This window comes from Diuraphis noxia, unplaced genomic scaffold (genome assembly GCF_037042655.1).
Source record: "Diuraphis noxia isolate RWA-SAM2 unplaced genomic scaffold, SU_Dnox_SAM2 contig0003, whole genome shotgun sequence".
In the NCBI taxonomy this organism is placed as follows: Eukaryota; Metazoa; Arthropoda; class Insecta; order Hemiptera; family Aphididae; genus Diuraphis; species Diuraphis noxia.
This window is the reverse complement of record NW_028301713.1, coordinates 83,031,204-83,175,382: the sequence shown is the minus strand read 5'-3', so window position 1 is coordinate 83,175,382 and position 144,179 is coordinate 83,031,204. Positions and strand designations below refer to the sequence as shown.

The following is a 144,179-nucleotide window of genomic DNA, read 5'->3' as shown; positions in this document are numbered from 1 at the left end:
ATTTTTTGTATTCACCCAAATGTATTGTAAATACGTGTTTTAGATGTAAAATAATGTGAGCTTAACGATAAAAATATAAAAAGTATGATTAGTTTAATAGAAATGACTTAAGACGATATTTAGCGGATTCATCACCTGTATTTCAAAATTCTTTTACGACCTTTTATATTCACCCAAATGTATTGTAAAGACTTTTTTTAGATGTAAAATTATGTGAACTTAACGATAATAATATAAAAAGTATGATTAGTTCAATACAAATGACTTTAAACGATATTTAGCGGAATTATCACCATTTTTTACCAAATTTTTTCCCAAATTTTTTTTCTATTTTTTGTATTCACCCAAATGTATTGTAAATACGTGTTTTAGATGTAAAATAATGTGAACTTAACGTTAAAAATATAAAAAGTATGATTAGTTTAATAGAAATGACTTAAGACGATATTTAGCGGATTCATCACCTGTATTTCAAAATTCTTTTACGACCTTTTATATTCACCCAAATGTATTGTAAAGACGTGTTTTAGATGTAAAATTATGTGAACTTAACGATAAAAATATAAAAAGTATGATTAGTTCAATACAAATGACTTTAAACGATATTTAGCGGAATTATCACCATTTTTTACCCAATTTTTTCCCAAATTTTTTTTCTATTTTTTGTATTCACCCAAATGTATTGTAAAGACGTGTTTTAGATGTAAAATAATGTGAGCTTAACGATAAAAATATAAAAAGTATGATTAGTTTAATAGAAATGACTTAAGACGATATTTAGCGGATTCATCACCTGTATTTCAAAATTCTTTTACGACCTTTTATATTCACCCAAATGTATTGTAAAGACTTTTTTTAGATGTAAAATTATGTGAACTTAACGATAAAAATATAAAAAGTATGATTAGTTCAATACAAATGACTTTAAACGATATTTAGCGGAATTATCACCATTTTTTACCAAATTTTTTCCCAAATTTTTTTTCTATTTTTTGTATTCACCCAAATGTATTGTAAATACGTGTTTTAGATGTAAAATAATGTGAACTTAACGTTAAAAATATAAAAAGTATGATTAGTTTAATAGAAATGACTTAAGACGATATTTAGCGGATTCATCACCTGTATTTCAAAATTCTTTTACGACCTTTTTTATTCACCCAAATGTATTGTAAATACGTGTTTTAGATGTAAAATAATGTGAGCTTAACGATAAAAATATAAAAAGTATGATTAGTTCAATACAAATGACTTTAAACGATATTTAGCGGAATTATCACCATTTTTTACCCAAATTTTTCCCAAATTTTTTTTCTATTTTTTGTATTCACCCAAATGTATTGTAAATACGTGTTTTAGATGTAAAATAATGTGAAATTTACGTTAAAAATATAAAAAGTATGATTAGATTAATAGAAATGACTTTAATCGATATTTAGCGAAATTATCACCATTTTTTACCAAATTTTTTCCCAAATTTTTTTTCTATTTTTTGTATTCACCCAAATGTATTGTAAATACGTGTTTTGGATGTAAAATAATGTGAACTTAACGTTAAAAATATAAAAAGTATGATTAGTTTAATAGAAATGACTTAAGACGATATTTAGCGGATTCATCACCTGTATTTCAAAATTCTTTTACGACCTTTTATATTCACCCAAATGTATTGTAAAGACGTGTTTTAGATGTAAAATAATGTGAGCTTAACGATAAAAATATAAAAAGTATGATTAGTTCAATACAAATGACTTTAAACGATATTTAGCGGAATTATCACCATTTTTTATCCAATTTTTTCCCAAATTTTTTTTCTATTTTTTGTATTCACCCAAATGTATTGTAAATACGTGTTTTAGATGTAAAATAATGTGAACTTAACGTTAAAAATATAAAAAGTATGATTAGTTTAATAGAAATGACTTAAGACGATATTTAGCGGATTCATCACCTGTATTTCAAAATTCTTTTACGACCTTTTATATTCACCCAAATGTATTGTAAAGACGTGTTTTAGATGTAAAATAATGTGAGCTTAACGATAAAAATATAAAAAGTATGATTAGTTCAATACAAATGACTTTAAACGATATTTAGCGGAATTATCACCATTTTTTACCCAATTTTTTCCCAAATTTTTTTTCTATTTTTTGTATTCACCCAAATGTATTGTAAATACGTGTTTTAGATGTAAAATAATGTGAACTTAACGTTAAAAATATAAAAAGTATGATTAGTTTAATAGAAATGACTTAAGACGATATTTAGCGGATTCATCACCTGTATTTCAAAATTCTTTTACGACCTTTTATATTCACCCAAATGTATTGTAAAGACGTGTTTTAGATGTAAAATTATGTGAACTTAACGATAAAAATATAAAAATTATGATTAGTTCAATACAAATGACTTTAAACGATATTTAGCGGAATTATCACCATTTTTTACCCAATTTTTTCCCAAATTTTTTTTCTATTTTTTGTATTCACCCAAATGTATTGTAAATACGTGTTTTAGATGTAAAATAATGTGAACTTAACGATAAAAATATAAAAAGTATGATTAGTTCAATACAAATGACTTTAATCGATATTTAGCGAAATTATCACCATTTTTTACCAAATTTTTTCCCAAATTTTTTTTCTATTTTTTGTATTCACCCAAATGTATTGTAAATACGTGTTTTAGATGTAAAATAATGTGAACTTAACGTTAAAAATATAAAAAGTATGATTAGTTTAATAGAAATGACTTAAGACGATATTTAGCGGATTCATCACCTGTATTTCAAAAGTTTTTTACGACCTTTTATATTCACCCAAATGTATTGTAAATACGTGTTTTAGATGTAAAATAATGTGAACTTAACGTTAAAAATATAAAAAGTATGATTAGTTTAATAGAAATGACTTTAATTGATATTTAGCGAAATTATCACCATTTTTTACCAAATTTTTTCCCAAATTTTTTTTCTATTTTTTCTATTCACCCAAATGTATTGTAAATACGTGTTTTAGATGTAAAATAATGTGAACTTAACGTTAAAAATATAAAAAGTATGATTAGTTTAATAGAAATGACTTAAGACGATATTTAGCGGATTCATCACCTGTATTTCAAAATTCTTTTACGACCTTTTATATTCACCCAAATGTATTGTAAAGACGTGTTTTAGATGTAAAATTATGTGAACTTAACGATAAAAATATAAAAAGTATGATTAGTTCAATACAAAAGACTTTAATCGATATTTAGCGGAATTATCACCATTTTTTACCCAATTTTTTCCCAAATTTTTTTTCTATTTTTTGTATTCACCCAAATGTATTGTAAATACGTGTTTTAGATGTAAAATAATGTGAACTTAACGTTAAAAATATAAAAAGTATGATTAGTTTAATAGAAATGACTTAAGACGATATTTAGCGGATTCATCACCTGTATTTCAAAATTCTTTTACGACCTTTTATATTCACCCAAATGTATTGTAAAGACGTGTTTTAGATGTAAAATTATGTGAACTTAACGATAAAAATATAAAAATTATGATTAGTTCAATACAAATGACTTTAAACGATATTTAGCGGAATTATCACCATTTTTTACCCAATTTTTTCCCAAATTTTTTTTCTATTTTTTGTATTCACCCAAATGTATTGTAAATACGTGTTTTAGATGTAAAATAATGTGAACTTAACGATAAAAATATAAAAAGTATGATTAGTTCAATACAAATGACTTTAATCGATATTTAGCGAAATTATCACCATTTTTTACCAAATTTTTTCCCAAATTTTTTTTCTATTTTTTGTATTCACCCAAATGTATTGTAAATACGTGTTTTAGATGTAAAATAATGTGAACTTAACGTTAAAAATATAAAAAGTATGATTAGTTTAATAGAAATGACTTAAGACGATATTTAGCGGATTCATCACCTGTATTTCAAAAGTTTTTTACGACCTTTTATATTCACCCAAATGTATTGTAAATACGTGTTTTAGATGTAAAATAATGTGAACTTAACGTTAAAAATATAAAAAGTATGATTAGTTTAATAGAAATGACTTTAATTGATATTTAGCGAAATTATCACCATTTTTTACCAAATTTTTTCCCAAATTTTTTTTCTATTTTTTCTATTCACCCAAATGTATTGTAAATACGTGTTTTAGATGTAAAATAATGTGAACTTAACGTTAAAAATATAAAAAGTATGATTAGTTTAATAGAAATGACTTAAGACGATATTTAGCGGATTCATCACCTGTATTTCAAAATTCTTTTACGACCTTTTATATTCACCCAAATGTATTGTAAAGACGTGTTTTAGATGTAAAATTATGTGAACTTAACGATAAAAATATAAAAAGTATGATTAGTTCAATACAAAAGACTTTAATCGATATTTAGCGGAATTATCACCATTTTTTACCCAATTTTTTCCCAAATTTTTTTTCTATTTTTTGTATTCACCCAAATGTATTGTAAATACGTGTTTTAGATGTAAAATTATGTGAACTTGACGATAAAAATATAAAAAGTATGATTAGTTCAATACAAATGACTTTAAACAATATTTAGCGGAATTATCACCATTTTTTACCAAATTTTTTCCCAAATTTTTTTTCTATTTTTTGTATTCACCCAAATGTATTGTAAATACGTGTTTTAGATGTAAAATAATGTGAACTTAACGTTAAAAATATAAAAAGTATGATTAGTTTAATAGAAATGACTTAAGACGATATTTAGCGGATTCATCACCTGTATTTCAAAATTCTTTTACGACCTTTTATATTCACCCAAATGTATTGTAAAGACCTGTTTTAGATGTAAAATTATGTGAACTTAACGATAAAAATATAAAAAGTATGATTAGTTCAATACAAATGACTTTAAACGATATTTAGCGGAATTATCACCATTTTTTACCCAATTTTTTCCCAAATTTTTTTTCTATTTTTTGTATTCACCCAAATGTATTGTAAAGACGTGTTTTAGATGTAAAATAATGTGAGCTTAACGATAAAAATATAAAAAGTATGATTAGTTTAATAGAAATGACTTAAGACGATATTTAGCGGATTCATCACCTGTATTTCAAAATTCTTTTACGACCTTTTATATTCACCCAAATGTATTGTAAAGACTTTTTTTAGATGTAAAATTATGTGAACTTAACGATAAAAATATAAAAAGTATGATTAGTTCAATACAAATGACTTTAAACGATATTTAGCGGAATTATCACCATTTTTTACCAAATTTTTTCCCAAATTTTTTTTCTATTTTTTGTATTCACCCAAATGTATTGTAAATACGTGTTTTAGATGTAAAATAATGTGAACTTAACGTTAAAAATATAAAAAGTATGATTAGTTTAATAGAAATGACTTAAGACGATATTTAGCGGATTCATCACCTGTATTTCAAAATTCTTTTACGACCTTTTATATTCACCCAAATGTATTGTAAAGACGTGTTTTAGATGTAAAATTATGTGAACTTAACGATAAAAATATAAAAAGTATGATTAGTTCAATACAAATGACTTTAAACGATATTTAGCGGAATTATCACCATTTTTTACCCAATTTTTTCCCAAATTTTTTTTCTATTTTTTGTATTCACCCAAATGTATTGTAAAGACGTGTTTTAGATGTAAAATAATGTGAGCTTAACGATAAAAATATAAAAAGTATGATTAGTTTAATAGAAATGACTTAAGACGATATTTAGCGGATTCATCACCTGTATTTCAAAATTCTTTTACGACCTTTTATAATCACCCAAATGTATTGTAAAGACTTTTTTTAGATGTAAAATTATGTGAACTTAACGATAAAAATATAAAAAGTATGATTAGTTCAATACAAATGACTTTAAACGATATTTAGCGGAATTATCACCATTTTTTACCAAATTTTTTCCCAAATTTTTTTTCTATTTTTTGTATTCACCCAAATGTATTGTAAATACGTGTTTTAGATGTAAAATAATGTGAACTTAACGTTAAAAATATAAAAAGTATGATTAGTTTAATAGAAATGACTTAAGACGATATTTAGCGGATTCATCACCTGTATTTCAAAATTCTTTTACGACCTTTTATATTCACCCAAATGTATTGTAAAGACGTGTTTTAGATGTAAAATTATGTGAACTTAACGATAAAAATATAAAAATTATGATTAGTTCAATACAAATGACTTTAAACGATATTTAGCGGAATTATCACCATTTTTTACCCAATTTTTTCCCAAATTTTTTTTCTATTATTTGTATTCACCCAAATGTATTGTAAATACGTGTTTTAGATGTAAAATAATGTGAACTTAACGATAAAAATATAAAAAGTATGATTAGTTCAATACAAATGACTTTAATCGATATTTAGCGAAATTATCACCATTTTTTACCAAATTTTTTCCCAAATTTTTTTTCTATTTTTTGTATTCACCCAAATGTATTGTAAATACGTGTTTTAGATGTAAAATAATGTGAACTTAACGTTAAAAATATAAAAAGTATGATTAGTTTAATAGAAATGACTTAAGACGGTATTTAGCGGATTCATCACCTGTATTTCAAAATTCTTTTACGACCTTTTGTATTCACCCAAATGTATTGTAAAGACGTGTTTTAGATGTAAAATAATGTGAGCTTAACGATAAAAATATAAAAAGTATGATTAGTTCAATACAAATGACTTTAAACGATATTTAGCGGAATTATCACCATTTTTTACCAAATTTTTTTTCTATTTTTTGTATTCACCCAAATGTATTGTAAATACGTGTTTTAGATGTAAAATAATGTGAAATTTACGTTAAAAATATAAAAAGTATGATTAGATTAATAGAAATGACTTTAATCGATATTTAGCGAAATTATCACCATTTTTTACCAAATTTTTTCCCAAATTTTTTTTCTATTTTTTGTATTCACCCAAATGTATTGTAAATACGTGTTTTAGATGTAAAATAATGTGAACTTAACGTTAAAAATATAAAAAGTATGATTAGTTTAATAGAAATGACTTAAGACGATATTTAGCGGATTCATCACCTGTATTTCAAAATTCTTTTACGACCTTTTATATTCACCCAAATGTATTGTAAAGACGTGTTTTAGATGTAAAATAATGTGAGCTTAACGATAAAAATATAAAAAGTATGATTAGTTCAATACAAATGACTTTAAACGATATTTAGCGGAATTATCACCATTTTTTACCCAATTTTTTCCCAAATTTTTTTTCTATTTTTTGTATTCACCCAAATGTATTGTAAATACGTGTTTTAGATGTAAAATAATGTGAAATTTACGTTAAAAATATAAAAAGTATGATTAGATTAATAGAAATGACTTTAATCGATATTTAGCGAAATTATCACCATTTTTTACCAAATTTTTTCCCAAATTTTTTTTCTATTTTTTGTATTCACCCAAATGTATTGTAAATACGTGTTTTGGATGTAAAATAATGTGAACTTAACGTTAAAAATATAAAAAGTATGATTAGTTTAATAGAAATGACTTAAGACGATATTTAGCGGATTCATCACCTGTATTTCAAAATTCTTTTACGACCTTTTATATTCACCCAAATGTATTGTAAAGACGTGTTTTAGATGTAAAATAATGTGAGCTTAACGATAAAAATATAAAAAGTATGATTAGTTCAATACAAATGACTTTAAACGATATTTAGCGGAATTATCACCATTTTTTATCCAATTTTTTCCCAAATTTTTTTTCTATTTTTTGTATTCACCCAAATGTATTGTAAATACGTGTTTTAGATGTAAAATAATGTGAACTTAACGTTAAAAATATAAAAAGTATGATTAGTTTAATAGAAATGACTTAAGACGATATTTAGCGGATTCATCACCTGTATTTCAAAATTCTTTTACGACCTTTTATATTCACCCAAATGTATTGTAAAGACGTGTTTTAGATGTAAAATAATGTGAGCTTAACGATAAAAATATAAAAAGTATGATTAGTTCAATACAAATGACTTTAAACGATATTTAGCGGAATTATCACCATTTTTTACCCAATTTTTTCCCAAATTTTTTTTCTATTTTTTGTATTCACCCAAATGTATTGTAAATACGTGTTTTAGATGTAAAATAATGTGAACTTAACGTTAAAAATATAAAAAGTATGATTAGTTTAATAGAAATGACTTAAGACGATATTTAGCGGATTCATCACCTGTATTTCAAAATTCTTTTACGACCTTTTATATTCACCCAAATGTATTGTAAAGACGTGTTTTAGATGTAAAATTATGTGAACTTAACGATAAAAATATAAAAATTATGATTAGTTCAATACAAATGACTTTAAACGATATTTAGCGGAATTATCACCATTTTTTACCCAATTTTTTCCCAAATTTTTTTTCTATTTTTTGTATTCACCCAAATGTATTGTAAATACGTGTTTTAGATGTAAAATAATGTGAACTTAACGATAAAAATATAAAAAGTATGATTAGTTCAATACAAATGACTTTAATCGATATTTAGCGAAATTATCACCATTTTTTACCAAATTTTTTCCCAAATTTTTTTTCTATTTTTTGTATTCACCCAAATGTATTGTAAATACGTGTTTTAGATGTAAAATAATGTGAACTTAACGTTAAAAATATAAAAAGTATGATTAGTTTAATAGAAATGACTTAAGACGATATTTAGCGGATTCATCACCTGTATTTCAAAAGTTTTTTACGACCTTTTATATTCACCCAAATGTATTGTAAATACGTGTTTTAGATGTAAAATAATGTGAACTTAACGTTAAAAATATAAAAAGTATGATTAGTTTAATAGAAATGACTTTAATTGATATTTAGCGAAATTATCACCATTTTTTACCAAATTTTTTCCCAAATTTTTTTTCTATTTTTTCTATTCACCCAAATGTATTGTAAATACGTGTTTTAGATGTAAAATAATGTGAACTTAACGTTAAAAATATAAAAAGTATGATTAGTTTAATAGAAATGACTTAAGACGATATTTAGCGGATTCATCACCTGTATTTCAAAATTCTTTTACGACCTTTTATATTCACCCAAATGTATTGTAAAGACGTGTTTTAGATGTAAAATTATGTGAACTTAACGATAAAAATATAAAAAGTATGATTAGTTCAATACAAAAGACTTTAATCGATATTTAGCGGAATTATCACCATTTTTTACCCAATTTTTTCCCAAATTTTTTTTCTATTTTTTGTATTCACCCAAATGTATTGTAAATACGTGTTTTAGATGTAAAATAATGTGAACTTAACGTTAAAAATATAAAAAGTATGATTAGTTTAATAGAAATGACTTAAGACGATATTTAGCGGATTCATCACCTGTATTTCAAAATTCTTTTACGACCTTTTATATTCACCCAAATGTATTGTAAAGACGTGTTTTAGATGTAAAATTATGTGAACTTAACGATAAAAATATAAAAATTATGATTAGTTCAATACAAATGACTTTAAACGATATTTAGCGGAATTATCACCATTTTTTACCCAATTTTTTCCCAAATTTTTTTTCTATTTTTTGTATTCACCCAAATGTATTGTAAATACGTGTTTTAGATGTAAAATAATGTGAACTTAACGATAAAAATATAAAAAGTATGATTAGTTCAATACAAATGACTTTAATCGATATTTAGCGAAATTATCACCATTTTTTACCAAATTTTTTCCCAAATTTTTTTTCTATTTTTTGTATTCACCCAAATGTATTGTAAATACGTGTTTTAGATGTAAAATAATGTGAACTTAACGTTAAAAATATAAAAAGTATGATTAGTTTAATAGAAATGACTTAAGACGATATTTAGCGGATTCATCACCTGTATTTCAAAAGTTTTTTACGACCTTTTATATTCACCCAAATGTATTGTAAATACGTGTTTTAGATGTAAAATAATGTGAACTTAACGTTAAAAATATAAAAAGTATGATTAGTTTAATAGAAATGACTTTAATTGATATTTAGCGAAATTATCACCATTTTTTACCAAATTTTTTCCCAAATTTTTTTTCTATTTTTTCTATTCACCCAAATGTATTGTAAATACGTGTTTTAGATGTAAAATAATGTGAACTTAACGTTAAAAATATAAAAAGTATGATTAGTTTAATAGAAATGACTTAAGACGATATTTAGCGGATTCATCACCTGTATTTCAAAATTCTTTTACGACCTTTTATATTCACCCAAATGTATTGTAAAGACGTGTTTTAGATGTAAAATTATGTGAACTTAACGATAAAAATATAAAAAGTATGATTAGTTCAATACAAAAGACTTTAATCGATATTTAGCGGAATTATCACCATTTTTTACCCAATTTTTTCCCAAATTTTTTTTCTATTTTTTGTATTCACCCAAATGTATTGTAAATACGTGTTTTAGATGTAAAATTATGTGAACTTAACGATAAAAATATAAAAAGTATGATTAGTTCAATACAAATGACTTTAAACAATATTTAGCGGAATTATCACCATTTTTTACCAAATTTTTTCCCAAATTTTTTTTCTATTTTTTGTATTCACCCAAATGTATTGTAAATACGTGTTTTAGATGTAAAATAATGTGAACTTAACGTTAAAAATATAAAAAGTATGATTAGTTTAATAGAAATGACTTAAGACGATATTTAGCGGATTCATCACCTGTATTTCAAAATTCTTTTACGACCTTTTATATTCACCCAAATGTATTGTAAAGACCTGTTTTAGATGTAAAATTATGTGAACTTAACGATAAAAATATAAAAAGTATGATTAGTTCAATACAAATGACTTTAAACGATATTTAGCGGAATTATCACCATTTTTTACCCAATTTTTTCCCAAATTTTTTTTCTATTTTTTGTATTCACCCAAATGTATTGTAAAGACGTGTTTTAGATGTAAAATAATGTGAGCTTAACGATAAAAATATAAAAAGTATGATTAGTTTAATAGAAATGACTTAAGACGATATTTAGCGGATTCATCACCTGTATTTCAAAATTCTTTTACGACCTTTTATATTCACCCAAATGTATTGTAAAGACTTTTTTTAGATGTAAAATTATGTGAACTTAACGATAAAAATATAAAAAGTATGATTAGTTCAATACAAATGACTTTAAACGATATTTAGCGGAATTATCACCATTTTTTACCAAATTTTTTCCCAAATTTTTTTTCTATTTTTTGTATTCACCCAAATGTATTGTAAATACGTGTTTTAGATGTAAAATAATGTGAACTTAACGTTAAAAATATAAAAAGTATGATTAGTTTAATAGAAATGACTTAAGACGATATTTAGCGGATTCATCACCTGTATTTCAAAATTCTTTTACGACCTTTTATATTCACCCAAATGTATTGTAAAGACGTGTTTTAGATGTAAAATTATGTGAACTTAACGATAAAAATATAAAAAGTATGATTAGTTCAATACAAATGACTTTAAACGATATTTAGCGGAATTATCACCATTTTTTACCCAATTTTTTCCCAAATTTTTTTTCTATTTTTTGTATTCACCCAAATGTATTGTAAAGACGTGTTTTAGATGTAAAATAATGTGAGCTTAACGATAAAAATATAAAAAGTATGATTAGTTTAATAGAAATGACTTAAGACGATATTTAGCGGATTCATCACCTGTATTTCAAAATTCTTTTACGACCTTTTATAATCACCCAAATGTATTGTAAAGACTTTTTTTAGATGTAAAATTATGTGAACTTAACGATAAAAATATAAAAAGTATGATTAGTTCAATACAAATGACTTTAAACGATATTTAGCGGAATTATCACCATTTTTTACCAAATTTTTTCCCAAATTTTTTTTCTATTTTTTGTATTCACCCAAATGTATTGTAAATACGTGTTTTAGATGTAAAATAATGTGAACTTAACGTTAAAAATATAAAAAGTATGATTAGTTTAATAGAAATGACTTAAGACGATATTTAGCGGATTCATCACCTGTATTTCAAAATTCTTTTACGACCTTTTATATTCACCCAAATGTATTGTAAAGACGTGTTTTAGATGTAAAATTATGTGAACTTAACGATAAAAATATAAAAATTATGATTAGTTCAATACAAATGACTTTAAACGATATTTAGCGGAATTATCACCATTTTTTACCCAATTTTTTCCCAAATTTTTTTTCTATTATTTGTATTCACCCAAATGTATTGTAAATACGTGTTTTAGATGTAAAATAATGTGAACTTAACGATAAAAATATAAAAAGTATGATTAGTTCAATACAAATGACTTTAATCGATATTTAGCGAAATTATCACCATTTTTTACCAAATTTTTTCCCAAATTTTTTTTCTATTTTTTGTATTCACCCAAATGTATTGTAAATACGTGTTTTAGATGTAAAATAATGTGAACTTAACGTTAAAAATATAAAAAGTATGATTAGTTTAATAGAAATGACTTAAGACGGTATTTAGCGGATTCATCACCTGTATTTCAAAATTCTTTTACGACCTTTTGTATTCACCCAAATGTATTGTAAAGACGTGTTTTAGATGTAAAATAATGTGAGCTTAACGATAAAAATATAAAAAGTATGATTAGTTCAATACAAATGACTTTAAACGATATTTAGCGGAATTATCACCATTTTTTACCAAATTTTTTTTCTATTTTTTGTATTCACCCAAATGTATTGTAAATACGTGTTTTAGATGTAAAATAATGTGAAATTTACGTTAAAAATATAAAAAGTATGATTAGATTAATAGAAATGACTTTAATCGATATTTAGCGAAATTATCACCATTTTTTACCAAATTTTTTCCCAAATTTTTTTTCTATTTTTTGTATTCACCCAAATGTATTGTAAATACGTGTTTTAGATGTAAAATAATGTGAACTTAACGTTAAAAATATAAAAAGTATGATTAGTTTAATAGAAATGACTTAAGACGATATTTAGCGGATTCATCACCTGTATTTCAAAATTCTTTTACGACCTTTTATATTCACCCAAATGTATTGTAAAGACGTGTTTTAGATGTAAAATAATGTGAGCTTAACGATAAAAATATAAAAAGTATGATTAGTTCAATACAAATGACTTTAAACGATATTTAGCGGAATTATCACCATTTTTTATCCAATTTTTTCCCAAATTTTTTTTCTATTTTTTGTATTCACCCAAATGTATTTTAAATACGTGTTTTAGATGTAAAATAATGTGAACTTAACGTTAAAAATATAAAAAGTATGATTAGTTTAATAGAAATGACTTAAGACGATATTTAGCGGATTCATCACCTGTATTTCAAAATTCTTTTACGACCTTTTATATTCACCCAAATGTATTGTAAAGACGTGTTTTAGATGTAAAATTATGTGAACTTAACGATAAAAATATAAAAATTATGATTAGTTCAATACAAATGACTTTAAACGATATTTAGCGGAATTATCACCATTTTTTACCCAATTTTTTCCCAAATTTTTTTTCTATTATTTGTATTCACCCAAATGTATTGTAAATACGTGTTTTAGATGTAAAATAATGTGAACTTAACGATAAAAATATAAAAAGTATGATTAGTTCAATACAAATGACTTTAATCGATATTTAGCGAAATTATCACCATTTTTTACCAAATTTTTTCCCAAATTTTTTTTCTATTTTTTGTATTCACCCAAATGTATTGTAAATACGTGTTTTAGATGTAAAATAATGTGAACTTAACGTTAAAAATATAAAAAGTATGATTAGTTTAATAGAAATGACTTAAGACGATATTTAGCGGATTCATCACCTGTATTTCAAAATTCTTTTACGACCTTTTATATTCACCCAAATGTATTGTAAAGACGTGTTTTAGATGTAAAATTATGTGAACTTAACGATAAAAATATAAAAATTATGATTAGTTCAATACAAATGACTTTAAACGATATTTAGCGGAATTATCACCATTTTTTACCCAATTTTTTCCCAAATTTTTTTTCTATTATTTGTATTCACCCAAATGTATTGTAAATACGTGTTTTAGATGTAAAATAATGTGAACTTAACGATAAAAATATAAAAAGTATGATTAGTTCAATACAAATGACTTTAATCGATATTTAGCGAAATTATCACCATTTTTTACCAAATTTTTTCCCAAATTTTTTTTCTATTTTTTGTATTCACCCAAATGTATTGTAAATACGTGTTTTAGATGTAAAATAATGTGAACTTAACGTTAAAAATATAAAAAGTATGATTAGTTTAATAGAAATGACTTAAGACGATATTTAGCGGATTCATCACCTGTATTTCAAAATTCTTTTACGACCTTTTATATTCACCCAAATGTATTGTAAAGACGTGTTTTAGATGTAAAATTATGTGAACTTAACGATAAAAATATAAAAAGTATGATTAGTTCAATACAAATGACTTTAAACGATATTTAGCGGAATTATCACCATTTTTTACCCAATTTTTTCCCAAATTTTTTTTCTATTTTTTGTATTCACCCAAATGTATTGTAAAGACGTGTTTTAGATGTAAAATAACGTGAGCTTAACGATAAAAATATAAAAAGTATGATTAGTTTAATAGAAATGACTTAAGACGATATTTAGCGGATTCATCACCTGTATTTCAAAATTCTTTTACGACCTTTTATAATCACCCAAATGTATTGTAAAGACTTTTTTTAGATGTAAAATTATGTGAACTTAACGATAAAAATATAAAAAGTATGATTAGTTCAATACAAATGACTTTAAACGATATTTAGCGGAATTATCACCATTTTTTACCAAATTTTTTCCCAAATTTTTTTTCTATTTTTTGTATTCACCCAAATGTATTGTAAATACGTGTTTTAGATGTAAAATAATGTGAACTTAACGTTAAAAATATAAAAAGTATGATTAGTTTAATAGAAATGACTTAAGACGATATTTAGCGGATTCATCACCTGTATTTCAAAATTCTTTTACGACCTTTTGTATTCACCCAAATGTATTGTAAAGACGTGTTTTAGATGTAAAATAATGTGAGCTTAACGATAAAAATATAAAAAGTATGATTAGTTCAATACAAATGACTTTAAACGATATTTAGCGGAATTATCACCATTTTTTACCAAATTTTTTTTCTATTTTTTGTATTCACCCAAATGTATTGTAAAGACGTGTTTTAGATGTAAAATTATGTGAACTTAACGATAAAAATATAAAAAGTATGATTAGTTCAATACAAAAGACTTTAATCGATATTTAGCGGAATTATCACCATTTTTTACCCAATTTTTTCCCAAATTTTTTTTCTATTTTTTGTATTCACCCAAATGTATTGTAAATACGTGTTTTAGATGTAAAATTATGTGAACTTAACGATAAAAATATAAAAAGTATGATTAGTTTAATAGAAATGACTTAAGACGATATTTAGCGGATTCATCACCTGTATTTCAAAATTCTTTTACGACCTTTTATATTCACCCAAATGTATTGTAAAGACGTGTTTTAGATGTAAAATAATGTGAGCTTAACGATAAAAATATAAAAAGTATGATTAGTTCAATACAAATGACTTTAAACGATATTTAGCGGAATTATCACCATTTTTTATCCAATTTTTTCCCAAATTTTTTTTCTATTTTTTGTATTCACCCAAATGTATTTTAAATACGTGTTTTAGATGTAAAATAATGTGAACTTAACGTTAAAAATATAAAAAGTATGATTAGTTTAATAGAAATGACTTAAGACGATATTTAGCGGATTCATCACCTGTATTTCAAAATTCTTTTACGACCTTTTATATTCACCCAAATGTATTGTAAAGACGTGTTTTAGATGTAAAATTATGTGAACTTAACGATAAAAATATAAAAATTATGATTAGTTCAATACAAATGACTTTAAACGATATTTAGCGGAATTATCACCATTTTTTACCCAATTTTTTCCCAAATTTTTTTTCTATTATTTGTATTCACCCAAATGTATTGTAAATACGTGTTTTAGATGTAAAATAATGTGAACTTAACGATAAAAATATAAAAAGTATGATTAGTTCAATACAAATGACTTTAATCGATATTTAGCGAAATTATCACCATTTTTTACCAAATTTTTTCCCAAATTTTTTTTCTATTTTTTGTATTCACCCAAATGTATTGTAAATACGTGTTTTAGATGTAAAATAATGTGAACTTAACGTTAAAAATATAAAAAGTATGATTAGTTTAATAGAAATGACTTAAGACGATATTTAGCGGATTCATCACCTGTATTTCAAAATTCTTTTACGACCTTTTATATTCACCCAAATGTATTGTAAAGACGTGTTTTAGATGTAAAATAATGTGAGCTTAACGATAAAAATATAAAAAGTATGATTAGTTCAATACAAATGACTTTAAACGATATTTAGCGGAATTATCACCATTTTTTACCCAATTTTTTCCCAAATTTTTTTTCTATTTTTTGTATTCACCCAAATGTATTGTAAATACGTGTTTTAGATGTAAAATAATGTGAACTTAACGTTAAAAATATAAAAAGTATGATTAGTTTAACAGAAATGACTTAAGACGATATTTAGCGGATTCATCACCTGTATTTCAAAATTCTTTTACGACCTTTTATATTCACCCAAATGTATTGTAAAGACGTGTTTTAGATGTAAAATTATGTGAACTTAACGATAAAAATATAAAAAGTATGATTAGTTCAATACAAAAGACTTTAATCGATATTTAGCGGAATTATCACCATTTTTTACCCAATTTTTTCCCAAATTTTTTTTCTATTTTTTGTATTCACCCAAATGTATTGTAAATACGTGTTTTAGATGTAAAATTATGTGAACTTAACGATAAAAATATAAAAAGTATGATTAGTTCAATACAAATGACTTTAAACGATATTTAGCGGAATTATCACCATTTTTTACCAAATTTTTTCCCAAATTTTTTTTCTATTTTTTGTATTCACCCAAATGTATTGTAAATACGTGTTTTAGATGTAAAATAATGTGAACTTAACGTTAAAAATATAAAAAGTATGATTAGTTTAATAGAAATGACTTAAGACGATATTTAGCGGATTCATCACCTGTATTTCAAAAGTTTTTTACGACCTTTTATATTCACCCAAATGTATTGTAAATACGTGTTTTAGATGTAAAATAATGTGAACTTAACGTTAAAAATATAAAAAGTATGATTAGTTTAATAGAAATGACTTTAATTGATATTTAGCGAAATTATCACCATTTTTTACCAAATTTTTTCCCAAATTTTTTTTCTATTTTTTCTATTCACCCAAATGTATTGTAAATACGTGTTTTAGATGTAAAATAATGTGAACTTAACGTTAAAAATATAAAAAGTATGATTAGTTTAATAGAAATGACTTAAGACGATATTTAGCGGATTCATCACCTGTATTTCAAAATTCTTTTACGACCTTTTATATTCACCCAAATGTATTGTAAAGACGTGTTTTAGATGTAAAATTATGTGAACTTAACGATAAAAATATAAAAAGTATGATTAGTTCAATACAAAAGACTTTAATCGATATTTAGCGGAATTATCACCATTTTTTACCCAATTTTTTCCCAAATTTTTTTTCTATTTTTTGTATTCACCCAAATGTATTGTAAATACGTGTTTTAGATGTAAAATTATGTGAACTTAACGATAAAAATATAAAAAGTATGATTAGTTCAATACAAAAGACTTTAATCGATATTTAGCGGAATTATCACCATTTTTTACCCAATTTTTTCCCAAATTTTTTTTCTATTTTTTGTATTCACCCAAATGTATTGTAAATACGTGTTTTAGATGTAAAATTATGTGAACTTAACGATAAAAATATAAAAAGTATGATTAGTTCAATACAAATGACTTTAAACGATATTTAGCGGAATTATCACCATTTTTTACCAAATTTTTTTTCTATTTTTTGTATTCACCCAAATGTATTGTAAAGACGTGTTTTAGATGTAAAATTATGTGAACTTAACGATAAAAATATAAAAAGTATGATTAGTTCAATACAAAAGACTTTAATCGATATTTAGCGGAATTATCACCATTTTTTACCCAATTTTTTCCCAAATTTTTTTTCTATTTTTTGTATTCACCCAAATGTATTGTAAATACGTGTTTTAGATGTAAAATTATGTGAACTTAACGATAAAAATATAAAAAGTATGATTAGTTTAATAGAAATGACTTAAGACGATATTTAGCGGATTCATCACCTGTATTTCAAAATTCTTTTACGACCTTTTATATTCACCCAAATGTATTGTAAAGACGTGTTTTAGATGTAAAATAATGTGAGCTTAACGATAAAAATATAAAAAGTATGATTAGTTCAATACAAATGACTTTAAACGATATTTAGCGGAATTATCACCATTTTTTATCCAATTTTTTCCCAAATTTTTTTTCTATTTTTTGTATTCACCCAAATGTATTTTAAATACGTGTTTTAGATGTAAAATAATGTGAACTTAACGTTAAAAATATAAAAAGTATGATTAGTTTAATAGAAATGACTTAAGACGATATTTAGCGGATTCATCACCTGTATTTCAAAATTCTTTTACGACCTTTTATATTCACCCAAATGTATTGTAAAGACGTGTTTTAGATGTAAAATTATGTGAACTTAACGATAAAAATATAAAAATTATGATTAGTTCAATACAAATGACTTTAAACGATATTTAGCGGAATTATCACCATTTTTTACCCAATTTTTTCCCAAATTTTTTTTCTATTATTTGTATTCACCCAAATGTATTGTAAATACGTGTTTTAGATGTAAAATAATGTGAACTTAACGATAAAAATATAAAAAGTATGATTAGTTCAATACAAATGACTTTAATCGATATTTAGCGAAATTATCACCATTTTTTACCAAATTTTTTCCCAAATTTTTTTTCTATTTTTTGTATTCACCCAAATGTATTGTAAATACGTGTTTTAGATGTAAAATAATGTGAACTTAACGTTAAAAATATAAAAAGTATGATTAGTTTAATAGAAATGACTTAAGACGATATTTAGCGGATTCATCACCTGTATTTCAAAATTCTTTTACGACCTTTTATATTCACCCAAATGTATTGTAAAGACGTGTTTTAGATGTAAAATAATGTGAGCTTAACGATAAAAATATAAAAAGTATGATTAGTTCAATACAAATGACTTTAAACGATATTTAGCGGAATTATCACCATTTTTTACCCAATTTTTTCCCAAATTTTTTTTCTATTTTTTGTATTCACCCAAATGTATTGTAAATACGTGTTTTAGATGTAAAATAATGTGAACTTAACGTTAAAAATATAAAAAGTATGATTAGTTTAACAGAAATGACTTAAGACGATATTTAGCGGATTCATCACCTGTATTTCAAAATTCTTTTACGACCTTTTATATTCACCCAAATGTATTGTAAAGACGTGTTTTAGATGTAAAATTATGTGAACTTAACGATAAAAATATAAAAAGTATGATTAGTTCAATACAAATGACTTTAAACGATATTTAGCGGAATTATCACCATTTTTTACCAAATTTTTTCCCAAATTTTTTTTCTATTTTTTGTATTCACCCAAATGTATTGTAAATACGTGTTTTAGATGTAAAATAATGTGAACTTAACGTTAAAAATATAAAAAGTATGATTAGTTTAATAGAAATGACTTAAGACGATATTTAGCGGATTCATCACCTGTATTTCAAAAGTTTTTTACGACCTTTTATATTCACCCAAATGTATTGTAAATACGTGTTTTAGATGTAAAATAATGTGAACTTAACGTTAAAAATATAAAAAGTATGATTAGTTTAATAGAAATGACTTTAATTGATATTTAGCGAAATTATCACCATTTTTTACCAAATTTTTTCCCAAATTTTTTTTCTATTTTTTCTATTCACCCAAATGTATTGTAAATACGTGTTTTAGATGTAAAATAATGTGAACTTAACGTTAAAAATATAAAAAGTATGATTAGTTTAATAGAAATGACTTAAGACGATATTTAGCGGATTCATCACCTGTATTTCAAAATTCTTTTACGACCTTTTATATTCACCCAAATGTATTGTAAAGACGTGTTTTAGATGTAAAATTATGTGAACTTAACGATAAAAATATAAAAAGTATGATTAGTTCAATACAAAAGACTTTAATCGATATTTAGCGGAATTATCACCATTTTTTACCCAATTTTTTCCCAAATTTTTTTTCTATTTTTTGTATTCACCCAAATGTATTGTAAATACGTGTTTTAGATGTAAAATTATGTGAACTTAACGATAAAAATATAAAAAGTATGATTAGTTTAATAGAAATGACTTAAGACGATATTTAGCGGATTCATCACCTGTATTTCAAAATTCTTTTACGACCTTTTATATTCACCCAAATGTATTGTAAAGACGTGTTTTAGATGTAAAATTATGTGAACTTAACGATAAAAATATAAAAATTATGATTAGTTCAATACAAATGACTTTAAACGATATTTAGCGGAATTATCACCATTTTTTACCCAATTTTTTCCCAAATTTTTTTTCTATTATTTGTATTCACCCAAATGTATTGTAAATACGTGTTTTAGATGTAAAATAATGTGAACTTAACGATAAAAATATAAAAAGTATGATTAGTTCAATACAAATGACTTTAATCGATATTTAGCGAAATTATCACCATTTTTTACCAAATTTTTTCCCAAATTTTTTTTCTATTTTTTGTATTCACCCAAATGTATTGTAAATACGTGTTTTAGATGTAAAATAATGTGAACTTAACGTTAAAAATATAAAAAGTATGATTAGTTTAATAGAAATGACTTAAGACGATATTTAGCGGATTCATCACCTGTATTTCAAAATTCTTTTACGACCTTTTATATTCACCCAAATGTATTGTAAAGACGTGTTTTAGATGTAAAATTATGTGAACTTAACGATAAAAATATAAAAAGTATGATTAGTTCAATACAAATGACTTTAAACGATATTTAGCGGAATTATCACCATTTTTTACCCAATTTTTTCCCAAATTTTTTTTCTATTTTTTGTATTCACCCAAATGTATTGTAAAGACGTGTTTTAGATGTAAAATAATGTGAGCTTAACGATAAAAATATAAAAAGTATGATTAGTTTAATAGAAATGACTTAAGACGATATTTAGCGGATTCATCACCTGTATTTCAAAATTCTTTTACGACCTTTTATAATCACCCAAATGTATTGTAAAGACTTTTTTTAGATGTAAAATTATGTGAACTTAACGATAAAAATATAAAAAGTATGATTAGTTCAATACAAATGACTTTAAACGATATTTAGCGGAATTATCACCATTTTTTACCAAATTTTTTCCCAAATTTTTTTTCTATTTTTTGTATTCACCCAAATGTATTGTAAATACGTGTTTTAGATGTAAAATAATGTGAACTTAACGTTAAAAATATAAAAAGTATGATTAGTTTAATAGAAATGACTTAAGACGATATTTAGCGGATTCATCACCTGTATTTCAAAATTCTTTTACGACCTTTTGTATTCACCCAAATGTATTGTAAAGACGTGTTTTAGATGTAAAATAATGTGAGCTTAACGATAAAAATATAAAAAGTATGATTAGTTCAATACAAATGACTTTAAACGATATTTAGCGGAATTATCACCATTTTTTACCCAATTTTTTCCCAAATTTTTTTTCTATTTTTTGTATTCACCCAAATGTATTGTAAATACGTGTATTAGATGTAAAATAATGTGAAATTTACGTTAAAAATATAAAAAGTATGATTAGATTAATAGAAATGACTTTAATCGATATTTAGCGAAATTATCACCATTTTTTACCAAATTTTTTCCCAAATTTTTTTTCTATTTTTTGTATTCACCCAAATGTATTGTAAATACGTGTTTTAGATGTAAAATAATGTGAACTTAACGTTAAAAATATAAAAAGTATGATTAGTTTAATAGAAATGACTTAAGACGATATTTAGCGGATTCATCACCTGTATTTCAAAATTCTTTTACGACCTTTTATATTCACCCAAATGTATTGTAAAGACGTGTTTTAGATGTAAAATAATGTGAGCTTAACGATAAAAATATAAAAAGTATGATTAGTTCAATACAAATGACTTTAAACGATATTTAGCGGAATTATCACCATTTTTTATCCAATTTTTTCCCAAATTTTTTTTCTATTTTTTGTATTCACCCAAATGTATTTTAAATACGTGTTTTAGATGTAAAATAATGTGAACTTAACGTTAAAAATATAAAAAGTATGATTAGTTCAATACAAATGACTTTAAACGATATTTAGCGGAATTATCACCATTTTTTACCCAATTTTTTCCCAAATTTTTTTTCTATTATTTGTATTCACCCAAATGTATTGTAAATACGTGTTTTAGATGTAAAATAATGTGAACTTAACGTTAAAAATATAAAAAGTATGATTAGTTTAATAGAAATGACTTAAGACGATATTTAGCGGATTCATCACCTGTATTTCAAAATTCTTTTACGACCTTTTATATTCACCCAAATGTATTGTAAAGACGTGTTTTAGATGTAAAATTATGTGAACTTAACGATAAAAATATAAAAAGTATGATTAGTTCAATACAAAAGACTTTAATCGATATTTAGCGGAATTATCACCATTTTTTACCCAATTTTTTCCCAAATTTTTTTTCTATTTTTTGTATTCACCCAAATGTATTGTAAATACGTGTTTTAGATGTAAAATTATGTGAACTTAACGATAAAAATATAAAAAGTATGATTAGTTTAATAGAAATGACTTAAGACGATATTTAGCGGATTCATCACCTGTATTTCAAAATTCTTTTACGACCTTTTATATTCACCCAAATGTATTGTAAAGACGTGTTTTAGATGTAAAATTATGTGAACTTAACGATAAAAATATAAAAATTATGATTAGTTCAATACAAATGACTTTAAACGATATTTAGCGGAATTATCACCATTTTTTACCCAATTTTTTCCCAAATTTTTTTTCTATTATTTGTATTCACCCAAATGTATTGTAAATACGTGTTTTAGATGTAAAATAATGTGAACTTAACGATAAAAATATAAAAAGTATGATTAGTTCAATACAAATGACTTTAATCGATATTTAGCGAAATTATCACCATTTTTTACCAAATTTTTTCCCAAATTTTTTTTCTATTTTTTGTATTCACCCAAATGTATTGTAAATACGTGTTTTAGATGTAAAATAATGTGAACTTAACGTTAAAAATATAAAAAGTATGATTAGTTTAATAGAAATGACTTAAGACGATATTTAGCGGATTCATCACCTGTATTTCAAAATTCTTTTACGACCTTTTATATTCACCCAAATGTATTGTAAAGACGTGTTTTAGATGTAAAATAATGTGAGCTTAACGATAAAAATATAAAAAGTATGATTAGTTCAATACAAATGACTTTAAACGATATTTAGCGGAATTATCACCATTTTTTACCCAATTTTTTCCCAAATTTTTTTTCTATTTTTTGTATTCACCCAAATGTATTGTAAATACGTGTTTTAGATGTAAAATAATGTGAACTTAACGTTAAAAATATAAAAAGTATGATTAGTTTAATAGAAATGACTTAAGACGATATTTAGCGGATTCATCACCTGTATTTCAAAATTCTTTTACGACCTTTTATATTCACCCAAATGTATTGTAAAGACGTGTTTTAGATGTAAAATTATGTGAACTTAACGATAAAAATATAAAAATTATGATTAGTTCAATACAAATGACTTTAAACGATATTTAGCGGAATTATCACCATTTTTTACCCAATTTTTTCCCAAATTTTTTTTCTATTTTTTGTATTCACCCAAATGTATTGTAAATACGTGTTTTAGATGTAAAATAATGTGAACTTAACGATAAAAATATAAAAAGTATGATTAGTTCAATACAAATGACTTTAATCGATATTTAGCGAAATTATCACCATTTTTTACCAAATTTTTTCCCAAATTTTTTTTCTATTTTTTGTATTCACCCAAATGTATTGTAAATACGTGTTTTAGATGTAAAATAATGTGAACTTAACGTTAAAAATATAAAAAGTATGATTAGTTTAATAGAAATGACTTAAGACGATATTTAGCGGATTCATCACCTGTATTTCAAAAGTTTTTTACGACCTTTTATATTCACCCAAATGTATTGTAAATACGTGTTTTAGATGTAAAATAATGTGAACTTAACGTTAAAAATATAAAAAGTATGATTAGTTTAATAGAAATGACTTTAATTGATATTTAGCGAAATTATCACCATTTTTTACCAAATTTTTTCCCAAATTTTTTTTCTATTTTTTCTATTCACCCAAATGTATTGTAAATACGTGTTTTAGATGTAAAATAATGTGAACTTAACGTTAAAAATATAAAAAGTATGATTAGTTTAACAGAAATGACTTAAGACGATATTTAGCGGATTCATCACCTGTATTTCAAAATTCTTTTACGACCTTTTATATTCACCCAAATGTATTGTAAAGACGTGTTTTAGATGTAAAATTATGTGAACTTAACGATAAAAATATAAAAAGTATGATTAGTTCAATACAAAAGACTTTAATCGATATTTAGCGGAATTATCACCATTTTTTACCCAATTTTTTCCCAAATTTTTTTTCTATTTTTTGTATTCACCCAAATGTAATGTAAATACGTGTTTTAGATGTAAAATTATGTGAACTTAACGATAAAAATATAAAAAGTATGATTAGTTCAATACAAATGACTTTAAACGATATTTAGCGGAATTATCACCATTTTTTACCAAATTTTTTCCCAAATTTTTTTTCTATTTTTTGTATTCACCCAAATGTATTGTAAATACGTGTTTTAGATGTAAAATAATGTGAACTTAACGTTAAAAATATAAAAAGTATGATTAGTTTAATAGAAATGACTTAAGACGATATTTAGCGGATTCATCACCTGTATTTCAAAATTCTTTTACGACCTTTTATATTCACCCAAATGTATTGTAAAGACGTGTTTTAGATGTAAAAATATGTGAACTTAACGATAAAAATATAAAAAGTATGATTAGTTCAATACAAATGACTTTAATCGATATTTAGCGAAATTATCACCATTTTTTACCAAATATTTTCCCAAATTTTTTTTCTATTTTTTGTATTCACCCAAATGTATTGTAAATACGTGTTTTAGATGTAAAATAATGTGAACTTAACGTTAAAAATATAAAAAGTATGATTAGTTTAATAGAAATGACTTAAGACGATATTTAGCGGATTCATCACCTGTATTTCAAAATTCTTTTACGACCTTTTATATTCACCCAAATGTATTGTAAAGACGTGTTTTAGATGTAAAATAATGTGAGCTTAACGATAAAAATATAAAAAGTATGATTAGTTCAATACAAATGACTTTAAACGATATTTAGCGGAATTATCACCATTTTTTACCCAATTTTTTCCCAAATTTTTTTTCTATTTTTTGTATTCACCCAAATGTATTGTAAATACGTGTTTTAGATGTAAAATAATGTGAACTTAACGTTAAAAATATAAAAAGTATGATTAGTTTAATAGAAATGACTTAAGACGATATTTAGCGGATTCATCACCTGTATTTCAAAATTCTTTTACGACCTTTTATATTCACCCAAATGTATTGTAAAGACGTGTTTTAGATGTAAAATTATGTGAACTTAACGATAAAAATATAAAAATTATGATTAGTTCAATACAAATGACTTTAAACGATATTTAGCGGAATTATCACCATTTTTTACCCAATTTTTTCCCAAATTTTTTTTCTATTTTTTGTATTCACCCAAATGTATTGTAAATACGTGTTTTAGATGTAAAATAATGTGAACTTAACGATAAAAATATAAAAAGTATGATTAGTTCAATACAAATGACTTTAATCGATATTTAGCGAAATTATCACCATTTTTTACCAAATTTTTTCCCAACTTTTTTTTCTATTTTTTGTATTCACCCAAATGTATTGTAAATACGTGTTTTAGATGTAAAATAATGTGAACTTAACGTTAAAAATATAAAAAGTATGATTAGTTTAATAGAAATGACTTAAGACGATATTTAGCGGATTCATCACCTGTATTTCAAAAGTTTTTTACGACCTTTTATATTCACCCAAATGTATTGTAAATACGTGTTTTAGATGTAAAATAATGTGAACTTAACGTTAAAAATATAAAAAGTATGATTAGTTTAATAGAAATGACTTTAATTGATATTTAGCGAAATTATCACCATTTTTTACCAAATTTTTTCCCAAATTTTTTTTCTATTTTTTCTATTCACCCAAATGTATTGTAAATACGTGTTTTAGATGTAAAATAATGTGAACTTAACGTTAAAAATATAAAAAGTATGATTAGTTTAACAGAAATGACTTAAGACGATATTTAGCGGATTCATCACCTGTATTTCAAAATTCTTTTACGACCTTTTATATTCACCCAAATGTATTGTAAAGACGTGTTTTAGATGTAAAATTATGTGAACTTAACGATAAAAATATAAAAAGTATGATTAGTTCAATACAAAAGACTTTAATCGATATTTAGCGGAATTATCACCATTTTTTACCCAATTTTTTCCCAAATTTTTTTTCTATTTTTTGTATTCACCCAAATGTATTGTAAATACGTGTTTTAGATGTAAAATAATGTGAACTTAACGTTAAAAATATAAAAAGTATGATTAGTTTAATAGAAATGACTTAAGACGATATTTAGCGGATTCATCACCTGTATTTCAAAATTCTTTTACGACCTTTTGTATTCACCCAAATGTATTGTAAAGACGTGTTTTAGATGTAAAATAATGTGAGCTTAACGATAAAAATATAAAAAGTATGATTAGTTCAATACAAATGACTTTAAACGATATTTAGCGGAATTATCACCATTTTTTACCCAATTTTTTCCCAAATTTTTTTTCTATTTTTTGTATTCACCCAAATGTATTGTAAATACGTGTATTAGATGTAAAATAATGTGAAATTTACGTTAAAAATATAAAAAGTATGATTAGATTAATAGAAATGACTTTAATCGATATTTAGCGAAATTATCACCATTTTTTACCAAATTTTTTCCCAAATTTTTTTTCTATTTTTTGTATTCACCCAAATGTATTGTAAATACGTGTTTTAGATGTAAAATAATGTGAACTTAACGTTAAAAATATAAAAAGTATGATTAGTTTAATAGAAATGACTTAAGACGATATTTAGCGGATTCATCACCTGTATTTCAAAATTCTTTTACGACCTTTTATATTCACCCAAATGTATTGTAAAGACGTGTTTTAGATGTAAAATAATGTGAGCTTAACGATAAAAATATAAAAAGTATGATTAGTTCAATACAAATGACTTTAAACGATATTTAGCGGAATTATCACCATTTTTTATCCAATTTTTTCCCAAATTTTTTTTCTATTTTTTGTATTCACCCAAATGTATTTTAAATACGTGTTTTAGATGTAAAATAATGTGAACTTAACGTTAAAAATATAAAAAGTATGATTAGTTCAATACAAATGACTTTAAACGATATTTAGCGGAATTATCACCATTTTTTACCCAATTTTTTCCCAAATTTTTTTTCTATTATTTGTATTCACCCAAATGTATTGTAAATACGTGTTTTAGATGTAAAATAATGTGAACTTAACGTTAAAAATATAAAAAGTATGATTAGTTTAATAGAAATGACTTAAGACGATATTTAGCGGATTCATCACCTGTATTTCAAAATTCTTTTACGACCTTTTATATTCACCCAAATGTATTGTAAAGACGTGTTTTAGATGTAAAATTATGTGAACTTAACGATAAAAATATAAAAAGTATGATTAGTTCAATACAAAAGACTTTAATCGATATTTAGCGGAATTATCACCATTTTTTACCCAATTTTTTCCCAAATTTTTTTTCTATTTTTTGTATTCACCCAAATGTATTGTAAATACGTGTTTTAGATGTAAAATTATGTGAACTTAACGATAAAAATATAAAAAGTATGATTAGTTTAATAGAAATGACTTAAGACGATATTTAGCGGATTCATCACCTGTATTTCAAAATTCTTTTACGACCTTTTATATTCACCCAAATGTATTGTAAAGACGTGTTTTAGATGTAAAATTATGTGAACTTAACGATAAAAATATAAAAATTATGATTAGTTCAATACAAATGACTTTAAACGATATTTAGCGGAATTATCACCATTTTTTACCCAATTTTTTCCCAAATTTTTTTTCTATTATTTGTATTCACCCAAATGTATTGTAAATACGTGTTTTAGATGTAAAATAATGTGAACTTAACGATAAAAATATAAAAAGTATGATTAGTTCAATACAAATGACTTTAATCGATATTTAGCGAAATTATCACCATTTTTTACCAAATTTTTTCCCAAATTTTTTTTCTATTTTTTGTATTCACCCAAATGTATTGTAAATACGTGTTTTAGATGTAAAATAATGTGAACTTAACGTTAAAAATATAAAAAGTATGATTAGTTTAATAGAAATGACTTAAGACGATATTTAGCGGATTCATCACCTGTATTTCAAAATTCTTTTACGACCTTTTATATTCACCCAAATGTATTGTAAAGACGTGTTTTAGATGTAAAATAATGTGAGCTTAACGATAAAAATATAAAAAGTATGATTAGTTCAATACAAATGACTTTAAACGATATTTAGCGGAATTATCACCATTTTTTACCCAATTTTTTCCCAAATTTTTTTTCTATTTTTTGTATTCACCCAAATGTATTGTAAATACGTGTTTTAGATGTAAAATAATGTGAACTTAACGTTAAAAATATAAAAAGTATGATTAGTTTAATAGAAATGACTTAAGACGATATTTAGCGGATTCATCACCTGTATTTCAAAATTCTTTTACGACCTTTTATATTCACCCAAATGTATTGTAAAGACGTGTTTTAGATGTAAAATTATGTGAACTTAACGATAAAAATATAAAAATTATGATTAGTTCAATACAAATGACTTTAAACGATATTTAGCGGAATTATCACCATTTTTTACCCAATTTTTTCCCAAATTTTTTTTCTATTTTTTGTATTCACCCAAATGTATTGTAAATACGTGTTTTAGATGTAAAATAATGTGAACTTAACGATAAAAATATAAAAAGTATGATTAGTTCAATACAAATGACTTTAATCGATATTTAGCGAAATTATCACCATTTTTTACCAAATTTTTTCCCAAATTTTTTTTCTATTTTTTGTATTCACCCAAATGTATTGTAAATACGTGTTTTAGATGTAAAATAATGTGAACTTAACGTTAAAAATATAAAAAGTATGATTAGTTTAATAGAAATGACTTAAGACGATATTTAGCGGATTCATCACCTGTATTTCAAAAGTTTTTTACGACCTTTTATATTCACCCAAATGTATTGTAAATACGTGTTTTAGATGTAAAATAATGTGAACTTAACGTTAAAAATATAAAAAGTATGATTAGTTTAATAGAAATGACTTTAATTGATATTTAGCGAAATTATCACCATTTTTTACCAAATTTTTTCCCAAATTTTTTTTCTATTTTTTCTATTCACCCAAATGTATTGTAAATACGTGTTTTAGATGTAAAATAATGTGAACTTAACGTTAAAAATATAAAAAGTATGATTAGTTTAACAGAAATGACTTAAGACGATATTTAGCGGATTCATCACCTGTATTTCAAAATTCTTTTACGACCTTTTATATTCACCCAAATGTATTGTAAAGACGTGTTTTAGATGTAAAATTATGTGAACTTAACGATAAAAATATAAAAAGTATGATTAGTTCAATACAAAAGACTTTAATCGATATTTAGCGGAATTATCACCATTTTTTACCCAATTTTTTCCCAAATTTTTTTTCTATTTTTTGTATTCACCCAAATGTAATGTAAATACGTGTTTTAGATGTAAAATTATGTGAACTTAACGATAAAAATATAAAAAGTATGATTAGTTCAATACAAATGACTTTAAACGATATTTAGCGGAATTATCACCATTTTTTACCAAATTTTTTCCCAAATTTTTTTTCTATTTTTTGTATTCACCCAAATGTATTGTAAATACGTGTTTTAGATGTAAAATAATGTGAACTTAACGTTAAAAATATAAAAAGTATGATTAGTTTAATAGAAATGACTTAAGACGATATTTAGCGGATTCATCACCTGTATTTCAAAATTCTTTTACGACCTTTTATATTCACCCAAATGTATTGTAAAGACGTGTTTTAGATGTAAAAATATGTGAACTTAACGATAAAAATATAAAAAGTATGATTAGTTCAATACAAATGACTTTAATCGATATTTAGCGAAATTATCACCATTTTTTACCAAATTTTTTCCCAAATTTTTTTTCTATTTTTTGTATTCACCCAAATGTATTGTAAATACGTGTTTTAGATGTAAAATAATGTGAACTTAACGTTAAAAATATAAAAAGTATGATTAGTTTAATAGAAATGACTTAAGACGATATTTAGCGGATTCATCACCTGTATTTCAAAATTCTTTTACGACCTTTTATATTCACCCAAATGTATTGTAAAGACGTGTTTTAGATGTAAAATAATGTGAGCTTAACGATAAAAATATAAAAAGTATGATTAGTTCAATACAAATGACTTTAAACGATATTTAGCGGAATTATCACCATTTTTTACCCAATTTTTTCCCAAATTTTTTTTCTATTTTTTGTATTCACCCAAATGTATTGTAAATACGTGTTTTAGATGTAAAATAATGTGAACTTAACGTTAAAAATATAAAAAGTATGATTAGTTTAATAGAAATGACTTAAGACGATATTTAGCGGATTCATCACCTGTATTTCAAAATTCTTTTACGACCTTTTATATTCACCCAAATGTATTGTAAAGACGTGTTTTAGATGTAAAATTATGTGAACTTAACGATAAAAATATAAAAATTATGATTAGTTCAATACAAATGACTTTAAACGATATTTAGCGGAATTATCACCATTTTTTACCCAATTTTTTCCCAAATTTTTTTTCTATTTTTTGTATTCACCCAAATGTATTGTAAATACGTGTTTTAGATGTAAAATAATGTGAACTTAACGATAAAAATATAAAAAGTATGATTAGTTCAATACAAATGACTTTAATCGATATTTAGCGAAATTATCACCATTTTTTACCAAATTTTTTCCCAACTTTTTTTTCTATTTTTTGTATTCACCCAAATGTATTGTAAATACGTGTTTTAGATGTAAAATAATGTGAACTTAACGTTAAAAATATAAAAAGTATGATTAGTTTAATAGAAATGACTTAAGACGATATTTAGCGGATTCATCACCTGTATTTCAAAAGTTTTTTACGACCTTTTATATTCACCCAAATGTATTGTAAATACGTGTTTTAGATGTAAAATAATGTGAACTTAACGTTAAAAATATAAAAAGTATGATTAGTTTAATAGAAATGACTTTAATTGATATTTAGCGAAATTATCACCATTTTTTACCAAATTTTTTCCCAAATTTTTTTTCTATTTTTTCTATTCACCCAAATGTATTGTAAATACGTGTTTTAGATGTAAAATAATGTGAACTTAACGTTAAAAATATAAAAAGTATGATTAGTTTAACAGAAATGACTTAAGACGATATTTAGCGGATTCATCACCTGTATTTCAAAATTCTTTTACGACCTTTTATATTCACCCAAATGTATTGTAAAGACGTGTTTTAGATGTAAAATTATGTGAACTTAACGATAAAAATATAAAAAGTATGATTAGTTCAATACAAAAGACTTTAATCGATATTTAGCGGAATTATCACCATTTTTTACCCAATTTTTTCCCAAATTTTTTTTCTATTTTTTGTATTCACCCAAATGTATTGTAAATACGTGTTTTAGATGTAAAATTATGTGAACTTAACGATAAAAATATAAAAAGTATGATTAGTTCAATACAAATGACTTTAAACGATATTTAGCGGAATTATCACCATTTTTTACCAAATTTTTTCCCAAATTTTTTTTCTATTTTTTGTATTCACCCAAATGTATTGTAAATACGTGTTTTAGATGTAAAATAATGTGAACTTAACGTTAAAAATATAAAAAGTATGATTAGTTTAATAGAAATGACTTAAGACGATATTTAGCGGATTCATCACCTGTATTTCAAAATTCTTTTACGACCTTTTATATTCACCCAAATGTATTGTAAAGACGTGTTTTAGATGTAAAAATATGTGAACTTAACGATAAAAATATAAAAAGTATGATTAGTTCAATACAAATGACTTTAAACGATATTTAGCGGAATTATCACCATTTTTTACCCAATTTTTTCCCAAATTTTTTTTCTATTTTTTGTATTCACCCAAATGTATTGTAAAGACGTGTTTTAGATGTAAAATAATGTGAGCTTTACGATAAAAATATAAAAAGTATGATTAGTTTAATAGAAATGACTTAAGACGATATTTAGCGGATTCATCACCTGTATTTCAAAATTCTTTTACGACCTTTTATATTCACCCAAATGTATTGTAAAGACTTTTTTTAGATGTAAAATTATGTGAACTTAACGATAAAAATATAAAAATTATGATTAGTTCAATACAAATGACTTTAAACGATATTTAGCGGAATTATCACCATTTTTTACCCAATTTTTTCCCAAATTTTTTTTCTATTTTTTGTATTCACCCAAATGTATTGTAAATACGTGTTTTAGATGTAAAATAATGTGAACTTAACGATAAAAATATAAAAAGTATGATTAGTTCAATACAAATGACTTTAATCGATATTTAGCGAAATTATCACCATTTTTTACCAAATTTTTTCCCAAATTTTTTTTCTATTTTTTGTATTCACCCAAATGTATTGTAAATACGTGTTTTAGATGTAAAATAATGTGAACTTAACGATAAAAATATAAAAAGTATGATTAGTTTAATAGAAATGACTTAAGACGATATTTAGCGGATTCATCACCTGTATTTCAAAATTCTTTTACGACCTTTTATATTCACCCAAATGTATTGTAAAGACCTGTTTTAGATGTAAAATTATGTGAACTTAACGATAAAAATATAAAAAGTATGATTAGTTCAATACAAAAGACTTTAATCGATATTTAGCGGAATTATCACCATTTTTTACCCAATTTTTTCCCAAATTTTTTTTCTATTTTTTGTATTCACCCAAATGTATTGTAAATACGTGTTTTAGATGTAAAATTATGTGAACTTAACGATAAAAATATAAAAAGTATGATTAGTTCAATACAAATGACTTTAAACGATATTTAGCGGAATTATCACCATTTTTTACCAAATTTTTTCCCAAATTTTTTTTCTATTTTTTGTATTCACCCAAATGTATTGTAAATACGTGTTTTAGATGTAAAATAATGTGAACTTAACGTTAAAAATATAAAAAGTATGATTAGTTTAATAGAAATGACTTAAGACGATATTTAGCGGATTCATCACCTGTATTTCAAAATTCTTTTACGACCTTTTATATTCACCCAAATGTATTGTAAAGACGTGTTTTAGATGTAAAATTATGTGAACTTAACGATAAAAATATAAAAAGTATGATTAGTTCAATACAAATGACTTTAAACGATATTTAGTGGAATTATCACCATTTTTTACCCAATTTTTTCCCAAATTTTTTTTCTATTTTTTGTATTCACCCAAATGTATTGTAAAGACGTGTTTTAGATGTAAAATAATGTGAGCTTAACGATAAAAATATAAAAAGTATGATTAGTTTAATAGAAATGACTTAAGACGATATTTAGCGGATTCATCACCTGTATTTCAAAATTCTTTTACGACCTTTTATATTCACCCAAATGTATTGTAAAGACTTTTTTTAGATGTAAAATTATGTGAACTTAACGATAAAAATATAAAAAGTATGATTAGTTCAATACAAATGACTTTAAACGATATTTAGCGGAATTATCACCATTTTTTACCAAATTTTTTCCCAAATTTTTTTTCTATTTTTTGTATTCACCCAAATGTATTGTAAATACGTGTTTTAGATGTAAAATAATGTGAACTTAACGATAAAAATATAAAAAGTATGATTAGTTCAATACAAATGACTTTAATCGATATTTAGCGAAATTATCACCATTTTTTACCAAATTTTTTCCCAAATTTTTTTTCTATTTTTTGTATTCACCCAAATGTATTGTAAATACGTGTTTTAGATGTAAAATAATGTGAACTTAACGTTAAAAATATAAAAAGTATGATTAGTTTAATAGAAATGACTTAAGACGATATTTAGCGGATTCATCACCTGTATTTCAAAAGTTTTTTACGACCTTTTATATTCACCCAAATGTATTGTAAATACGTGTTTTAGATGTAAAATAATGTGAACTTAACGTTAAAAATATAAAAAGTATGATTAGTTTAATAGAAATGACTTTAATTGATATTTAGCGAAATTATCACCATTTTTTACCAAATTTTTTCCCAAATTTTTTTTCTATTTTTTCTATTCACCCAAATGTATTGTAAATACGTGTTTTAGATGTAAAATAATGTGAACTTAACGTTAAAAATATAAAAAGTATGATTAGTTTAATAGAAATGACTTAAGACGATATTTAGCGGATTCATCACCTGTATTTCAAAATTCTTTTACGACCTTTTATATTCACCCAAATGTATTGTAAAGACGTGTTTTAGATGTAAAATTATGTGAACTTAACGATAAAAATATAAAAAGTATGATTAGTTCAATACAAAAGACTTTAATCGATATTTAGCGGAATTATCACCATTTTTTACCCAATTTTTTCCCAAATTTTTTTTCTATTTTTTGTATTCACCCAAATGTATTGTAAATACGTGTTTTAGATGTAAAATTATGTGAACTTAACGATAAAAATATAAAAAGTATGATTAGTTCAATACAAATGACTTTAAACGATATTTAGCGGAATTATCACCATTTTTTACCAAATTTTTTCCCAAATTTTTTTTCTATTTTTTGTATTCACCCAAATGTATTGTAAATACGTGTTTTAGATATAAAATAATGTGAACTTAACGTTAAAAATATAAAAAGTATGATTAGTTTAATAGAAATGACTTAAGACGATATTTAGCGGATTCATCACCTGTATTTCAAAATTCTTTTACGACCTTTTATATTCACCCAAATGTATTGTAAAGACGTGTTTTAGATGTAAAATTATGTGAACTTAACGATAAAAATATAAAAAGTATGATTAGTTCAATACAAATGACTTTAAACGATATTTAGCGGAATTATCACCATTTTTTACCCAATTTTTTCCCAAATTTTTTTTCTATTTTTTGTATTCACCCAAATGTATTGTAAAGACGTGTTTTAGATGTAAAATAATGTGAGCTTAACGATAAAAATATAAAAAGTATGATTAGTTTAATAGAAATGACTTAAGACGATATTTAGCGGATTCATCACCTGTATTTCAAAATTCTTTTACGACCTATTATATTCACCCAAATGTATTGTAAAGACTTTTTTTAGATGTAAAATTATGTGAACTTAACGATAAAAATATAAAAAGTATGATTAGTTCAATACAAATGACTTTAAACGATATTTAGCGGAATTATCACCATTTTTTACCAAATTTTTTCCCAAATTTTTTTTCTATTTTTTGTATTCACCCAAATGTATTGTAAATACGTGTTTTAGATGTAAAATAATGTGAACTTAACGTTAAAAATATAAAAAGTATGATTAGTTTAATAGAAATGACTTAAGACGATATTTAGCGGATTCATCACCTGTATTTCAAAATTCTTTTACGACCTTTTATATTCACCCAAATGTATTGTAAAGACTTTTTTTAGATGTAAAATTATGTGAACTTAACGATAAAAGTATAAAAAGTATGATTAGTTCAATACAAATGACTTTAATCGATATTTAGCGAAATTATCACCATTTTTTACCAAATTTTTTCCCAAATTTTTTTTCTATTTTTTGTATTCACCCAAATGTATTGTAAAGACGTGTTTTAGATGTAAATTAATGTGAGCTTAACGATAAAAATATAAAAAGTATGATTAGTTCAATACAAATGACTTTAAACGATATTTAGCGGAATTATCACCATTTTTTACCCAATTTTTTCCCAAATTTTTTTCTATTTTTTGTATTCACCCAAATGTATTGTAAATACGTGTTTTAGATGTAAAATAATGTGAAATTTACGTTAAAAATATAAAAAGTATGATTAGATTAATAGAAATGACTTTAATCGATATTTAGCGAAATTATCACCATTTTTTACCAAATTTTTTCCCAAATTTTTTTTCTATTTTTTGTATTCACCCAAATGTATTGTAAATACGTGTTTTAGATGTAAAATAATGTGAACTTAACGTTAAAAATATAAAAAGTATGATTAGTTTAATAGAAATGACTTAAGACGATATTTAGCGGATTCATCACCTGTATTTCAAAATTCTTTTACGACCTTTTATATTCACCCAAATGTATTGTAAAGACGTGTTTTAGATGTAAAATAATGTGAGCTTAACGATAAAAATATAAAAAGTATGATTAGTTCAATACAAATGACTTCAAACGATATTTAGCGGAATTATCACCATTTTTTACCCAATTTTTTCCCAAATTTTTTTTCTATTTTTTGTATTCATCCAAATGTATTGTAAATACGTGTTTTAGATGTAAAATAATGTGAACTTAACGATAAAAATATAAAAAGTATGATTAGTTCAATACAAATGACTTTAATCGATATTTAGCGAAATTATCACCATTTTTTACCAAATTTTTTCCCAAATTTTTTTTCTATTTTTTCTATTCACCCAAATGTATTGTAAATACGTGTTTTAGATGTAAAATAATGTGAACTTAACGTTAAAAATATAAAAAGTATGATTAGTTTAATAGAAATGACTTAAGACGATATTTAGCGGATTCATCACCTGTATTTCAAAATTCTTTTACGACCTTTTATATTCACCCAAATGTATTGTAAAGACGTGTTTTAGATGTAAAATAATGTGAACTTAACGTTAAAAATATAAAAAGTATGATTAGTTTAATAGAAATGACTTAAGACGATATTTAGCGGATTCATCACCTGTATTTCAAAATTCTTTTACGACCTTTTATATTCACCCAAATGTATTGTAAAGACGTGTTTTAGATGTAAAATTATGTGAACTTAACGATAAAAATATAAAAAGTATGATTAGTTCAATACAAAAGACTTTAATCGATATTTAGCGGAATTATCACCATTTTTTACCCAATTTTTTCCCAAATTTTTTTTCTATTTTTTGTATTCACCCAAATGTATTGTAAATACGTGTTTTAGATGTAAAATTATGTGAACTTAACGATAAAAATATAAAAAGTATGATTAGTTCAATACAAATGACTTTAAACGATATTTAGCGGAATTATCACCATTTTTTACCAAATTTTTTCCCAAATTTTTTTTCTATTTTTTGTATTCACCCAAATGTATTGTAAATACGTGTTTTAGATGTAAAATAATGTGAACTTAACGTTAAAAATATAAAAAGTATGATTAGTTTAATAGAAATGACTTAAGACGATATTTAGCGGATTCATCACCTGTATTTCAAAAGTTTTTTACGACCTTTTATATTCACCCAAATGTATTGTAAATACGTGTTTTAGATGTAAAATAATGTGAACTTAACGTTAAAAATATAAAAAGTATGATTAGTTTAATAGAAATGACTTTAATTGATATTTAGCGGAATTATCACCATTTTTTACCCAATTTTTTCCCAAATTTTTTTTCTATTTTTTGTATTCACCCAAATGTATTGTAAATACGTGTTTTAGATGTAAAATTATGTGAACTTAACGATAAAAATATAAAAAGTATGATTAGTTCAATACAAATGACTTTAAACGATATTTAGCGAAATTATCACCATTTTTTACCAAATTTTTTCCCAAATTTTTTTTCTATTTTTTGTATTCACCCAAATGTATTGTAAATACGTGTTTTAGATGTAAAATAATGTGAACTTAACGTTAAAAATATAAAAAGTATGATTAGTTTAATAGAAATGACTTAAGACGATATTTAGCGGATTCATCACCTGTATTTCAAAATTCTTTTACGACCTTTTATATTCACCCAAATGTATTGTAAAGACGTGTTTTAGATGTAAAATAATGTGAGCTTAACGATAAAAATATAAAAAGTATGATTAGTTCAATACAAATGACTTTAAACGATATTTAGCGGAATTATCACCATTTTTTACCCAATTTTTTCCCAAATTTTTTTTCTATTTTTTGTATTCACCCAAATGTATTGTAAATACGTGTTTTAGATGTAAAATAATGTTAACTTAACGATAAAAATATAAAAAGTATGATTAGTTCAATACAAATGACTTTAATCGATATTTAGCGAAATTATCACCATTTTTTACCAAATTTTTTCCCAAATTTTTTTTCTATTTTTTGTATTCACCCAAATGTATTGTAAATACGTGTATTAGATGTAAAATAATGTGAACTTAACGTTAAAAATATAAAAAGTATGATTAGTTTAATAGAAATGACTTAAGACGATATTTAGCGGATTCATCACCTGTATTTCAAAAGTTTTTTACGACCTTTTATATTCACCCAAATGTATTGTAAATACGTGTTTTAGATGTAAAATAATGTGAACTTAACGTTAAAAATATAAAAAGTATGATTAGTTTAATAGAAATGACTTTAATTGATATTTAGCGAAATTATCACCATTTTTTACCAAATTTTTTCCCAAATTTTTTTTCTATTTTTTCTATTCACCCAAATGTATTGTAAATACGTGTTTTAGATGTAAAATAATGTGAACTTAACGTTAAAAATATAAAAAGTATGATTAGTTTAATAGAAATGACTTAAGACGATATTTAGCGGATTCATCACCTGTATTTCAAAATTCTTTTACGACCTTTTATATTCACCCAAATGTATTGTAAAGACGTGTTTTAGATGTAAAATTATGTGAACTTAACGATAAAAATATAAAAAGTATGATTAGTCCAATACAAAAGACTTTAATCGATATTTAGCGGAATTATCACCATTTTTTACCCAATTTTTTCCCAAATTTTTTTTCTATTTTTTGTATTCACCCAAATGTATTGTAAATACGTGTTTTAGATGTAAAATTATGTGAACTTAACGATAAAAATATAAAAAGTATGATTAGTTCAATACAAATGACTTTAAACGATATTTAGCGGAATTATCACCATTTTTTACCAAATTTTTTCCCAAATTTTTTTTCTATTTTTTGTATTCACCCAAATGTATTGTAAATACGTGTTTTAGATGTAAAATAATGTGAACTTAACGTTAAAAATATAAAAAGTATGATTAGTTTAATAGAAATGACTTAAGACGATATTTAGCGGATTCATCACCTGTATTTCAAAATTCTTTTACGACCTTTTATATTCACCCAAATGTATTGTAAATACGTGTTTTAGATGTAAAATAATGTGAACTTAACGATAAAAATATTAAAAGTATGATTAGTTCAATACAAATGACTTTAATCGATATTTAGCGAAATTATCACCATTTTTTACCAAAATTTTTCCCAAATTTTTTTTCTATTTTTTCTATTCACCCAAATGTATTGTAAATACGTGTTTTAGATGTAAAATAATGTGAACTTAACGTTAAAAATATAAAAAGTATGATTAGTTTAATAGAAATGACCTAAGACGATATTTAGCGGATTCATCACCTGTATTTCAAAATTCTTTTACGACCTTTTATATTCACCCAAATGTATTGTAAAGACTTTTTTTAGATGTAAAATTATGTGAACTTAACGATAAAAGTATAAAAAGTATGATTAGTTCAATACAAATGACTTTAATCGATATTTAGCGAAATTATCACCATTTTTTACCAAATTTTTTCCCAAATTTTTTTTCTATTTTTTGTATTCACCCAAATGTATTGTAAAGACGTGTTTTAGATGTAAATTAATGTGAGCTTAACGATAAAAATATAAAAAGTATGATTAGTTCAATACAAATGACTTTAAACGATATTTAGCGGAATTATCACCATTTTTTACCAAATTTTTTCCCAAATTTTTTTTCTATTTTTTGTATTCACCCAAATGTATTGTAAATACGTGTTTTAGATGTAAAATAATGTGAACTTAACGTTAAAAATATAAAAAGTATGATTAGTTTAATAGAAATGACTTAAGACGATATTTAGCGGATTCATCACCTGTATTTCAAAATTCTTTTACGACCTTTTATATTCACCCAAATGTATTGTAAATACGTGTTTTAGATGTAAAATAATGTGAACTTAACGATAAAAATATTAAAAGTATGATTAGTTCAATACAAATGACTTTAATCGATATTTAGCGAAATTATCACCATTTTTTACCAAAATTTTTCCCAAATTTTTTTTCTATTTTTTCTATTCACCCAAATGTATTTTAAATACGTGTTTTAGATGTAAAATAATGTGAACTTAACGTTAAAAATATAAAAAGTATGATTAGTTTAATAGAAATGACCTAAGACGATATTTAGCGGATTCATCACCTGTATTTCAAAATTCTTTTACGACCTTTTATATTCACCCAAATGTATTGTAAAGACTTTTTTTAGATGTAAAATTATGTGAACTTAACGATAAAAGTATAAAAAGTATGATTAGTTCAATACAAATGACTTTAATCGATATTTAGCGAAATTATCACCATTTTTTACCAAATTTTTTCCCAAATTTTTTTTCTATTTTTTGTATTCACCCAAATGTATTGTAAAGACGTGTTTTAGATGTAAATTAATGTGAGCTTAACGATAAAAATATAAAAAGTATGATTAGTTCAATACAAATGACTTTAAACGATATTTAGCGGAATTATCACCATTTTTTACCCAATTTTTTCCCAAATTTTTTTTCTATTTTTTGTATTCACCCAAATGTATTGTAAATACGTGTTTTAGATGTAAAATAATGTGAAATTTACGTTAAAAATATAAAAAGTATGATTAGATTAATAGAAATGACTTTAATCGATATTTAGCGAAATTATCACCATTTTTTACCAAATTTTTTCCCAAATTTTTTTTCTATTTTTTGTATTCACCCAAATGTATTGTAAATACGTGTTTTAGATGTAAAATAATGTGAACTTAACGTTAAAAATATAAAAAGTATGATTAGTTTAATAGAAATGACTTAAGACGATATTTAGCGGATTCATCACCTGTATTTCAAAATTCTTTTACGACCTTTTATATTCACCCAAATGTATTGTAAAGACGTGTTTTAGATGTAAAATAATGTGAGCTTAACGATAAAAATATAAAAAGTATGATTAGTTCAATACAAATGACTTTAAACGATATTTAGCGGAATTATCACCATTTTTTACCCAATTTTTTCCCAAATTTTTTTTCTATTTTTTGTATTCACCCAAATGTATTGTAAATACGTGTTTTAGATGTAAAATAATGTGAACTTAACGATAAAAATATAAAAAGTATGATTAGTTCAATACAAATGACTTTAATCGATATTTAGCGAAATTATCACCATTTTTTACCAAATTTTTTCCCAAATTTTTTTTCTATTTTTTGTATTCACCCAAATGTATTGTAAATACGTGTATTAGATGTAAAATAATGTGAACTTAACGTTAAAAATATAAAAAGTATGATTAGTTTAATAGAAATGACTTAAGACGATATTTAGCGGATTCATCACCTGTATTTCAAAAGTTTTTTACGACCTTTTATATTCACCCAAATGTATTGTAAATACGTGTTTTAGATGTAAAATAATGTGAACTTAACGTTAAAAATATAAAAAGTATGATTAGTTTAATAGAAATGACTTTAATTGATATTTAGCGAAATTATCACCATTTTTTACCAAATTTTTTCCCAAATTTTTTTTCTATTTTTTCTATTCACCCAAATGTATTGTAAATACGTGTTTTAGATGTAAAATAATGTGAACTTAACGTTAAAAATATAAAAAGTATGATTAGTTTAATAGAAATGACTTAAGACGATATTTAGCGGATTCATCACCTGTATTTCAAAATTCTTTTACGACCTTTTATATTCACCCAAATGTATTGTAAAGACGTGTTTTAGATGTAAAATTATGTGAACTTAACGATAAAAATATAAAAAGTATGATTAGTTCAATACAAAAGACTTTAATCGATATTTAGCGGAATTATCACCATTTTTTACCCAATTTTTTCCCAAATTTTTTTTCTATTTTTTGTATTCACCCAAATGTATTGTAAATACGTGTTTTAGATGTAAAATTATGTGAACTTAACGATAAAAATATAAAAAGTATGATTAGTTCAATACAAATGACTTTAAACGATATTTAGCGGAATTATCACCATTTTTTACCAAATTTTTTCCCAAATTTTTTTTCTATTTTTTGTATTCACCAAAATGTATTGTAAATACGTGTTTTAGATGTAAAATAATGTGAACTTAACGTTAAAAATATAAAAAGTATGATTAGTTTAATAGAAATGACTTAAGACGATATTTAGCGGATTCATCACCTGTATTTCAAAATTCTTTTACGACCTTTTATATTCACCCAAATGTATTGTAAAGACGTGTTTTAGATGTAAAATTATGTGAACTTAACGATAAAAATATAAAAAGTATGATTAGTTCAATACAAATGACTTTAAACGATATTTAGCGGAATTATCACCATTTTTTACCCAATTTTTTCCCAAATTTTTTTTCTATTTTTTGTATTCACCCAAATGTATTGTAAAGACGTGTTTTAGATGTAAAATAATGTGAGCTTAACGATAAAAATATAAAAAGTATGATTAGTTTAATAGAAATGACTTAAGACGATATTTAGCGGATTCATCACCTGTATTTCAAAATTCTTTTACGACCTTTTATATTCACCCAAATGTATTGTAAAGACTTTTTTTAGATGTAAAATTATGTGAACTTAACGATAAAAATATAAAAAGTATGATTAGTTCAATACAAATGACTTTAAACGATATTTAGCGGAATTATCACCATTTTTTACCCAATTTTTTCCCAAATTTTTTTTCTATTTTTTGTATTCACCCAAATGTATTGTAAAGACGTGTTTTAGATGTAAAATAATGTGAGCTTAACGATAAAAATATAAAAAGTATGATTAGTTTAATAGAAATGACTTAAGACGATATTTAGCGGATTCATCACCTGTATTTCAAAATTCTTTTACGACCTTTTATATTCACCCAAATGTATTGTAAAGACTTTTTTTAGATGTAAAATTATGTGAACTTAACGATAAAAATATAAAAAGTATGATTAGTTCAATACAAATGACTTTAAACGATATTTAGCGGAATTATCACCATTTTTTACCAAATTTTTTCCCAAATTTTTTTTCTATTTTTTGTATTCACCCAAATGTATTGTAAATACGTGTTTTAGATGTAAAATAATGTGAACTTAACGTTAAAAATATAAAAAGTATGATTAGTTTAATAGAAATGACTTAAGACGATATTTAGCGGATTCATCACCTGTATTTCAAAATTCTTTTACGACCTTTTATATTCACCCAAATGTATTGTAAAGACTTTTTTTAGATGTAAAATTATGTGAACTTAACGATAAAAGTATAAAAAGTATGATTAGTTCAATACAAATGACTTTAATCGATATTTAGCGAAATTATCACCATTTTTTACCAAATTTTTTCCCAAATTTTTTTTCTATTTTTTGTATTCACCCAAATGTATTGTAAAGACGTGTTTTAGATGTAAATTAATGTGAGCTTAACGATAAAAATATAAAAAGTATGATTAGTTCAATACAAATGACTTTAAACGATATTTAGCGGAATTATCACCATTTTTTACCCAATTTTTTCCCAAATTTTTTTTATATTTTTTCTATTCACCCAAATGTATTGTAAATACGTGTTTTAGATGTAAAATAATGTGAACTTAACGTTAAAAATATAAAAAGTATGATTAGTTTAATAGAAATGACTTAAGACGATATTTAGCGGATTCATCACCTGTATTTCAAAATTCTTTTACGACCTTTTATATTCACCCAAATGTATTGTAAAGACGTGTTTTAGATGTAAAATTATGTGAACTTAACGATAAAAATATAAAAAGTATGATTAGTTCAATACAAAAGACTTTAATCGATAATTAGCGGAATTATCACCATTTTTTACCCAATTTTTTCCCAAATTTTTTTTCTATTTTTTGTATTCACCCAAATGTATTGTAAATACGTGTTTTAGATGTAAAATTATGTGAACTTAACGATAAAAATATAAAAAGTATGATTAGTTCAATACAAATGACTTTAAACGATATTTAGCGGAATTATCACCATTTTTTACCAAATTTTTTCCCAAATTTTTTTTCTATTTTTTGTATTCACCCAAATGTATTGTAAATACGTGTTTTAGATGTAAAATAATGTGAACTTAACGTTAAAAATATAAAAAGTATGATTAGTTTAATAGAAATGACTTAAGACGATATTTAGCGGATTCATCACCTGTATTTCAAAATTCTTTTACGACCTTTTATATTCACCCAAATGTATTGTAAAGACGTGTTTTAGATGTAAAATTATGTGAACTTAACGATAAAAATATAAAAAGTATGATTAGTTCAATACAAATGACTTTAAACGATATTTAGCGGAATTATCACCATTTTTTACCCAATTTTTTCCCAAATTTTTTTTCTATTTTTTGTATTCACCCAAATGTATTGTAAAGACGTGTTTTAGATGTAAAATAATGTGAGCTTAACGATAAAAATATAAAAAGTATGATTAGTTTAATAGAAATGACTTAAGACGATATTTAGCGGATTCATCACCTGTATTTCAAAATTCTTTTACGACCTTTTATATTCACCCAAATGTATTGTAAAGACTTTTTTTAGATGTAAAATTATGTGAACTTAACGATAAAAATATAAAAAGTATGATTAGTTCAATACAAATGACTTTAAACGATATTTAGCGGAATTATCACCATTTTTTACCAAATTTTTTCCCAAATTTTTTTTCTATTTTTTTGTATTCACCCAAATGTATTGTAAAGACGTGTTTTAGATGTAAAATAATGTGAGCTTAACGATAAAAATATAAAAAGTATGATTAGTTCAATACAAATGACTTTAAACGATATTTAGCGGAATTATCACCATTTTTTACCCAATTTTTTCCCAAATTTTTTTTCTATTTTTTGTATTCACCCAAATGTATTGTAAATACGTGTTTTAGATGTAAAATAATGTGAAATTTACGTTAAAAATATAAAAAGTATGATTAGATTAATAGAAATGACTTTAATCGATATTTAGCGAAATTATCACCATTTTTTACCAAATTTTTTCCCAAATTTTTTTTCTATTTTTTGTATTCACCCAAATGTATTGTAAATACGTGTTTTAGATGTAAAATAATGTGAACTTAACGTTAAAAATATAAAAAGTATGATTAGTTTAATAGAAATGACTTAAGACGATATTTAGCGGATTCATCACCTGTATTTCAAAATTCTTTTACGACCTTTTATATTCACCCAAATGTATTGTAAAGACGTGTTTTAGATGTTAAATTATGTGAACTTAACGATAAAAATATAAAAAGTATGATTAGTTCAATACAAATGACTTTAATCGATATTTAGCGAAATTATCACCATTTTATACCAATTTTTTTTTCTATTTTTTGTATTCACCCAAATGTATTGTAAAGACGTGTTTTAGATGTAAAATAATGTGACCTTAACGATAAAAATATAAAAAGTATGATTAGTTCAATACAAATGACTTTAAACGATATTTAGCGGAATTATCACCATTATTTACCAAATTTTTTCCCAAATTTTTTTTCTGTTTTTTGTATTCACCGAAATGTATTGTAAATACGTGTTTTAGATGTAAAATAATGTGAACTTAACGATAAAAATATAAAAAGTATTATTAGTTCAATACAAAAGACTTTAATCGATATTTAGCGGAATTATCACCATTTTTTACCCAATTTTTTCCCAAATTTTTTTTCTATTTTTTGTATTCACCCAAATGTATTGTAAATACGTGTTTTAGATGTAAAATAATGTGAAATTTACGTTAAAAATATAAAAAGTATGATTAGATTAATAGAAATGACTTTAATCGATATTTAGCGAAATTATCACCATTTTTTACCAAATTTTTTCCCAAATTTTTTTTCTATTTTTTGTATTCACCCAAATGTATTGTAAATACGTGTTTTAGATGTAAAATAATGTGAACTTAACGTTAAAAATATAAAAAGTATGATTAGTTTAATAGAAATGACTTAAGACGATATTTAGCGGATTCATCACCTGTATTTCAAAATTCTTTTACGACCTTTTATATTCACCCAAATGTATTGTAAAGACGTGTTTTAGATGTAAAATTATGTGAACTTAACGATAAAAATATAAAAAGTATGATTAGTTCAATACAAAAGACTTTAATCGATATTTAGCGAAATTATCACCATTTTTTACCAAAATTTTTCCCAAATTTTTTTTCTATTTTTTCTATTCACCCAAATGTATTGTAAATACGTGTTTTAGATGTAAAATAATGTGAACTTAACGTTAAAAATATAAAAAGTATGATTAGTTTAATAGAAATGACCTAAGACGATATTTAGCGGATTCATCACCTGTATTTCAAAATTCTTTTACGACCTTTTATATTCACCCAAATGTATTGTAAAGACGTGTTTTAGATGTAAAATTATGTGAACTTAACGATAAAAATATAAAAAGCATGATTAGTTCAATACAAAAGACTTTAATCGATATTTAGCGGAATTATCACCATTTTTTACCCAATTTTTTCCCAAATTTTTTTTCTATTTTTTGTATTCACCCAAATGTATTGTAAATACGTGTTTTAGATGTAAAATAATGTGAACTTAACGATAAAAATATAAAAAGTATGATTAGTTCAATACAAATGACTTTAATTGATATTTAGCGAAATTATCACCATTTTTTACCAAATTTTTTTTCTGTTTTTTGTATTCACCGAAATGTATTGTAAAGACGTGCTTTAGATGTAAAATAATGTGAACTTAACGATAAAAATATAAAAAGTATGATTAGTTCAATACAAATGACTTTAAACGATATTTAGCGGAATTATCACCATTGTTTACCAAATTTTTTCCCAAATTTTTTTTCTATTTTTTGTATTCACCCAAATGTATTGTAAATACGTGTTTTAGATGTAAAATAATGTGAACTTAACGTTAAAAATATAAAAAGTATGATTAGTTTAATAGAAATGACTTAAGACGATATTTAGCGGATTCATCACCTGTATTTCAAAAGTTTTTTACGACCTTTTATATTCACCCAAATGTATTGTAAATACCTGTTTTAGATGTAAAATAATGTGAACTTAACGTTAAAAATATAAAAAGTATGATTAGTTTAATAGAAATGACTTTAATCGATATTTAGCGAAATTATCACCATTTTTTACCAAATTTTTTCCCAAATTTTTTTTCTATTTTTTCTATTCACCCAAATGTATTGTAAATACGTGTTTTAGATGTAAAATAATGTGAACTTAACGTTAAAAATATAAAAAGTATGATTAGTTTAATAGAAATGACTTAAGACGATATTTAGCGGATTCATCACCTGTATTTCAAAATTCTTTTACGACCTTTTATATTCACCCAAATGTATTGTAAAGACGTGTTTTAGATGTAAAATTATGTGAACTTAACGATAAAAATATAAAAAGTATGATTAGTTCAATACAAATGACTTTAAACGATATTTAGCGGAATTATCACCATTTTTTACCAAATTTTTTCCCAAATTTTTTTTCTATTTTTTCTATTCACCCAAATGTATTGTAAATACGTGTTTTAGATGTAAAATAATGTGAACTTAACGTTAAAAATATAAAAAGTATGATTAGTTTAATAGAAATGACTTAAGACGATATTTAGCGGATTCATCACCTGTATTTCAAAAGTTTTTTACGACCTTTTATATTCACCCAAATGTATTGTAAATACGTGTTTTAGATGTAAAATAATGTGAACTTAACGTTAAAAATATAAAAAGTATGATTAGTTTAATAGAAATGACTTTAATCGATATTTAGCGAAATTATCACCATTTTTTACCAAATTTTTTCCCAAATTTTTTTTCTATTTTTTCTATTCACCCAAATGTATTGTAAATACGTGTTTTAGATGTAAAATAATGTGAACTTAACGTTAAAAATATAAAAAGTATGATTAGTTTAATAGAAATGACTTAAGACGATATTTAGCGGATTCATCACCTGTATTTCAAAAGTTTTTTACGACCTTTTATATTCACCCAAATGTATTGTAAATACGTGTTTTAGATGTAAAATAATGTGAACTTAACGTTAAAAATATAAAAAGTATGATTAGTTTAATACAAATGACTTTAAACGATATTTAGCGGAATTATCACCATTTTTTTCCCAATTTTTTTTCTATTTTTTGTATTCACCCAAATGCATTGTAAAGACGTGATTTAGATGTAAAATAATGTGAACTTAACGATAAAAATATAAAAAGTATGATTAGTTTAATAGAAATGACTTAAGACGATAATTAGCGGATTCATCACCTGTTTTTCAAAATATTTTTACGACCTTTTATATTCAACCAAATGTATTGTAAATACGTGTTTTAGATGTAAAATAATGTGAACTTAACGATAAAAATATAAAAATTAATATTAGTTCAATACAAATGACTTTAAATGATATTTAGCGGATTTATTACCATTTTTTACCAAATTTTTTTCTATATTTTGTATTCACCTAAATGTATTGTAAACACGTGTTTTAGATGTCAAATTATGTGAACTTAACGTTAAAAATATAAAAAGTATGATTAGTTTAATAGAAATGGCTTAAGACGATATTTAGCGGATTCATCAACTGTTTTTCAAAAATTTTTTACGACCTTTTATATTCACCCAAATGCACTGTAAAGACGTGTTTTAGATGTCAAATTATGTGAACTTAACGTTAAAAATATAAAAAGTATGATTAGTTCAATTCAAATGACTTTAAACTATATTTAGCGGATTTATTACCATTTTTTACAAAATTTTTTCCCAAATTTTTTTCTATTTTTTGTATTCACCTAAATGTATTGTAAACACGTGTTTTAGATGTAAAATAATGTGAACTTAACGTTAAAAATATAAAAAGTATGATTAGTTTAATAGAAATGACTTAAGACGATATTTAGCGGATTCATCACCTGTTTTTCAAAATTTTTTTACGACCTTTTATATTCACCCAAATGCACTGTAAAGACGTGTTTTAGATGTCAAATTATGTGAACTTAACGTTAAAAATATAAAAAGTATGATTAGTTTAATAGAAATGGCTTAAGACGATATTTAGCGGATTCATCACCTGTTTTTCAAAATTTTTTACGACCATTTATATTCACCCAAATGCACTGTAAAGACGTGTTTTAGATGTAAAATAATGTGAACTTAACGATAAAAATATGAAAATTAATATTAGTTCAATACAAATGACTTTAAATGATAATTAGCGGATTTATTACCATTTTTTACCAAATTTTTTCCCAAATTTTTTTCTATTTTTTGTATTCACCTAAATGTATTGTAAACACGTGTTTTAGATGTAAAATAATGTGAACTTAACGTTAAAAATATAAAAAGTATGATTAGTTTAATAGAAATGACTTAAGACGATATTTAGCGGATTCATCACCTGTTTTTCAAAATTTTTTTACGACCTTTTATATTCACCCAAATGCACTGTAAAGACGTGTTTTAGATGTCAAATTATGTGAACTTAACGTTAAAAATATAAAAAGTATGATTAGTTTAATAGAAATGGCTTAAGACGATATTTAGCGAATTCATCACCTGTTTTTCAAAATTTTTTTACGACCTTTTATATTCAACCAAATGTATTGTAAATACGTGTTTTAGATGTAAAATAATGTGAACTTAACGATAAAAATATAAAAAGTATGATTAGTTCAATACAAATGACTTTAAACGATATTTAGCGGAATTATTACCATTTTTTTCAAAATTTTTTCCCAAATTTTTTTCTATTTTTTGTATTCGCCTAAATGTATTGTAAACACGTGTTTTAGATGTAAAATAATGTGAACTTAACGTTAAAAATATAAAAAGTATGATTAGTTTAATAGAAATGACTTAAGACGATATTTAGCGGATTCATCACCTGTTTTTCAAAATTTTTTACGACCTTTTATATTCAACCAAATGTATTGTAAAGACGTGTTTTAGATGTAAAATAATGTGAACTTAACGTTAAAAATATAAAAAGTATCATTAGTTTTATAGAAATGACTTAAGACGATATTTAGTGGATTCATCACCTGTTTTTCAAAATATTTTTACGACCTTTTATATTCACCCAAATGTATTGTAAATACGTGTTTTAGATGTAAAATAATGTGAACTTAACGTTAAAAATATAAAAAGTATGATTAGTTTAATAGAAATGACTTAAGACGATATTTAGCGGATTCATCACCTGTATTTCAAAAGTTTTTTACGACCTTTTATATTCACCCAAATGTATTGTAAATACGTGTTTTAGATGTAAAATAATGTGAACTTAACGTTAAAAATATAAAAAGTATGATTAGTTTATTAGAAATGACTTTAATTGATATTTAGCGAAATTATCACCATTTTTTACCAAATTTTTTCCCAAATTTTTTTTCTATTTTTTCTATTCACCCAAATGTATTGTAAATACGTGTTTTAGATGTAAAATAATGTGAACTTAACGTTAAAAATATAAAAAGTATGATTAGTTTAATAGAAATGACTTAAGACGATATTTAGCGGATTCATCACCTGTATTTCAAAATTCTTTTACGACCTTTTATATTCACCCAAATGTATTGTAAAGACGTGTTTTAGATGTAAAATAATGTGAACTTAACGTTAAAAATATAAAAAGTATGATTAGTTCAATACAAATGACTTTAAACGATATTTAGCGGAATTATCACCATTATTTACCAAATTTTTTCCTAAATTTTTTTTCTATTTTTTCTATTCACTCAAATGTATTGTAAATACGTGTTTTAGATGTAAAATAATGTGAACTTAACGTTAAAAATATAAAAAGTATGATTAGTTTAATAGAAATGACTTAAGACGATATTTAGCGGATTCATCACCTGTATTTCAAAATTCTTTTACGACCTTTTATATTCACCCAAATGTATTGTAAAGACGTGTTTTAGATGTAAAATTATGTGAACTTAACGATAAAAATATAAAAAGCATGATTAGTTCAATACAAAAGACTTTAATCGATATTTAGCGGAATTATCACCATTTTTTACCCAATTTTTTCCCAAATTTTTTTTCTATTTTTTGTATTCACCCAAATGTATTGTAAATACGTGTTTTAGATGTAAAATAATGTGAACTTAACGATAAAAATATAAAAAGTATGATTAGTTCAATACAAATGACTTTAATTGATATTTAGCGAAATTATCACCATTTTTTACCAAATTTTTTTTCTGTTTTTTGTATTCACCGAAATGTATTGTAAAGACGTGCTTTAGATGTAAAATAATGTGAACTTAACGATAAAAATATAAAAAGTATGATTAGTTCAATACAAATGACTTTAAACGATATTTAGCGGAATTATCACCATTGTTTACCAAATTTTTTCCCAAATTTTTTTTCTATTTTTTGTATTCACCCAAATGTATTGTAAATACGTGTTTTAGATGTAAAATAATGTGAACTTAACGTTAAAAATATAAAAAGTATGATTAGTTTAATAGAAATGACTTAAGACGATATTTAGCGGATTCATCACCTGTATTTCAAAAGTTTTTTACGACCTTTTATATTCACCCAAATGTATTGTAAATACCTGTTTTAGATGTAAAATAATGTGAACTTAACGTTAAAAATATAAAAAGTATGATTAGTTTAATAGAAATGACTTTAATCGATATTTAGCGAAATTATCACCATTTTTTACCAAATTTTTTCCCAAATTTTTTTTCTATTTTTTCTATTCACCCAAATGTATTGTAAATACGTGTTTTAGATGTAAAATAATGTGAACTTAACGTTAAAAATATAAAAAGTATGATTAGTTTAATAGAAATGACTTAAGACGATATTTAGCGGATTCATCACCTGTATTTCAAAATTCTTTTACGACCTTTTATATTCACCCAAATGTATTGTAAAGACGTGTTTTAGATGTAAAATTATGTGAACTTAACGATAAAAATATAAAAAGTATGATTAGTTCAATACAAATGACTTTAAACGATATTTAGCGGAATTATCACCATTTTTTACCAAATTTTTTCCCAAATTTTTTTTCTATTTTTTCTATTCACCCAAATGTATTGTAAATACGTGTTTTAGATGTAAAATAATGTGAACTTAACGTTAAAAATATAAAAAGTATGATTAGTTTAATAGAAATGACTTAAGACGATATTTAGCGGATTCATCACCTGTATTTCAAAAGTTTTTTACGACCTTTTATATTCACCCAAATGTATTGTAAATACGTGTTTTAGATGTAAAATAATGTGAACTTAACGTTAAAAATATAAAAAGTATGATTAGTTTAATAGAAATGACTTTAATCGATATTTAGCGAAATTATCACCATTTTTTACCAAATTTTTTCCCAAATTTTTTTTCTATTTTTTCTATTCACCCAAATGTATTGTAAATACGTGTTTTAGATGTAAAATAATGTGAACTTAACGTTAAAAATATAAAAAGTATGATTAGTTTAATAGAAATGACTTAAGACGATATTTAGCGGATTCATCACCTGTATTTCAAAAGTTTTTTACGACCTTTTATATTCACCCAAATGTATTGTAAATACGTGTTTTAGATGTAAAATAATGTGAACTTAACGTTAAAAATATAAAAAGTATGATTAGTTTAATACAAATGACTTTAAACGATATTTAGCGGAATTATCACCATTTTTTTCCCAATTTTTTTTCTATTTTTTGTATTCACCCAAATGCATTGTAAAGACGTGATTTAGATGTAAAATAATGTGAACTTAACGATAAAAATATAAAAAGTATGATTAGTTTAATAGAAATGACTTAAGACGATAATTAGCGGATTCATCACCTGTTTTTCAAAATATTTTTACGACCTTTTATATTCAACCAAATGTATTGTAAATACGTGTTTTAGATGTAAAATAATGTGAACTTAACGATAAAAATATAAAAATTAATATTAGTTCAATACAAATGACTTTAAATGATATTTAGCGGATTTATTACCATTTTTTACCAAATTTTTTTCTATTTTTTGTATTCACCTAAATGTATTGTAAACACGTGTTTTAGATGTCAAATTATGTGAACTTAACGTTAAAAATATAAAAAGTATGATTAGTTTAATAGAAATGGCTTAAGACGATATTTAGCGGATTCATCAACTGTTTTTCAAAAATTTTTTACGACCTTTTATATTCACCCAAATGCACTGTAAAGACGTGTTTTAGATGTCAAATTATGTGAACTTAACGTTAAAAATATAAAAAGTATGATTAGTTCAATTCAAATGACTTTAAACTATATTTAGCGGATTTATTACCATTTTTTACAAAATTTTTTCCCAAATTTTTTTCTATTTTTTGTATTCACCTAAATGTATTGTAAACACGTGTTTTAGATGTAAAATAATGTGAACTTAACGTTAAAAATATAAAAAGTATGATTAGTTTAATAGAAATGACTTAAGACGATATTTAGCGGATTCATCACCTGTTTTTCAAAATTTTTTTACGACCTTTTATATTCACCCAAATGCACTGTAAAGACGTGTTTTAGATGTCAAATTATGTGAACTTAACGTTAAAAATATAAAAAGTATGATTAGTTTAATAGAAATGGCTTAAGACGATATTTAGCGGATTCATCACCTGTTTTTCAAAATTTTTTACGACCATTTATATTCACCCAAATGCACTGTAAAGACGTGTTTTAGATGTAAAATAATGTGAACTTAACGATAAAAATATGAAAATTAATATTAGTTCAATACAAATGACTTTAAATGATATTTAGCGGATTTATTACCATTTTTTACCAAATTTTTTCCCAAATTTTTTTCTATTTTTTGTATTCACCTAAATGTATTGTAAACACGTGTTTTAGATGTAAAATAATGTGAACTTAACGTTAAAAATATAAAAAGTATGATTAGTTTAATAGAAATGACTTAAGACGATATTTAGCGGATTCATCACCTGTTTTTCAAAATTTTTTTACGACCTTTTATATTCACCCAAATGCACTGTAAAGACGTGTTTTAGATGTCAAATTATGTGAACTTAACGTTAAAAATATAAAAAGTATGATTAGTTTAATAGAAATGGCTTAAGACGATATTTAGCGAATTCATCACCTGTTTTTCAAAATTTTTTTACGACCTTTTATATTCAACCAAATGTATTGTAAATACGTGTTTTAGATGTAAAATAATGTGAACTTAACGATAAAAATATAAAAAGTATGATTAGTTCAATACAAATGACTTTAAACGATATTTAGCGGAATTATTACCATTTTTTTCAAAATTTTTTCCCAAATTTTTTTCTATTTTTTGTATTCGCCTAAATGTATTGTAAACACGTGTTTTAGATGTAAAATAATGTGAACTTAACGTTAAAAATATAAAAAGTATGATTAGTTTAATAGAAATGACTTAAGACGATATTTAGCGGATTCATCACCTGTTTTTCAAAATTTTTTACGACCTTTTATATTCAACCAAATGTATTGTAAAGACGTGTTTTAGATGTAAAATAATGTGAACTTAACGTTAAAAATATAAAAAGTATCATTAGTTTTATAGAAATGACTTAAGACGATATTTAGTGGATTCATCACCTGTTTTTCAAAATATTTTTACGACCTTTTATATTCACCCAAATGTATTGTAAATACGTGTTTTAGATGTAAAATAATGTGAACTTAACGTTAAAAATATAAAAAGTATGATTAGTTTAATAGAAATGACTTAAGACGATATTTAGCGGATTCATCACCTGTATTTCAAAAGTTTTTTACGACCTTTTATATTCACCCAAATGTATTGTAAATACGTGTTTTAGATGTAAAATAATGTGAACTTAACGTTAAAAATATAAAAAGTATGATTAGTTTATTAGAAATGACTTTAATTGATATTTAGCGAAATTATCACCATTTTTTACCAAATTTTTTCCCAAATTTTTTTTCTATTTTTTCTATTCACCCAAATGTATTGTAAATACGTGTTTTAGATGTAAAATAATGTGAACTTAACGTTAAAAATATAAAAAGTATGATTAGTTTAATAGAAATGACTTAAGACGATATTTAGCGGATTCATCACCTGTATTTCAAAATTCTTTTACGACCTTTTATATTCACCCAAATGTATTGTAAAGACGTGTTTTAGATGTAAAATAATGTGAACTTAACGTTAAAAATATAAAAAGTATGATTAGTTCAATACAAATGACTTTAAACGATATTTAGCGGAATTATCACCATTATTTACCAAATTTTTTCCTAAATTTTTTTTCTATTTTTTCTATTCACTCAAATGTATTGTAAATACGTGTTTTAGATGTAAAATAATGTGAACTTAACGTTAAAAATATAAAAAGTATGATTAGTTTAATAGAAATGACTTAAGACGATATTTAGCGGATTCATCACCTGTATTTCAAAATTCTTTTACGACCTTTTATATTCACCCAAATGTATTGTAAAGACGTGTTTTAGATGTAAAATTTTGTGAACTTAACGATAAAAATATAAAAAGTATGATTAGTTCAATACAAATGACTTTAATCGATATTTAGCGAAATTATCACCATTTTTTACAAAAATTTTTCCCAAATTTTTTTCTATTTTTTGTATTCACCCAATTGTATTGTAAATACGTGTTTTAGATATAAAATAATGTGAACTTAACGTTAAAAATATAAAAAGTATGATTAGTTTAATACAAATGACTTTAAACGATATTTAGCGGAATTATCACCATTTTTTACCAAATTTTTTTCTATTTTTTGTATTCACCCAAATGCATTGTAAAGACGTGATTTAGATGTAAAATAATGTGAACTTAACGATAAAAATATAAAAAGTATGATTAGTTTAATAGAAATGACTTAAGACGATAATTAGCGGATTCATCACCTGTTTTTCAAAATATTTTTACGACCTTTTATATTCAACCAAATGTATTGTAAATACGTGTTTTAGATGTAAAATAATGTGAACTTAACGATAAAAATATAAAAATTAATATTAGTTCAATACAAATGACTTTAAATGATATTTAGCGGATTTATTACCATTTTTTACCAAATTTTTTTCTATTTTTTGTATTCACCTAAATGTATTGTAAACACGTGTTTTAGATGTCAAATTATGTGAACTTAACGTTAAAAATATAAAAAGTATGATTAGTTTAATAGAAATGGCTTAAGACGATATTTAGCGGATTCATCAACTGTTTTTCAAAAATTTTTTACGACCTTTTATATTCACCCAAATGCACTGTAAAGACGTGTTTTAGATGTCAAATTATGTGAACTTAACGTTAAAAATATAAAAAGTATGATTAGTTCAATTCAAATGACTTTAAACTATATTTAGCGGATTTATTACCATTTTTTACAAAATTTTTTCCCAAATTTTTTTCTATTTTTTGTATTCACCTAAATGTATTGTAAACACGTGTTTTAGATGTAAAATAATGTGAACTTAACGTTAAAAATATAAAAAGTATGATTAGTTTAATAGAAATGACTTAAGACGATATTTAGCGGATTCATCACCTGTTTTTCAAAATTTTTTTACGACCTTTTATATTCACCCAAATGCACTGTAAAGACGTGTTTTAGATGTCAAATTATGTGAACTTAACGTTAAAAATATAAAAAGTATGATTAGTTTAATAGAAATGGCTTAAGACGATATTTAGCGGATTCATCACCTGTTTTTCAAAATTTTTTACGACCATTTATATTCACCCAAATGCACTGTAAAGACGTGTTTTAGATGTAAAATAATGTGAACTTAACGATAAAAATATGAAAATTAATATTAGTTCAATACAAATGACTTTAAATGATATTTAGCGGATTTATTACCATTTTTTACCAAATTTTTTCCCAAATTTTTTTCTATTTTTTGTATTCACCTAAATGTATTGTAAACACGTGTTTTAGATGTAAAATAATGTGAGCTTAACGTTAAAAATATAAAAAGTATGATTAGTTTAATAGAAATGACTTAAGACGATATTTAGCGGATTCATCACCTGTTTTTCAAAATTTTTTTACGACCTTTTATATTCACCCAAATGCACTGTAAAGACGTGTTTTAGATGTCAAATTATGTGAACTTAACGTTAAAAATATAAAAAGTATGATTAGTTTAATAGAAATGGCTTAAGACGATATTTAGCGAATTCATCACCTGTTTTTCAAAATTTTTTTACGACCTTTTATATTCAACCAAATGTATTGTAAATACGTGTTTTAGATGTAAAATAATGTGAACTTAACGATAAAAATATAAAAAGTATGATTAGTTCAATACAAATGACTTTAAACGATATTTAGCGGAATTATTACCATTTTTTTCAAAATTTTTTCCCAAATTTTTTTCTATTTTTTGTATTCGCCTAAATGTATTGTAAACACGTGTTTTAGATGTAAAATAATGTGAACTTAACGTTAAAAATATAAAAAGTATGATTAGTTTAATAGAAATGACTTAAGACGATATTTAGCGGATTCATCACCTGTTTTTCAAAATTTTTTACGACCTTTTATATTCAACCAAATGTATTGTAAAGACGTGTTTTAGATGTAAAATAATGTGAACTTAACGTTAAAAATATAAAAAGTATCATTAGTTTTATAGAAATGACTTAAGACGATATTTAGTGGATTCATCACCTGTTTTTCAAAATATTTTTACGACCTTTTATATTCACCCAAATGTATTGTAAATACGTGTTTTAGATGTAAAATAATGTGAACTTAACGTTAAAAATATTAAAAGTATGATTAGTTCAATACAAATGACTTTAAACGATATTTAGCTGATTTATTACCATTTTTTTCAAAATTTTTTCCCAAATTTTTTTTCTATTTTTTGTATTCACCCAAATGTATCAGATTAAAGAAAAACAACACTGTTAAATTTCGATTTAAAAAAAAGAAACAGTCCAGCTGTCGCTCGCAATGTCTGGTGTTGAAAAGTTTTTAGGTGCTCCTGCACTCTTGAAGTTGGTTTAGTTTTGGGTGGTGCTCATGCACTGTAGAGTGGTACTCATGCACTGATGGAAGGAGACGACGTGGTCCAGCCAGCCAGGGTTGTAGGTGGCTCCACCAAAGGCCTCTGCGTTTCCAAAGACTTAGCATTGTCTTTGGCAACAGAGATCCTCATTGGACCATCCCCTGCTCTGGTGGCACACGAAATAGCTCACACGTGTTGTGCCAGATAGTCACAACTACGTATAAGTTCCCATGTGATTAAATAATACAAATCGTTCCTTTCATCAGTGGACTATGGAGTTTTTTTTTGTTGGATGTTAACTGTTATCTGCGTGCGACAACTTGACTGTTATTTATTTTATTGAATATTTAAACAACATACAATCATGATGTGTGAGCATATCATTACAGCAGTAACATCATCATTGTTGGTTGTGTCCATCGTTGTTTTTTATTTTTTAGGATGGCTTGGCCCCCACTGATGAGTGATGACACCAGCCTAGTGGCATTTGTCCTGCTTCCAGTCGTTTATCCTGATCTTCGGACCACCGGAGGTCGATCACATCTCCAGTGTGGTTTGCTGTTTTCCTTCAGGGTCCGTTTGCTGGTGTTAGCAGGTGGTTACCATACCTGCCACCCCCAACCAGTTAAGGTCAGAGGCGGCTTTGGAGGCTCCGGCCCCAACTAGTTAAAGCTAGAGCCGGGGAGTTGGGTACCTCTTAGCACCGGCCGAAGTCGGTGAGCCCCCCCACCACGTCAAGGTGGGTCCCGTCGAGGGGGCGCATAACCTAACCTAACCTAACCTTTTTTTTTTTTTTTTTTTTTGCAATCGCAGCTGGGGGAGGAACTGGGTATAACATTACCTCTCCCCCAATCGCATCGTTTATTCATAACAACAGTTTACAACAAATGATATGCAATTACTAATCAATCAACTTATTAGTTATTATAGTCATGTAAAATAATATTCTCCAAATGCAAATGCCTTATTAATTTAATATACATATATTTTGTTTTGTAAATAATTATTAAATAATAATTTTAAAAAAAAAAAAAACTATATACGTAATCTGAAATATTATTTATAGTTTATAATTATGTTATATTGGGATGATTGTAATTACTTTTAGAAATGTATTATAAATATAACATAAATGTAATATAAATATATTTTACATAAGTTAACTTTTAAATTTGTATTGAATCATTATACGATGTATATAATCAGTTATTTAGAGGATGACAGCGTACATATTATTGAACATTAAAAATTAGTATCAAAGAATCACAATGAAATAAACTCACATCTAATGAGTACAATACAGTACAAATTTACTTTATTTTAAGACAAGAACCTAATGTAAAGCTTAACATATTGATGCTTACACATAACAGAAAGATTTAAATGACACTTAGCATCAAAGATAATTACTTAGAGAAAAAAGTATTTTTCCAAAGAGTCTGCGAGCATAATAAACCTTTGTTTAACAATTCAAATTGTATATGTCCTTTAAAAAAATAATCGTACTTAAAAATGAATCTATCAAATCCTAGATAATATTAAAAGCAGCGTTTCTCAACCTTTTTACAATGGCAACCCATAAATTTAATCTTTATTAGATACGCAAACCCCCGCTATATATACAGGGTGATTCTTTTATCAAACAACACTCATTATTTGAAAAAGTATTGACTTTTTTCAAATTTTTTTTTTCAAAATTGTAGATTTACGCTGTTCTAGAATTGTATATCTTTTTTATATTTTTCACCCTTATATTTATTAGGTAAACCACTGTCAACTTTTGATTTTCAAATGGTAACCTATACTTAAAATTTAATAATTGAATAAAACTATTTTTTTCATTAATTAATACGTTCTAATTTTCATTTTTCGTTAATCCGTTAATGAGATATTGCTCCTCAAAGTTAGGTGGTTTTGGGAGATAGTTATAGTGTGTAAATGTGTTATACCTCGTCAGCAGATACCGCAGCTATCAGGATTTTTATGTCCCAGGGCAAAAGATATCACACTTTTCAAATCAGTTCATAAAGTACTTAGAGCCCCTAAATGTATTTTATTATGCCCATTTTGCAGGGAGACACGAAGTTCAGCCCACGAAGGTGATTACGGCAATGGTCAGTGGTCGTAATAATTATTATCAATTATAAAGACCAGAAGTTATAAGTAATAAATTCGATATCGTTCGACCCAAGATATAGCGGCGATAATCTTTGTACCTGATAGCCGATAATACCTACATACAATAACACACGATCATAATATTATTATTATTATTGGTCTGCTTCTGTTTGTAGCTTCGATCACGATTTTACCTCTATTCTATGCTCCAACGCACCAGTGGCGGCGCCAGGGGGGCCTGGGCGGGCCATGGCCCCCTCTAAATTTGTCTTGGCCACCCCTTGGCCCCCCTAACCACAAGAGAAAAAAAATTATTTAAAATAACAGATTATAAATCGAAATATAGAATAATTGTGGTTATAAATTATTATTATTATAAGACCGTATGATGCCGGTCTGCACGGCTATATAATATTATATCCGCGAGCCGTGCCTATCTGTGACATAATGTCATTTGTCAACGATTTAGTATTTTATTGACAATGAGTATTATTATTTTTGTCTACGTTTTACGTTTACATTTTACAATTTTACAGTGCATACCTAATACAGTTTAATCGGTTTAATGTTATCTATACCATGTCGAATATGAAAAACGGGAAACCCCCAATAATAATACGATTTAAAAGACGTGTAGTTAAACAACAAAGATTATCATTATACTTACGTACTCGTAAAGGATATCATCTTAACTTAATAATGTCCAAACGAAAAATAAATGACTTTTTTGCATCAGTAATAAATAAAAAACAAACTAATGATTCTGATTCAATTTTGTCACAAAAAAGCAAGTAAGAGATTTTAATTTCAATTATTATTTTAGAATAATAAATTAGAGTATATAATTTATTTATTTTATATTATTTTTTTTAATTTAGTGACTTTGGTGAACTCATTAGTGAAGATAGTGAAGAAGAAAATGTTGGTAGTTTAAACAGGTACCAATATAATTAAATTTAATATCTATTTAAAAAAAATATGTGTATATTTTTCATTCACCAACCTAATCATAAATATTCCTATATTTAATAGTACCTACTCATTATTTATGTAAGTTTGTTGAAAATGTTATCTAATGTTTAAGTGTGATATTTATTATCAATTAAAATGAAAACCAATAATTATATGAAAACTTAGTATATGCAACACAGTCTTTACAATAGATAGTGTGTAAGCCCCCTACCCTATACTGAGCCTATGAATGGGAAAAAGACCACGAATTGGGACTTTTTTGGCCCTACCAAATTTTCAAAGGCCACCAATGGCCCAATGGCCCCCCCAAGATAAAATTCCTGGCGCCGCCACTGCAACGCACCATAGAATAACATACGGAAATACAGAATTATTTTAGTGTTTAGTCCATAAAAGTTACTGTTGTTCATGGTTTATCTTTACAACTAATACAACTGTCAATCATAAAGAAAATACAGTGTTACCAATATGTGTATTTACAAAATAAATAGTAACTTAGGTACTGTTTATTCATGTCACAAATAAAATCCCGTTTTTGTTACTCTAGTAGACAGCCTGTACTACAGTTGCAACAACTGTTAACTGTTTTAAATCACTGCTGTAGTGTACAGTAATTTATTTTCCGTTGTCTGTTACTCGTTACTGACTATTATAATTTATAGCATGTTGCCATGGCGTCAACGACAACGACCGATACTACTAAGTACTAATTACTAGTGTACTACAGTCTACAGTAATAAACTTAATAAATTTCACATTTTCACAATAATATTATTATAATAAATAATATTCTGTGCCTTTATAGTTTTAACGAACTAGCTGATCTAGTTAACTGGAGCTCTAGTTAAATATTTCAATATTATGTTTAATTTACCAACTTACTTATTTATGTAAATAATTCCAAGACCAATTTATTAACTTGATGTACATGTGCCTACCAGAAATTCATTCGTTCATAAGTATAAGAATTCATATTAAATATAAATTTTAACAAACTTTGGTTAAGAATGGAAAAAATGTAACATACATACATAAATAATACATAAATATACATGTATGTATTTGTATACAATTTGAATAAAAAATACATGTTATTTATATTTTAGCTTATGTTCAAATTGCTTGCCATCTTCAGTTAAACAAAAATGTAGACGTTTTAATACTTCAGAGGAAGTAGATTTTTTCAATATTGAGTTTTCAATTTTGTTGCAACAAACTCTTATTCTTTATTTAAGTTCCTCCACACTATTGCATTTTTCTTTATACACTTCATTTTTTAGATGGTCCCAAAAAAGAAGTCAAGAACACTCAAATCGGGGGAACGACGTGGCCATTGAATAATGGGGCTGTGAGTTTCAAACCAGTTATTGTCTCCATACATCTTATTGAGGTATGCACGTACAGCCAAGGTATTATGTGCTGGTGCACCATCTTGCTGCCAAATCAAATTCAAGCGCTGTTGAAGTGAAATATTTTCCAATAGTATGGGTATATCATCTTTCAAAAAACCAAGATACTTATTGCCATTAAGATTTTCCTCAAAAAAATATGGACCAATTAAATACTCATCAATAATCCCACACCAAACATTCACACCCCAACGAACTTGCTTAGTTCGTTAATTCTAAGATTTTTAAATTAATAAGAAAAACAAAAAACTAAACAGTAAGCACTGAATACAACTTCAAACTTATTAATCCTACCATCCTATACACACTATTGGAAAAATTAATTTTAGTTATTTAGGTATTCTATGGTATTATCAAAAGTAATAACCTTTATTCTTTGGTCATTGGTAATAACCAATGGTATTTTCAATGATAAATGAGTGCAATAACAATTAATAATAAATGTACAATATATGATATAATAACCTTATCTAATAATGGCATAATATTAACAATAAATTAACTTAATAGGTAACTTAATTTTTTTTTTTATACATATAATATACATATAACTGTGTATAGCTTTGGTAGATTTAACTAATACAAAATAATGTGTTAATTATTATTATAGATTTAATATATCTATTTAATGCTGTTTACCATATGGATACTTTGAACATGTAAATGCCTATTAGGATTTAAGTTTTTTAATGATAATTTTGTTTTTTAACAAATCAAATATTGTACATCTTCTCATATAAAATATCATTTGAGCACATGCACATTGAATAAAGAAGTTAGACAAGTACATAACACTATGGTACATATGTTTATTACAAATCTGGAAATACAATACTCTGAACTAATTTAATATTAAGTATAAACAACATTTTTTTTTATGTTTACAATTTCAATTTAATACATTTACAATTTCAATTCAAATATTAGTATAATATAAATAATTCACCATACATTGCTTCAATAGTTGTAATATACTTTGTAGGACTAGGTCTTTTTGACCAATCACATGAATTTAATCAATATGTAGGTATTTAAATAACAATGACATACGTCCAAATATACATATAAGGCACTGATCAACTTATATAATTATATTTGATGTAAAAAAAATCATATTTTCAATGTCGCGAACAGGGTTTGAGACCATTGACGCAACTAGAGTGTGCAAAAGGGTCTTTAGTACCTCTTGTTTTTTTAGATTTAACTATCATTATTATAGTGAAATACCCTCAATTTATTGTTTTTAAAATATAAAATATTATAGCACCCCACGTTTTAAATTTTTTAATGTATATTTTCTACTTTAATATGATGCAAGTGATAACCACTAACAAAAACTAGGGAGAGAATAACCATTTTTTAGATTGCTTAATTTTGATTATTTAAATGTTTTTTTAAGCGTTTGATTTGATGATTTAAGGTTCTGTTTAGCCCTGAACCCTGTTCACGACAAAATTCCTCACATATTATACTGATATTATTATGAACCGTTAAACAATTTTACTTTAATAAGCCTAGGACTATGAAAAATCTATTTCAAAATGATGATACAGTTTAATCTAAATGTTTGTTTTGCAGTTAATATGCAAAATATGAGTAAAGATAAAACATGTATTCAAAAAATTAAAACAAACTTTTCAATCACCCCAGACTTGCAAAATTTAAAAATGGTATTAATAATATTCTAACTTGAATTTAGTACTAATTATTATTTGGTGACAACACCAATCATTGACAGAAATAATTTAGTATTTATCATTTATGACATTATACAATGTAGCACAGTAGACTAATGTTTTTGGATGTTTTGATTATTATATATTTTTTGTTAAAGGGCTTGTCTGTAAAAAATAAAAATAAAATAATTATTAACCACATAGCCACTTAAAAATTCTTAATTTGATTTAGGACATAATCTACATATTAAACACAAAATAAATATCTATATTTATGTATATTATCTTTTAAGTTGTAATGATTGATGTTGTCGCCTAATTTAAATTATTTATAAACTTATAAACTAGCATACAAATTATAAAGCTTTAACATTAGCACAATTTTTAGTTTTCAATGCATTTTTTTTTTTTACATTCCGAAAATCGGTTAAATGATTTTTTATGTCCCTCTCCACTTACATTCCTCTTCAACTTTCAGTATGTTCCAATTCTAGTACCTTCAATCACTTGCTTCAGATATGGAGTTCTAGCCCTTCCTTTTCCAGGTTTCCTCCTTATTACGTATCCGATCCATGCTTTTCTTCTCAAGCTTAGCGTACTCCGTATTGATTTTTGATTCTCCTTGAATGCCTCAAATTTTTTTTACCTTTTCTGTCTATTGAATTTTCAGCGTTTTCCAACAATAATACTTTAAAAGCTTTTATTTTGGCTTTCTCAGTCTTCAGTAGTGTCCCAATATCTGCTCCATATAGATATCTACATTCCACACAAAGCCTTTTATAAGTGATTTCTGTTGTCCAAACTTATTCTATTTGAGGTAAAAAGATTTATTTTTTTATAGTAGGCCTGTTTGGCATGCGCTATTCTACATACTGTATCTGTACAACTTTTCTCATCGCTTGTGATTGAACAGGTATGTGAAGTTTAAGTGTTCTTTAAGCTAACGAGATATATTGTTTTATTAATTTTAATTTTTGCAACTACCAACTAGTAAAACTTACCAATAGGTACATTGTACAAATACACTTGCAAAGTATCCAATTCACGTGTGATTAACCAATTTAGGTACTTAAATGTTTGATTAAATTAACAAATAAAATACTTTATTAGTTATTACTTATTACCGACTCACGATTCAAATATTGTTGTTATGACTTATCTTATAAAATTTTAACGTTTAAACTAAATTATAACCATTGTTGGTATGTGATTTACGTTAACCAGGTATAAGGTTTACTTCCATATCATGTAACCATGGAACCAGACTAATCGTCCACAGCGTACAAAACAAATAACAGCTGATCAAAATTAGTTTTACCCACGATTTTACCAATTTTACCTAATCGCAAATCAGCCTAATAAACCATAATATCGTAGTACCCGTATTGTTCAGTGTTCTGTCTTCTTATCCGTAGTCCATCACGGCCATAGACCATAGGCGTGCGCAGGGGGTATGCAGCTGCATACCCTGAAGTTCTGTGAGAGGTGAACATCGACTCTGGAAGATTGAAACATCCAGTTATCAGTTATCAACTACCAAGTATTTGCGAAATACATACTTCTTGTATTATGTAATGGTATTCATTACAATATTTTTTTAATTAAACAGTAGGTTTTTTCAATATTTGTGAATTGTGTATACATATTATCAGAATTTTACGAGCTTAAAATAACTTTCAGGGCGTGTTCCAAAACTGTCCTTAATCTTCTTGGTCTAAACCACGGACTATGATTATTATATTATTATATTATAATATTAATCATAGTCCGTGGTCTAAACGCAGCTATTGTCAGCCTTCTGCATATCCTGAAAAAGAGGCCTGCGCACGCCTATGCCATAGACATAATGTTATGTCTGTGGTTACGGCGTACTCCATAGGTATGGAGGGGTGGTCGACGGGGGTATACGACGTGAGTAGGTATGCCATCACGGCACCACGAGTGACACTAATGGACAATGGTCCGATTACTTGAAATATGACATCATGACAAGTTAATGTAGCGAGTTAGTAGGTACAATTAATATCATTTATCACTATTAGGTATATCTTGGGTTCGAATGATATCGAATTTATTACTTTTAACTTCTGGTCTTTATATTAGATAAGTATTATCATGAGAGATCACATTCAGTGGGGCGAACTACATGATACCCAGTCAAATGGGTATTATAAAATACATTTAGGGGCACAACTTAAGCTTACTGTACCTACTACTTGAATTGATTTGAAAAGTGTGATATCTTTTGCCCTGGGACATAAAAATCCTGATAGCTGCGGTATCTACTGACGAGGTATAACACATTTACACACTATAACTATCTCCCAAAACCACCTAACTTTGAGGAGCAATATCTCATTAACGGATTAACGAAAAATGGAAATTAGAACGTATTAATTAATGAAAAAAATAGTTTTATTCAATTATTAAATTTTAAGTATAGGTTACCATTTGAAAATCAAAAGTTGACAGTGGTTTACCTAATAAATAAAAGGATGAAAAATATAAAAAAGATAAACAATTCTAGAACAGTGTAAATCTACAATTTTGAAAAAAAAAAATTTGAAAAAAGTGAATACTTTTTCAAATAATGAGTGTTGTTTGATAAAAGAATCACTCTGTATATAAAAAATGTATGCCGTAAATAAATATGATTTTTATTATAATCCATTTTATCATTGAGTTTTATATAAAATACAATACAAGTTCAATATACTGAATAATAATAACTTAATAAATAGAAAAAATAAATAATAAAAAAATACAAAAAATTAGTACAATAGAAAATTGCTGAATTTATTGCTGAATTTCGTGTGAATTTTGATTCTGGATGCTGTTGCATAAAATTTCCCACTGGGGTACAATTTCAGATAAACTGATGTCTGATGCGCATGGCATGTGTGACATCTAATCTGTTTCTTTGTTTTGTTTTAATATTGGCCATGGCAGAAAATCCATTTTCGCACAAATAAGTTCTAGGAAAAAGTAATAGCTTTTTTATTGCATTAATTGAAAGTTCTGGATATTCATTATATACTGCACACTAAAAATCTACAAGAGTTTCATTTTTTAATTTATTTTCATAAGTTTTATCACAAGATAGATTGATAATCTGAGTTTCAAGAAGCGTCTTGAAGTTCAAATCTTCAATAGAAATAGTAAAAAGATTTTCAATCCATTGAAAATCGCCACGAATATCTTTTGGGAAATAACTATTTAATGCAATTTATTGATATTTGATTTAAATGCAATGAAATAATTGTTTTGATATAATTGATATTCGCTGAGTCGCCTTCTTCTAGAAACTCACCAAGTACAAAAAACATAATATCAATATTTCCTATTTCTACTTTTTTTTTGTAAATAACTCTTACCGCTCGTTGCTCAACTGCATATTATGGATTATGAACAAACGACCGAGGCTGATCGCATCGGCCATCGACTAGTGAGTAGTGACTAGTCTTAGCACATTTACCGATAAGATAAGAAATATTCCATAATCCTAATAACTTTACGTCATTTATTCTACAATACTAGTTAGACTTCACATTATTATTATAATTATTGTAGAATTAAATAGTAAGAAATAAAATATATAATAAGCATTTATCAATGTACGGCTAAAATAACTGTAATCGTAACCGCGAGTAGAGATAACTAAAGATAACTTTTCCACGGTCATAGAATTGTTGAGGTTTAAATCTCCAAAATAGCTCTGTCGCCAATTTGTGTTTTTCTGATCTGCTTGGCTTAAAATGTTATTTAGAGTGTTAAATTCGGAGATTAACTTATCCAATTGGGGACTAAATTCTCTTAGCGTTTTTCCACCCGAAAAAGTGCCATTTACGCCTAAAATATAACAATATCATTACAAATATTTACAATTTTCTTCAGAAAAGGGGGTCTCAGAGTTAGCGTAGGTTCTCTTCCTAGAACCCTCCTTCGACCCAGGAAGGTTAGAGGGGGGAGCTAGCTTGAAGAAAGGACCTTGCTTATGGATTATTTCAAATTGACGGGTTTTCGCGCGGTTGGGACCAAAAGGGACTTTTTGTCTGTTCACAGTGATTCTGATGGTATAATACGTGGGATTATCGGTTAAGTTACCTTCTAGCTTGGACGAACTAAAGTTACGTAATTACGGCGACAGCCAACGCCCGCCGTATATCTATTGAACGGCCTCCCGAATACGCCGGTCTTCACACCCGCTGGAGTCACGACTTAGGTTGTGTTCTCTACGGATTCGTGTTGTCCGTGCGAAGACGTAGGTATCGGTCATATTTCGCGAACTAGAAAAATCTAACCTAACCTAACCTTCGATACAGATCGCCCCAGCTGACCATAGCTCAAACCTGAAAATAACACCGTTGGATAGATCTTTTCGAGAGGAATCAGACGATACCTCGTTTGCCTTTTTGGGTTCAACAAAGGTGAGTAACTAAATATTTAAATGATACATAATAAACGCGACTCCCGGCGGCGGCGCTGCCACGCACAGACCGGTTCACGGCACGGCGCGTTACGCAGTGACCTAATTTCCGCGCTTTCCGAGTTCCAATCTCGGACGCGTCCCACAACAGTCACCGACAAACACAGTGCCCCCGCACACCGGGCGCCCGGGTCCGCACGGCTCACCGATACCGGCGACTTCAGTCAGCCATGGATCGGAAGGATAGGTTATCTGCTCCCCCGGCGACTTACGTCAGATCACTGATCGACGGTAAGGCCTATGAACTAGGTCAGACCTACAAAGCTCCGGACGGATCGCACTTCATGATAGATAGGAAAGGTCCTTTCTTCAAGCTAGCTCCCCCCTCTGACCTTCCGGGGTCGAAGGAGGGTTCTAGGAAGAGAACCTACGCTAACTCTGAGACCCCCTTTTCTGAAGAATAGGCGGTTGCGCCAGAAACGATAGAATTCTCCAAGGACTTGTATTTGGCGGAAACCCACAGGCTTGGGGAGATAGCTAAAGCGCTGACAGGCAATCCACAGGGAGTGGAGGTAAATTAGCTGTACGACATCTTGGTGGCACTCAACCACCGCAAGTTTGCGCAGTGCAGCCTCTGTTGGTACAGGACACGAGGGTACAAACCTATGCTAACACAACAGGGACTCAAACAAGTAGACCGAACAGCTCGACCGCGGCTACTACCTCCACAGCGGAAGTGAGGATCGGCCAATCGTGAACTTTTCCGGAATCCTAGTGGGCCAATTCGTGCGCCGCTGTATACAAGTTATTATAAAGTATTAATAGAACTATAGTAGTAAGTTATTAACGACATTAACTATATTAAAATTAGAATATAAAGTATACTCTAGAAATTTCAAATATCCACGAATAATATTTTTTAATTATAACAATAAAACTAAAATTATTATTCTTGAACTTAAAATAACTATAAAAAACTGTGTTTGTAAAGTTTTTACTGGAACCATGTTTAAAATTGTCAATATTTCCTGTGCCAATCCTTAGCTATTAACGTTAAACAATTTATACATTTTTCAATTAAATAATTTGTAAATTTTCAATTAAATACATTTTTTCAACATTTGAATCTTAAACGCTTATATAAAAAAAGTGCCTATGTATCTTTAATATTTTCCAACTGCTATTATCTCAAATTACGAGGAGCCTTTTATTATATATACCATAGTTAACCATTTCGAACTGAAATTACTTCTCTATTCCACTATGACGTTATTATATTTAATAATTCTACATAGGATATCTATACAGGGTGATTTTTTTATTGTGAACCAGTTAATATCTAGGGAAGTATAAGGAATTTTAAAATAATTTTTTAATACTTTTCTGTACATTTTGATATCATAATATCATTATTTTTCCCGGTATTTTCATAAGATAATACCACGATTTAATATATAATGTATATAGATATTATCTTAAATTGTGGATAATAGTATAATACACAATAACAAAAAGTCGTAAGTTTTAAGCTTATAAATCTTTTTCTTTTACGTTCCTCATAATTTTTGTAAAAGTTACAAAGGTCTGTGTACCTACTGTGAATTCGACGATTTAATTAAATAGTAATTAATAATTATGAAGCGTCAAAATACGTTATTATCTTTTTTCACAAAAAAAGTAAAGATATTTGTAGTGAAAACCAATCAACCAATCAACAAAAAAATGAAACTGAAATTAAGGTAAGAGATAATTAACTATTAAGTATTGACTATTGTGTATAGCATATTATAATATTAACTATTATTTATTGATAGCAAAAAGTACAATTACCACCAGAGAAAGGAATAGGCAGAACTTTCCAAGAAAAGTGGAAAAAATTGTACCCTTGGATTGTATATGATAATGATAAAGTGTTTTGTTCTCAATGCACAACTGGGGGCCTAGTATTGAGATGTGTTAATATAACACAGGGTTATTATCACAGTGTAATACTGCTAAATAACACGATATTGTTAATTTTGAAGTACTGACCCGTGTTACTGAATTATAGCACCAAATGAATGTGATATGTTAATCATAATTTTACCACATATAAAATCTACGTGGTATCAATAATTATGAGTGTGTTATGATTTTATGAGAGTGTGATTAATAATAATTAATTTAAGACGCATCCGTCGCATTCATTGTTCTATCGTTTATAACATGACAAATTAAATTAACATAATATATTATATTAATATTATTTTATTTTATTACAATGGATGTAATCCTACTTGGTATCCATATTCAACAAATAAATCGGAGACCTAGGTATAGTTATGTTTTTTAGATACCTAATTATTATTTATTAACTATTACAATTGAATATAGTAATAATTTATAATAAATATATTATATATAATAAGTAGGTACTTAACCATAATTATTTTTCCAATTAGGTAATATAAAATCTCTTATATTTTCATATTTGTTTCAGTCTTGTAAAAAATACTTTTGAAATTGTAGGTATTTAAATACAGATACCTATAACTACATCTATTAAAAAACCGTAGGTATTTAAGAAATATACTTACTTAGCATTAATTTAAATAGTAAATGAAAAAAGTCTTTACATACATGCCAAGTATTTATATTTGTTCTTAAATAAATGTATCATAAATATTTTCTGAATGGATGTCTTTGTATCTGTATTTAAATACAATTTAAAAAGTATTGTTTACAAGACTGTCAAATAGATACTTAATTTAAAAAGTTTTCTAAATAAGTACTATAAAAGTATTTATATACATTTACTCAACAACTTTATAAGACAGATTTGTTTATAAATCATATTAATCTATAAACTTAATTATTTACCTAAGTACCTACTACAATACTACATATTTGATATTACTATTAAACTATGTAATTTGGTAGTATATTGGTTAATATAGTTAATGTACAACTGGTTAAAAAAAACTAGAATATCTCCTGTCAGAATTGTTTTTCATTGTATACAATTCTATTGATTAGTTCTATCCAATGATACCTATCTAAATTAGATATTATTAATAAGATAATCTAATAAGTAATAAATAGCAAACTAACTATGGCTCTAAGCATAGGCACAATTGGTGGAGGGGGAAGAGAGTTGATGGTCTTAGCCCTCGAAAAATATGTATTTTACTGAAGTCTTAAGCTCTTTTTATTAGGTAGTTATCATAATCTACATAATTCAGTACCTAATCGTTCTTAGTTTTTTGAAGAAATTATTTTATATACTTTAAAGAATGATTTATTATTGGTGTGTTTTCATATAGTAGATATCAGATTCACCCATAGAGCATAATATAGGTTTAATAAAAGTATTACAAATTTTTAATTAATCTAAGGTATGTATACATTTTTAGAATATAAAAACCAATAAAACAAAGGATTGATCCATTTGATCTTCCAGAAAATCAATTTGTGATATTATTCAGATTAAATAAAACATTGGTAAGAAATTTAGTAAATTATTTAATGCCTTTTTTACCAATAAAAAATAGAAAGTCAGCATTGAGTCCTGAAGTTAGAGTTCTTGTAGCTTTGAGATTTTATGCGCAAGGTAGCTATCAGATGTCAGTAGGACAAGATTTAACATTAGCAGTATGCCAAAAAAGTGTTAGTAACTGTGTACACATAGTTACTGAAGCAATTGTTACAAATCTGGCACACCAATGGATTCAGTTTCCATCTGATGATGAAATTCCTTTAATAAGAGCTCAATTTTATGAAAAATATCATATACACGGTGTTGTAGGGTGCATTGATTGCACCCACATTTATATTGCATCAGTACCTGATGATCCTATTCATAGAGAGTATATGTATGTCAACCGGAAAAATGAACATTCTATTAATGTTCAATTGATTTGTGATGCCTCATGTCGAATAATAAATGTAAATTCTAAATTCCCAGGATCGACACATGATTCATTTATTTGGAAAAATAGTGAAATAAGGAATTATTTAAAAGACAAATATGAGGAAGGAACTTTTAAGTCTTGGCTGTTGGGAGATAAAGGTTATCCATTAGAGCCATTTCTTATGGTACCTTTCCAAGAAAATGAAATTCAACCATATTCCAAAGAAGAAAATTATAATAGAATCCATAAAAAGACTAGGGTAATTATAGAAAGAGTTAATGAGCAGCTGAAGGGACGTTTCCGTTGTTTAATTAAGCATCGCATGTTACATTATCGTCCACAATTTGTCTCATTAATAATAATCGCATGTTGTGTTCTTCATAACATGTGTAAACAAGCAAATTTGGATGATTTAGAAGAAGAACCTGAAGAACCTGATGTTGAATATGAAAGACCAATTTCAATGAATGTAAATGAGGAAATCGGTAGAGCGCGTAATTCTTTTCATAGGCTAGGACAGCAAATTAGAAATCAAATTGTAAATCAATTGCGTTAAATTTGTAAACCTTATACGTCAGTATAAGGTATATGGTTAAATTGTGTTATTTTTTTTATAACAAATCACTTTGATTATATTTTAACTGAAAAATACTTTATAATAATTTTAATAAAATACAAAATGTTATAACTATAACAACAAAATAAAAAATGTAATACTTTCAACAGTTTTAAAAACTTAAATTAATATTAATAAGTCTTCATTTAATAAACTATAAACTATGTGAACAAAAAAACAAAATTAACTATATAAAACTATTTATCTTTTCTAAGGGATTCCAGTATACTTGATGCTGTTATAACTAATGTTTCAAGTGCAATTGCTTTTCTCGTTTCAATTTTTATCATTTGTTCCATGTACATGGGATAATCAATTTCAGTTTGCTCTGAAAAACATTAATTTACAAACAAATTTACATTTAATAATCAACACTCAAATACTATCTGAAAATTAAAAAAAAAAAACATCATTAGTAAATGTTATTAAGTATATTATATTATTTAAATTGATAATTTATATTTATATTTGGGGACTGTCGTCTGAATTATACTCACTTTTACCTTTTTTAGAATTTGTTTTCAACATGTTTTCTTGTTGGTTTATCTATAAAGATTATAATAATATAATAATTGATTATAATTTGATTAACAAATTAAAATATTTGTATACCTCTGGGAAATCAAAAACTACAACATTCTCTGGTACTGGTTCATTATTAATCAAAGCTTCACCAATATCTTCTATAGTTGGGCTACTTATATCCTATAAATCATGACAATTATTTAAAAAAAATAAACAATTAAGTTATTATTGTATAATTACTGTTTGTTGATATAGAGAATTATTCCCAAATCCATCTTCATGATTTACAATAAAAACCTAGGTATAATAAACGTTTTTGGTAATAATATATTTTAATAAAAAAATATTGAAAATAATAATGACATTACTTCTGATACTTCACTATCTATCTGAATTATTGGATCCATTTCTCCGGTTGGTTGGCTGCATATGTTTATTACCTAAACATTAAATTTTATTCAATTGAGAATACTTAAATATATATATATATATATATATATTTATAGGCATATGCCAATAATATATCATTAGTTACTTTTTTTTTAACACAAGGTGAACCAAATTCATGTACTCTTTTGTGTCCTTCAATAATTATTTCTCGGATAATACCTACTATTCTTTCCTCCAATTTGGATAATTTTTCATTTGACGCTTCTCCTCCCCCGGTTGCTCTATAAGAAGATCTTATTTTTGCAGCCTTTTCTTTAACATTTCTCTTCAAGTCTGACCATGTCTTAACAAAATTAAATTCATATAACAATTAAATAAAAACAATATAAAATAAAATAAAATACAAATAATATTAGGTACTAACTCGTTTCCAGTCATCAACACTTTTCCCTTTTGGGCCAGTTGAACATGACTCAAGTTCAGAAATGATACTTTTCCATTTTTTAATAGAATCATCAAAACTAAAATCAGCACTAAATTTGCCTGAAACTAATCGTGGATTGTTTTCTAATAGTGAGACTAGTAACACTTTCTGTTCGTCGGTAACTTTCTTCTGTCTCCTTTAATCCTACAATATAGTAGGTATGAAAAGTTAGTTTGAAATAAGTTAATAGTATAGTTAAGTCAATATTAAGAACATTATAGGCTATAAAATAAATGTTTTTTGAACCAATGTATTTAACTCTAATAGTTAATGGTGAAAAGCATATTAACTCAGTTAAAAATAAGTTAGACTTAGTGCACCCATTTGGTCTCTTTTTTAGCTACTATAGTCACTTTTTTGAAAATAAATATAAATAATATAATGTTTGAGATGGAAATTAAATAATTATTTTAATAATAATTATATAGGTAGGTACTTCTGTTACATTGTAAATTGTAATAAACATTTTTGATACTTTTATGTACTTCTTTGTTGGTGGACATAGAACAGGTAAAAATAGTAATAATGTGGTAGTACCTACATTGATTTTATAAATTTTCATTTACAATTGGACTCTAATTGGTTACTATTTTATAAAAAAAGTTTCTAGAGTACTTAATTTTAACTTATAATTATACTAAGAGCACTGAACTAGGTAATTAATTTTTAATATAACTATTAAACAATAACTAAATATTTTGTCAACAATTTATCTTAATCCCTCTTATAACACAGTACCTGTAGTAATTTAATTAATTATTTAAAATTTCAGTTATAGATACCAAATAATACTTACATAGAAAGTAGAAACAGGATTTTCAGTTTACGTATCATTTTTTCAAATTAAATGGAAATAGTTAAGCCCTAAGTTGTTAGTTGTTACTTTTAATTATTTATGTTATTAATATAATTTGACAATTAATTAAAAATAGGTAAGTTGAAATGTTTTTAAGAAGTTAATGTCCACCTTAGGTAGTATATGAGTTTCAAAGATAAACATTATTATCATACTATTCATACTTATATGGATTATAGTATTATACTAAGTAGGTATAACCAGGGCCGGATTTAGGGGGGGGCCCACGGGGCCCAGGCCCCGGGGCCCCCACAAGATTCTATTAATAAGAGGCCCCCACAAAATGATTACCTTTTTTTTTTTCTAGTAATTTGCAAAACAATATACTATTTTTTTTTAAGTTTGAAAATTGGTGCTATTAGTGTGTGATAAAACGAATCACTAGATTGTGAGGTAATTTTTTCCATTTCTACTTAATTATAAATAGTAAATTATATTATAACTACGCAACTATACTCTGTCCAGAGAGATTGACGGTCGAGCGAGCGCCGAGCTCCTATTTCCCTCTCTTTTGGCATCGTCGTCGGACACGTGCAGCCGGTTTTGTATTTGTATATTATAAAATAACGTTGTACCTTGAACTAATGTACTAAATATTATTTAATGTATCAAATTTTTTATTGAAAATAATTTGAAGGATTTATTTTAGTTTACATTAGCATCAAATATATTTTAATAACAACTTATTTAATGGTTTTGATGTACTAATTTAAAAAAATAAAAAGAGATGACTTTAAAGGTTACTTGTACTTACTTATTAATTGTATTAACATTATATAAATCTGTATTAATTATGTTCAATAAGCAAAATTGACGTGATAAGAAATTAATAGCATGATGAGAGAATAACTCATCGGTAATATAATTTTAAAGTTTTAAAGCATGTAGATCAACTAAAAAATCTTATATTTCAATCTTGTATGGGCCCTGGGGCCCCCACAACATTAAATCCGGCCCTGGGTATAACATTCCTATTGTATACTCTATAAGTACATTTTATAATATATATAATAGAATAAAAATGTGTTTAAAATGTATTGATTATATTATTACAAACAGTTCATATTTTTATTAGTTTTTCAAGTCCCTTATATATGTATTTTATGTGAGAGCCCCTAAAAGAATGCTCTAGGCGGATACTGGGTATGCTCATACCTAGTTTTATATTATGCTAATATAATATGTAAGATTTAAAAGCTGTGCAAAATAATATTGTTTTACCGCAAACTACAGTTGTAGATAAAAACACAAAAAATGCATTTGTTGTCAATGGATATAACAGCTGGAGCAAAGCATTAGAAAGATTTAAAGTACATGAAGGTAAAATATTTAAAGTAGTAATTAATTTTTAATGTACTTGAAATATAGTTTGTTTATTTTAAACAGCCTTTGTTATGTTATAGGTATAAGGTTACATAGTTTATGTAGCTGTTTTTACTTTTAAAATGTATTTAAATTAAATATGCAGTCATTGTTATCTATATGAGCTCGTGTTGTGTTGTGTTGTTTTGTGTGGATATTATTAATTTTATTTGAACTTATTAAAGAATACCTAGTCAGTTTGTAAAAATAGTGTTTAAATTAATCTATGTGAATGAAACAAATTGTTTAATCTTAATCATTCACTATGTGTTTATGTCCTACCTACATGTTATGTTTCATATAGGTATCTACAGCAGTTAAGGCTTCAGCTCAAGTATTCAATAGTCAATACATCTTATGTTACTTATTCATCATTCAAATATTTAAGTATAACCAAAAATACATTTTTATTATTAACTCATTTAAATAATAAATAAATAAATCTATGTTGCATGTTTATGTGTTGTAGTTATCAATTTATACGTTTTGATAAAATATTTTATTATATTAATTTTATAAATTATAATGTGTGTGTGTATAATCATAGGTAGCCCATTTCATATAGCAGCAGTATATTATGCCAATGTAGCTCAAAAACGATCAGAAAATATTTATAATACTTTGAATACTGCAAACTCTAAACAAATGAAATAATCTAGGGCAGCTCTATTAAAAATAATAAGTTCAATATTGTATCTTACTAAGCAAGGGCTTGCCATTCGAGGTCATACAGATAATAACTCAAACATTAATCAATTATTAAAATTAAGATCAAGTGATTCATTGGAGTTGGATTCGTGACTTTCACGCACAGCATATAAATGGACATCACATGAAGTACAAAATGAAATAGTAGGTTTCAAAGTATTTTTCAATCATTATGGATGAAACAATGGACAATACTTGTCAAGAGCAAGTATCAGTGTGTTTTCGTATAGTAGATAACAATTTAAACATATCCGAACTGTTTTTAGGTTTTTTTAAAACTGAATCAACCGATTCCCTAACTTTATTCACCTTAGTATCTAATATTATAACAAATTTCAATCTAACATTATCAGACTGTCGTGGTCAGTGTTATGATGGTGCGGTAAATGTAAGCGGCCATATCAGTGGTCTCCAAAAAAGAATTTTAGATGTTGAAAAGCGTGCTGTATTTGTTCACTGTGTAGCACATACTTTAAACTTTGTAGTCCAAGATGGTATGAGTGTAGATAGATCTCGAGATTTTTTTAGCAATGATAAGATCTATTATAGTGTTTGTACGCTGTTATCCCAAAAGACAAGCAATTTTCAATGCTCTACAAAGTGAACAAGAATTAAATTCTCAGTCACTTCGTCCATTCTGTCCAACCAGATGGTGTATGCGAGTAAAGTCTTTAAAAACATTATACTACAATTATGCCGTTTTAATAAAGTTTTTAGATAATATATCAAAAGAGAGGTCTGAAAAAGGTGCCAAAGCAAGTGGTTTTCCCAAACAATTGCTCAAATATGAATTTTTATTTAATACTAAAGTAATGATTAATATTTTTGAGAGGGTTGAACTTCTCAATGTAGAACTCCAAAAGATATCATTAAATTTCCATGAAGTAAAAATTAAAATTAAACACATAATTTCATCAATTGAACAACAAAGAGAAAGTGGTTTTGATGACTTATGGCTGGAAATTTCAACCAAGGCAAGGGAACTGAATATTCAGGAGCCGAGTGATCAAAGACCTAACAAAAAACCAAAAAGGTTTAGTGAACAAGATTCGTCTCCGCCGGCCCTATCAGTTAATGACAAATTAAATTATTAATTTATATTCCCTTTTTTTAATTTTATATAAACATTCACCCTATGTGGATTACATAAGCAATACAAAAAAACAAGCAACATAATAATAATATTATTATACAAACTTAAATAATCCAAACGACCAAACTTAATAGAACATAATACTTAACATATTATTCAAAATAACCCATAAGGTATAAACAACACAATATAATTATAAAATATAATACATTAAGCCCAAAACTTCATAAAACAAAAACTTAACATATTATTTGAAATAAGCAATAAAAAAAAACAATAGGTAGGTACCTATAATATAATATTATTCAAAATAACTCATTAGGTATAAACAACTATAATATTATATTATCATATTAATCACAAAACATTAAAAACTTAAATAAATCAAACTTAATTTGAGAAAATAACTAGGTAGTTACATAATAATAATTTCTTACTGACCTTTGAAGTGAATTGTTTTAGTTAGATGAGATCGAATTCTTTCAGCAGGTTGACTAAGAGTTTTATTGTGATGATGCAAGCGCAATGTGAAATATGTTTTAAAAATTAAAGCAACTATTTGTAAAAGATGATTGTCTAAGGGTGACTGATCAAGTATATGAACAGAAAGACTAGAAAATAAGGTAGATATTTGAATTTTAGATGAAGCTTTTACTGTTAAATAAGAAATGATATCTTTCTTACATTTAATTTCATTTTCATGGCATTTAAAAATAGTTTCAGATAGTCTACATAGTTTTACAACATCTGTTGAAGGTTTAACTAGGCCGCCTTGGTTTTTTATATTCAACAAAAAACTTTTTGAAGAATCACCCAAAAGTGCTTTTATACATTCTTTACAAGTTATTTTATTTTTTAGTTTTTTCACTACAAAGCCGGCTATATATTCCACTATATCCTTGACACACATATCAATTTTGTCAACATCAAAATTATTTAAGACATTTTTAAGACTGTTTTGTATGTCAGTAAAATTATCATATACATCACTTTCACCATCTTCATAACAAAGTATGTCAATAAATGAATTAGGTTTTTGTGCTTTCTTGGATGAACCAATTGACAGAATTGGTGTTAGATCTATATTCATACAATTAGCACCTTCAGAGCAAGTCATGATTTCTGTATGTATTAACAATCGTTTGTAAGCGGCTTCGAATTGAGCAGCAGTGGGATTGTTAGAAAATCCGCCTCTAGACCTCACTGCTGAGAAAAATATTTCCAAGTGGTCTTGTGAGAGTTTATAAGTAAGCAAGTATTCTAAGAGACCATCTTCAAACATATCTGCCTGATTTAAGATGTTTGATATACTTTTTAAATAAACTATTAGTCCAACAAACCCTGTCTTACGTGAAGACTTAACCAAAGGAATTAATTTATTTTGTTTAACAGGATTACACTTCAGATTTTTTAAGTAAGATATTGATGATTGTATAAAGTGTTGAATATTAATGTTATTGGAAATCTTTAATGGTTTTTTATGTTCTGCCTTACTTAAGTGATTTCGAGTATTTAAAAAATAAAAAATGTTGTTGATATTGGTGCAGAAAGTAATAGTTGAATCACAGTTGTTAAAATCTGTAAGTTTTAGATTGTTTTTACAATATATCATTGCATCAGCAACACTCTGGCTGAATGTCTGTGCAGTTAACCTCACCTTCATCTTTTCTTTAAAATAATTTATGTGTCTTTTCCTAATTTTTGTAGCAAAATGGAGCCCAATACCATCTTGTATTGCTACAAGTTTTTCAAAGTATTGCCATTTTATTGGGTTTCCATTTTCATCATATAACTGTTTCCAGTCTCCAAGAGTATTCCTACAAAGCTTCAGCATATGCGCTGCATCTAAGAATATATGTACATTCTCATTGGTGACTGGATGTTTGAAGAATGTGGAATCAGAATCAGCTGAAAGATTTGCACCTAAACATCGGGCCATTGAAAAGTTTGCAGCAGTTCCATCAAACGTTAATGTTCTAGTAGAAGCACCAGTATCATTAATTTTGGTCAAACACATATTAACTAAATTTGCCTTTTCTTGGGCAGACATTCCATTGGTGAGGAAATAGGCAACAGGAACTTTCCAACGTGAGTTTATAGCTACTACCATAAATACTAGGGCTTCTTTCGCCTTTGGTAAGCCGTCAAAGTCTTCTGTGCCTAAACCTAAATTAACATACCCTTGAATTCTATTATTATTAAAATGTACATCTTCTTTAATAAACATCTCATCCATTAATAAGGCACATATTAATTTTTTCCCTTTGGTTTTTTCTAATTGGTCGACCTTAATTTTTATAGCATTTAAAGACTCAGCAGTGAAACCAGGTGTTCCATCAACTGAAGAATACCAACCTCTTAATGTACTTGGATGAGGAAGATTTTAAATGTTTTACGTACATACTCGTAGGCTGCAGGAGAAAAAAAATTTAATGTCAAAGCAAATGAACGAATTTCTGGAGGAATAGTTCTTGAAGTTTTCATTTTCAAATGTCTCATTAAAATTTGAAACTCTACATTAGGAACTGTTTCCTAAAAATAAATAAACAAAACCAGACTCAAGTAGAATATTGTATTTATATTTAATGTAAAATAATGTAGTATAATAATATAATAGATTTTTATTTTTATATTATTATTGTTTTCTTCGTTTGATAATTTGAGCGATGAGTATTCTTAAAATATAACATTAAACAATAGTAAAAAAAATTCAAAAATTATATGTTGAAGTATTAATACTTTTCGAGATAATTAGTTTACCCACTTAAATGAATCACTCTGTATTATTAAAGAAGAAAAGGGGGTGAGCATGCTAAGTGAATCACTCTATAAAGTGTGTTTACGGAAACAGGGAATACTATCACTCATTACCCTGTAAATATTTTTTAATTCTGTTTATGGGACATTGCAAGTACTAGCTCGAACATCCAATGATTAGTTTAATTACAAATGATCAATGATATAGGTTTTTTCTAAAAGTTCATGTTACCTAGTACATAATTTGTATCATGGTTGTCAAAAGGAATGTCCAATAAACAAAATTGAAAAATATTTACAAGGTAATGAGTGATAAAGTGTTCCTGGTTTCCGTGAACACACTGTATAAACAATCTTAAGAACTCACTTTAAGCATTGTAAAGCAATTATCTGATATTTTATTTTTATCTTTCAAATGCTCAATTAACTCCTGTAGATTTTTGATTTTATTCTTTAAGTATAAGTTGATATTCCTCAATTTTTTCTTTTTCTTTTTTAGTATTCTAACTTTATTTTCGCTAGAAATCCAATATTTTCTTCGGCTATTTGGAGTTGTTATTTCAGATTCTGATTTGAAATCCCCGAAAAAACATTTTCTTTTACTAAAACAAAATTGAAAGTAAACTATTTATTTGATCTTATGGAATACTACATTTCAGACTATTATAATATTAACTACCATGATCTTTTAACAGGTGTCAATGGTAAGTCTTGACTAACTACATCATCTAAATTTGAATCAATAACTTTGATATCGTCCATAGAAGTCATGAAAGAAGTACCAGCTAAAAATAAAAAGCAAAATAAGTTTTTTAATTACTATAGGTATATTATTTATAATAACTATATAAAATAAAAAAAACAATATAGAATTAATGAACTTACATTCATTTTCAGAAATTGGACAGCTTACACTTTTTTCAACTGTACTATCTACATTTGAATGTATGACATCAATATCATTCATAGCAGCCATCAAAGCAGTACCAGCTACAAAAATATATGCAAAATTATTTTTAAAATATCAATTAGTTTTAATAATTTTATTAAATTATCAAAATTACATGAATTGTCAGAAATGGCAGAAATCACCAATTGTGGTTCAGAATGTTCAGATACATCATCTGCATTCAAATCAATGCCAAGAGTAACACAGGCTGGAAAAATACTAGGTACTGATGTTTGTTTTAAAGTTTGCTTAGTGCCAGCAATGTTTAAAGTATAATCTGTTTGTACAAAATGATTACTACATATAACACTGCTTGCAGATTTATACTTAAACTCAGGATCAAAGTTTTGTATAGTGTTAATCCACTTATTAAGATTAACAGCATCCTTGGGAAATCTATGATATTAAGTTAATACATTTTAAAATACCTAAATAAAATTATTTTTCTAATTTTTGTCTCTTATAATGATATTTGTAGCAGTGCCGTTACTAGATACTAAAGACCATGAAGCATGAAGCAAACAATTATTTGGGGAGACCTTACACAAAATCCATTATAAACAGAAATTGTTTAAAATTATAGACCTCAATGATTCAATAATCTTATTTTTTAATGCGACTACAAATATCTTGGATACCTGTGAAATCTTGGACCTCCTTTTAAAGCTCGGCTTTTACATCCATACACACAACAAGTATTAACCATTGTTGTAATTTTGTTTTTTAGTTTTTTTTTATAAATTGCAGAAAACTAGAATTAGTAGAATCTCAAGTCCTCCAGATGACAAGATGTCTAGTTAGTCTAATATTATCACAGATATCTGTGGATATTATTTTCAATTTTGGTATGTTGATAAGATTATGAGAATAAAATTCTGTTATCATTATTTTGTTCATGGCGTAAAAATGTTTTTACCAATTTCTCCAAGAATGCCCACAAATGTATGGTTTTCTCTTTTGCACAATGTTGGCTTAAGTTATCTCTCTCTAAACGCAGTCCATTCTATTATGTCTATGGGTATCCCCCTTGGTATATTATGCTTTATTACATTTCTTATCACACTCCGGGAGAACAGTTACTAGGTACCCGCCAAAATGTTCAACGCTTGTTATTATTTATTATTGACTACAATAAAGTATTGTATTATTTGTATTTGGTTTAAGCCTTTAAGTTTAAGGTTATAAACAATATAAACTAAAACTATCCCCTATGGCCATGGTCATTGGTCACTATTTACTTTTAAGAATTTTACTGTTCTGCAATACAAGGTAGATGGATACTTTTATTTTGTAGTTTGTGACTGTGTGACACATTTAACATATCATAGCAGCTGATGAACGGAAGTCGTGAGATGAGTTTTAGGTTTTCGTCCAAGTTAATCGCAGTTTGACACTTGCGTAATCGTAATTAAATGTGTTGTGTATACTTTTTTCACTCCAGTTTTCCATAAATTGCATTAGGTATATGGTACATCACACGTCTTACTCACCAAAAGTGAATTGCTTCGCATCATTGTATATTTCATATTAATGAATTTGGTGAGACGTCAATATGTCCAAAAACACGTTGTTTAATTACTTTACCAGATCACCCAGAACTGGGTCTCCTAAAACGAATGGATCGCCCAAGCCCGATGGAGTGGTGGCATCGAAGACTCTGTCAAAACGCCAGTTTTCCAATACTAATAAGGGTAACTCAATCACTCCTAAAAGGACACCAAAGTCTGGTGTGAATGGAAGTTCAGGAAAAAAAAACGTCAGCAATAGTTCAAAGAAAATTACTGAGAAAAGAAAACCGAAACCACTGGGTAATAACTAATAATATATGTTTTGATATAAGTATTAAGTAGGTTCCTACTTACCTATTGTTGATTGATTTTGAAAATTTGGTCACTATTACTATTAAATTATTTGATAAGAAAGTGTAAATAGTAGGTACAACATTTTTCAATTTTTAAGAACTTGTTTTTAAACCCCATTTTTTTATTGTTATGACAAATATAGGTATCTACTCTAATATGATATGCTATGAACTTTTTGACTACTCTTGTATAAAATATATATAATTAAATATAACTGAGAATAGAACTTAATTTATGTTGAGGAATAATTAAGGATAATTATTTCTATTTATACTGATAAGACTTAATAATTGTACAACTTGTCTCATTCACCATAGGACTAATTATCCATATTATTCGTTAAATAAACTGTATCTAACTAATCAAAATAACTCTTTTCTCTAGTATTTACAAGGTTTTTTATATTATAAAAATGTAATTATAGAATATTTACTTATCAAATATCCTACAATTTTACAATAACAATTTCATGTTTATTTATTTATTTAATGTTTTTAGAAGAATCTATAGAAGACAATGAAGAAAATGAAGAGTTGCCTATGAAGAAACGCCGCAGACTTGCATTAGAAGATTTAAGTGATGATGAAAAAGATTTGGGTGGTGATGAAGAAGATTCAGGCGATGAATATGTACCAGGTAATCGTTGTAAATTAATAATTTATAATTGATCCTAGTTCTTATATTTAATTTAAGTTCTGTATCAATAATTAATATTTATTGTGTTTTTAGATAAGAAAGCTTTAAATGATTCTGAATCTGAAGAAAGTCCTGATCCATCTGACAATGATTCATTTATTGATGATGAATCTGATGAAGAAATATCTCCTGTTAAAGTATATTATAAAATTGTTGAATTATAAACACCATTTAACGCTTACACATTCTCAACTATATAGGTAAAAAGTGGAAAAAATTCAAAATCTGTTGGAAAATCAAAACATTCTAAATTTAATAAATCATATACTCCTGCTGTAGATAAATCTACCAAAGAAGTAAAACTATTATTTTTATAATTTATTTTTAAATTAAATAATAAAATTCCTAATTAATATTATAATTAATTAAAATATTTAAATTGTTAGTCGTCAGCTATAAGTAATGGAGTTGATCAAGACAATTGGCCTCATTTAAAACTTGAATTTTTGAAACCAGAAAAAATTAAAGATGCTAATAAGAGATCACCATCTGATCCTAACTATAATCCTCGATCATTATATGTGCCAGAAGATTTTAAACTTACATTAACTCCAGTAAATATATTTTTTGAAGTTTATTATCAAATAAGTACTACATAACTAAGCACTTATTTACTGCATTTACTATATTTTATTTATATTAGGGACTTCGTCAGTGGTGGGAGTTAAAAGCACAACACTTTGACTGTATATTATTTTTTAAAGTTGGAAAATTTTATGAGATGTACCATATGGACGCTGTTACAACTGCTAAAGAACTTAATCTTTTATACATGAAGGTATTTATATAAAAAATACTGTAAATCTATATACTCTATTTCAAATAAGTCAGCTGAACCTGCGCACCCTCAGAATGTTAAGATAGCTGTGAGTGGCTGCAATAATTGGTGAGATAACTCCGACAAGCAAATGAGACTGCACATGAACAAACCGCAATACATTTCTGTAGTGATTTCTTACCAGACTTATTTGGATTAGAGTATAGTATTCAGTAGCTTATTTAAGATTTATCATAATTCATAGTTTACATAAATAAACAATAAATTAAATATTAATACTAAATACATATTTCTAAGATTCATTGTTTAAGAGTATATCACCTTTCCAAATCTTGTCTCGGCCCATTAAATATATCAAATCATTGTTCATCAGAACCAATTTGTGTAACTAATTTTAATATAAGACTGAATCGACTTCTAAAATTAAAAGATTAGAATATTATATTATTATTTTTATCTGTGTATTATATAATATTTTAATTTTTAAGTAAATATGTACATTTTAAATTGCAATATTTTTCACACTTTTAACTTCTCAACAATACATATATTTTTTTAACCAGGCGTACAAACACAAATCTTAAGTTACCTAAATCTTATAATAAGTTAATTCACTCTTTTATTAAAGCTGACTACTCAAAATTGATTCTACTGAAGTACTGAATCCAAATTTAGTATGTTGAATGTTTGTAAATTGGAGATAACTCGAGCAAGTAAGGTGAATGCAGTGAATGTATGATGTACTGTGGTATCTTAAGAAATTGTTACATAAATATTTACTGTTTACAACGTAATGACGTGTAATTTTGTGATTTAGTAAAAAAGTTTTTCAATACTACCCTTGCTCTGGATATTAAACCCAGAAGAAGATCTAAGATTATTTTAGTGCTGTGTGCTAGTTTGCAAATAAAGGTCCTTAGGTATTTATTAGTTATTATGAAAAAAAATTATTAATTTGAAACTTGGCTAAGAAAATCAGTCTTGCTATGTGCATTTGTTTTGGATGTAATTACATTAACAATTCGACATATAATATTGTATCATAAGATTGTTGTTTTAATTAGTGGATACATAATACAATACATTTATAACTTAAATTGACCAGTCCTCTAAATGTATCTCCTTATTTTTTTTAGTAAATTCATATATAACTAATTCAATATCTATATTATATTTGTTGTCTTTGTGAACATTTAATAGAGCTAAGCCGTAGGTGCATGTAATTTTTTAATCTCCTTTAGTTTGAAAATGACCTTTCAATAGTTGCTGTAGATTGTGGGAGTGTAACCAATAATTGTAATATAGTTTTGATGTTTGGAAAAAATAATTAATAATAAACAGAATGGTGGATGCTTAAGTACCCTTCCCTCCTCTAAATCCACTCCTATTTATACTTAAATCAGAATTAATCACATAATCTCAAATAAAAATATAAAATCTTTTCACAGTTAATTTTGAATATTAATGCATTTAGGGAGACTTTGCTCATGTGGGATTTCCAGAAACCTCTTACGGTCGTTTCTCGGCAATTTTAATAGAAAAAGGTTATACTGTTGCTCGTATAGAACAAACCGAAACACCAGATATGATGACGGAAAGATGTAAAAGTTGTAAGTTATTAAATTTTACTATGCACTAATTTTTAATATTTAATATTAAACAATATTATTTTTAGTAAAAAAAACCACTAAATTTGATAAAGTAGTGCGGCGTGAAATATGTCGTATTACAACCAAAGGCACTAGAACTTTTGGTATTATTGATGGTGAAACAAATGATGCTGAAAATTCATTTTTAATAGCTATATCTGAAAAAGTATTTATTTATATTCAAACTTATTGTGATTTTTATACTCTATATGATGCATTATTTATTTAATTTTTAATAAGGAAATTAGTAATTCAACTTCTTTATATGGAGTTTGCTTCATTGATACGTCTATTGGTCTCTTCCATCTGGGACAATTTGAAGATGACTGTCATTGCTCACGTTTAAGAACCTTGTGTGCTCATTACCCACCAGTACAAGTAAATTGCTTATTGAATAATAATATACACTATATTTATTATTATTTAATATTTATGTTCATAAAATAATTGTACTTCAAATTATTCATTAAAGAGGACAAAACATCCATATGTGAAATACACATGTTTATTTTCTCCGTCTTACAAGTGCGTAACAAAGCAAATGTACGCTTAGCATATCATGTTAAACTCTGTTAGTTTAAAAATTAAAGTAAATGTATCTATTATGAAACTTGATGGTAAGAACATTATTTAGGTTTTATGTGATAATTTAGTTTTTAAGTGAGTTATGTGCTTTTTAATTTATGCTTCTTTATATACGCATAACTTGCTACAAAATTTAACTATCATACAAAAAACCTCAAGCAAACAGATCATTTTCTTAACATCAATTTTCATAATAGGTCAATGCACTCTCTGTAACGAAGCCAAATGTGATTTGCTGAGCATAAATTTGCAATGTTACGCACTTGTAAGAAAGAGACCATGAATGTATATTGTACACTCTACAAAATTTTACTTTCACAATAATTCATTTTACTCTATATTTTAGATTCTGAACAAAGTGAAGAATGTATTGATTTTACAATGATGTGTGTTTTTTTTTTTTTTGTGTCTGTGTACAGCATAACTAGTCGAAATAATGCTTCGATTTCAAACTTTGGGGGTGGTTTCCGATGTAAAAGTGAAGATCCTTGGTGCATTATAGAGGTTAAAAGTAAACATTTTTCAAAAAAACGAGAAAAACAAAAAAAAAAATGACAAAAACCGGGAATTTTTACGCAAAATCAGTTTTTGACCAAATCGATTTTTTTATATGGTTGTAATTCAAAAACTAATCACTGTAAATACTTGAAATTTTCACCAAATGTTTATGGTAGTGCTATCTATATACAGTTTAATTTTCAAAAATGTTTGACTTTTTTGAGTTATTTATAGACCACTGAAATTTGAGAATTTTTAAGTGTCGATAAAAACTTTTTGGCCCTATCAAAATACTTGAACATTTAATACAAAGTTCCTCATAGGTTATTCTTATAGTGATTAAAAAATTATAAGAATACATAGGCACAATTTTTTTTTATAAGCGTTTATAGTTCAAATTTAACGAAATCTGTCGAAAATGCGAAAATTTGCAAGTAATTTTGAAGCTGAAAAATCATAAAAATTTTTTTGTTTATAACTAAGGGTTAAAAATACAACACTAAGTTTTCCTTTAAAGTAGTTATAGAGACAACTCTAAGCATCATTATAGGACAAATTTTAAGTTCGTTTAAATTTTAAATTTTTACGAAATAGTGTAACAATAACGATTTATCCTGAAACAATTTTAAATATTTGTTATTATTAAAAAAGTATAAGTCCTAGATACTTGAAAATTTTACCAGTTATTAGGATTGGCATTTTCTTTACATGATTTAATTTTCAAGATATTTTGACTTTTTTTGAGATATTTATAGACAACTGAAATTTTCAATTTGTCTGAAAATTTTTTTTTTAAGTGTTGATAAAATTTTTTTGGCCCTATCAAAATACTTGAAAATTGAATAAAAAGTTCCTCATAAGTTATTATTATAGTGATTAAAAAATTATAAGAATACATAGGCACAATTTTTTTTTATTAGTATTTGAAGTTCAAATATTGACTTAATACGTAAAAATTACGGCAATTTTCAAATTATCTTAGATCGAAATTCATAAAAGTTTCTCTTTTTAATTCTAAGATTTGAGAATTTAATACAAGGCTCATAATATATTTTTGCAATAGCAGTTGAAAAATAAAAGAAATATATAGCTACATTTTTTTTTTATATACATTTTCAAATTTTAATTTTGACAACATACGTAAAAATCACAAAAATTCGTAAATTATTTTATCCTAGAAATTCATAAAAAATTTTCCTTTTATACCTAAGATTTGAAAATTTAATACAAGGCTCCTTACAAATTTGTCAATCTTTTTATCACAAAATAAATGTCCACCGGAAATTCAAATTAAATTTTTATTAGCATTTGAATTTCAAATATTGACAAAAATTCGTCAAAACCATGAATATTTGCAAATTATTTTGTAGTTCAAAATTCATAATATTGTTTGTATTTATATCTAAGGTTATAAAATTTAACACCAAGTTTTCCATAAGTTTTGCTTCAAATAGCTATAGAGAAAATTTGAAGCGTCATTATAGGAAAAATGTTTTGAGCGTTTGAGTTTTAAATTTTTATGAAATCGCGTAATGATAACGATTTATCCTCAAACCAGGTATATGTATATCTATGATAATATAAGGTATTATGAATTATGATAACTACATGCAATGTTTTTGGAAAAATTGATTAACCATGCCTTATACAAAATGCGTCCTAATTGAAAAATAAAATATTTGTTTCTAAATAGAATGTAGGTATGACAATATTTAAATATAATATATTATCCTAGACGGATAAATCATCTCCGTTCAGAATCGTTTTTCGTATACAATGATACCTATTAAAATTTAAACCCATCCATTACAGTAACCTACTGTACAGCAGAGCGACATCCACGACTTACCCGCTTTTTTAAAATTTAATCTAGCCTTAAAAATTACAGAATAAAACAAATCATAAACATATTATTTACCGTGTTTACGTTTGCAAGACAGAAAACTAATGCCCATGTGGCATCCTATTGACATAAAGACACTTCTTATTTCAAAGTAATATTGCTTTTGTAAATATATTTTTGCATGATTTCAAGTTGTTATTTTTCATACAAAAATATATTTTTTATTTTTTTTTTGAATGGCAACTTACAGTTTAAATTTCATCTTCAAAAGTTATTTTGCAATATTCATATGTTAACAATATCCATGAACACATATGCTTGTATTTACTTTAAAAAGTAAGACCCCTTAATTAATATATTTTATTTTAGGTTTTATTTGAACGTAATAAATTGACAGTGCGTACTAAAAAAGTCATTGATACTATGCTCTCTAACGCTGTTAAAGATGCACTTATCCCTGATGTAGAATTTTGGCCATCATCAAAAACCTTGATTACTTTAGCAGAAGGAGACTACTTTAAACACGACAATAATGTAGTATATCCAGACAAATTAAAAACATTTTTGGGCAGTGGTAAATATTATTATTTTAAATTTTAAATGCATATTATTTTTTCATCATTAATTTTAATAATAAATGGCATCTAATTTTATTCAGAATTCACCACACTTGCATGTGTTGGAAACATACAATATTGCAAATTTGTGTTCCGAAGTTCCGATTTTGTTATAGAGCTAATTGAATTATTAAATAATTTAAATGTAAAAATATCTATTAGATCTCTACAATATTTAAATTTTTAAGCAAGATATAAGTATGTAAATTTTAATTTAATAATAATGTAATTTTAAAATTCTCATAACTCATTTAAAAGTTTAAACAAGATCCAGGATAAATCACAGATCATTTTTAGCTTTAAGATTGATATTATATCAATTCACTTATATACTAAAGCTTACTATACAAAATTATAACTGCTGAATACAAATCTGTTATGTTGTATGTTTGTAATACGTAGATTAAACATGCGAGTATAACATACTCATAATAGACATAATGATATATATAAATATATATTAATTACAATATAGAACCTATTGTGATAAATTATAACCAGGGCTCAGGACTTATAGCACTTATAATCATTAAAATAAGCGCTTAAAACAGCTCTAAGAAAACATTATTATAAGCACTCAAATAAGCATTTAAAAACTTAAATTTAAGTAAAAATATTTATCAACAAACTAAAAAATCAAACAAAATAAAAATAAATTGTAATCTTTATATTTTTAAAATAAATTAAACTTCACTTTTGAGACTTAAAGAATTTTATTGATTTTCTAAAAAATGTAACGTAAACAATATTTATAATAGTTAAAAACGTAGAAATACTGGCCAATAAACAAAAATAATAAGAAAATACTGGAAATAAGCATTTTTTTTTTGAAAAATTGCTGAAGCAAGCTAAAAAAAAAGCTTCAAATTTCATAATTAAACATGTTATAACATGACATACACTTCCATAGCACTATGCTACATTTTAAGTCAATCCATAAAAATAAGCAAATGCTTTAAGTCCCGAGCCCTGATTATAACAATTTAATAATTTTTTTAATTTATTTCAGACTCTGATTTACAATTGAACACTAATGACGATTGTGATCTTGGTATTCGATGTTTGGGTGCTGTTATATGGTATTTACAACGATGTAAAATGGACTTTCAACTTTTGTCTAGAGGAAGATTTGATATTTATAAACCAATTGATGTTGAATCTGTTCAATTATCCAATCAAGATAATATAAACAGCAAACATATGGTAATTTAATTAATTAACACATTTTATGTATGTCTAGATTAATAGTAGTCTTAACATTTCATGTTCTTTGTTAAACAATTAAAATTAAATAATTTATTCCCAATTAAATTTTAGATTTTTCTAGTGTGAATAATTAGATTTTAGATTCTGAGCAGAGCAAGGATAATGTATTGATTTTACCATGATGCGTGCTTTTTTATTTTGTGTGTGTATGTGTCATCACGTTTTGAGTAGTAAAAATGCTTCGATTTTTGACTTCAGCACCTTGTTAGATCAGAAAGTAAATCTACTTGTTACTTTGGTGGGGGGGGGGTCAAAAGTAAAAAATTCTCAATATTTTTTTAAATAATCGAGAAAAACAAACTAAAAATTAAGGGAAAACGGGAAATTTTACGCACACTCAGTTTTTGACAAAATCGATTTTGGGTTTGATGTAACTTAAAAACAAATGACCATAGATACATTCTGTTTACTGACATTTTAATTTTTCAACTTTTTTTTTTTCTTTAAATATCAATAAACATTTATTTGTTGGGTAGAAAAGCTTGAAAATTTAATTCAAGACACCCAACATATTGTTACAATAGCAGTTGAAAAATATTAAAAATACATTGAAACATTGTTTTTTTTTTTATAAGCATTTAAAGTTTTCTCTAGCTAACAAACTTACAATATACAAATCAATAATTAGTCCGGCTTGGCTCCAACTATGGGGGCCAGCTAAACCTTTAACATTAAAACCTTGCAAGCATTCCAATCCATATGTCTACGCCTAATAACCGCTTCCTTTTGATACGTTACCAATAAAAACCTCCACAAAGACCAGAACATACCAATTCTCAACAACTTCTACTATTTAAAATTTCACAAAGCTCGATCCAAATCCCATAGTTAAAAGTATATCCTCTACCTCAATTATTCCTAGAAGGCTAAAAAGGCAATGGCCTAGAGATCTGCTCAATGCCTAATGAAAAAAAACCTAACCCAATTTTAACCTTTTATACAGCAGTGCGATATCCACTTGCCCGCTTTTTTTAATTTTGAATTACAACAAAGTAATAACTGTTATTTATTTATGAATTTAATCGTTTTGTTTTGTTTTGTTTTTAGATACTTGATGCTATAACAATTAAAAACCTGCATATATTAGAAAACTCTTCTGGTTCAAATGTAGGAACATTGTTTAACAAGTTAAATCATTGCTCTACACCATTTGGCAAACGGTATATTATGTGTAATTATTTGCATAAAAATATCAAATTTTATTCTGCACTAGAATTATAAATAACACCATACAATATTGTTTAGATTACTACACCAGTGGTTGTGTAATCCATTGACAACAATATCCAGTATTAAAGCTAGACAAAATGCAATTTCTTCTTTAATTGTTATTCCTGATTTAATGCATGAAATACGATCAGAACTGGCCAATTTACCTGATTTAGAACGTCTGTTTTCCAGGTAAATTAAAACATAATTATAAACACATTTTTTATTGGATACTTATTTATTATTTTTTCAGGATTTACTCTCAAAGTAGTAATGGAGTTGAATTGGACCATGCAGAAACTAGAGCAATATACTTTGAAGAGAAGACTTATTCAAAAAGGAAAATAATTGATTTCATTTCAATATTGAAAGGTTTCAGAACAAGTGTTAATATAATGGAAAAAATTCAAAGTAATTTTAATAGTTTAAATTTAATTTAAATGACTAAATTTATAATTTAATATTTATTTTTGTAGAAGCTGATATCAAAAAAGAGAATTCAGAATCTAATTTATTGGCTACTATTTGTAATTATCCTGATAGTTCTATCCCTGGAGTATTTCCTCATTTGACTGAACTTCTTGATAATTTTGAGGTAAGTATAGTAGGGCCATTGTAAGAACGCTATTGAGTGACAGCCAAAATTCGTCTGATGTTGCACATTCCCACCACTAAACCTTCCCGAACGCTGGCCGCCACTGCCACTACCGCCGGCGGCTACTAGATAGTAGATTGGGAGAAATTTGGGTACGAAACTGCGGAGCTTGGTTAGGTAGCGCTCTTAGAGTGGCACTACTATAGCAGAATTTCATATTGTAATTATTAGTTAATAACTAGGTACTTTATTTTTAAAAGATAAAAGAGTTCATATTGTTGTTTATGTTTATTGTGTGTAAAATCATAATAGTTCTACTTTCCATAGAATTCTTTTGATCATGATGAAGCTATGAAACATGGTCGTATTTTTCCTGAACCTGGCATGGACAATCAGTATGACAGTGTTTTGGAAAAAATAAAAGAAGTTGATGTCGAGCTAAAATCTTATTTAAAAGAACAATGTAAACACTTTGGATGTACTGTAAGTAACTTACAATTATTTCAAATTTTATTTAACGTGTTTTAAAATTTCCCTGAATTTTGGTAGGTCAATTATTTTGGATCTGATAAAAAACGATATCAATTAGAAGTGCCTGATGCTGCATCAAGAAGAGCTGGAGATGGTTATGAACTTCAAAACCAAAGAAAAGGATTCAAAAGATTCACTACAAATCGTACAAAAGTTTGTAATTTGTAATTTATTTTTGTTCGTGGTTTTTATTTGTATTTGTTGTTCAGGAACTTTTGGAAAAAATGATGAATTACGAACAAGAAAAAATAGATGTACTTAAAGATCTTAGGGAAAGAGTGTTTTCGCGGTTTTGTGACAAATTTGAAGAATGGAACAATGGCATCCAATGTTTGGCTACACTAGATGTATTCATGTCATTAGCAGAATACTGTCGGTGTGAAGAAGAAGTTATGTGTATTCCTTCTTTTATTCCAGCTATTGTTGGTAAAAAGGTCAGTAATACAATTGAATATATATAATGTATAAAACTTTATTTATTTTTGTTACTCAGTATACTTATTTAATTTTAAAAACTTTAAGTTAGTTCTAGCTGAAGCAATATATTTCCTTCATTCTTTATTTTAACTATATATCAACTAATTAGTAATTATCACTACTCTTATAAATTTAATACCTGTAAAATAGTTTCCATGTACAATATTGTAACTAGTAACATTGAGATTGAGTGTCTGCTGTTTATTTGATATTTAGCCATTAATTGAACTCATTGAGGGGCGTTATCCATGTGGTTCTGGAGGAGAGAATTTCATTCCAAACGATACAATCATCGGTAAGGAAGAAGATAGCACGTGGAATTCTAGTTTGATATTAGTAACAGGCCCTAACATGGGAGGAAAGTCTACATTGATGAGACAGCTTGGCATCATCTCTGTTATGGCGCATATGGTAAGAAATACATTAATGGTTTCACCCATGTCCATTACCAAAAAGAATTTTTAAACTTTATCTGTAAAATTTAATTTAAAATTGAGGATATTAATTCTAGTAAACTATAATTTGTGGTAGATTATGAGTATAAGTTGGGCAGCTTAAAAGGCAATTGTCCTATATAGTTAGATACAGAAATCGCCCTTTTTGCTGCTCCATCCTGTAGTTATATTATGTTATAAATATTATAGCTTAAACTTTTTACAGCTTGCTAGGAGTTTCTTGTATATTATAGATTTTTTTCAATTAACGATTTATAATATTAGCAAATTAATCTGAAACAAATTTAAAATGTTCAACTTATATCACTAATTTAATGATATATATTGATTATTGGACAAAAACATTGTTAAATTTGTGTGTTCTAAATTAATAAATATCACTTTATTATTTAGGGTTGTTATGTACCTGCAAAAAGTCTTCTTCTAAATCCTGTTGACAGAATATTCACAAGGATTGGCGCCAACGACAATATAATTGCTGGTGAATCAACATTCTTTGTTGAATTGTGTGAGACATCAGCTATACTTCATCATGCCAGTCGGTTTTCATTAGTCTTAGTTGATGAACTTGGTTAGTTATTTATTTTTAAAGTTATGATAAAATAACTTGAACTAAAAATTTCATAGCAAGCTTAAATTTTATTTCTTTAATATCTCTACTTTTTTTATCTTATTTTTGTTATTTAGGAAGAGGAACTTCAACATATGATGGGACAGCAATCGCCTCAGCTGTTGTTACAGAACTGGTACAAAAACAATGCCGTACACTATTTTCTACCCATTACCACTCGTTGGTCGAAGATTTCAAGGCTAACCCATTAGTTGCACTTGGTCATATGGTATAAATTCAAAATTATATATTTATTATTTATAGATTGATTACATCAAATGCAAAGTTATTTTAATTACTTTTTTCATTTTTTTTTTTTTTTTTTTTTCAGGCATGCATGGTAGAAGACGATGAAACAAATGAAATGGATGCAGAACAAACTCAAGAAACTATTACTTTTTTGTATAAGTTTGCAAATGGAGCCTGTCCTAAATCATATGGTTTTAACGCAGCTCGTTTGGCTGGCATGCCTACTGACATCATAAAAATTGGTTTACGTAGATCTAAAGAGTTTGAAACTGCTGCTAAGCGCCGAATACTATTCAAAACATTGTTTTCATCCAATGATATATCTGTTGTGAAGACAGCTGTTTTAGCACTATGATTAACCTATTAAGTTCCTTAAACAATATACATAATTTCAGACCGCATTATTATCATTCATTATTTTTTTTATTTTAGTATTCAAATTTTTTGTCAAATTTCACTTATTATAAACACTAAATAGTAAATAATATTTTTATTACAAAAAAAAAAGTAAAAAGTAAAAATCATTCAATAAATTATAAGACTAAGTTCATAAATTTTTATTGTGTGTTATAATTTATATTATGTATCATATTTTAGTGATCTTGTCGATTGGGGCCAGGACATTCTTCCATCAAATCACTTTCATCTTCATATACTGTACCACAGTAAACACAGTAGTTATAAGTGCACCTCAAATAAAAATTTAAAATTTCCAATTGTTCGTTTAATGATATATTTAATTCTTTTTCCTCTGGTTCATCTACATCAACTTCAGGAACTTCCTCAGGCCAAAAAAACTTTTCAGATGGTTCTTGTATATCCTTAAAAACATCATATTTATCTAAAAATTGTTTAACAGAAAATTTCTAAATAATACCCTTAAATCATTAACCCTTTAATTTTTTTAAAACTGGCAGATAGATACTTTTTTCGAGTTGAAATTAATGTCAATTTTTATGAAGCAGTCAAACTTTGAAATTTAAGTTTTATTGATTTTTTTCCTCAAGCTGGGAAGACATTTTTTAGAAAATGTTTAAAATCAACTATTGAGGTTATTGTATATGTTATACCTGTTCTAAATCCATTTGGCGGCAGACTCGTTGGCATCTAAATAAGTCCAAACAGTCTAATTTTTCAGCAGCTTCCTGGGCTCGCCTCTCTCTATACTCGCACACACTGGGTCCCGCTGACCGTCTACTTTGTATCATTGATTTTTTCATTTCTCTGATTTCTTTTAATGCAGCTTCTCTGCCCAGTCCTTTGCGGTCAGTTTTCAACACAATGCCAATTGGCTCCACCCTTCCTGAATCTACCAGGACACAATAAATGTAACTCATTAAAGCAAAAATTTGCACAATACCAGCAAAAACACTTACTGTTTTTGCCAATTCCTGATCCAGGTTTATAACCCATTTTCTGTAACAGTGAAAAACCTTTGTTGGTGCTATCAATGGCCTTTTCCAATCCTTCCTGACGTTGCTGCTCTTCCAGTGCTTTTGCTCCAGTAGTCTTGTTTATCGATTCGCATTCCTTCCTCTTTTTCATCTGACAGTGAAGTCTTTGCTGTTCATGTGTTAGTAACAGGCCAGGTCGGACATCCTTAACAGTTCTAATAGATCCATACAATGATAAGACAATTGTTCAAATACAGACGTGCTCTTATGAAATATGTAAGATATACTGGGATAACAAGCCTCGTATAATATTATGGATGGAAAAAGAAGTAAGTACCTATAGTTAGGTTGAAAAAATTTTAAAATATTTCAGTGTTTTTAACTATTACTTAATTATTTTAAGTATAAATATTAAATTTTGACTGTATTCTAACTGTTGCTAGTAATCTGAGCAATCACATCTAAAATATGGGATGATTGTCCCCCTCTTGAAGTTTCTCTAGTTGTAATTTTATCATTTCCACAACAATTATGAAAATTTTCACAAATTTATAATTTTTGAGAATCAAATAAAACAGACATTTCACCAACCCAAGCAAAAATCAAGTAATTCAAGATAATTTGTAAATTTGAGTTACAGATATTTTTTCATTATGTAAATATTTTGATCACAAATCGATTGAATTGAGTTATTATAATATCATTAAATAGTTTAAATGAATTTAAACCACCGACGCACGTTAATACGTGATGATATACGAATAACCTAGAATACGATCGTGAATTTTTCCTTGTTATGATATATTATAATGCATAATAATAAATAAATAATGCATACAATATTAGAACACATCGTGCAACTAGTATTGGGTACGCACTCAACGTTGAGGAAAGCGTCAGACATGTAGTCGTCTTCTTCATTGTCTGTTGTGGCCATATCAACTGACGTTTTGAATGTTTTGATATCGGTACTCGTAGTTCGCACTTGGAGTCTCCAACCGTTCTACTTCCTGTCCACTACTAAAATAAACGGAAATCGTCTCAACAGCATCTCACATTCTACATCAACGTATTATTAATTTTACCATTCACTAACGACGTGTGATTAAGTGTCTGAGTAAAAATCTCTAAGAACAGACAGAACGGTTTTTTCGATTCAAAATTTTCAATTAATTACAATTCCCAAGTTTTCAAAGTCTTCATCATAGTTAACCTAACCATGGTTTTCTTCACTTTTTTCAATGATATGCATTGATAAAAACTTCGGTCTTTGAAGATAAGGCACTGATATGGTCTGAAGAGCTGGAGTTAAAGTCGTTAAAGGTCGGTCTACTATCTGTCCTGTCCTTTATAGGATATTATGATGGCATTAAAACGCTGGAACCACAGAACATATGAAAGGTATTTCATATATTCTGTACTCGAACTATATAGTTAAAGAATTTCAAGTTATAACGCCATCATATTAACGTAGTACTATGTTCTTTATAGACATAATCAAGATTTTCAAGAAGAATTCGATACAATGTATCGACCACGGACTAAGATAGAATCTATCACTATCTTAGTACGTGTTGCTTGAATATTGAACATGTAACTTCTTAAGCGCTCAAAATTAAATCGATATATTCCGATACACTTCAATTTCTTCTTTGAAAATCTTGATTATTTTATCATTGATTAATTATTATACATATATATAAAGATATTTAATCAACGATTTTATTACAGTTTTATCACCACCACAAGTAAAGTGGTAAGTTGGCCGGTAACCGCCGTAAAATTAGTGTATAACGAATAACCACTCTCATCATTTTATCTTATCACTCACTGTCACCCGGGGCCAGGACAATCTTTTTTAATTATTAAAATTTGTATACTTTATTACTTTATAGTTTTACTAGTTTTAGATATTATGGTAAACTCAAAACTGGTAAATGACATGACATAATGTCATAATATGTGTGGTGTGTTATAACTTATTATATTATTTAATAATTTTGGTTTAAAAGGTATAATTCTTGCGATACCTAATGGTTACAGTTAATTCACTAACGCACTTGTTTAAAATACCTTGTATATTTATTTAAATGCTCCCGGTAAGTTTTTAATACAGGATCTAACTATTAAATTAATTATTAAAATTAACACTCAACATAAATTTATAAAAAATGTCTTGTTAAGCGTCCCTCCTGACTTTGGAATCTAAAATTAAAGGAGACCCATAATCTTCTCGTAAATAAAAAGGGGAACTCTGTCCCCCTCCTCCCCCTTCACTTTAACCACTATGTTCAATGTTATATGTTTTGGTAATAGCAAAAGTGAGCTGTTTGAGTTGTGCACAATAAAAATTGCAAGCAAGTGCTGCTTTTCACACAAGACTACATTTGCTTTCCCATACAAATTACGCATACTATTTATTGTTACCTTAGCGATATTACCTTCAAAATAGTGATTATGTTTTGGGATACCAGCACAGGAATATCCTACTTAACAGCTAGTATTTAATGTATTAAACAAAATATATCAATACATGTATTATTACTAGGGATGGGATAACGATGCATTTATTTTGCATCTTTTTTTCTGAAACGCTTGACATGATGCTTTCCAGTATTTTAAGTACAGACTATGCTAACAACAAATTTATTTTTGGGCATTATTTATTTGTTTGGGTCATTTTTAACCTATTTTTAGTAAAATTAAAATTAAATTTACAATTACAAATATTATACTAGAACAATATAAAATAATCTCTTTTTTAAATAAAATGATTCAAAAATTAAACTTTTGATGCACATGTAGCAAAAATATACTTAATCATTTAATAATTTATTAACAATCTAATTGAATACACCTCATATCTAATATAATACACACACATTAGTTTAACAGATATCTGAAGTTTAATTTAAAGTAAATCAAAGTTAGAAGATATAACATGTCAAGTTTAACCGATGAACAGCGTAAAATGATTGAAGCAAATAGAAAAGCTGCCCAGGCCAAATTAGCAGCAAAATTGGCACTTAAAAGTACACCTCAGCAAGCAATTAGTAATAATAATCAATGCACATCATCAAAAGCTGGATTTGTTGTATCGCCATCACCTAATAGAAAGTCAGTCCATATGAATTATAATTATAGTCTGCAGAATTCTAAATCTAAACTTGTTCGTGGAACTTGTGAAATTATATCAAAAGAAAGGTTTACTGTACATGTTACCTATCATCAAAAATTAATCGATACTTTTAAAACAATATCAAGTAAAAATTATGGTAAGTTAAAATTGTATAACACAATTTTACATAGATATTAAATTTTAAATACTAAGACATTGATATTTTTAGACCCAAAAACATCAGAATGGTCATTTCTAATAAAAGACCATGATCAGCTTATGATAAGTATCAAACCTCTTGAGCCTATAGTCAAAATAGAAAAGTTACCACATTTTATTTTAAAAGTACTGAATTGATCAATGAAATGTTATCTGTATCAACACAATTAATATCATTTTTATTTATTTCAGTTGTTTAAAACTAGAGAAGATATAGAAACACATTGGTCAAAAGTTGACATAAGTAGTATTGGTGATGATATGGTGGATAGTCTTTATCCATTTCAAAAACAAGGAGTCCAGTTAGTTTCCTATTTAAAACAAATAAATTTTAAATGAATAAATGATAAATTTTTAAATTTAGGTTTGGAATATCTAAAAAAGGTCGCTGTATTATTGCAGATGATATGGGCTTAGGAAAGACCATACAAGCAATTGGAATTATAAAATATTATTCAAATAATTTTCCTTTACTCATTGTTTGTCCTTCAAGTATGAGGTAAATAAAAGGAGTGTTAATAATTAATACTGTTGTTACATTTAGGTATTTGTACTGTTTGATTATTTATTTATTCATTTTGGCTAAATAAATATTATTTTCCTTGTTGTGTTAGGTACACATGGGAAGAAGAAATTCGTTTAAAAATGCCAAATGTTCCTGTAACTGGGATTTATGTATTATCTAAGATAAATGAACAATTTATTGATCCATCTATTGTTATTACTTCATATGATTTAATGACCAAATCAAAAGATATGCTTTTAAAATTTAAATTTGGGATTATTATATTTGTAAGATATTTTAGTTAACATTTTTAAAATACCTGAATTTCAGACTGATTAAACCAAATGTAAATAATAAATTCTTCTCACTATTTATTCAGGATGAAAGTCACAGTTTAAAAAGTGAAAAATCAGCTCGGACAAGAGTTGCACTTTCTCTTGCAATACAAAGTAAGCAGTGTATTTTGTTAAGTGGTACTCCTGCTTTGTCAAGACCGATTGAACTGTATAGTCAGATAAAAGCAATAACCCGAAATAACTTCATGACTCCGTAAGTTGAAGATTGTCTACCCACCTATTATTTTAAATTTATATTACATGAATAATAATTAATATTTATTACTACCATTGTACATGCTGTGTATTATCATTACGAAATTAACATGATTTTAGGATCGAATATGGGGTTCGTTACTGCAACGGGCGAGAAACAAATTATGGTTGGGACTTTACAGGTGCCACTAATATGAAAGAGTTAAAAATTGTTCTAGAAACTCATTTTATGATTCGTCGTTTAAAAAGTGAAGTATTAAAGCAGTTACCACAAAAAATTAGGTATTAATTACATCATGATTATATCAGGTTTTTAAAAATATTGAGTTGTCCATTTAGTTAAATTAGATATAAATCAAACTATCACCTTAATTTTTAACAAGTTAAGTATTTCTTGAACAAGATTGAAAAATTTGAATTACAGGAATGTAGTAGTTTTAAAATCAGAAAATATCAAAGCTCGTACTCAAAACATAGATGATTTGGAGACCATGATGAACAATAAGTCTCTCAAAAAAATGGAAGTTCGTGGTGCTTTATTAAAATATTTTAATCATACAGGAGAAGCCAAATTATCTGCTATTTGGTGAGTATTACTTATCTAACCTAACCTAAACACCTTTCAATGCAATGTAAATTTTGTTCTGTTGACTGTTGATCTGTATTAATTTGTATATTAAAATAAACATTTTGGAAGTTTTTTAATGATTTATTTTTAAAAATGAATTTACATCAAACATGATTTGTACTTAGAGTTTATTATAATATTCAATTTTAAAGTGACTGACAATAATTCTTTTATACCCATAAAAATAATATCATGAACATAATTTATGATCTGTGACTTTTGCCTTATAGCATATGAGCTTATTTTTGAAAAATTTGTATTTAACTAACTATTTAGCTTTTTGAAACGTTCACTTCAAATATTCTAGACAAATTACTATTATAATTTCTTTGTTATTTTCATAGTTTTTAAAGAAAAATATGATATAACATAAAAAATTATTTTGATATTTAGTGATTATATTCTAAATTTGCTTAAAGAAGGAAAGAAATTCTTAGTATTTGCTCATCATCAAAAAGTAATCAATGGTATATGTGATGTCCTAGAAAACAATAAAACTTAGTGAGTAAATACTAGATTCACATATTATGATGCATGTTAATTCTCCATGTTAGGAGGTTAGGACTATTAATTTTTATTTTATTCCACGTGTGATTAGTTACATTCGAATTGATGGTAAAACATCATCAGAAGAAAGAAAATGTGTGTGTGACCAATTCCAAAGTGAAGATATGTATAGGGTAGCTGTTCTTTCAATTTGTGCAGCAAACTCTGGTATTACTCTAACTGCTGCAAAGCTTGTTATATTTGCTGAACTTTACTGGAATCCCGGTGTAAGAAAAACTGATAACAACGGTTCCACGTCATTTGGTCGCGGCAAATTAAATGAGCGCGCGTCAAAAGAGCGAGGTCATTTGGTCGCGAGCAATTTAATCGCGTAAGCAAAAAGAGCGCATATAATAAGAGCGCAAAGATAATTAAAAAATACAATTTTTATAAAATCTAGTCGAAAAATCAAAGTTAATATAAAAACACAATTTTAATAAAATATAGTGAAAAAATCAAAGTTAAACATAAAAATACAATTTTAATAAAATCTAGTCGAAAAATCAAAGTTAATATAAAAATACAATTTTAATGAAATCTAGCTATATTATATTTTTGTAGTTGGAAATTTGCAGCAATGTCTTTTAAATATTCGTCAACAGGTTTAATTTCAAATTGCAATACCATATTTTTAATACGTAGAGCTGAATCTTTATATTTTCTTTTTTTTTTGGAACTGAATATCCAGCAATTGCTTGTTCAACTTTGAATTGATTTAAATTATCTTCTTTTTTCAATGCGTTTATAAATGTCCATATGGACGGGTGGACTACATTCAACATAGAATTAAAACCGTTATGCCAACCTTCTATTGCATTGTTTGTGCGTGGAATGTCTTTTTGGATCAATTCATAACAATTCCAAATACTAATATTAAATAATGTAGGTCTTCTATGACCTCTCCTGTTTGGTCTACCGATGTATGTATCTTCAAAATAATCTAGGAGTTCAGTTAATGAGTTTTGATTTTTTTGGTAAAACTCTGTATTAATTAATGATTCAAAACAATCATTAACTTTATTTTCCGGGACATAAGCTAATGCCAATAATTTACGTAAACATAATGAAAATTCTGGATCTTCTGAATATTTTTTTTGGAGTCCCAAACTTTGAATATGACGCAAAAAAGATTGGCCCAAGTGAAAAAAACAACACTTAATTTGAGTTTTAGGGTAAATGTGTGCTATAGCATTCATGGCAGCAAACGGCTCAAGCGAACTGATTAACCAGAGCTATGAGATTGCAGTAGGTACTGAAAATTGTTATCGCGCTCAAATAGCTTACGCTATTTATGTATCAAGATTAAATTGTTCGCGACCAAATGACCTCGCTCTTGTTATGAGCCCCACTTATTATTATTATTATATAATTTAACATTATAATATTATTATCATATGAACAATTTGTAATGTGGGGAAAGAACGCTGACTTGACATTAGACGTACGTACAATGTAATACCGTCCCGTACGGGCGAGTCAGTCGATGTATGTGGTATGTCTGCGTCAGTTAAACGTAGTGTGTACTAATTTTTGTCTTCAATAAATAATTTTACTTAAATAACTAAACCTATCAGTGTAATATCACATCTCATCTTCCTTTTCGAAAGACTCCCGAATTGACGAACTCAACGATACCTGGTTTCGGCGGATCAATCCGGTGAGACTATAACACTCTTATAACGCGCGCTCATTTTACCGCGACCTAATGACGCGACACCGATAACAACATAAACGTCATGTAAAACTAATTTGATCAAAATATTAATTTTAAGATATTAACCCAAGCTGAAGACCGAGCTCATCGTATTGGTCAAGCAGAAACAGTAACCATACAATATCTTTTGGCAAAAGGTACAGCAGATGATCATATTTGGCCATTGATCCAGTCTAAGTTAAATGTTTTAAACAAAGCCGGTCTTAGTAAGGACAACTTTAAAGATGACAGCACCACAGTTATTGTTAGTATTTAAGCATGATGTACCTATATTATAATTTGTAATATTATTTATATTTAATTTGTTACTTTTTTAATTAGAACTGTTCAACAAAATCAAACCAAATGAATATTCTTGATTTCTTAAATGACGATAATGATGAACTAGATGAGAATGATTTGAAATATTTGGATGAAGTTGAAGAATCACAATGCAAACGTCCACGCAAATGTTAAATTATTTTTAGTAAAAATATTTTTTAATTTTTTTTTTCATTCATTTTTCAATCTAAGTAAATAAGAGAATTATATCACTGAATGCTGAATATTTATGTACAAAATTAATGTACTTAACAAGTGAATTAAATTAATGTTGGTTTATTAATATATTTTAGTAATACAATTTCCCTACTAACATAGTAAGTAACATATTACAATAAGTGTTTTTTACAGTAAGGGTGATAGTACTTAAATATAAAAAAGTTAATATCCTATGCAGATCATGATTGACTACAAACTAAGGTATACCTTATCAGTAACTATTTTTTTTACTTATTAATTATTTAAATATAGCATGCTGCTTCAAGATCTACAGCTATCAACTTGATAGTGACCAATACATCTCTCCTAAAGCAGGGTGTTGGTATTGATTTTGTTATGTTTATTATAAAACCAAGTATGTACACTCGACTCTCTATAATTCAAACCTTCGGTAATTCGAAGTAAATACTTCGTTCCTTAAAAATCACGCGGTAATTCGAACAAATACAATGCATTTAAGTACTCGGTAATTCGAAATTTTTCGCTCCAGTCAGAAGTCACTGTTGAGGTATTTGATGCTTTATTTACTATAGAAAATACTATTGAAAAAATGAAACTAAATTCAATGAAGCAGAAAATCATTACCTACAGATTTCTTCAAAAAATAATAATTTTTTGTAATAATAATAAATAACTCTAATATGTATTACCTAATTTACTGAAATAATTAATATATACATAATATGTATGTACAATAATAAAAAACAATTTTTTTCTTAACTCTATAATTCGAATTTTTTTGCCTTCTCGTTATTTCGAACTACTCGACAATTCGAATTCTCGGTAATTCGAAGTTTTTCGACAGTCCTGTCAATTTCGAATTATTGAAAGTCGACTGTATAGTGTTACTAAGAGCAACTTTTTCAACTTACTATCGAGTATTGATAGTGGATATCAATGATATCATGCATTCATGTCTGGAGAACTCGAGCGGAATTCGGATTTCAAGTAGGTTTACAGATAAGGGAAGACTGAGTTTCTATATAACAATTGTCAAACAATATTATTTCTTTTTTGACATTACTTTACATAAACTCTACTCGACTGGTCCTAACCTTTCAAAACGAGCACGAAGTAAAGAATTATCAAAGACTGTGCTATCATGAACACTTCCTGGCCACCTTCAATTTTTTTAAATAGCTTTTGTAATAAAATTCTTATACCAAAATTAAAGTATTACGCACTTTGCAACTATGTCCAAAAATTCTAATTTTGCATCACTTACACCTTGGACAATGGACATTGAAAGAAAAAAGCCCTTTGCGATTTCTGTATCGCTCTCCAACATCCTTATTAGGACATTGGATTCTAATATGAGTTCCATCTACTGTACCAAGTACCCTGGGAAATTGCCTTATGTTACATTGTTGATGCAGTAATAATATCTTGTGTAGTATTTGGCATTTTAATATAATTTGGCCGCATACTAGCTATAGCTCTTGAAACACACTTTACAGTTCTACATACAGTCGATTTATGGACATGATGAATATGATCCCCAAATACTGCCTATAAATTAAATAAATATAATATTATCTAAATACAAAATAAAAATAAATTGTTTTCATCTGACTTGAAAAGCGCCTGTTGTATAAAATCTGAGTGTGATTAATAATTGTAAATGTGGAGGTAAAGCATAACTGCGTGAGGTTTTATGTAAAATCTGGTCCCGAATCGAAAATAAAACCTCTGAAAATGAATCTTTTGAGAGCCTGTATCATAAAGTAATAAATATATTGTATGCATATTGACGTATAGTTAAAGTTAAATGGAACTTAAGCCACCTTCCAAAATACAGAACATAAATTTAAAACAAGATTTTCATAAATAGACAAATAGTTCAATAATAGTTTTCATTGTTCTGAGATTTTTCTAGGATCATTCTATCACTTACCTGAATCGACGTACAAAATCAGCATCATCATACTCTACTAAAGGGTCATATCTATTTCGATATACACGCTCTTTCGGTAGTATTCCAATAACAATCATCGCAAATTCATCATCTGAATCTGATGACGAAAAGGTCATTTTATTTCTATCCATAATGTGATTTAACTATACTATCACAAGGGGAAGTGCCACAAGATTTACCCATTGCATATGCATCTAGAACTTTAAATAAAAGTGAATATAATTATAGCATAACCGAACTTGAATGTTTAGCTATTATATTTGCAATTTGTAGTAAAAATATTTAGACCCTATTTATACGATAAGAATTTCATTATATTAAGCGATCATCGCGCACTTTCATGGCTATTTAATTTAAAAGACCCACTATCAAAACTCGCACAATGGCGAATACTATTGGAAGAATACGATTACCAAATTAAATATACCTAAACCCGGAGTTCAAAATGCAAACGTAGATGCGTTGTCGAGAATGTATACTATTGATGAAATAAAAAGCGAAAGTTATCCAATATTTTTAAACAAATTCGAGACACAGCTAATAACAAATAAAAACATAGGTACAAGTTTTTTTGGTCATCCAACATTTTTTTACCGACACTTCAAAAAAAATTCTCATAAAAATCGAAAATTTCAGTGGTCTATAAATAACTCGGTATTCGTTTAGTATGTGACCTACCGATCGAAAATCGAATTTAGTATGAGACCTACCTGAATTACCGGGTTTAGTGTGTGACCTACGACCAAGACGATTATCTATATCGTAGGTATGGACAACCTATGTTTGCTTATCTTTATAATTATATTATATTATATATTTACTGGTTTTTACCAATAGATATTTTGTCATTCTAACATTATCGACAATATTGTCAGTACGACCAGTACATGTTCTTCAGTTATCGCGTGATTAAAACTTTAAAATGTTGGCAGTCGAATTGTATACGATTATTTCTTCTGAAAAACAGTATTAGAATTTTTATAAACATTTTTTTATACTGATATTTATTTGACTGATGTTGAATATAATAATCCGTAATCTGTAATAATAAAATAACCTAATTATATAATTAATTTGACTGTTTTTAAATTAATTATCGGTCCGGTAGCCGGTAGGTCACGAATACCCTATACGGTAGGTCACATACTAAACGAATAACAATAACTCAAAAATGTCAAATTTTTTTGAAAATTAAACTGTATACCTATATACAATACTAACATAAACATTTGGTGAAAATTTCAAGTATTTACAGTGATTATTTTTTGAATTACAACCATATAAAAAAATCGATTTGGTCGAAAACTGGTTTTGCTAAAAAATTCCCGTTTTTCTGTCATTTTTTTTTTGTTTTTCTCGATTTTTTTGAAAACTGTTGGAAAATGTTTACTTTTCACGTTTATAATACATCAAGGATATTCACTTTTACATCAGAAACCACCCCCAAAGTTTGAAATTGAAGCATTATTTCGACTAGTTATGCTGTACAGTGTACACAGACACAAAAAAAAACACACATCATTGTAAAATCAATACATTCATCACTCAGTTCAGAATTTAAAATTATTAAGGACGGAATTAGTGTATACCTTTTTTTAACTGGGACGGAATTGCCGGAAATGGTATATACCTTTTTATTAACAGGGACCGAGTTGGTATGAAAAAAGGTTCTTGGGACGGAACTAGGATACAGTCCTCCTTAACACACACACAATCCGATTTGTTCTACACATTCTCTTGAGTTCAAAAGATCACGCTAAAACAGTTACCTATATAATAACCAACCAAAATATTTTTTTGCAACTTTTTTTTTTAGTTCCATATTTTTATCTTAGGGAATTAAATTAACTAGCTGACCAACACAACAAAGAATTTTATACATACATAATTTTATAGTTATTGTGCTTATAGGCTATAGGTACCTATACTGTGCATATAAACACACAGTTTATAATGTTTATATTGAATTTACAGTCATGCATACTGCTCATACGGTACTATTGTTGCCTTGTTGGTTAGCGGTGTAGTTACTGATTATTGTTTGTATACGTAAATGTACATTATTATAATCACATGGAAAAACCAAAGAGGCAAAGAATGGTATTTAAAACACATATTATTAGTTATTCTTATTACTAATTATTACTGTATGCAAACCGTTCCGTTAGGGCTTTTAAAAACAAAGCGATTATAGTAGGTTGTACTTACATATTTTACATTTTTATTAAAATTCAGTTATAGGCGTAAATCGTATAAAGAAACATTTACAATACAAAATTATACAATAATATTACAGCAGAAATATAATAATAAAAAAAAATTAACAATTTTCCTAAACAATTTCGGGGAATAATCGATGTACTTAAAGTATAAATTAGAACATCGGTAGGTAGGTATTGTGAGTTTTTAAATAATAAATAATGATGATTATAAAAATTAATCTTTAAGGTAAAACCTTTACATCAAAAATATATAATACATAATAATAATAATAATATATAGGTTAGGTATCATACACAATCGTCGCCGTGAGGGTTATTAAATAGGAAATTAAATGGGTGGTGGAGGATTGGTTTTTCCGAAGGAGTTATTGAAAAATAGCAGTCTTCTCCTTGAACGCAATTTTCCGTTTAGACATCTCGTCCTCTGATCGTTTTTTCTCTTCGATCTCCTGTCGTAGTTCGTACTCGAACCGGTTCGCTATGCCTTGATACTCGATCTGCGAACACGACCGAAACGCGTTTTAGCACAATGACAACAACAATTATTATAAAATATAAATAATGTATTTATCGTATACACAAACTGATGTTTTATGTACCTTGGCCTCGAAAAACTCTTTGGCGCCGATCACGCCGACTTCGTCAACGTTGATTTCCGTCAGCCGAGCCAGCTCGTTGAGGCCGCAGTCCAGAGGCAATGAACCATCATACGCTTTGCGGTAGATCAGCAAAAACTATACACAAACAAACACAACAAAATTATGACATATTAATCGATTCACAATAGTCATAGGCGTGCGCAGAGTTTAAGTTCGGGGCGTGCCCGTGGAAAATTTGAATAATACATTATACACACATAGATTATATTATAACTTATTTATTAATTATTATTGGTTACTGGTTAGTATATAATATTTACAGATTCATACGTCTATTTTCTAAGGTATTGAACTCATCGATGACAGAATCCAAGTTTATCCCACTTGTCAACTCTTGTTCGGTGAATAGTAAAAGTAACGAATCTAATCGTTCCTGTTTCATCGTACTTCTAAGTTTTGATTTTACAATTGTCATTTTGGAAAAGACTCGTTCGCATGTACAACTAGTGACTGGTATAATAGTAAACAATTGTAAGGTTTTATAAAAACAACTGTAGGTAGAAATACTATTGTTAGTTTTCAGCCAATCAAGCCACAAATAAATGGACTCACTAGATGTACCATTAGGTTTATCAGATTTTGGCAAATGTTTTAAAAGGTTTATTTCAGTTTTTAGATCTGTACTTGATGTATTTGAGAACTTAGCCAAAATATCAATCATTTCAGGTTTTATTTCCATGTGTAGCAGACTAGCAATAGCTTCAATTAAGCTTAAAGTTTCTTGATTGAATCTTAAATCCATTGCCGATAATAAATCATCAAGTAGTTCATAATAAACCGATATCTTCATTTCATCTAATTTATTTTAAAAAAAAAATTGAGATTTAGATTTGTTATCTATTTGAGTTGATACTTTTCTACGAATAACGTCTGGAACAATTATTCCATGTTTTTTACATAAAGCAACTGCTTGTTCAAAAAATATTTTCAAATTCTTTATTTTCATTTCTCATACTTTTAAGATTTAATGTTAAAGACCGTACATTATCAATTGCCAACAAAAGATTTAGTTTTGGTGATTGAAGTACTGAGCTAATCTGTTATTTGCTGACCGGCTCTTTTATTTGATTTCATTTTTAATGTTTAAAGTATTACACTATGCACACTAAGAAAACAATAACTAGGTAATGGGTTTTTATTTAAATATTATGTAATATTTAATTAAATAATAACTTTGGACACTAAGGAAGTTTAGCTTTCAACTGTTAACATTAAGGTTAACGCAAAAGGCAAAAATACGAATGAGTATTAGATGTCAGTAATTACTACACGAGTCGTGAGTTCGTGACAACAGTCTTGGAATATTATATTTTTGTTTTGACGATAGTGATTATAATTTCTAATATTCTATGGTTGTTTTTATTTGTTTATCATATTCTATAAATAACTTAAGTAGGCAATTGATAATTGAATTATCTCAATTCATGTAATTCAGTTGTAATCACGGATAAAGATACCTTATAGTACTTATACCTTATAGTATAATGTTGAAACCGCTTCGCGGACGGGATTTGCAGTGTAGCCCTTTCAAAAGTTAAAAATATTGAACCATATTTTTTTTATGTATTGTTGTCATGGATAAGGATGACCTGGTGATACCCCAGTTTTCCTGTACTGATAAGAAGCATGTTTGAAACATAGGGCGCTTTGGCCCTTGAAAAATCTCGGGGCGTGCCTAGGCACGCCCGGCACGCCCTGTGCGCACGCCTATGACAATAGTATTATGTACAACAAAATGCGCAATAGGTAGGTTAAGGTGTGTAATCGAACAACCGTCGGCTTCGCTCAATCGTCTCATACAAAATTTTGATGGCATTAGGAAAAAAAGCGGGTAAGTCGTGGATGTCGCTCTGCTGTACAGTAGGTTACTGTAATGGATGGGATTAAATTTGAATGCATAATAGGTTTCATTGTATACGAAAAACGATTCTGAACGGAGATGATTTGTCAGTCTAGGGTATATTATATTTAAATATTGTCATATATTCTATTTTGAAACAAATATTTTATTTTTCAATTAAGACGCATTTTGCATAAGGCATGGTCAATCAATTAGTGTAGTTATCATAATTCATAATAGGTACCTTATATTATCATAGATATTTCATAAACATTTAAAACTCAAACGCTCAAAACATTTTTCCTATAATGACGCTTCAAATTTTCTCTACAGCTATTTGAAGCAAAACTTATGGAAAACTTGGTGTTAAATTTTATAACCTTAGATATAAATACAAACAATATTATGAATTTTGAACTACAAAATAATTTGCAAATATTCATGGTTTTGACGAATTTTTGTCAATATTTGAAATTCAAATGCTAATAAAAATTTAATTTGAATTTCCGGTGGACATTGTTTTTGTGATAAAGATTGACAAATTAGTAAGGAATCTTGTATTAAATTTTCAAATCTTAGATTTAAAAAGAAAATTTTTTATGAATTTCTAGCTTATAATAATTTGCGAATTTTCGTGATTTTTACGTATGTTGTCAAAATTAAAATTTAAATGCTTGTAAAAAAAAAAAGTGACTATACATTTCTTGTATTTTTCAACTGCTATTGTAAAAATATATTATGAGCCTTTTATTAAATTCTCAAATCTTAGAATTAAAAAGAAAAACTTTTATGAATTTCGATCTAAGATAATTTGAAAATTGCCGTAATTTTTACGTGTTAAGTCAATATTTGAACTTCAAATGCTAATAAAAAAAAATCGTGCATATGTATTTTTATAATTTTTTAATCAATATAAGAATAACTTATGAGGAACTTTGTATAAAATTTTCAAGTATTTTGATAGGGCCATAAAAATTTTATCGACACTTCAAAAAAAAAATTTCAGAAAAATTTAAAATTTCAGTTGTCTATAAATACCTCAAAAAAAGTCAAAATATTTTGAAAATTAAATCATGTAAAGAAAATGCCAATTTAAATAACTGATAAAATTTTCAAGTATCTACGACTTATACTTTTTGATTAATAACAAATATTTAAAATCGTTTCAGGATAAATCGTTATCGTTACGCTATTTCGTAAAAATTTAAACTATACACGCTTATAAAAAAAAATTGTGACTAACGATTTTTAATTTTTTTTAGCTACAATTAGAACAACTCATAAGGAACCTTGTATTAAATTTTCATGTTTTTTTGGTCGTCCAACATTTTTTTACCGACACTTCAAAAAAAAATTCTCAAAAAAATCGCAAATTTCAGTGGTCTATAAATAACTCAAAAAAAATCGAAAATTTTTGAAAATTAAACTGTATATAGATATCCCTAACATTAACATTTGGTGAAAATTTCAGGTATTGACAGTGATTAGTTTTTGAATTACAACCATATAAAAATATCGATTTTTTTGAAAACTGTTGTCAAATGTTTACTTTTGACCTCTATAATGCACCAAGGATATTCACTTTTACATCGGAAACCACCCCCAAAGTTTGAAATTGAAGCATTATTTCGACTAGTTATGCTGTACACAGACACAAAAACAAACATAAAAAAAAAAACACACATCATTGTAAAATCAATACATTCATCACTTCGTTCAGAATCTAAAATATGTATGTTGTCTTTAATTTGTATTTTACCTACAAAATCTAATTATATAATTGTAATTATTCATATCTGTTTATTTCTATTTATAATACGATAATCAAGCAAAACTCACAATACAGTGGAAACGTCATGGAATCGTCTCTAGTCTCAACAAAATCGGTTCGCAGATACATATATTATAAGATATAAATTATAAAATATATAGATACAATGTTTTTCTCTGATATATTTAGCCACAAGTTCATTACGATTATTAAGTATTTTAATTCTGAAAATGTATTAACTATAAATTGATAAATATTAAAATTGTAATTTTTATAAATCTTCTTAACGTAAACTTACAGGATCATTTTGCAGTATCGATGAATGATTTAAATTAATCGAAGAAATTATGCGTTAGTTTAACGGTTATTACTTATAAGTAATTATTAATCAACAAATCATAGTGATATTATGCCGGTGCTTTTACAGCGTGCGTTTTGTAAACAAAACTATTATCGATCTTTATAAATATCATTTTAATTTCAAGTTTGTGTTGATGTGGTTCCGGCGATGGCGTTACACGTACTTATAGACTATAATAGTGTATACATGCATGCTAGCTATAGATTGGTATGTGCAAAGCGAGTGAAAGGAATTACGTATACAAGTGTATTGCAATATAAGAAATTATAAGAATTTTTTATATACCGTCATCAGATAATATGATCTCAAATTCTCGGGAATACGTCATGATTCATAAATATTGTAGGTATCCCAAAAACAGTCGAACAAGCTACGTCCTCAGAGAAAGTCTTAAAAAACGTCGAAATGTCATAAACTCTTAAATCGAAAATATACAACGCATCTATTAGATATAGGCGTGTTGTAGGAAATAGGTATAGATACTACGCATTATACGATTGTTACGATGGATCATTATTTTTGTTACGTCATAGAAAAGTACAACATGAAATAAAAAAAAAAAAACTAACGCATAACCTATAGGTATAGACATTTATATAGAAACGAATTATTCGTATAAAAGTATTATGAAATTGGTAATGTTTATGAATGTTTTATATGTACATTTTTAACTATTACTTTCAAATAAAACAATACTTATTTCATCGTTTTAAAGCAAATAAGAGTGTGTGTGTGAGAAAGCTTATTCAGACGAAAATGTTAAAATAATAAAGAGCGTAGTAAATAATAATATATTGTGAGCATACATAGAATAGAGAAACTAACGCTCCCGCGTTGCTATAGAGTTTTATTCAATTCTTTGTGTATATTTCTCAAGCGCTGATTTTAGTTTTTATATAATATAATAAATAATATGTGACGATTATTCGGAAGTATTATATTATTATTATTTTGCGGATATACAATATACCGCACTAATCACTATATAAGTATTATAAGTGCAGCAGACATAGACGAACCTACGGCAAGCTACATATTTTGTGCATGAGCTTGCAATAGCGTCCGTCCTTATACCTCCAAACAAATCAGTTATAGATTCCTCGGTGCATCTAGAGGTGTATTCGTGTATTTAGGCACAGGGCCCTATAGCGACAACATTGGAGGGCGGCAAATTTCAACGATATTTTTTACAAAATTATAAAAAGTATTTTTCATTTGATGAAATCATACTCAACTAATTTTTGTTCGCTCAAAATTAATCATCTATCTACATGTAGTGGCTACAACTATATTATACACATACGCAACACAGTACGACTGTACGAGCACATAGATAACAAAACACGCGCGTTCAACGCGGGTTCGATTTCTTATAATATAGACAGAATTTTATTGTATGTTGACATGTAATAATTAATTTGAAAATAAAATTGTTGGAAGGATGAAGGGGGAGGAAGGAGGCGAATTGGAAAGTGCCTATAGGCGGAAAAACCTTAAATACGCCACTGCAGGTGCATCGTAACTGCGCATGCATCGTGGCCATTTTATAATATATCACCTAAACTTCACATACAAAGTTTTTTTTACATCTTAACTCCACAAATATTTTTTAAATTTTTATTACAATATATTATATATAAAAAAACATTTACATCAATTAAATTAAATTATTAATTTATAAGAGTCTATCAGCATATAGTTATAAAACCGATTTAGCGATAACTCGGTTTATTGATAAAAATGTAGCAACAATGTTTTCACAATGTTTTCACAATTTTCAAACAATTTTATGGCATGCGGATCTTCAATGTTAAATATTTTAAGAATGTGGATGTGCGGTACATGCAGTTACGGATTTACAAAATATTTTAGAGGAGCGATAATTGTATTTATTTTAAAATTATGGGTGTTTTTTATTTACCTATATATTTATTTATTTTGTGTAAGGGTTTACACGATAGTTAATCAAAATAATGCTTCGATGTTCAACTTCAGTAGCTTTTCCGGTGTGAAAATGAATCTAGTTGGTGCATTGAAGAGATCAAAATTTAAAATTCACAGTTATTTTCAAAAGTGCGCGCCCGGAAAAAACAAAAAAACGCAAAATCGGTTTTTGGATTTTGGTGTACACCTAAAACAAATTACCGTACATACAATTTTCACTGAATATTTACATTAACATTTGCTATACACCTTCAAATTTTCAAAATATTTTGACTTATGGTTATTTGACAGTGGTTGTTGAAAAATATTATAAGTACATTGTCACAATTTATTTTTTATATAAGCATTTGAATTTCAAATTTTGAGGAAATGCGTAAAAATCACGAAAATATGTAGATCATTTTGAGTTAAAATTCATAAAAATATGTGTCTATTTTAATGTAAGGTTAGAAAATTCAATACACATAAGACATAACGTATAATATACGTATAGTAACAATATAACATATAATAATAAACTTATTCTTCATAATTTCGACTACTTTTTTCAAATAAAAAATTTTTAGTAAAATTAAACTTTTATGAGCGTTTGAATTTCCAATTTTTACAACACTGGATATTTACATCAATTTCTTTGTGTCGTTATTCTTATTTTATTTTTATTTAAAAACTTTAAATTTATATCACATTATATTAATTTTTACCATTCATTAAACACTTGATAAAATTTTAAAACTTTATCAACTCAACTCTTTTCAAGTTATTTATAGACATCATTTTCAATTTTTAGTTTTTTATTTTATAAATGCCTATAAAATTTTATTCATTAGATCAAAAAGTTCAAAAATTTAATACAAGTTGAAAAATATCAAAATTACACAGGCACGTTTTTTTTTATAACCGTTTAAAGTTCAAGTTTTGAGAAAATTTATTAAATTGAAAATATTGAAATTATTTAGTTGAAATATCCTTTAGGTAGTCTGACAAACTATAGCTACGCTCAGAATTATTTTTCATATATAATAATGATATTATATCATTGAATTAAAAATGTAATACTATATCCATTACAGGCATTACAGCGATGACCCACTTGTACAGCAGAATGGCATCCATATACCCGCTTTTTATTCATGCGGAGCTACGTGCTTTCGAGGTTTCTATCTATTTAAAAAATATCATTGTAACTCTTAACAAATAATATTAATATGATATTTTCTAAATATTTCAGTTTATGGAATCATTTTAAATTTTAATATATTTTAAAAATATACATTTATAACCTATATTATAAATAATAAAGATATATATATATATATATATATATATATATACATAATACTTTCTTTTTTTCATTGATCTATGCCCTGCCTTAACTATGGCCATTAACTGTTTGTAAGGGAAAACGGTTGGTTTTGAACACATAATATGAATGCGTGTGGCTATAGAATTTGTTGTTAAAAACTCGGGTAGTCACCCATCCGAGAGCTTTATAGCAACACCAGCAGGTATACATAATATACTCTCAGAGCGTTTCCGCAATTGAGCGTACGACCGCGCCATACCAATAATAAGCCATGGTACGATGGTACACATAATAATATACTATATTATGCAATCATCATTATTTTATTTGAGCTGTATATAATAATAAATAATATATATCATATAGTGTATTATATTTCTTAATAAACCGATATTCCTATACTGTATATCCTATTATATTTGTATGGGTATATAATTATAATTTATAGTTCTATATTTTTTAAATATACCTACTCCAAATGTAAATTTTAACATAGATGGCAGGTATAGTGCGCCCACTCAAAAAAAACTCTTACTGGCCTCTATAATAATTCATGATACGACCTAATAACAATATAAGCTACACCTATAATAACTGTTTTTATTATGAAGAATATGAATTAATAATTAATAACTTATAATAAATTACAAGTATAAATAAATAGATATTTATATATAAAGATACCTACTTCTCGAAAACTTATTTTATCGTCACAGTCTTCGTCGACTTCCTTGATCATGGCTTTAAGCGCCAAGTGAGTTTGTGGAACACCCAGCTTTTCCATCATCCGTTTCAACTCTCCCAAGTCTAGGTATCCGTCTTTACCAGTATCAAATCTAAAAAAAGTTTAAGAAATGTCTTTTAACACCAATATATACTATATAGTGGGCATATATACCTAGGTATATATTACAACAATCCAATACCTATGTATAAAATAAATTTAAATAATTGAAGACATTTAGATTAATTATAATCAATATTATTAAGATATTTTCATCTTCCTAAAATTAAAGAAATGTGGACATTTTTGTTATTATTATTGTAGTTGTTAATTTTTCCAAGCCCCTCTTCGACCGTCAATTAACCAGTCTAGTTACGATAATAATAATATTCTACAGACTACGTAGAGTTACGCAATTATTATAAATCTTTCCGTAATTTTTGTTATAATGGAAATCCAGATAATTGTATTTATGTAGATTCCTTTATCTTCTAATTCCTTTGGTTGATTTTATAATTGTATAGTAATCGAATGTTGTCGCGACCAAAAAAACGACAATAATTATTAGATGTATTTTTCAGAAAATAATATAGTATAATATTATTATTGCTACAATATTACCAAAATATCTGTATCAAAATTAGTTACATGCAGATAATCGGTTCGATGTTTTAATTTCGTATTTATTATTAACGTATTAACTCGTTAAATTGGATAGTTCTTCAAAACATTTTCATAAATATAAGTAAAAAAGCGGGTAAGTCGTGGATGTCGCTCTGCTGTACAGTAGGTTACAAGTGAGTTACTGTAATGGATGGAATTAAATCTGAATCCAATGATATTATATCATTGTATACGAAACACGATTCTGAGCGGAGGCGGTTTATCTGTCTAGGATATATTATAGATTATTAAAATTTTCAAATCTTAGATTTAAAAATAACAAATTTATGAATTTCTAGCTTAAAATAATTTGCGAATTTTCGTGATTTTTACGCATATGTCATCGAAATTCAATAGCTTTGAATGCTTATAAAAAAATCGTGCCTATGTATTTTTAATATTTTACAATTGCTATTGTTACAACGAGTTAGAAGCCATGTATTAAATTTTCAAGCATTTCTACCCAACAAATACATTTTTATTGATATTTAAAGAAAAAAAATTAAAAAAGTTGAAAAATTAAAAAATGTCAGTAAACAGCTCAAAACAAATTAATGAAAATGAAAATTGTATCAATTATAGAAAACGCCTATATAAACATTCAGTGAAAATTTCAAGTATCTGCGGTCATTTGTTTTAGAGTTACACCAAAATAAGAAAATCGCTAAATGTGAAATCCAGTGAAATTCCAATGTTGTAAAAATTTACACTATTTAAATTTCAAATTTAATTTTAATTTCCGGTGGACCTTTTTTTTGTGATAAATATTGACAAACTTGTAAGGAATCTTGTATTAAATTTTCAATCTTAGATTAAAAAGAAAATATTCTATGAATTTCTATAGCTTCAAATAATTTGCGAATTTTCGTGATTTTTACGTATTTTGACAAAATTCAAAATTGTGACTATGAATTTATTTTATTTTTCAACTGCTATTGTATCAATATGTTAAGTGCTTTGTATTAAATTTTCAAGCTTTTCTACCCAACAAATACATTTTTATCGATATTAATTTTAAAAAAACTAATATAATGATCGAAAATTACAAATACCTCTGAATAGTTCAACTTCAGTCGAAAATTGTTGAAAATTGCATGGTGGATAGAATATATAGGTACTTATATAAACATATAGTAGGTATTGAAGTCAAAAATCGAAGCACTTTTACTGCTCTAAATCGTGATAACAGACACAACAAAAAACCACACACATCACATCGCTCCGCTCAGAATCTAAAAATATTTAACTAATAACAAATACCTATCGTAGATCGTGGGCGTTCGATCAATATTTATAGGCACCATTATCTTAAAAAAAAATAATAATAATAATAATGATAAAATAACCGAGTATTGTTGTATATAATATAATTAAAAACGTAAAACGTATTCGTCTAATCCAGGGGTCGGCAAGTAATTTCCATTGGAGTCCGGAAGATTAAAATAATAAATAAATGAGGTTCAGTGAAAAAAAAGCTGGTAAGTCGTGTATGTCGCTCTGCTGTACAGTAGGTTACAAGTGGGTTACTGTAATGGATGGAATTAAATTTGAATCCAATGATATTATATCATTGTATACAAAAAACGATTCTGAGCGAAGACGGTTTATCTGTCTAGGATATATTATAGATTATTAAAAATTTTCAAATCTTAGATTTAAAAAGAAAAATTTTTATGAATTTCTAGTTTGAAATAATTTGCAAATTTTCGTGATTTTTACATATGTTGTCAAAACTCAAACTTTGAATGCTTAAAAAAAAAATTGTAACTATGTATTCCTTTTATTTTGCAACTGCTATTGTAAAAATATGTTAAGAGCCTTGTATTACATTTTCAAATCTTAGAATTAAAAAGGAAAACTTTTATAAATTTCTATCTAAGATAATTTGAACATTGCCGTAATTTTTACGTATTTAGTCAAAATTTGAATTTCAAATGCTCATAAAAATTTAATTTGAATTTCCGGTGGAATTTTTATTTGTGATAAAGATTGAAAAACTTGTAAGGAATCTTGTATTAAATTTTTAAATCTTATATTTAAAAAGAAAATTTTTTATGAATTTCTAGCTTAAAATAATTTGTGAATTTTCATGATTTTTACGTATTTTGTCAAAATTCAAACTTTGAATGCTTATAAAAAAAATTGTGACTATGAATTTCTTTTATTTTTCAACTGCTATTGTAACAATATGTTAAGAGCCTTGTATTAAATTTTCAAGCTTTTCTGCCTAACAAATAAATTTTTATCGATATTAATTTAAAAAAAACTAATAATTATCGAAAATTTGAAATGCCTATGAATAGTTCAACTTAAGCCGAAATATTTTGAAAATTGCATGGTGGATAGAATATACTTATATAAACATTAGGTGAAAATTTCATGTATTTATGGTCATTTGTTTTAAAGTTACATCAAAAACAAAAATCGATTTTGTCGAAAAATGAGTGTGCGTAAAATTTCCCGTTTTCCCCTTAATTTTTAGTTTGTTTTTCTCAATTATTTAGAAAAGTATTAAGCGTTTTTTTACTTTTGACCCTCCAAAGTACCAACTAGATTCACTTTCTGATCGAACGAGGTACTAAAGTCAAAAATCGAAGCATTTTTACTGCCCCAAAACGTGATGACAGACACACAAAAAAAAAAAAAAATCACACATCATGGTAAAATCAATACATTCATCGCTCCGCTCAGAATCTAAAATGTTTGCCAAATCTTTATGTTTTTATAATAGCAATATGAAGAAAAAATGTTAAGACATGTCAACGGTCCGGAGTCTTCCTGCGTTCCTGCAGCGTACCGCTGGTCTAATCTATCGTTCTTAAAATTATTTACATTATGAGATCTGATGGTCAAAATCAAAAATGCAATACTTTTAATTTTTTAACATGATATATAATACAGTAATTAATAACAATTAACACTTAGGTAGAGGAAGCCTAACCTAACCTAACTTTTATATTCAAAATTTAACACCAAGTTTTCCACAAGTTTTGCTTCAAATAGCTATAGAGAAAATTTGAAGCGTCATTATAGGAAAAATGTTTTGAGCGTTCAAGTTTTAAATTTTTATGAAATCGCGTAATGATAACGATTTATCTTCAAACCAGGTATTCGCATATATTATAAGGTATTATGAATTATGATAACTACATGATAACTACATTAATTGATTAACCATGCCTTATGCAAAATGCGTCTTAATTGAAAAATAAAATATTTGTTTCAAAATAGAATATATCGACAATATTTAAATATAATATATCCTAGACTGACAAATCATCTCTGTTCAGAATCGTTTTTCGTATACAATGATACTTATCATTGCATTCAAATTTAATCCCATCCATTACAGTAACCTACTGTACAGCAGAGCGACATCCACGACTTACCCGCTTTTTATGAATTTTGAACTACAAAATAATTTGCAAATATTCATGGTTTTGACGAATTTTTGTCAATATTTGAAATTCAAATGCTAATTAAAATTTAATTTGAATTACCGGTGGACTTTTTATTTTTGATAAAGATTGAAAAATTTGTAAAGAATCTTGTATTAAATTTTCAAATCTTAGATTTAAATAGAAAATTTTTTATGAATTTCTAGCTTAAAATAATTTGTGAATTTTCGTGATCTTTACGTATTTTTTCAAAATTCAAATTTGAATGCTTATAAAAAAAATTGTGACTATGAATTTCTTTTATTTTTCAACTGCTATTGTAACAATATGTTAAGGGCCTTGTATTAAATTTTCAAGCATTTCAAGCTAACAAATAAATTTTTATCGATATTAATTTAAAAAAAACTAATAATGATCGAAAATTACATATGCCTATGAATGGTTCAACTTAAGTCGAACATTTTTTAAAATTGCATGGTGGATAAAATATACTTATATAAGCATTCGGTGAAAATTTCATGTATCTATGGTCATTTGTTTTAAAGTTACATCAAAAACCAAAATCGATTTTGTTGAAAAATGAGTGTGCATTACTACATATTTTTACTTTTGACCCCCAAAGTACCAACTAGATTCACTTTCTGATCGAATAAGATACTGAAGTCAAAAATCAAAGCACTTTTACTGCCCCAAAACATGATGACAGACACAAAAAAAAAAATATATTCATGGTTTTAACGAATTTTTGTCAATATTTGAAATAAAAATTCTAATAAAAAAAAAAATTGTGCCTCTGTATTCTTATAACTTTTTAATCATTATAAGAATAAATTATAAGGAATTTTGTATTAATTTTTCAAGTATTTTGATTGGGCCATAAAAATTTTATCGACACTTCAAAAAAAAATTTTCAGAAATATTGAAAATTTCAGTTGTCTATAAATATCTCAAAAAAAGTCAAAATATTTTGAGAATTAAATCATGTAAAGAAAATGCCAATATAAATAACTGGTAAAATTCTCATGTGTCTACGACTTATACTTTTTGAATAATAACAAATATTTAAAATCGTTTGAAGTTAAATCATTATCGTTACGCTATTTCGTAAAAATTTGAAATTTAAAAAATTGAAAATTTCAGTGGTCTATAAATAACTCAAAAAAGTAAAAAATTGAAGCATTATTTCGACTAGTTATGCTGTACACAGACACACAAAAAAAAAACACTTATCATTGTAAAATCAATACATTCATCACTTCGTTTAGAATCTAAAATTCAACACAAAGTTTTCCATAAGTTTTTCTTCAAATAGCTATGAAGGAAATTTGAAGCGTCATTATAGGAAAAATGTTTTGAGCGTTTGAGTTTTAAATTTTTATGAAATCGTGTAACGATAACGATTTATCCTCAAACCTGGCATATATGCATATCTATGATAATATAAGGTATTATGAATTATGATAACTACATGCAATGTTTTTGGAAAAATTGATTAACTATGCCTTATGCAAAATGCGTCCTAATTGAAAAATAAAATATTTGTTCCAAAACAGAATATATGACAATATTTAAATATAATAAATATATCCTATATATATATATATATATATATAATATATCCTAGACTGACAAATCATCTCCGTTCAGAATCGTTTTTCGTATACAATGATATGTATCATTGCATTAAAATCTAACCTACCTGCCTACTCTAGTCAGAGGTCCACCCCACCACCTAATGTACAGCAGAGTGATACGACTATATCCACTAGATAGATTACATCCACTTACCCGCTTTTTGTTGTAAAATTTTTGTGTGCGGCCCGTATAGCCAAGCTTTTAAATATATTTGGCCCACTTGATACTGAGTCTGACATGCCTGCCGTTAACGATATAAGTCCAATGCGTGATCGATAAACGATTTCAATAACGTCCTATACTCCTATTTTTCGTTTGTCCTATTTTTAATAATGTTAGAAATTTAGAATGTATAAAAATATAATATTCATTTTTAAAATGTTGTATAGTTATGTTGTATATAAAAAATGTCGGTTTTTAAAATAGGGTATTTAGATGAGTATATATGGACTATGGTTTTTCTATACATATATGATTGTATGTTATATGTAGTCGTAGTGAATACAAATCGTATTATGATAAAAATCTATAAGACTTTTGGAAAGATATAGTTTTTATCGTATATGTATAAGTAATATATATATATATAAATATATATTATGCATATCCCACTCGTACAGCATTTATAGGAGTCAACTAGAAAATATTGAGCAATTCGTACACATAATAAACAGACGTGCACACACCTATACCTATTACATATATCTACATTATAATATTATGTTATTAATTTGATAATAGGAACAAAAATACATAACAGGTATGTAGTATGTACGTAGTACGTATATAGCAATGGCGCGGCGCTCTAACGTTCCGATGAGTTGTTTTTGTAAAACCTACACGTGAAACTGGAAATAAGGTTCGTCCTGTAGAATAAGTGTATTTTCGTAGTCTGACAAGTATGCTACGTAGGTACACAGACATTAGCATAAGTTTCCGTGTTAGTGTGCTTGGACGAAAACACAATTAACGGGAAATTCACTTTCAGCGGTGAAATTAGTTGAAATTAATTGCAATAATAACGTTTTTTTTCCAAGTTAACCTTCAATTTCCCTTAATTTGTTCGTTTTAACGCGAAAATGTGAGTATAGTGTTCACATGATAACAATATAAAGATATTACAGAATATTCGTAATTCCTCACATGAAGGTTATTAAACATAATATATATATATATATATATTATACTATACACCACCGTACGCAAAATACTTACAATATAAACTCACGTGTTTGCATAAGAGATCAACTGCAGTAGTACGGTAGGAATTACGACACATATTATTATCTTATTATGTATATAAATAATTATAGCTTCTATAAAGGTAGCCTAGCTCAAGTAGTTATCCTAGTATCCTACAGATGTTTATATATTACTCATAATTATTCATATTAGCAATTGAATTACTATTATCATAGTGTAAAATATTTCAAGAGATACTTATGAACCATTCAAAACAAACAGATATATGATGTGGTCTCGAAAAAATACTTATCATAATTAAACACAACAATTTACATTTTAATACATAGTAATATTTATCCTGTTATTTTATTTAACAGCATATAAATGGGGAATAAGACAAACGTGATACTTGAGAGTTGAGAACATATTATAATACCGAATTGGTCGGGTCAGTGTTTTTTTAAGCTGATTATTTGAAGGTCAGCGGAGTTTTTTAGATTAGATAAAGAATCGGTATAATTTATTACATATTATATCGTAGTGGGCCCGTATAACTTACATATTATATGTGATGGCGTTATTTTTGACGCGTGTTAATAAATTCGTTGACCGCAAAAATGCAAAATTCGCGTATACAAGTATGTAAACATATATTCTTATAGATAAGACGTAAGAGTTAAGAGTACATATTAATAAGCAATAACTGACAGCTTTCGTCCCAATAAGCCATTTCACATGTTCACCTGGAAAATAGTTTCCAAAGACGCGTAAGTGTAAATATTACGGAATCTAGTTTTTTTTAATAGCCATTGTTTTTCCTTTCACCCATTGTTCGCGGTGGCGGTCTTTTCGTCAAAAACAATAATATTATGTATTTATGTTATTTATATAAATTATATATATATATAGATAAATGTATACGCTCACGTTCGATATAGCAACATAAACGATACTGACTAACTTACTGACTCACTCACTCATATACTTGTTGGCGCGAACAACGAGGAAACGTGAAACCAAAAATGTTAATACGCTATAGGTATATTTAATATGATATATAAATTATAAATGTCAGTATTTCCTACACATTACTCGACCGCAAAGTATTATTTTATTTTAATATATAATTCATAATCCTATGCTTATCATAGTCTGTGCCCCACGCGAGTAATAATATACCTACACCACTAATTAATATATATGGTTATATGTTAATGTTTACTTTACAGTAAAAGTAAAAATATGAATAAGACCTAGAAATTACCGGTAAATGTGTGAATTTTGGATTATTTTGGTAAATTCACACGAATCACATCTAATTTTGAAAAATCTTGTAACAAATTTTTAAATACAGACAAACTAAATGTATCTTATTGCAATAATATATATAATATATTATATTTCAGAAAATCTATATAATTATATGCCATCGATATTATACATTTAAACAATATATTATTAAACACGTTTTTCATTGATATTCACGAATTTAATTATTATCAAGAGAAAAAACTAACATGTATTTATAATTCCTATATGTAGAACGAAATTCGGAAAAATAAACACCATTAATGCTGGAATTAAGATGGCAAAGGAACTAAATATTAATGTTAATATGTTTACAATCTTTAATTTATATAAAAAAGTGGTAAACAAAAAATTTAATTTTTAGCATAGTAAATTTTATTATACATGTATTTTAGTCAGATTGTTATTTGGCTCTGTAATTGATTATTCGTTAATCATCCATAATCGACTTAACTATTAATAAGTATAATTAACTTAGTAAATGTAAGTACGAGAAACTTTTTAAGAACCAACCTTGTCTCCACAACAAGCTTAGTTTACAGAGGCAATCATTTATGTTTAATGTTTATTTAATAAGTATCAATATTGAATTAATTTCCGTGTATGTATACCCTTAACATATTTTTTTTAAATTAAAATAAATAAATAATAATAATAATATATCATAACCATTGTATTTAGATTTGTATTTAGTTTTGCATTCATATTATTGGTAAAATAAAATGAAATAACATTAAAACAATTTTCAAATACAAATTTTATTTTCGTCACATTTGATTTGAAGAATTTATTTTTAACATATTTCTAACTTTAACCATAATAGATAGTTTATAAGATGTGCCATTTCTTGTTTGTAAAATCACTAAAATCCAAAACTACAATAATTATTTGAAGTTCAACCGGATTACTTTGTACAGGTACCCTAGAAGTGATACTAATATCAATCGTAAAAGTCCAGAATTCTGAATTTTATGGGAAGTGGTAACTACTTTTTTGTTTCTTTTTTTTTAAATCTGTAACTCACTCACCACCTGAGAACGCCGTGAAGCAACCTAACATAATATGATATAATAATTATAATGTAAATTTATCTACTAATTGACAATATTGGCTATTAATCATAATAAATTAAATGAATAATGTTTACATTATATATTATTATATTATTGTTTATTATTTGTTATTTGTTAAATTGTTTTCGTATATAAATATCTTAATAAAAGAAGAAGGGCAGCTAAATAGCAGCCATGACGTCATTTCGTTCAAATACACGTGCATATTAAGTGTATAATATAATATTTTATCTATATCTATATTCTATATTGATGAACGTGTGTGTCATGTCTCATGTGTACGATTATTGATCATATTTTGTATTTAAATAGTTACTGATTAATGATCAAAGTAAACCCGATCCATGCACACATTAAAATTTTTTAATAAATTATATATAATTACAATAAGTATAGCTGTATGCGGTGGAGCAACTAGAGCTAAAATGTTTGAAAGAGGAGGGCTGTAGCCCCAACACTCCAAATACAAGTTACTTAAAAATATAAAATAATTATACAAAACATATCAATATTTATTTATTCTAACTTAATTTTTCAAAAAATAATAATATACATATACTGTCTGTATATTATATAATACAGTGTATGTCGGTACTATAAAATTATGTATGATAATCGCAACAATATGTACCGATATAATAAATCGTATATTTACTATATATTTATCGTAGACAACACAAAATAATATTTTTTTTTCAAAAAAAAAAATCACAGCTGCATTTTAAAAGGTTTACCTATTAATATTTTAGGAAATAATCAAATAATTTATTTCTTAGGGTTAAGTATTTGTGCTTATGACTATATAGCTATATCATTAGTTAAAAAAGTATCCTTTAGAGTTTATCGGATATCGCATGGTGCGATGACGCAGTATTAGATACACACCAAATTCAATACACGTAATACATATTATATTTATATACATATGTAAACAATATGGATGGTTATATATATAGATAGTTCATACTTCCACGCCCCCTGCACATCGTATGGAGCGCTATATATATACCTATATAGCTATATATATATTTTATATGGCGCTATATATATATAACACTGCGGCTTATCAAACGAAACTTTTTAATACGTATAAATATAATATATGGTACCATTGGTACTTACTATTGGGTTTCGTGTTTACGCCAAAATAACGTCGACCTACATGCATGAATATTGAAACAGCGCGATTTGTTTTGCAGAACATTTATGTAATACGTATAATATAATATTATTATGCCATATGTATGATACGAATCAAAAATCAATGGACAACGATTATTATAATGTAATACAATAAATACTTCTGACACGTCATGTTTCCGTATGAGAGAGATCTAACCTTAACTGTATAAGTGATTCAGGTGCATAAAATAAATATTATTATTAAATCAAAATATTAAATTTTTTAGTACCTGATCTATATACACGTTACGCAAATAATATTTTTACTTATAAAAACCAATGAAGTCTTGCTATGCATTTTATACGAGGTGAAGAAGACTTTTTAAATGTTTGACCTAACCCAAGGAATAGGTAGAAATCGGACTGGGCTTGGAAATCTAGCTCCCAAAATATGATTAGTATTATTATTATCAGAGTCAATAAGCTATTCAGCTATGGCCCATGAAGTATGTAAAAAACTGATTAATGAGTTCAATGCTTCCAAGCCGTTTTAACACACTTTCTTTATTACATATTAAAAGTCAACAAACAAAATACTATAGACATTGACAACAATGAAATCATTGAATAATAGTTTTCAAACAAAAACAGGGCAATATTAATTATATTATATTTAATTTCAATAATAATGGCCTGTGTTTGTATAGGTTAGGTAATCGTATATTTAAAAAAGTATAAATGTAATTTAAAATATCAATATTGCTTTTAGTTAACTCTTATAATTAGGACCTGTCCCGACAAAACCTTCGTGCACCTGTGTATTCGAATAATTACATCGGATATCTTAATTCTTAAGTCTTAAGAGGACACACCCGCATGTCTCCGTCTAACAAATTACAATATAGCCAAATTTGTTTTTCACTGGATATAGAACCACTCAGATGTAGTCTGAATTAGCAACCATATTTTCACACTATAAAAAAGAGAACATATTTTACTGTACAACATCGTTTTTATTTTTTCGTTATCACAAACAAAAACGTTAAATGTTCTCCTCTTTATAATATTAAAATTTTTTGTCTAAGCTCGAACTACTTTCACGCAAAACCGTTTTTGGTATATTATATTTTACGTTTTAAGGCTAAGACAACATTAGGGTGTGGCGTCATCTTAAGATTAAGAGTATTGTTCGTACAGAATAATTTGACATTGACACGCCGTGTGATCTACTCGACTCGTGCCTGTACGTGTTATCGCTGTAGCCATATTATATAATCTATTGATCATAATTAAGTTGTGCATAATCACTTATTCACTATAGAAATTTATCGACACACGACTAACTTTGTACCTCCAATAAAATACAACAACATCTACCACCAACTATGATGGTTATAAATTTACAAGCAACCAGACAATTTTCACCGGCTGAAAAGATAGGTCTTTATCGTGTAATAGATTGTTTATTATACATTCATATATTGTAATATTCGTATTTTTTTTAGGTAGGTACTTGCTGAACACGACATCTGAGAATTAATATAATATAATATTTAGCTTATGCGTATTATAAAAATATAAAGTATAATAATACGCATTCCCGACCTCCCCAGAACGACTCTGTAGTCTGTATACATATTATTATGTACTATGTTGTATGTACAATGAACATACTACATAATATACATATAAAAATGTATATGATTTCGATCCCCTATGTTCAGGTCGTTCCATTATATATAGCAGTAGCGAAACACAAATCTACATAAGGCATTATCACACGAAGTCACTCTCTCTCTTTCTATAAATATATATTATGTATGTATATTGTATATATTTATCTCCGCTGGAGTTAAACAAAAAAAATTCTCATAACAAGCATTGTTGCAGTATACGCCACGTGTGTGCGTGTTTAATGTATATTGTATTATATACTTGTGAGTTTCAAAAATAAAACGCAATACGTATTAATAATATAACAATAATATAACGTGTTTGGCGTTGGTGACGACTATTGCGTAGGCGTAAAGATATAAGAGTATATAGTAGAACTTGTGCGATTATAATTTGGCTGAAATCTGGTACAGGAGATAATATTATTGTTATTTCAGTATATACTATTTATATATTATAATTGTTATTTTTCGGATCGATACTTGCAAACGTACTTGGCGATCTTTGCAAGGTTTAAAATATTTCATATCGGTACTACTGTCGTAAAGATCAAATACCTTAAGACATATTTATTATATTATATAAAACATTTAATAGTTTAATGACCCCAACCGTGTAATAGGTATAATTATTCTTGATAGGTATATTAACGTATTATTTATAAACAACAAATAAAATTACGTTTGGTACCGTTTTTTAAATTTTTTTTTTTATTACAGACCTAGGATTTTGGTTATTTAATGTTCAATTAGCGGTAATGTCGTCGGTTAACGCATTGGTTAATGATCAATATATAATTACAGAGGAAAGTCTTTTGTACAGTGTTGTATTATACCAGCTATAGAGAAGAATCATTCACGGCGAACGTCATGTCATAATATATACATTATTATATAAGTGTACGTACCTATATCTATATAAACTATAATTTGAGATAGAAAAAACCAAATAGGTTCTATATATCAGCATTGACATTATGAGAGATAACTATAATAGGTAAAAGCGTCACGCGAGTCTATATTAACAGAGAAGCTAGACAGAAAAAAACACGATGGGCCACGATAGCCATAAGCCCATTAAGTAAAAGAAATATATATTTTTTTTAAATAATGTAATAGGTGATTGTATTCAGTATTGGTAAAATAATCGAAAACATCTTGCAAAATTAAACGCAGAAACCCGTTGCGTTTGGCTAAAATATTATGTCAGTTTTTTAAGTATCACTAATTTCACTCTCTTGATTTTATATTTATTCACCGTCCAAAATATTTTCATAAAATTAAATTTATTAATTATTTGAAGGTCTTCGGTAGATTTCACGTTAGAATATATTATTACTATATACGTCGTCGTACACATAGAGTGAAACTATTAGAAAAATAATTCGTTCTGATGTAAACATTCACTTTATGAATAATTTTAAGAATTCGTCTATATTCACCATGTATATCGATAAAAATAGTTGTCGACGCTTTTGACGAACAAAATTATAATCAATTTAAGTGTTTAAGTTATTAATTTTAAAAAGTTGTATAACGATGATAAAAAGTGTACAACGTAAAAAGTAAACACAAAATGTTTGTATATTAAAAATGTGCAAATATTAATACTTAAGTATCGCGTTATTTTCCACGCAAACAAATATTATGAGAAGTAATTGAATAGTAATCAAGAAAAATAGTAAAATGATGTAAAATACAAACGGTTAAATTCAATACTATAGTTGGTTATATTTATTAACACCATGACTATTATGTTATTTTAAACCTAAAATACGCAAATTTTCAAAAAACCCGTTCATATTATTACCTACTTTTAATTTGCCTCAATATACAGTGTAACGACTAACGCCGATTGAATTAAATATTTACACATATCATACAAGTATTTAATTTACTTATTTTTCAAAAAGTTAGTTAAAAACCGTCACTAAGTAAATTTTAAACGTACCTAACGAGTGGTATGTCTTATATTTATGATTTATTAACACTTTTATGCTATACTAGTTAGATAATACATGATAACAGCTATGGAAATGTAATTTACATTAGGCACACATAAAAATTGCACATGAAATATGATTAACAAACGTATATAAATTGTTTTAAATACCTAATGATTTTATAATTTCGAGGAAATAAAAATGTAAATAAAATATTTATAACAACTATTATACACGGTGGATGAGTCATAAAGAAATACGCGCGAAAATACAAACTTTGTATAGATAATTATTGAAAACGTATGAATACTGATAAACTTTAATATAGTTTACTTTTTAGTTTTTTTTGTTATTATACCAACTATTTCGGATTTCCTACAATATTATATAGGATCTTTATTAATACATACTTACTTTCAAATTACAATGTATTTAAATATTAAATGTGAACTATAAAATACGTATGACCTTTTCGGACGCACTGCGAAAAAACTTAACATAATGTAGCCATAGCCCACAATAGGTACCATATAATAGTATACATACTCAAACATGATTATATTGTTGCAGTAACAACTTCCTACGTAAATATTTCATTATAATTTTGTAATGATCGCACATACATCGTTCGTGTTGTCGAAATATAAATAATTACCATTGGTTTGTATCATGTGTGACTGAGTGCGTTAACACGTGAATAATAACAATAATCACGCTAAAACATATTGTTAAAAGAATATAATATAAGACATCATACTACATCGTCGGTTTTGGTTTACAAGTTTAGAAAAGAGTCTAACGATAATCAGCTTTCCGCATCTGTTCCGGAAAACCGTTCAAAATTTATTTTCAAACGTTCAACGGCAGCGCGGCGCACCATCGTAATCGTAAAGGTGATAAGGATATCGTAGATAATGACTAATAATGACTATCTCTATTCAATGTAAAGGGTGTACCAGATACAAACGGACAGTGGATAAATTTATCGTATTTAATAACTTATATTCGTCCGTAATGAAGATAATAATCGTGGGCTTTTGCGATCGTAAACATTCGCGGGCGTCAATAAAGGCGAAGCGGATACGCCTATACTAAAAATACACATACTAATCATTATCAACCACCGCCACAAGCCCAAAGCCTTTTACTGGTGAGAGGTATAGACGAAGGGGAGAGAAACACACTCTCATCCCAAACAGAGACATTACAAAATATTAATTTATGTAACGAAAATATAATAACATGGTTGTGCAATAATAAATGCGTGTGAGTAGTAAATCCGTTCCCTATATCCCTATATTCCCTAGATCAAACCTACGCGTAGTGGACATTGTCACATACACTCGTACTCGACCACGGACACCAATAAATTATTATCATAAGACGAAATGACAACTCACTTTTTGAATGTTGCCTCGTACTCATTGATCTGCTTGCGCGAGAACTCCTTGAACTCGAGATACACATTTTTAGTGGACGGCCGCCTGTTGAACTGTGGCGGCACCGGTTTGCCGTCCTCCAGCGCCTCGTTGATCTTCTGCCGGCGGTTGAGCACAGCCGACAGTTCGTCACCGTCAGCGGACGAGGACCCTGACGAAACCGAAACGTTGTCCATCGAGGACAGTGAGGAAAATCTATAAAAAGGTCTGTCGGTCGTTCCGTAAACACCTGCAGCAAGACGAACCGAACGGCGTATTACTAGAGTTTTAGACCTGTGAGTGTAATTAGCGAAGATCACGAAACGCAATACAAAATAACGGATCGAAATGTTTTTTTTTGATTTTCACAGTGTTCAGTACTTGGCGATTAAGATCGTTATAAAAATCGTATAAAATTGTAACTGACGTGTGCGCACTGTAGTGGTGTTGTACGTCCGACAGTCGTTCGCGGAGTATTGCGCCGAGTGTGCGCTTGTAAATTGTTTTATTTTATCGGCATTCGGTGGCCGGTCGCCGGTCGTCTGTGTGGTAGTGGTCCGCCTCTCGTTCGCTCCGTCGCTGTCGCTTTTGCACCGCCGGTTGCTGTGCCGCACGATTTATGTGCGCGTGCGCGCATCGTGACACCGGCGTCTCGCGCGCTCAGTCAATAGTTCAATACGGTTTTCTCGTGCGCCCTCTGCTGCCGCCCCCACGTCGTTCACACCCTATATAGTCAAATTTTGAACGATCGCAATAATAACACACCATTGTATGTATGATATAGTAGTAACTCGGGTGGTACCTATTGATTATAGCTGCCCGCAAAGCGCAAAGGCCGATGACTAGATTTTTTTATCGATTAATTCAAGAACAAGACAAATAACACTGTTAAATTGTGTTGTACATGTTTTTTAAACGTATACGTACAGTGGAAACTTTGCATTCTATTTTATACTCTGGTGTAGGTTCAAAATGCCCTAACCAATATTTTTTTAAATATGTTTATGCTTATGTTTATTGTAGTCTGTAGAGCTTGACCCACTTATGATGTAAAATGTGTGTATAGACGTATAGTATTGTATTTATGACTGAATCTAGTTAAGTTTAAAATGTAACTCGTTGATAATTACACAATAAAGTATAATATACTTATACATACAAATTATTGATGTAGATCATAATATTTTGAATTTTAATTTAGGCATCTATTGTTAATCTTATCTATTCTGACCAATACTTACATCAAAATATTTCCTTATCTATAGGAATCTTTTAAGCTTAACGGTATTATATATAACATTGAGGTGCATAAAACTCTTTCAGATCTGTATTCTGAGAGATAATATAATACTTCGTTAATAATTATAGGTATTCATTATTGATGTGTGTCTATGAATCTAAAAAGGAGTTATGGTTTTATAATGAAAATAAAAATAACTTCTACTTCATAGACAAAAAGAAATTAAAGAAGTTAAAATGATTATCAGAAAATAATGTCGTCATTTCAGTTTTTGAGGAGGGGAAAGTTTTAACCTGTCCATAATTAAACAAAAAAAAAAAAAACCACTCGTTAACAATTACATTATAATTACATATTTATCTCAATACAAATAATAGCCTTTTTACATAATTGTATACATACTATTTACTATTACGGTTATCTGAGATAAGGCATAAATATAACTTACTTTTTGAGGGATAACAATAATGACTAAATATTACATATTATTATACATATATATATATCAACATGTACTATGTAGATAGTAGATTATAGAGGAATATTAAAAATAATAAAATAGAATAATTACAATTTAAAGTTGTTGATTGGAAAATTGAAAACAAACCTTTTTTTAAATATTCAATTCGCAAAATCTTCTCATAAATATACTGAAACATACAGCACTTTGGTATTGCAGTTTATTATTTTAGATTCTGAACGAAGTGATGAATGTATTGATTTTACAATGATTTTTTTTTTTTTTTTGTGTGTGTCTGTGTATAAGTAGTCGAAATAATGTTATAATTTCAAACTTTGAGGGTGGTTTCCGAAGGGAAAAGTGAATATCCTTGGTGCATTATAAAGGTCAAAATTAAACATTTTCAAAAAATGACAGAAAAACGGGAATATTTACGTAAAACCAGTTTTCGACCAAATCGATTTATTTATATGGTTGTAATTCAAAAACTAATCACTGTAAATACTTGAAATTTTCACCAAATGTTTATGTTAGTTTAATAAATATACAGTTTAATTTTCAAAAAATTTTAATTTTTTTTAAGTTAATTATAGACAACTGAAATTTTCGATTTTTATGAGAATTTTTTTTTGAAGTGTTGGTAAAAAAAATGTTGGATGACCAAAAAACTTGAAACTTAAATAAAAAGTTCCTTATAAGTTATTCTTATTGTAGTTAAAAAGAATTAAAAATCGTTCGTCACAATTATTTTTTATAAGCGTTTATAGTTCAAATTTTTACGAATTCTGTCGAAAACGCGAAAATTTGCAAGTAATTTTGAAGTTGAAAAATCATAACATTTTTTGTGTTTATAACTAAAGATTAAAAATAACACTAAGTTTTCCTTCAAGTAGCTTTAAAGAAAACTTGAAGCATCATTAAGGAAAAATTTTAAGTGCGTTTGAATTTTTACGAAATAGCGTAGCGATAGCGATTTATCCTCAAACGATTTTAAATATTTGTTTTTATTCAAAAAGTATAAGTCGTAGATACTTGAAAATTTTACCAGTTATTTAGATTGGCATTTTCTTTACATGATTTAATTTTCAAAATATTTTGACTTTTTTGAGATATTTATAGACAACTGAAATTTTCAATTTTTCTGAAAATTTTTTTTTAAGTGTCGATAAAATTGTTTTGGCCCTATAAAAATACTTGAAAATATAATACAAAGTTCCTCATAAGTTATTCTTATAGTGACCAAAAAATTATAAGAATACATGGCACAATTTTTTTTTATTCGCGTTTGAAGTTTCAATATTGACAAAAATTCGTCAAAACCATGAATATTTGCAAATTATGTTGTAGTTCAAAATTCATAAAATTGTTTGTATTTATATCTAAGGTTAAAAAATTCAACACTAAGTTTTTGTTCAAATATCTATAAAAGTATAAAGGAAATTTGAAGCGTCATTATAGGAAAAATGTTTTGAGTTTTAAATTTTTATGAAATCACATAACGATAACGATTTATCCTCAAACCAGGTATATGCATATCTATGATAATATAAAGTATTATGAATTATGATAACTACATGCAATGTTTTTGGAAAAATTGATTAACCATGCCTTATGCAAAATTATGCGTCTTAATTGAAAAATAAAATATTTGTTTCAAAATAGAATATATGACAATATTTAAATACAATATATCCTAGACTGACAAATCATCTCCGTTCAGAATCGTTTTTCGTATACAATTATACCTATCATTACATTCAAATCGGTTAGATTACCCTAGCCAGAGGTCCACCCCACCACCTAATGTACAGCAGAGCGACATCAACTTACCCGCTTTTTTTATTTGGTAGTGAGTTAATGTCAAAATTGAAAATGGCTACGTTGCAGAGTTTTTTATGCTCAATCGTGTTGCAAATAGGTGTTTTATGCTCAATCGTGTCGCAGCCGCAATTCGACTATTTCTTTGTAGGTAAAAAGTGCAATTCGGCTATTTCACCAAGTAGGCATAAACTATATATACCATTAGGGCTATTCTTAGGACCAGCGAATCCCACAGCAAATACAAATCACAGTGCCTAAATTTTAGATTAATTTAGTTTGGGTGCCAAGATTGCAATCTTTATTGTTTTCGAAATAAATTGTGCAGTAAAATTACCGTCATCGTCACAACTAAATGTTTGTATTTTGATTCATCTTTGTGAACTCGAAATTTGTTGAAATCCTAATCATGTCTTCTGGAAATTGCCGGTTGTCATTTACATGGTCAAATGTAGGTAAGCTTCTACAGTCATACACGAATAACCTTTTTACCTGAATCTACACCAAAAACCTCTTTACATTTTTACCTGAAGATCAAAGATACTGTAATTTTGATGGATATTATTTACAAGAATCACATGTGATAGAAGTCTGAAAAAATAATGTTTTAACTTCAATGTAATAAAACTCAAACTGTATAGTGCAGGTGTTTAACTTTATAGGTATTATAGGTACCCGTTGTTCGTGCATAACAACTATACGTCTATACATATTATAGCAGTTTTAATTTTTCAGTTTATAAGTATATTATTTTTTATACGTTTACCTACATGCAAATAAATCAAAAAGTGTAATCGATTTATGCATTTAAATTTTTAGCAACCATGAAAGTCTGTATCATGTAAAAAAACTGAGAAAAAAATACATCACGTGTTTATGTATATAGGCGGTACATTCGAATAATTAAATACATCATATAAGAACTTTTTTTAGAAACATTCCTTAAATTTTCACTGCATTTTTCGTCATGTTTTATTCACTTTTCATAGGTTTTATATACATGTATAAAATTAACACACAGAAAACCGTAATATAGACATCGCAGATAGACAGTTAGAGCAATGAAACCAGTACAAAAAAAAAAAAAAAACTACAGGACATCTTATAATGTACCTAGTCAGTTATCATTTTTTTTTTTTTAAATGCATACACCGTGCCCAGAAATCATTTTTCAAATTTAAACGGTCCATCGCGCATATTACATCCGCCACATATATACTCTTAGTTGAACCGTGAATTAATTTATAGAAGATTCAATAACTTCTGCAGAAGCTATCGAACCTAGTTATTGTTATCATCTTAATATAATACAAATTGCAAAGCCTAGGCATCACCTACTTATTGTATATGATATTTAGACTGAACATTATTTTATTGTTGTCTGGATGTAAATATTGATCACATTATAAAATAGCTATATGCGTATACGTATCAGAAGTTTTGAAAACATATTCATTATTACTATAATATAGATACTATTATTTATTTTTTAATTGAACGCAAAAAAACAATATCGGCCACACATGTCATTACTTCATAGTATATTTCTACCTTAATATAATATCATGCAAAATGAAAACACGGAGAAACAATACATATTTTAGATTCTGAGCGGAGCGATGAATGTATTGATTTTATCATGATGTGTGTTTTTTTTTGTGTGTCTGTCATCACGTTTTGGGGCAGTAAGAGTGCTTCGATTTTTGACTTCAGTACCTCGTTCGATCAGAAAGTGAATCAAGTTGGTACTTTGGGGGGTCAAAAGTAAAAAATGCTTTATACTTTTCTAAATAATCGAGAAAAACAAACTAAAAATTAAGGGAAAAACGGGAAATTTTATGCACACTCATTTTTCAACAAAATCGATTTTGGTTTTTGATGTAACTTTAAAACAAACGACCATAGATACATGAAATTTTCACCGAATGTTTATATAAGTATATTCTATCCACCAATTTTCAAAAATTTTCGACTTAAGTTGAACTATTCATAGGCATTTGAAATTTTCGATCATTATTAGTTTTTTTTAAATTAATATCAATAAAAATTTATTTGTTAGGCAGAAAAGCTTGAAAATGTAATACAAGGCTCCTAAGATATTTTTACAAAGCAGTTATAAAATAAAAGAAATAAGTAGGTACATAGCCACAACTTTTTTTTATAAGTATTCAAAATTTGAATTTTGACAAAATATTATGTAAAAATCACGAAAATTCACTAATTATTTTAAGCTAGAAATTCATAAAAAATTATATTTTTAAATCTAAGATTCGAAAATTTAATACAAGATTCCTTAAAAGTTTTTCTATCTTTAACACAAAAAAAAGTCCACCGGAAATTCAAATTAAATTTTTATGAGCATTAATAATTTTATATATATGTATTTGTATACAATATGGCCAATTTTTAAAAATTTTGAATAATACTTTAAATTAATTTTTTCCTATATTTAATTATAATTATTATTTATATATTGGACCAATAATGTGTTAACAATTTTTAATTAATACCTAATTTAATACTTTAATTTTAATTGTTATAGGTATATTTAATCATTGTAATTTGGCTTTTTTTTCCGTGGCTTATTTTTCCCATGGCTTTTTTTCTGACTACCTATACGTATGCCAAAGTAGCCATCACCTCCCACCTCTCATACAAAATTCACACCTGTACTTTCCAGGATCTAAAATCCATCATTGACAACCACATTTTAACTCAATGGTAGATCTTGTGGTCAATATTCCACACCAACCTAAATAAAATAAAATCCACAGTCTTCCCGTGGCCATTTTTCCACTACCAAGGCGCCAGGAAGTAATTTTAAAAAGAGTACGGATAGGTCACACATAGGTGACTCATAAACTCCTTATGAACAAATCTGAACCTGACCAATCTCAAACTAGCGGTTAAACTTCCACGCTTGAACACCTAATATGCCACTGCTGTAAATTCGCCGACATCAGAGCTAAGCTCAATATATAGAAGATAGAAGACAACCTGGAAGAAGCTCTAAATCCACAGCCAATCAACGTAGAAAAATTAATTAATTATTTAAAACTAACTAAACTATGCCAACTAATTTAATCTAGATATATTTCAATCTTTTTTATACTATTATTATTGTTATGTGGTATATATTATTGTTAATTCTTCATACTTATGTAAAAAAATATTAATGTTTATAGCAAATAACCGTTGTTGTTGAGACTCAAATTGAATAAAATAAAAAATAATAAAAATAATGCTATATTGTTATACTAGACTATACTATAGTATATATTGAACTAAACGTATCTATACATTACATGCAGCCTTTTGTGCGAACGAATCGTATAGGTAATTAATATTGTTATAGGCACTACAATTTACAAAACTAGCTGGGTATATTTTATACATAAACATAGGTATATATTTATTTTTACTAAGCTAGGACTCTAGGAGACACCAGAGTACAGTGAAATTCTAGCATAGAACGAAAACCACGACATATTATTTATATATTACTATAGTAATACATATATATGTATATATCAGTGCTCATATATACGTATATAGTAGGTATGATGTATCATACGTGCACTGGTGCACTGAAGTGTAGCCTGCAGTATCGAATTGCACTGCAATCCCATCAGCACATTTAATTACTGATACCTATATATATACATACGTACATACATACATACATACATACATACATACATACATACATACATACATACATACATACATACATACATACATACATAGGAATATGAAATACAGTGTCTTTGAAGTACAAAATATTAAATAAGAATCAAACTTATTTTATGTAAATAAATGCTAGCGATACAATAATAATATTGTAAATAGGTACTAACTTGTAATTTGTAACAATATACGCTCGGACATATAATAAAGCCTGAGTGCGCACCGGATATTGTACCATGAGCAGTGGACTTAGTTCTTATAAACTCGTACAACACTTTATGAAGATTATGAATATCCACGAGCGGTTTCGCATCGAGATAGAATTAACTTTTGCTGAGAGACTCTGAAATTTCACATTAATCGGATCAAATATAGATATATCATATAATATACTAATTAATAAATTATTTTCATTATAGAGCTATAATATATGGGTTATTATATAATATAATCCAATATTTACCAGGGCATAGACGGGGAGGGGAGCTTCCATGAAATGTCTTATCAACTGTCAAAATATTAAATAAAAAATATTTAAATATTTAAAGTGTAAAAGAATGTATTAGGTAGGTACTATAAAGTACTAATATTTAATATTTTTATGTACATTGCATGAATAATATTATATATTATCACCGTTTTAATAGGCACAGAAAGTCGTCCTTTATTTATTATTATAGTTTGTGCTAAATGAATGATAAATATACAATACAATTTGTATATTAGTTAATAATAAACAATGGCGTGTGAGTAATAGACCAAACTTAGATTTTAAAAAAAGTACAAAATAAACCTTTTCCACAAACGTATACAATCAAATTACATTGTAGTATTGTACTAGACATGAATTTTTACAACAGCATATTAGTCGGGTGGGTTACCCTGGCACCCCAGTGTTCGAATTTTTTATTATTTTTTTTACCATTAATTGTACTATAATTTGTACCAATTTGTACCGTAAATTTCAGAATTTGTACCAAAGTATTTCCCCCGGAAAAATCGATTTTCCGCTGGGGTGCCAGGGTAACGTTACACCAGCACCCCCGTTGCTAAAAAATGGACTTTTAACAATTTTTTTTTACCATTAATTGTACTATAATTTGTACCGATTTGTACCATAAGTTTCAGAATTTTTACCAAAGTATTTCCGCCGGAGCGCCAAACGTTACACCAGCACCCCCGTTGCTAAAAAATGGACTTTTAGCAATTTTTTTTTTACCATTAATTGTACTATAATTTGTACCGATTTGTACCATAAGTTTCAGAATTTGTACCAAAGTATTTCCCCCGGAAAAATCGATTTTCCGCCGGAGCGCCAAACGTTACACCAGCACCCCCGTTGCTAATTTGACTAATAAAAATGTTTGGTTACTTATACAGCTGAATTTGCGCCTTTTATCTGTCGGGTATTTAAATGCAGGGTACTATATCATGAGCAATATTTGTATTTTGTACCTAATTTTTCCTAGTACAATCCAGAAGACAGAATAAGTTTGTGTAGTCAAAAAAAAATATTTTAAAAAATGTCTAATACAATGTATTATTATACACGTTTTATACGGTATAAAATTAAAAATATTTTTTTACGTACACAAATTACTATTATCATATAGAAGATAAATATTATAACGAACCTAACCTAAATAACCTACCGATTTAGCGCAAAAAATTGTAACAATTTTTTTAAATATTAATTGTACTAAAATTTGTAACGATATGTACCACTAATTTAGGAATTTTTAAAAAGTTCTGCTCTGATCGCTCTTAAATATATATAACTATAACAAAACCACAAAATGTATTATAATATAATTATTAATTATCATTTTGAAGATAAATACTATGACGAACAAACCATTAATTGTACTATATTTTTTACCATTTGTATCACCAACTTAGGAATTTGTATCAAGTCTGTAAAAAGTGTAAAAACTTACTTACCACTTTTACTATTACTTTTACTTGGTAAAAAGTAATCCCACAAGAAAGTTCAATTATACACATATTTTCATGAGTTAGTAATGACAGTAATCTGCAAATCGTTACAGGTCCATGACTTAAAAATTTAAAACATAATATTTTACTTACATTTGCCTTCTGCTTCATTAAAATTCAAAACATCACGTATTTGATTTTTATTATTCAACAGCTCATCGTCTATAAGATGGCTAGGAACAGCCGGAATTCTACCACGTTTAGCACCCATATTCCATGAAGGACAAGAGGCAAATGAAATTATAAAATAAACGTATTAATATAAATTTCTTTTTTAATTCATTTCTTTGCTTAATATAATATACATTTAATTTAATAATAGACATATCAAAAAAATATCAAAAGTTAATTTTAGATAAACGTCGATTCTTATGATTATTTTTAGTGTTTGAATTTGTAAATACGCTAATACGTATTAATATAAAATTGTGTTACGCATGGTATTACATAATAATATGTGAACTGTATAGAATAATGTTTTTAATAATTCTGTTAGAGTATTATAATATGGAGTATAATTTGTATAAAAACGAAAAAAATGAATAAATTTAAAAAAAATGTTGTGCTAAATCGGTAAGTTTTGTTCGTCATAGTATTTATCTTCAAAATGATAATTAATAATTATACTATAATACATTTTGTGGTTTTGTTATAGTTATATATATTTAAGAGCGATCAGAGCAGAACTTTATACAAATTCCTAAGTTAGTGGTACATATCATTACAAATTATAGTACAATTAATATTTAAA

At 26.7% G+C, this 144,179-nt stretch overlaps 6 protein-coding genes and 2 long non-coding RNA genes across 14 annotated transcripts; 3 read left to right on the top strand and 5 right to left on the bottom strand.

The window, feature by feature from the left end:
• The first annotated feature begins 62,624 nt into the window (after positions 1–62,624).
• On the top strand, positions 62,625–63,446 carry LOC149057889 (uncharacterized). Its single transcript, XR_016190766.1, has 2 exons — positions 62,625–62,751; positions 63,073–63,446. It is a non-coding gene; the product is annotated as an uncharacterized LOC149057889 (long non-coding RNA).
• Positions 63,447–63,990: 544 nt separating this feature from the next.
• On the bottom strand, positions 63,991–66,574 carry LOC149057888 (uncharacterized). The gene is made up of 3 exons (XR_016190767.1): positions 66,437–66,574; positions 65,879–66,375; positions 63,991–65,817 (listed from the first exon to the last, which is right to left on the bottom strand). It is a non-coding gene; the product is annotated as an uncharacterized LOC149057888 (long non-coding RNA).
• Positions 66,575–81,785: 15,211 nt separating this feature from the next.
• On the bottom strand, positions 81,786–83,713 carry LOC149057887 (uncharacterized). The gene is made up of 5 exons (XM_089222367.1): positions 83,572–83,713; positions 83,049–83,329; positions 82,870–82,974; positions 82,664–82,769; positions 81,786–82,586 (listed from the first exon to the last, which is right to left on the bottom strand). Exons 1-5 carry the CDS (start codon positions 83,637–83,639, stop codon positions 82,340–82,342), a joined length of 807 nt encoding a protein of 268 aa, XP_089078493.1. The 5' UTR covers positions 83,640–83,713; the 3' UTR covers positions 81,786–82,339.
• Positions 83,714–84,009: 296 nt separating this feature from the next.
• Positions 84,010–97,407, top strand: Msh6 (DNA mismatch repair protein Msh6). The gene is made up of 22 exons (XM_089222364.1): positions 84,010–84,741; positions 85,294–85,431; positions 85,525–85,628; positions 85,692–85,787; positions 85,878–86,045; positions 86,135–86,269; positions 87,744–87,879; positions 87,945–88,084; positions 88,159–88,296; positions 91,214–91,418; positions 92,471–92,664; positions 93,775–93,887; positions 93,973–94,128; positions 94,190–94,347; positions 94,413–94,531; positions 94,859–95,014; positions 95,081–95,215; positions 95,272–95,496; positions 95,756–95,950; positions 96,388–96,565; positions 96,682–96,833; positions 96,936–97,407. The coding sequence occupies exons 1-22, from the start codon at positions 84,486–84,488 to the stop codon at positions 97,206–97,208; spliced, it is 3,570 nt and encodes a 1,189-aa protein (XP_089078490.1). The 5' UTR covers positions 84,010–84,485; the 3' UTR covers positions 97,209–97,407.
• On the bottom strand, positions 97,255–99,471 carry LOC107173228 (G patch domain-containing protein 11). 3 transcript variants are annotated; one of them, XM_015523676.2, is made up of 5 exons: positions 99,333–99,471; positions 99,086–99,264; positions 98,230–98,462; positions 97,924–98,162; positions 97,255–97,674 (listed from the first exon to the last, which is right to left on the bottom strand). In XM_015523676.2, exons 1-5 carry the CDS (start codon positions 99,333–99,335, stop codon positions 97,447–97,449), a joined length of 882 nt encoding a protein of 293 aa, XP_015379162.2. In that variant the 5' UTR covers positions 99,336–99,471; the 3' UTR covers positions 97,255–97,446. The 3 variants fall into 3 exon arrangements, with proteins under 3 accessions (XP_015379162.2, XP_015379160.1, XP_015379163.1); XM_015523674.2 differs by having other exon boundaries at positions 99,086–99,417; XM_015523677.2 differs by lacking the exon at positions 99,333–99,471 and having other exon boundaries at positions 99,126–99,264.
• On the top strand, positions 99,436–106,134 carry Marcal1 (SWI/SNF-related matrix-associated actin-dependent regulator of chromatin subfamily A-like protein 1). 5 transcript variants are annotated; one of them, XM_015523673.2, is made up of 13 exons: positions 99,436–99,570; positions 101,135–101,522; positions 101,595–101,710; positions 101,777–101,886; positions 101,949–102,083; positions 102,199–102,376; positions 102,469–102,638; positions 102,761–102,922; positions 103,065–103,226; positions 103,662–103,769; positions 103,867–104,041; positions 105,587–105,772; positions 105,850–106,134. In XM_015523673.2, exons 2-13 carry the CDS (start codon positions 101,189–101,191, stop codon positions 105,982–105,984), a joined length of 1,971 nt encoding a protein of 656 aa, XP_015379159.2. In that variant the 5' UTR covers positions 99,436–99,570; positions 101,135–101,188; the 3' UTR covers positions 105,985–106,134. The 5 variants fall into 5 exon arrangements, with proteins under 5 accessions (XP_015379159.2, XP_015379157.2, XP_089078492.1 ...); XM_015523671.2 differs by having other exon boundaries at positions 99,510–99,648; XM_089222366.1 differs by lacking the exon at positions 99,436–99,570 and adding an exon at positions 99,862–100,003.
• A 4,043-nt stretch (positions 106,135–110,177) lies between these two features.
• Positions 110,178–134,798, bottom strand: Swip-1 (EF-hand domain-containing protein D2 homolog Swip-1). Its single transcript, XM_015523648.2, has 4 exons — positions 134,211–134,798; positions 118,775–118,922; positions 110,805–110,939; positions 110,178–110,702 (listed from the first exon to the last, which is right to left on the bottom strand). The coding sequence occupies exons 1-4, from the start codon at positions 134,423–134,425 to the stop codon at positions 110,571–110,573; spliced, it is 630 nt and encodes a 209-aa protein (XP_015379134.1). The 5' UTR covers positions 134,426–134,798; the 3' UTR covers positions 110,178–110,570.
• LOC149057886 (uncharacterized) lies at positions 111,219–113,335 on the bottom strand. Its single transcript, XM_089222368.1, has 2 exons — positions 111,417–113,335; positions 111,219–111,355 (listed from the first exon to the last, which is right to left on the bottom strand). Exons 1-2 carry the CDS (start codon positions 111,652–111,654, stop codon positions 111,276–111,278), a joined length of 318 nt encoding a protein of 105 aa, XP_089078494.1. The 5' UTR covers positions 111,655–113,335; the 3' UTR covers positions 111,219–111,275.
• Positions 134,799–144,179: the final 9,381 nt, after the last annotated feature.

What these genes read in the sequence shown, in the direction of transcription:
- LOC149057887 (XM_089222367.1), bottom strand. Translation starts at nt 83,639, where the DNA reads ATGGTTAATACTTGTTGTGTGTATGGATGTAAAAGCCGAGCTTTAAAA. An exon ending in GGAGGTCCAAGATTTCACAG is followed by an intron (nt 83,330 to 83,571) that starts GTATCCAAGATA and finishes TTAATATCATAG; the next exon opens with ATTTCCCAAGGATGCTGTTA. An exon ending in ACACCTGTTAAAAGATCATG is followed by an intron (nt 82,587 to 82,663) that starts GTAGTTAATATT and finishes ATTTTGTTTTAG; the next exon opens with TAAAAGAAAATGTTTTTTCG.
- Msh6 (XM_089222364.1), top strand. Translation starts at nt 84,486, where the DNA reads ATGTCCAAAAACACGTTGTTTAATTACTTTACCAGATCACCCAGAACT. An exon ending in GACGGAAAGATGTAAAAGTT is followed by an intron (nt 87,880 to 87,944) that starts GTAAGTTATTAA and finishes TATTATTTTTAG; the next exon opens with TAAAAAAAACCACTAAATTT. An exon ending in CTCATTACCCACCAGTACAA is followed by an intron (nt 88,297 to 91,213) that starts GTAAATTGCTTA and finishes ATTTTATTTTAG; the next exon opens with GTTTTATTTGAACGTAATAA.
- LOC107173228 (XM_015523676.2), bottom strand. An exon ending in ATCAGGAATTGGCAAAAACA is followed by an intron (nt 98,163 to 98,229) that starts GTAAGTGTTTTT and finishes GTGTCCTGGTAG; the next exon opens with ATTCAGGAAGGGTGGAGCCA. An exon ending in GCCAAATGGATTTAGAACAG is followed by an intron (nt 97,675 to 97,923) that starts GTATAACATATA and finishes GATGTTTTTAAG; the next exon opens with GATATACAAGAACCATCTGA.
- Marcal1 (XM_015523673.2), top strand. Translation starts at nt 101,189, where the DNA reads ATGTCAAGTTTAACCGATGAACAGCGTAAAATGATTGAAGCAAATAGA. An exon ending in AATATCAAGTAAAAATTATG is followed by an intron (nt 101,523 to 101,594) that starts GTAAGTTAAAAT and finishes TGATATTTTTAG; the next exon opens with ACCCAAAAACATCAGAATGG. An exon ending in CAGTTACCACAAAAAATTAG is followed by an intron (nt 102,923 to 103,064) that starts GTATTAATTACA and finishes TTTGAATTACAG; the next exon opens with GAATGTAGTAGTTTTAAAAT.
- LOC149057886 (XM_089222368.1), bottom strand. Translation starts at nt 111,654, where the DNA reads ATGAAGATATCGGTTTATTATGAACTACTTGATGATTTATTATCGGCA. An exon ending in TAAACCTAATGGTACATCTA is followed by an intron (nt 111,356 to 111,416) that starts GTGAGTCCATTT and finishes TTCTACCTACAG; the next exon opens with TTGTTTTTATAAAACCTTAC.
- Swip-1 (XM_015523648.2), bottom strand. Translation starts at nt 134,425, where the DNA reads ATGGACAACGTTTCGGTTTCGTCAGGGTCCTCGTCCGCTGACGGTGAC. An exon ending in TACGAGGCAACATTCAAAAA is followed by an intron (nt 118,923 to 134,210) that starts GTGAGTTGTCAT and finishes AACTTTTTTTAG; the next exon opens with ATTTGATACTGGTAAAGACG. An exon ending in AAGAGTTTTTCGAGGCCAAG is followed by an intron (nt 110,703 to 110,804) that starts GTACATAAAACA and finishes TCGTGTTCGCAG; the next exon opens with ATCGAGTATCAAGGCATAGC.